The sequence below is a fragment of the Sceloporus occidentalis genome, unplaced genomic scaffold (genome assembly GCF_023333645.1).
Source record: "Sceloporus occidentalis isolate IW3139 unplaced genomic scaffold, rSceOcc1.0.p SCAF_99, whole genome shotgun sequence".
Classification (NCBI taxonomy): Eukaryota; Metazoa; Chordata; class Lepidosauria; order Squamata; family Phrynosomatidae; genus Sceloporus; species Sceloporus occidentalis.
The window spans coordinates 774,395-918,573 of record NW_028317079.1 but is presented as its reverse complement, the minus strand read 5'-3'; the positions used below and the strand labels follow the sequence as shown (position 1 = coordinate 918,573).

The 144,179-nt window shown below is 40.0% G+C and overlaps 2 protein-coding genes across 2 annotated transcripts; one reads left to right on the top strand and one right to left on the bottom strand.

Moving 5' to 3' along the window:
- Positions 1-86,233: 86,233 nt before the first annotated feature.
- On the top strand, positions 86,234-120,350 carry LOC149284095 (SWI/SNF-related matrix-associated actin-dependent regulator of chromatin subfamily A containing DEAD/H box 1-like). Its single transcript, XM_089497141.1, has 24 exons — positions 86,234-86,348; positions 87,065-87,218; positions 91,922-92,084; positions 92,661-92,727; positions 96,705-96,707; positions 96,969-97,060; positions 98,386-98,481; positions 99,775-99,859; positions 103,766-104,172; positions 110,769-110,971; positions 111,661-111,751; positions 112,212-112,311; positions 112,911-112,970; positions 113,051-113,126; positions 113,721-113,856; positions 114,664-114,801; positions 115,270-115,365; positions 115,754-115,871; positions 116,092-116,213; positions 117,164-117,352; positions 118,347-118,465; positions 118,785-118,967; positions 119,631-119,740; positions 120,289-120,350. The coding sequence occupies exons 1-24, from the start codon at positions 86,234-86,236 to the stop codon at positions 120,348-120,350; spliced, it is 2,985 nt and encodes a 994-aa protein (XP_089353267.1).
- A 2,500-nt stretch (positions 120,351-122,850) lies between these two features.
- On the bottom strand, positions 122,851-134,946 carry HPGDS (hematopoietic prostaglandin D synthase). The gene is made up of 5 exons (XM_089497165.1): positions 134,814-134,946; positions 128,717-128,809; positions 125,747-125,856; positions 124,935-125,033; positions 122,851-123,015 (listed from the first exon to the last, which is right to left on the bottom strand). Exons 1-5 carry the CDS (start codon positions 134,944-134,946, stop codon positions 122,851-122,853), a joined length of 600 nt encoding a protein of 199 aa, XP_089353291.1.
- Between the last annotated feature and the right edge of the window lie 9,233 nt (positions 134,947-144,179).

Below are 144,179 nucleotides of genomic sequence, written 5' to 3'. Positions count from 1 at the left end.
CAGGAGTCTAATCAATGAAACAAGACTGGAGGTGTGTTTTAGAGCTCCTTTGACATAACAAAACTTTTTTAGTTTGCTATTTTCAAGAAGCATCTGCTGATGTAAAAAATGCCTCACAAAAAAAGAAATCTCAGAAGACCTACAATCAGAGATCGTTAATTTGCATAAATCCTGAAAGGGTTATAAAGTAATCAAAAAAGAGTTTATGGTTAGACAAATTGTTTATAAATGGAGACAATTAAGTGCTGTAGTTACTCTTCCCTGTCAGGCTGGCTCGCCTTTACTCCTCTGTTACCATCATTACTCACCTTATTCTTATTAGCCATCCCCTTCCAGACCATTTAAGCAGCTAGGCCCATTTCCTACTGTGATGTTTCTGGCTGCAAGGGCATTCTCCTGTGTACCTGGTTATCTGTGCACCGCCTGGTTTTCTCCGCCATTCCTCCTGACTCCTGTATCTTGGCTTGTTCCTGAGATTGCTGATCTCTGTATTCCGGACCCCGGCTTGTCTGAGTACCTACCTTGGTTCCTGACCCCAGCTTGTCTTTTGATATATGCTCCTGAATCACGATTTGGCTTTGTTTGCTTGGTGACTATAATAAAGATTTTTTTTGCACTTTTCATTTTGTGTCCGTCTGGTTCCTGGTCCCTAACACTAATGGCTTGAAGCAATCATTGGAACTGGTTAACTTCTCTGTTCATGAGTCTACCGTACGCAAACATTGAACAATTATGGAGTCCATGGTAGGACACCACAGAGGCAGCCACTGCTCTCCAAAAAAAAAGTTTTGTAAAAAAGAGTACCTTGACACTCCACAACACTACCAGGAAAATGTTTTGTGAATTGATGAAACTAAGGCTGAATTGTTCGAGAAGAACATGCAACACTACGTATGGTGTAAAAAGGGCACGCATACCAACATGAAAACACCATCCCAGAGGTGAAATACAGTAGAGGGAGCATCATGATTTAAGGCTGTTTTTCTGCTTCAGTGGCTGGACATCTTGCCATCATCGAGGGGATGATGAATTGCCAAGTTTTTCAAGGTATCATAGAAAATAATGTCAGAATGGTTGTAGGCCAGATGAGGCTCCGTAGAAGTTGTATAATGCACCACAATTGTACAACGATCCTAAATATCAAAATAAATCTACTACGCCTTTTGGGGTGGCCCAGTCTGAGCTCAGACCTTAATCCATTAGAGATGCTCTGGAATGATCTTAAGAGAGCCATTTACACCAGACATCCTAGGAACATGGCTGAGCTTAAGCAGGTCTAAACTGCAGATTCAACCAGTTATTAAATCCAAAGGTTCACTTACTTTGTAGATCAGCACTATGAATGTTTAATGGGTGTGTTCAATAAAGACATGAGGTTAACATTGATTGTGTTTGTCTATACTTTGTGACATAGATGTAGATCGGATTTTAATGCAGAAAAGGCTTAATTTACTTTTTCTTGCCACTGTATATATACGTATATATATATTTATGTATTCATGCAGAGACATAAACATATTTATGACATTTGGAAAATTCAAGTTTTAACAAAAATACAAGTATCATTTGCAGATACTTTGCGTTCCTAACATTTTCATTTAATGGAAGTAGGTTTTCTTATTGGTTAAAAGTAATTAACGTGATATTATGCATTTCATCCGCACATTAAAAGGCTTAGACATTGCATAGATATAGCACCATTCCAATCTGGAAATCAACTGGCCAATTCAGCTTCAAATGCACCTGCAATAAACTTTATTGTAACTGAATTTCATACGTTTTGATGTTGTCTAATAATGATTTATTAGTCTCACCAGGTGTTTTCAAGGCTGGGAGCTACCATGGATTTGTAATCTCAACTGTTTTTTTGGACAATCATAAAGTTGGTACAGGAAATGTAATACCTCTATCTCTTACCCAAACAATTTCCTCAAACAGATTTTTCTCTACCTAAATCCAGTATCATAAAGTTCAAGAAAGGTTTAGTACATAATAAATCCTAGATTACAATAATAACCAAAAATGTTTTCTTCTTCTGTCTGATTAATTATATATCAAGCAACATTAATGTTTTAATTAAGCATAATTACACTTGCAAGTATAGTGCAATAAAGTGCTGAAAATGTAAATGCAAACTACTAAAATGGCATAAAAATTTATTTGTCAAGAAACATTACTGGAAGGATAAAAAAACCATTTAGCCAAAAGTCTATGATTCGTCTTGTTTTAGACAAAATCCATACTCAATAGGCTGATGTTTGATCTGCATTATGATTTCCATTGGCCCATCACTTGGACAGTAACTATAACAAAACTCTATCTCCACCTTTTACATAAAGATTATTTTAATGTTTGTTTACACAACTGCTAGAAATTTATGTGTGTAAGGTATGATCCTGTTTGTTTCAGATGTTGAGTATTATTGCATTAGAGTTCCAGTGCTCCTTACAGGTAAGGCTCCAATGCAGTCCGCAGATCTTCTTCCTAAAAAAAAACCCCAGAAAATATTTTTCCATTTCTGGATTTTCAAGTGGTTCATGTGGTTCAAGATTGTATTAGGAATTCTTTATTCTTCCTAAAAAACATTTCAATTTAAATTCATTACACAGGAAAGCAATCTATTGACATGTGTGTTATCTATGTCACAAGAATAAAAGGGTTTTGTGGTTCATTAAAATTGCCAGAGGACTGCATAACATACAAAGATACATTGTTATTTTACTTTGCATATCAGTATAAAAATATATACTATTATACCTTGAGGATATTCATGCCTCGACACAAAGGTGGAGTGACCAGATGGTTCCGTTAACCTGGGACAATTATGTCAAATGTGTCATGCAAGGCAGTGCTGGATTATCCATTAGACACAAGGCTATGGGTACCTGGTGCTTCAACGGATAATCTGACAGGTATAAACTATATGACCAAAAGTATATGGACACGTGACCATAAAACATATATGAGCTTGTTGAGCATCCCATTATAAAACCAAGAGCATTAATATGAAGTTGTCCTCCACATCCCTTTTGTGGCTATAATAGCCTTCACTCCTCTGAAAAGTTTTAAACAAGATTTTGGAGTGTGCCTGTGGGAATTTGCCCATTCAGCCAAAAGAGCATTTCAAAGAACAGTATTGCAAATCATCACAAAAGTGTTCAATGGGGTTCAGGTCAGGGATCTGTGCAGGCCACTCAAGTTCCTCCACACCAAACCGTGTCTTCATAGACCTTACTTTGTGCACAGTGGCACACAGGGCCGGCCCGACAATGGAGCCAAGACGGGCAGCCGCTCCAGGCGGCACTTTTGAAGGGGCGGCACTTCGCCGCCCAAAGCCCTTTTTTTTTTTTCTTTCTTTCTAAAGCGAAAGAGAGAGGACTGCTGAAAGGTAAGTACAAGGGGGGGAGGAAGGGTAGATAATATGGAGGGGGCGGCAGGGACGGAGGGAGAGGAAGGGTAAAAAAGGGGGGGGCGGCATTTTAAAATTCGCCCCAGGCGGCATTTTGCTTTGGGCCGGCCCTGGTGGCACAGTCACAGTGGGCTAGCCTTCATTACACATAGTGAAATGCTTCAACTCCCCAACCTCACATGGTTTAGTGAGTAAACACCAATTAAAGGTCATTACGAAGGTAGATAATGCTGTGTAAAATGCAAAACAAGCAAAATCTTGCAGCATCAATAAAATTCCATCATAACTAGTGGAATTCTGCTTCTAAGTCTTGTTCTATTTGTCACTAGAAAGACCCCTTTGGTGGCATTTAAAAATACCCTACTTCAGAATGAAATATTGCGGCTTGGAAGTAATATTTATAGGTCTACAAAAGAGTTGCAGAGTTCGAATTACATGCATAGCTTTATCCTTTTACTGCATGAGACTGTAAGAGAGATATAATTGTGACTAATAGAGACTAGCTAAATTTTATTGTGGGGATGAAGTTTTATTTGTGTTCACAGGATATACACCATTTGAATGATTTCACAGGCGTGTCATGTTGACCAACATTGAAATATCTATATTACCATTTATTACCGCTGGTTTGTATGGTTCATAAACTTTAACCACATGCATCTGACGTGGAATATTAACTTTACTTTTTTGCATGAACTGAACAATTTGGTGTATGAGTCACTGCCTATGTTTGCTTACCTATGATGTTTTTATACTTTATGTCTAGGCTTTGTGCTTATTGGTAGGCACCTCATGAATTGATTTGCATTTTAAATGACTTAGTACTTGGTGGCAAAAGCATTGTTGGCAATCACAGAGGTCGCAAGTTTCTTGTAGTTGGCCACCAGGTTTGCACACATCTCAGGAGGGATTTTGTCCCACTCCTCTTTGCAGATCCTTTCCAAGTCATTATGGTTTCGAGGCTGACGTTTGGCAACTCAAACCTTCAGCTGACTCCACAGATTTTCTATGGGATTAAGGTCTTGCTAGGCCACTCCAGGACCTTAATGTGCTTAATGGGCCTTCTTTGTTTCCTTGGCCATGTGTTTTGGGTCATTGGCATACCTTCTGTGAAGGTTTATAAGTGATTTGTAATATTTGCAGGATGGAGTGTATGGAGGAAATTCAATGTAACCTGATCATTGTTGATAGTTAAATATGGTCAATATAAGAATGCTGCTCTGCTGTCACTCCTGTTGTAAACCTGTGGAGAAACAAAAGTTAATAATAATAAAGTCACAAAAATAATATTGCCCTGTTTTACTTTTTAAAAAAACAATTCTTGTTTTTGTATAGCATGATGATTTCAGAAATTCACACACAGTTATGTGTATGTCATCTTAGACCAATCTACTAGACAAACACTCTGCATCCTTATCAATTATGAATTCCAATGTATCTGCTTGTGTAAAATCAACATTCATTCGAAATCACAACCAACATAGATCTATTACAATGTTAGTTGGTCAATGGGCTCCAATATTGGTACCTCTGATACAGAGTTGTGGTTTAAGCTTCTGTCCTCAATAGTTGATGTTCCTTCAGATCTGTCACAGCAACTTTCTCTGAGTGTTTCTGGTGCAATTCTAGCAACCAGCTAATTAGTTATTTTGATTAGACCAGAGGTAGGCAACCTTCGTCTCTCCAGATGTTGTGAACTACATTTCCCTTGATGCTTTGCCAGCATTTTGACTGTAAGAGCATTATGGGAGATGTAGTCTACAACATCAGGAGTGCCGAAGATTGCCTACCCCTGGATTAGACAATACCATTGGTTTCAAATTTGAACCACGTTTTATGCATAATCCTCATAATTATACTTTATACGTATTAAAAAGGTAAAGGTCCACTCGAGCCCTATTTTCATGTTAAATGCATATTGGGGTGGATTTTGCATTGCCTTTTTTACTACATGCAAATCAGCTCAGTCATTCAGCTAGAAAACGAGACCTCTGTTTCATTTTACTCCCCCTGTCCCCAGCTGCATATATTGAAAGCTTCTTGCACATACTCAGTGAAATTAATAGGACTAGCAGCACCCAATCAAATTAATGCTATCTGAACACTGATGGTTTGCTAGCATATATGTGATTCAGTAACTTCAATTGCAGTGCTACTGAGCATGTGCGAGTTTGGATAATAAATCCTGGTTTCATGAAGCCAGGGGAAGACTTAAAGGTAAATCTTATTTTCTAATAAGAAATAACAATAACATGTATTTCCAACATGCATTTACAAAAAAAACAAAAAACATTTTTTTTACTTTGGACTAGTGCTCACTTGCATATATCGGGGGAAAAATGTTGTCTATGCTTTTATTAGGACAATAAGTGGATATCATATCTATTAACAAGTGTATGGGTATGACTTAGTTTATATTACAGCCACAGACAAGGATCACAGTCTCAGAGCTTACACAAGGTAGATTATTGACCTAGACCAGGAAGAATTAACTTTACACTTAATCTCAATACTGAAGATAAAGAAATTGTTTCTTATCTGTCAGCCTTCATTATCAGTAGAGGGTTGCTAATCAAACAGTAGCACCAAATGGTCTCCAGGTGGACAGTAATAAGTGACACCCTCTAAGTAATGTCACTAGCTACTAGGGTGTACCATGAATGATCAGTGTACCACTCCAAAGGTGCCTTATAATATTTTATTAAATTACAACAGAAACCTTATGGAAACCCGATACATTAACACAATACAAGGCATTTCCTAGTATTACCTAGTTGTATTAAGTAATGCCACTGTAAACAAAACAGTGAGATATTTTTTTTAATGATTTAATGATTCTTGCTTTCCTCTTCTTTCTTTCATTCTTCTTTTGGTCAGGAGTTAGTTTATTAAAGACAGCTGTTATGTTATACTGACAACCACTACAAGTAGCTTTCTATTGACATAGTTCTGTAGTGTTGATATACAGCCACCCACCGCAACAACATAGTAAACATTGACCAATAAGTAAACAAAGGCTTCCAGAGTGGCATTGCCATTTTGTTAAGTATATATGTCACAATGCACAATGCTTATTTCCATTGTGTAGATTGTTATTGCAATATTATTATTGCCTAGGGAGCCTATTAACTGGGGACCCTGAGTCTTATTGGATAATGGAGCCGGTGGTGGTACACGGCAGTAGTAGTAGTAAGCTTTTGTTCCTGGGAGGTGGGTACTCAGCTCACTACTGCAGCTCTGCATGCGAGGAGAAGTGGATCCAGGCTCAAAGTTCCTGAGCCGTATTGCCCTACATGAAAACATTTAAGATCATGAAAAGAGACTTAGTGACTGCGCTAACAGGGTTTTGTCACGATACATATGCACATACAGAATCAGACTAATCAGAAGTGTCTATGTTTCTTCTTACCCAAAGGTGGCAACTTTAATGGGAGTTAGGGGTCTACAACTAGACTTACAAGTTGGATTCAGTGTCATTTTAAAGCAAGCTAGATTTGTTTGTCACTTTTACCACAATGAATGACAAGTAGACTATAACACAGATCTCTGCTAATTAGACATGAAACATTCAGTCATTTACTTTACTTATAAGTGGAGAGTTCATTTTAGTGTAACTTATTCAAAAGTAATTTTATTTTTTTATTTGAGAAAATATACCATTAGTCAAATTATACTTATTATTGATTTATATAACCATATATTTAAAAGTGCTATATAATCAGTAATAGGACATAACAAGCACCATCCCTTAACAATTTGGACAGGAACAAAAAGTAAGGAGGGCCCTGCTCAAAAGAGCTTACAGTATAGCAACATCACTCTTGTTGCTAAAGCAAAGGGACATAAACAGGTCTCTAGCAGTTTATGTTCAAGACAAACAAATTATTGATCCAGGTAACAAAAGACAAGTTTGTAAACTACAAGGAAAGGTGTGCAAATGAAAAAAAGGGCAAGCAAATATGCAGAACCTCACAATGAACACGTAAGCATTAGAAATAACCGAGGGTGTTGGTCAAAATAATGACAGCCATGATAAAATATTTATACACCCATTATGGTAATTGTTTATTGCTTAACTTCTGCAATGTCGGGGAAATAAAGGTAAAGTTAAAGAAATACATAGTAACATAGTAACATAGTTCATAAGGTTGAAAAAAGACCAAAGTCCATCAAGTTCAACCTATATACATATTGTGTCCCTACTGTGTTGATCCAGAGGAAGGCAAAAAAAACCTTATGAAGCAGATGCCAATTGCCCCATACCAGGGGGAAAATTCCTTCCCGACTCCAAATATGGCAATCAGAATAAATCCCTGGATCAACTCTAGGCAAAGGGTACCTAAAAGGTAGAGTTCTAGTCATTGTACTATAGCTCCCAAGATTCTCAGCCATTATTTGCATTGGCAGGTTATTTATCATCTGATCAACCCTACGTCCGGAAAGGATAACAGCTCTAGTGTCAAGGTTCTAGCTCCTGGTTCCTCTGTTCATACTCATTTTTATGACAAAAAAAAAGACAAAAAAAGTGTTTACAAATCTTAATACTTTAAAATACTTCATACGTTAAGATATCCATTATTACTAACAGGAAGGATTGGCAGTGAAAACTGGCCATGGCACGTTACGGCCAGCAGCTGATAAATCAATGCCCAGATTTGCGCAGAGTCACTAAGTCTCTTTTCATGATCTTAAGGGTTGCCATGTAGGGCAATACAGCTCAGGAACTTTGAGCCTGGCTCCACTTCTCCTTGTATGCAGAGCTTTAGTAATGAAAAATACATCTGCTGCAGTAAAAAAAGATACTAGATGGGCCAAAAGCCTACTACTACTGCTGTGTACCACCACCTTTTGCACCACCACCGGCTGCATCATCCAATAAGACAATGATCGCCAGTGATCAGGGTCCCCTAGGCACACAGTGTTATTACTAACAGAAAGGGATTGACTGTGAAAACTGGCCATGGCACTTTAAGGCCAGCGTCTGATAAATCTCAGATTATGTACAAATAAGACGTAAACGACAGAGAGTTATGCATTAAGAACAATCCTGGAGCATAATGTAAATGTTGACTAGTTGATAGGGAGATTGCATTGGTTACTATGGTAATTGCACCAGTTTCACCTGTATAAACAATCCCCACTGTTTTAGTCTTCTGGATATACTGTCGTGTATATTTTATTATACAAGTTATGTTCTTGAGGCAACATGGACCACTAAAATCCCATGTCCATGGTCAAAATGACTGTTTTTAAGTTTTTTATTTCCAGGCATCAAATTGCACCTGAGCAAACAGGCCAAGTTTCAGTTAGACGCCTACTTCCCTTTTCCTATAGCAATGTGAAGTTGTTGGTGTGGTGTTATTCTGTTTATGGCTCTTAGATACTAGTTCATGAGTGATAAGGATTTCTTTCTACAAATGTTTAACAACAGTGAAAATGGGAAGTAAATATCTTTCCTTTCACTAATTAGGCTAATAAAGTCTGTATGTCAACCATATTAAAAGCTTCAGAATTAATCGCCCTTGGCTGAATATTGTCATCAGCAACATTTAGATCAACATAATAATGCTTAGGCAGCAAAAAAAAAATTCTCAATATGGTAGATCTGGATTGTTTTTTTCTAGAGTTGAATGGGTGGTCCTGCCTATAAACAGAGAATCTCATCCATAGAAATGAAAAGGTTCTTCCGAGTGTTCCTGCAGTGACTCCTGAGGAAGCATTGATGTGCACTCACACAACATTTCCTGAAACATTGCGTAACAGTTAAATGACATTGACAGTGTGCCTCCCAGACATTGGAAGAAGGTATTTTCTTGTCAAAATTACCCTAGAGCAGAGCATGCTACTTTGTACTCATTTTTGGAAATGGAAATTTTTTTTGGCCCATCTCCACCATACAAAGTTCCATACTTGGGTGATGCGACTATGTATCTAACCTCTATCTTCCCACATTATTATTACATTTAGCCAGGGCGACTTTACCACAGGGCCATGCGGCCCAGTAACCAAGCATCGTCAAGGGGGAATACACAAATTGCCCTTTCCCCCCCGAAATGCCTAATCGGTGTGATTACAGGCATAGAATTTGGGTAAAACTAAGGCGCTTTGATGGATGTCAGCAGGAACACACATAATGTTTACACCGTACATATGAGAGTAGTGCAAAAGATACCCAAATAGGTTTACAATATAGTTTACACTTTGGCCACATATACGTGTCAAATTAATCTTCCTTTCAAAGGTATATGCCTACTACATCAACCACTTGATTATATAATTAGGGATTAACCATTCCAGAAAAAAACGGTGGCCTGTTGGTGGGATGCAAACCATCCAGCACATATAGTTTGCCTTTTTTCTTTCTGTAAAGACTCAAAACATAATTGGTCCATGTCTTAGATCCAGCCATATGCATGTTCAATTACCCTCACTGATGTAATCTCTACCACTTCTACTGGGAAGCTGTGGTGGTGTGAGTTTACCTAATGTATCGGTTTGTTTTAGTCTGTCAATTCTCGTCTTGTCATACCCCTTCAATATATGTATTGTTTTAAGCGCTGCGTAAATTGTTGGCGCTATATAAATAAAAGATAATAATAATAATAATAATAATAATAATAATGTAGACCACTGATCAAAATAATTATATTGGGTCGCACATATATACATGCTGTGTGCACCATAATGACACTATGGGGCTAGTATTTAATTACGCATACTGGTGTCATTTAATGGTCACTCTGCCTATATCATCTATATAAATGCACTGTTCCATGTTTTTTGTACCTGGACAGAGTAACATTTTAGCTAGAGAGGTTTCCTATTTTAACACATCAGTACAACTTGCTTTTTAATAGAAATGTTGCAAACAATGTTAAAAATCACAGAACTAATAAAGTGCACCGTGAGTGAGAAGGAACGCTCAGTACATCTCCAGAATCGATTCCCATAATGTAACTACACATATGAAAAAAAAAAGTATTTCGCAATAGGTCATGAAGTGACTTGCGGCTTCAAGGCTTATAACACAAAAACTGCTGTCCTATTTTATAACCCGTGTTTCAGTCAATGAATATAATGAGCACTCCAGACATATACAATGTTTGGAATACATGTGGATATATCTTTTTCTTTGCGTAGCACTGCTTAAAATATTCCTCGTGTCAAACAGCTGTTGTATTGCCCCATGTGTTAAACAAATGCACAAACCCCAATCTATATATATCCGTTGTCTTTAAGCTTTAAAGGGGCACGCAGAGCGGCATATTCTGTTTTTCAATCACAATGGCAGTCACACATGAGCTTTCTTGTCCTTAAAGTTTCCTGCAGCCCTACTTGACTGTCTCTGTCACCCTGAGCCAGATGGGAAGTAGGAGCTGGCCATAGTCTTTGTACTGGTGAAACCCCCTGAGCTTTCAGCTACAGGCTACTGGTTATTGAAGCTTCATAAAAAATTCAGGGCTGATTGAACAAGTGTGCTGAAATTAAACGTGTGTCATGTCATCCACTCTCTTTTCAACTTACTGAGAGCGTTTACAAAGAAGCTTTCCATTGTCTTCTGGCTCCCAACTATGCACATTAATGTATACGTTAGAAACATTATTCTATCATACTCTGCTATAAATTATGAATTCATTATACCGTTCTCTTTATCGTTGGAAATTAAGTATAGTTTCCATTTGAGTTTGAATTTGTGTTTGCAATGGCTTTAAACCTACAAATAATTCAGATTTTGCAGACTTGCAATAATGCACTTTAGTGGATTAAATAGGATGGGTGATTTTAAACTTCAAATTTTTGTTTATGGTTTAATAAAAAAAAAATAATTGATATAAAAATTAGAAGGGGGTGAGAGAATCTGTAAGGACATCTATGTAACCCTTTCCTGAGCAAGTATACTTTTAAAGAGTGTGTATTAGATATTTGTTTTGTCAGAATTGCTAAATGTCTTTGTAACCAAAGATAAGACAAAATCACAGCTTTTACGTCTTTCTTATACAAAGCATATATAGAATGTGGGTATTCTAGATATGATGTCATATACTCTACTGACACTCTTCAAAAGACCAGCCTTAGAGGAGAAGATGGCCCTCTGCATGGTATGTCTGGGGGGTGGGGGTCAGATGGGGCACTTCCTTGGGTCAGGTATATGATAGCAACCTGCATAAAAACCACCACTGCCTCCAAAAAAAGTATAGAAATACGTTACCAAGGGCAAAACGTAAAGACATACTTTGTTAAGGCTAGAGGAACACTGGCCAAATTTCCAGGGCACAATAACACTAGAGATGTTTCAGATAAACATATGTACCTTGTACTTTGTGTGATATATATAACTAACTGATTCCTATCTGCGGGTTTACTCATCTTAAATATTGTAAGCTAGCATGTTGCATGTGCTGGTTACCAACACGTATGCTGGAAAAATGGCTGTGGTCACTCAGTTTTGGTTGTATACCCCACAAATTCAGAGTACATGAAGAACACAGCATAACCATAATTTTTTTTGTGTAATGGCATATATGGGTGGCATTAGTTGGAAAGTGTACACTAATAAGCATAACTCTCAAGGGTCCCTGTTCAGTAAAGACAAAAACATTTGGCTCTCTCTGTACCTCTTTTTCCGCCCGAATTCCCTTTTTTTTTTAGCAACACAGAATGTTTAGTAGATGTGTCTGTATCACAGTGTCCCACAGCCCTAAAAGTCAAAATAATGTGTATAGAAACAGTAAGAAATACAGCCACCTAGCCACATCTACAAATATGTCCTTTAAAACATGTGTCCCTCTGGATATTGCTATGGATTACTTATAAAAAAAGACTATAATGTTCACAAGGTTGATGGGATGACTTGATCACATGATCATGCAATAAAACGAATATGTCATTGTTGTAGTTGGTATTGAGGTTTACTGCAAGGACACACCGCCATGTTTTAGTTTTCTTGTTCTCCTCAAGCCTATCCATTAAACCTCACTTTTGTTTTGCCTCTTTCCTCAAGCCTCATTAGCATATAAAGGATCGTATGCTCCTTAAAGTCCCTCCTCTATTCTGTCAGCCACCTTGACCTACAGGACACTTTAGGCTCAGTCTGAAATAGAAAGCTCAATAGCATTATGATAACAGAGTAGGTGAAGTTGACTCGCTCTTTTTAAGATCTGAATAACAAGTTTACAAAACTTTATGGTGATAACAAAAGGAAGAATATCATAAAGATTTCATATATTTTATATACAGAACTAAAATAAAATGAATATACATGTCGTAAAAATAAACAAAAACAAACAAAAAAATTAACATTAAAGTAACATCATGTTCAAAAAAGAAGACCAAAAACAAGAAAATAATAAGTTTATTATCTCTTTCAAGTGGGATAAGAGTGACTCATGCATTGCCAATGTTTTGCTCATACGGCCAATTCACAGAAAAGGATAAAGCCCTTTCACAAAGAGAAGTTAATTTCTGTCGGTTACAAATAATATTATTTATTCTGCTTTAATCATACCTTAAGATGTGTTTCTAAAAGGATATTGTTCCTGCCAATAGATATAAGATGCATATTTAATGAGGTCTCATTATATCCTATAAACGGAGCCAGTAATATATTACCCCTGTGGCATTTTGTCAGTAATAATCCCAGAGAGAATGGGATGAGCACACCGAGCACATGTACCATGACTTCACGACAAAAGCCAATATTCCCCCACACAACACCTGTTGTTAGAGTTGGGTTAATTACTTTTCATTGTGTTCAACTACCTTAAATATTTATAGCAGCATGAGTATATCCCAAAATCCGAACCTGACACCAGCAAGAGATCATTTCCAGTAACGGCTCCAACTAGCGATGTAAGGATAGCAGACTTTTCCCAATTCGCTCAACTCTTATTGTAGTTCCAAGGATTACACAATTCAAAAATATAACAATGTATCGCAGCTTTGGATTTTTTTTTAAAAAAAAGGTCTATATTAAAGAGTTTGCCGCTGATTGTGACATGAAACAGGATGCTTTAGATAGGTTTTTCTTGAATGGTATTCGCTGGGTATGTGCTGAATTCTTTGTTTTGTGTACTTATTGGTCATTATAATTGTAGCAGCAACCCAGGACTCTGAACGTGTATGCTTTTTATGCTTTTTAGGTTGTGCGCTCGCCTCGTTTGTTCTTATCGAACCTTAGGGTTTCACAGTCCTTCCTGCCACACAGGTGCCTCATTAACAGCGTCTGGAGAAGACTTTACATTGTTTGAGAGTCTCATTTGGGATGCTGTTCCACTAATTCAGCTACTTGGTAAGCATCATAGTCCTGAAAAATTTGACTCAACATAGTGGCGGGCTAAGCAATATATGGCCATATAGTGTGACATAATCCCCATTATTTATGCCTTAGATGTTATTTGAACGGTATTTACTTAACATGTGCTGAAATCTTGCTTTGTTAAAAGACTTCAACTACTAGAAACATAGAACCTGAAACCAGATAAGATCCAGTTGGTGTATTTAACATTTTTGTACAATTTACATTTTTGTATGTGCTTTAATACCTCATCCTTACTTGATCCCTGGCTTTGTGTTATGTTCAGGCAGTGCCATCACTTTCATGGGCAAGAGTGGAAACTGCATAGGTAAGCAACATGCTTGAGCCACATAGCATCAATGCCCCCCCCCCGCCTTCCAATTCCGGAGGAAGATGTGAAGTTAGTATGGGGCAGGGCATCCAACTCTGAGCACTCACAGCGTTCTGGGTAGCCTTATGTCTACCACATACATGCTTAAATTCCTTTACTGTACCACCCTCTTCCACTTTTCCACTTATCCACCACTTATCGGTGGAGAAATACATTACATGAAGAAATGGACAAGCAAGCTGGAGTGACTCAACATAAACCTAGGAAATTACTCTCAACATATGCAGGTCATCATGTGCTTTTGGAAGGAGGTTGTCAGGACTCCCAATTGGGGATGAGAGGTTTTGCTGTGTTGCACAACCTTAATTACATGTACAACTCTTATTACCTTCTATATAATCACTCATCAAGAACAGATATAATTTGGTTATCTGATTTAGTTCACCTGATTAAACCACGGATTAAGTCTAGAAAGACACACTTCATTTTGCATGTTAAGAATTTGAGAGTATGAGTAGAAAATTCACGGTTTTGACCAGCAGAGGGAGAATTGAGAGTTTTTATGTTTTGCTTCATGACTGTTGTAGCTTCGATCTTCCGGGCTAGGCTTAACTCCCCATTAAAAACCCCAATAATGACACCACACCATAGAATATGGATAAGAAAAGGCCACAGCCAATTTTATTTATTAGAGTCATTGTCACGCCAAAACCTGAAACAATAAACATAGGTGCGTTAACAAGGACAATGACTCAAAACACCAACATGTAAATATATACAATAAACACCCAAGCTTGCCAAGTAATCCAGGTACCATAACCAAATACCACTTAAGGAAGGGACATCCCGAGATGCCCCCACCCCGACCTGAGGTTCCCAGCACTGACAGCCAAGAACCTCCCACCAGATGTTACCAACCATTCACTTACCACCACATTAACCCCCTGGATACCTGGCAAGCTGCCACCCCACAGACTGTGACAAACGACACAAACCAACAAACAAAAGAAAAAGGGAGGGAGGGTGGGACACGCAACCAGGTAAGCTAACCACAAGAATGGTTCCTAAGCCCGGGAAAGCAGCCACTTATATAATCTTCCCCCAACTCCACCCCTGAAATTCCCGCCAAAAAGCCTACCCCTCCTCCGCACAACGGTCAGGGCCCACTATAGCCCATGCTGGCCCCCCCGTGGGCATCATTATCTGTTGACACCACATTTTATCTGATGTTTAGTTAAGCCAAACATGGATATGACTCTATATTTATTTAATTAGCCCAATAATAACAATAACATGATTATTTTGTGCTAAAAGGAATTTTGAGAGATGCAAATGTAGTTAGCAAATTATTTCAATGAAATCTTCATATTTTGTAAGGTGGTTTAATAACATACACCATGTAACCAAATTTATGTGGATATCGCTCCTAATTATTGAGTTTAGTGGTTTCAGCCACACTCATTTCTCACAGGTATATAAAATCAAGCACGTAGGCAGCCATCTCCATAGACACTGGCAGAAAAATGGGTCATACTAAAAAGCCCAGTGACAACCAGTCACCTTTGTCACAAGTCAGTGTGTTTTAAAAGATTTGCTAGATCTACCTCAGTGCATGTGCACTCAACTTCTTTGGTTGACCATGGCGAGTCATGTTCTGAGTGGAACCTGTCCTGTGAAACCGCTGTATGGTCTTGCCCACCGTGCAGCTCAGTTTCAGGGTCTTGGCAGTCTTCCTATATCCTAGGCCATCTTTATGTAGAGCAACAATTCCTTTTTTCAGATCCTCAGAGAGTTCTTTGCCATGAGGTGCCATCTTGAACTTCCAGTGACACAGTGAGTGTGAGAGCGATAACACCAAATTCTACACACCTGCTCCCCATTCACACCTGAGACCTTATATTACTAATGAGTCACATGACACCAGGGAGGGGAAATGGCTAATTGGGCCTAATTCGGACATTTCCACTTAGGGGTGTACTCACTTTTGTTACCAAGGTTTAGACATTAATGGCTGTGTGTTGGGTTATATTTGAGGGGACAGCAAATTTACACAGTTATACAGGCTATACACTCACTACTTTATATTGTAGCAGATTGTGACATATTTACATAAAATGTGAGGGGTGTTCTCACGTTTGTGAGATACTTTATAATAAAGTACACACACGCCATGTTAACAACATCTCAGGGTTCCATAATTTTAATTTTGTGACCTGCTCCATGCTGTCATCATTTGCACATACAGAGTCAGCAAGGTTTTTGAGTAATATGTCCTGATCTCTTTAACCGTTTAGAGTAGGAGTTGAGAAGGAAAACCCTACTGCCCTATTGTAGTCATGACTCCCACAGCATATCTAGACTCATTGTGAAACACAAAAAAGAAAACCGAATAGAAAATCAGCAAGCTTCTGGAAGACAATTGTAATAGGTATCGTATTAGCCTAATGCTCCTGATCTTAACCCTCAATGACACAGTTACTATGTATGGTGTTCCTGAAGATATGGGCTGAAGGGTTACAGCTTAATAATATAATAACTAACATGCCTTTTATGTATAGAGATAATCAACCAAAATCTCAGATCTCAAATCCAGCATGTTGATGTTCTGAAGACTTTTGAAAATCAATTTGTAAGGCCACAATTTCTACTCCACTTCAGAGTCTGGTCCCTAACGTAACTGGGAAGTTCGGAGCCTTCCCACGTGGCCAGGAATGCCCACTGACGTTATACCACTAATACCTTCACCTACATGTGTGGATGACTGGCTATGACGCAGTGACCTGGCTCCACCACCTCTTTTATCATATATGTAGTAGTTGGAGGAGGAGAGCTTCAAATCAGTCTGCTGGAGATGTTCCCTGGCATGGAACATTACTGTGTTTTCCTACAATCCAGGTAGAGATGCATTTGAGAGCCTCAGCATGCATAATACCATAGCATACATGAAAGTCCAAAATTGGGTGACTACATTTTGTCGTAGAAAAACATGCACACTTAAATGTATTTTACAATTTTATTGTAAGGTATGCTATATTACTACACTTGTAAAAAATTACTTATGAAAGTAAGAAATGAAGAAAATAAGAATATTAATAACGATAAAATATTTACTTTAAGCATCAGGCATGATGTGAGCGCATGAAATCTCACGGTCCTGCTATTCTCAAGAGTAAATATGAAGACCAAATACACAATCACAGGATATCCAAAAATAGGCAATTAGGATTAGTAATTGATACAAAAGTAATCCCATGCTGACAAACAGAGCATGGATCTATAGAAGGACATTATCAGATCAATGAAACATCAGATCAACTTGTCAGTTGATGTGACCACAATGCAATGTTAAATGAAGTGAAAGCCCGTTATTCTCTTTTTGGAGATGAAAAAGATCTCATCAGAAACAGTTCACATCAGCCTCACTTCTTTGATTTTATCTTTTGTATTTGTAAAAATATTATGACTGAATTTAAAGGCAATTCAGATTTGTGAAGACCAAAATCATCAGACTGGACTTATATCAGGTCATGATTTCATGTAAACTTTGCAACACTTTGCAGTATATAAAATAGGGTAGCGCAAGCTACAGGCACACAGGCATTGCAAGTAGTTACCATTGCATTTAGTAATGACAGGGGCATATATGGCATTTTTCTTAGTGGTTTTAGGAATTAATTGATTATAAATGCTCAGCATCACTTCTCCATAGACATCTATACATGCATGCAGTGAAACAGACCAATAAGTTGTCTTACCTTATTACCTAGCAACTAGACTTGGGCACCAGGGGGCTCTTCGTGTTCGTCTTCGTGCTCGTCTTCGGCAAAAAAAAACAACTTTGTATTCCGCGAATATTCGCCTGGTCCTGTCTTCTCTTCGGGTGAATATTCGCGGACATTCTTCGTGTTCGGGTTTTCTTCGTTTTCCCCGGTTAAGGGGTTAAAACGGGGTTAAAGCCGCTCTGGCGCCAGGAGTTTAAATGTCCATATGAGCAACTCTATTGGTCGTCAGCAGGGGGCTCGTCTGCCATTGGTTGATGGCAGACGAGCCCCCTGCTGGCGACCAATAGGGTCGCTCGTTCAGACTGTTAAACTCCTGGTGCCGTAATTGTCCGGCAGATCCAGCTGGTCTCCCTGTTCTATCATTTATTAACTGATAGAACAGGGAGACCAGTGGGATCTGCTGGGTAAGTTGCAGCATTGGGATTTTAAAAGTCTGTACGAGCGACTCTGTTGGCTGTAGGCGACCAATAAGCTCATTCGCACTGCCCTGTAACCCGTGACGGCGAACCTGCGGATTTCCCCTTCCGGGAACTGCCGCAATGCCGCAAAGACAAGGTAAGTTAAAAGAGGGGGGGAGAATGGTAGACGAAGACGAAGACAATCACCAAGATCTTCGTGGTGTGTGTCTTCATCTTCGCCTACGTTTTACCGCCGCCGTCTTCTCTTCTGCGTGTCTTCGGAACGAACACGAAAACGCACTCTTCGTGTTCGTTTCCATGTTCGCCCGAAGACGAATGCACAAGTCTACTAGCAACATTACCCAAGACAAAAAGAATGAGGGCGCTCAAATAGCTTGAAGAAGGCCAAAGCACATTTGGATTTTTCATCACAGGCTCTGATTATTTGTGAACGCTATCTTAAATGACTTCGGATTTCATGTTATTTTATGTAATTTCTCTTTTTATGCTATTCATTTCTAAGATGCATTGCTATGGAGACTTCACATACAAATATTATCTCTTTCCAGGACAAAAGGCCTTCCATCAAGGTCTTGACCAAGGCCACCTTTACTTACTAATTTAAAGCAGAGGAGATCAGATATCTACAGTGGTTACTGTAACCACACCACCTTGGTACATCTAACTGGAGAGGCCTATTAAAGGCACTTGAGCACTGCTAGCCAACACCCAGCTATGCCGGCATAGCAAATGCTTTCTTATTTGCTTATTATTTACCCTTTGTCTTTTATACCCTTTCCTGAACCTCAGCTGCCTAACCCAACCGTTAGACTGTCCTGACTGTGCCTCTAGTTTTGCCCAACTTTGGTACCATGTTTTTTAGATTAGTATTGCTGTGGCTCTGCACCTTTAATGGGGACTCGACTATTACCTTGCCACTAAAGGTAGTGGTCTTCTTACAACTTTCACTAAAGTTTGAGTTTTTAGTTGAGCTATAGAGGTAACTCGGTTGACATGAAATCCACAAGTCAACTAACCCAATCACCAACTTTTCCATCACATTCTGTTGAGTTGAACTTACATTCAGTAACCGTTGAGTTGACAGCTGTTTTGTTAGTTGTCTAATCTGTCAATTGCCTTGGTCATGCTAGGTAGCTTTTGTATGTGTCATAAAAGTTTGTTAGTTTAGCTGAGAGTCAAGTGTTCAGTCAAGTCTAGGTGTAGGCCAACTTTCCTTTTCCTTTAGGAGTGCAAATTTACACCTGCAAGTCAATTGCACTAATTGCTTTTGTGACTAGACCTTAGACCTCTCTATTTCCAAAATAACCTTGAAGTCCCAGGAAAATGTATTCTTTTTTTATAAGTTTAGTATCTACCACTTCTGAAGTATATGCAATGTTTGTAAATTGTAATCTAGTACTTCGTCCTAGGTATCTGACTAATGGCCACTGAAAAAAAGCTTACCTTACTGAGCATCACTCATAAGAGGAAAATGAGGAAAAAGCTATAATTTCACTTTTTGATCTTCTCCATTTTAATGGGTACAGGAAATAGTAGCATTACTGCCATTTTGTACCCTATAAAGCAACATTGACTGTCATGTGAGGTAAGACCAGTGGTAATGTTTATTAACATGCACACACATGTACATGTACTACACACAACAAAAATATTTGTGCGAGGCTATAAAAATGTAATGATTTTTAACTATTTGACTGCTTTATCTATTTCTAAGAGTAGTGCTTTAAACAACAGGGGCTAAGAAGATCAGATGGGACACAACTCTTTTGAGGGATTGCTCGTGCTGAAAGTACGTCTGTGCATCCTACTGTTAAGCATCTATGTGTACACTGATCTACTCCCAAGAGAATAGAGCTCTAAGATTACCACTGGGTGTAGATAGCAAACACAGTTCAAAAAGACAAACATATCAGTTACTTTGCAGGATAAGAACCCCCCTCCCCAATTAGAGATACATGTCTCACCCGATTCATTTCAATGCGGCTAACTATTCACATAAAAAAGGAGGTCCAACAAAAGAAAACTGTGTAGAGTCGGCTTGCAAATAAAAACGACAGCAATGGAACATCTCCAAGCCTTGCAACACAGTAGAAAGAAACAAAGTAAGATTGGAAGATAATATGCTAAGAAAATGCATGTACTGAACGTGATTGAACATCAACAATCTGAGGTGTTTATTTGTGGATGAAGAAAGATAACAGTATAGCAAGATAAAGGATCTGAATAACTTGGTGGAATGGTCATATAAACAAAAATACGTAAAAATAGTGTGATCAGAAACCATAAAAAATATGATTAATGTATGAGAATGTGATTTTAAAAAAAGCATCTGGTAGAATCAGCATTTAATTATCTTAATATTATACTTTATAATCTCCTTTGTGTGTAGCAGCAGCTTTCACTTGCTCCCTTCTGGGGAAAAGTTGGACAACTGGAATGCATCCTGATTTTACCTGGATGCCATCATCTTTGTATGGAAACACCAACTGGGGGAATTAAACACAACCTGTGGTCGCCTAGGGCAATTTATAAGATCTATAAAGACATGAACTCATGTAGGGGGTGCCATTGAAGACGTTTGGTGCCTAATGTGTTGTGTTAAGGATGCTTTATGATTTGCTATAAAGTGCCTGATCCTGAGTAAGGGACAAGTCACTCTCTGAGGCTGATCCTTAACTTGCTCAAAGACTACTCCATCTCTGTTCCCAGTTTGCAGTGGTCAGTACCTATCAAAAGTGGTCCAATAGCACTCTAGATTGTAAGCTCGTTTGAGCAGGGCCCTCCTCACCTGTTGTCTCTATTAGTCAATTTGTCTTGTTACATGCTACTTGTTCTGTCTTGTCTACCCATTGTACATCGCTACGGAACTTGATGGCGCTATATGAAACAAGAACTAAAAATAATAACCGGCGACAGGGTCCTGGGCAGCCAAGGCTTATTGATGCACATGGGGGGCAAAAGCTGGCCCGGGGTGGTGAAATCCAACGAGCTACTGTTGTTCAAATTTCTGAAAACGTTAATGCTGCTTCTGATAGAATGGTGTAGCCTCAGACCAGTCAGAGTGCCCATGCTGACCCCTGCACACTGCCATAAGCGCCTAGAATGGACACGTAAACTGGACCATGGAGCGATGGAAGAAGGTGACCTGGTCTAATGAATCACGTTTTCTTTTACATCATGTGGATGGCTGAGTGAGTGTGCGTCACTTACATGGAAAACACATAGCACCAGAATGCATCCATGGAGGCCCCACCTCGCAACTTGACTTAAAGGATCTGCTGCTAACATCTTGGTGCCAGATACCATAGCACAACTTCAGAGGTCTAGTGGAGTCCATGCCTTGACGGGACAGAGCTGTTTTGGGGGCAAAAGTTGGACCTACACACTATTAGGCAGGTGGTCATAATGTTATGATTGATCTGTGTATTTGTTCTGCCTGTAAAAGTGAAAAAAATGCATGATTAATAAAATGACTTCAGCAATGCTGTTTGAAACATTGTTTTTCAAGTGTGCACCAGATGATATTGAGACAATAAAAAAATTATATTCACAGTTTTATTTATACTGTGTCTCATCAATTAAGGTTAGATCACACACACAGTGAAAGAAAGCTTAGATAATAAATTTCTCCAGGCAAGAACTTCAGGAACAGTGATAATAAGGAGCTCAAGTCAGTTTGTGAAATCTATGCCCTAGATCTTCCCCAATCCAATGAAAGTGCTATTATTGTAAAGTGTCCAGGGGTAAAGACAGCTCAACCAAAAAGTTGTAGACCATGCACACCACAGAGTGAGGCTGCCAAGTGCTGAAGTGCATAGCTCCAATCTGCTTCTGAAACCAACATCAGCACAAACACTGTACATCGGGAAGTTCATAGAATTGCTCAGCAGCTGTACACAAGACAAATATTGTTATGTGCAATGCCAAGCATCGACTAGAGAGGTGTAAAGCACACCGCCAATAGACTCTGGAGTAGTGGAACCATGTTCTCTGGAGTGATTAATACTATTTGTATTTGTATGCATGAATCTGAGTTTGGAGAACTCTGCCTACTGAAATGCATAGTGTCTACTCTAAAATTTGATGGAGGAGAGATAATAGTCTGGGTCTTTTTTGGGGCTTTGGATATACAAAGACATTTTGGACAATACTATGCTCCCAACTTTGCAGCCGCAGTTTGGGAAAGGTCTTTTCCTGTTTCAGCATTATGTTTTTTGCCATATGCACAAACCAAGGTCCATAAAGACATGGTTTGACAAGTTTGGTGTGGTGGAACTTGAGTGGCCTGCACATAGCCCTGACCTTAACACCATTAACCATCTTTGGGATAAATTAGAATGCCAATTCTGAGCCAGGCATTTTTATAGTGCCTGACCTTACAAAGGCTGTTTTCACTGAATGGGCACAAATTCCCAAACTCTTGTGCAAAGCCTTCCCAGAAGAGTGGGGGATGTTATAGCCCCAAAGTAGTGGCCAACTCCATATTAATGCCCATGGTTTTGGAATGGGATGTCCAACAAGGTCTTATAAGTGTGATGATCAGGTCTCTACATACATTTGGTCATATAGTGTAGGTAGTGATTCCTGCCATTGTTTTGCATACATCAGTTTTTAGGTGTCCAAAGCTGAGTGGCAGCATTTAACAAGGAAGACTAATAGAAAATGTTCTCTTGAGAGCTTCACTAAAGTCCCACTCCCTATACGTGTTCTTATGTGTCCCCAGTTAAACAGGTTGTCCGGTCACCCTAGTCTAAAGTGTGTATTTAGCACTATAACATAAAATCTGTCATATTGGTTACCAGCTGCTACCTGTGTGGTATCGTTTTTTTTTCTAGCTAACTATTCTAATGCTGAGCTGGTTGATAGAGCAAAAAAGAAAACTCTCTGTAAAAAGAGAATCATGATTTCATTGCCATCAGAAAGAAATATGTAAATACTTTTTAGCATCAAAATGCCCCTGCAATAATTGTTAATGTTCAATTTACTTAATTAAATTGTATTTAGTTGTTTTATATACAGTATGTATCTAAACTGCTGTCCAGGACATACTTGAAATGTGGTAAGTACCAATGTATTCATCCTGGTAAAATACGTTCTAAATAAATGTAATATGAATAATTAAATGTTTACATTTGCTAAAGTTCTACCAAATAATTAAAACAGATATAGTCAGATACTGTGGCAGTGTAAAACTTGGCAGTGAAAAGCATTATGATGATTTGAGGAACACCCATTTTTATGCAATACTTGTCTTTTGTGGTTTTGCAGAAATAATTAGTCTCGTGTCACTGTTTCCTATCAGGTGAACTATCTAAACATACACATCATAAGAGGGCTTACCTAGTGCTATTGAGTCCTAAAGACCTGCAATGGTTGAGTGAACACATCAATCAATTTTACCACAGGCGTTTGTAAAGAGATGCCAGTCTTGTCATTGTCCAAGGACTACAAAGTAACAATGAATTATCAACAAGAAAGGGATATAGGATCTCAAAAGAATAAGCAATACTCCTTTGATTTATAGCTTTGGAAGGTGTCCTGCTACATGGCTCAAAGAATAACTGCTGAGATCTTCCACGCTACTCATGGGGTTACCCCAACAGTAGCCATTTCATTTTAAACAGGGCGTGGGCGGACAAGTTTGGTTTTCCCTTTATGGATCACTGGTCTTAAATAGTGCTTTTTTTATTGACTGCAGGATATGCCTGTAGAATGAAAGCTCATCATTTCAAGAGCCTTTAAAAATACTAAGGGGGTAAAAAAAACACTTCGGATCACTGACGCATGCAACATGCATGGCTTGTCAAGCATTTAGACCCTTATTTGTAGGGAGGGACAGGCCTGTGAATATACTATAGCAATCAAAATATAAGTAATTGTTCCAGTTACGGAACTTATTTTTGATGACAAATACAAGTTTGTTGTTAACTAGGGTGAACATGCGTCCCTTTAACCTGGATGCATCTGAAGAATGCATTGTGCAGGGCAACAAGGGAACACGGGGAAAATCTGGTCACCCAATAATTGACTTGCTATACATGGTAGAACATTCATTTTATTATCCACACTAAAGTTAGCTGCCAGGGAATGGTATGTGGCGTCTCAAAGTTGGCAGAGATAAGTGTTTTGACCATATGTTACAGGAAGGAAGTGCTGTACACCTGCATTTAAATTTACTGGCACAGAAACTCATATATTCTTTATTTATCAGAACAAGCAGTGTAAATTAAAGTTGGATTTTCTCACATTTCACATTGTTCCCGAATGCTTTTTTTCCCCCCAGAATGTTGTTATTGAGTACTTTTTTTTCAGAATATCATTCCTAAGGTTTCTCTGCTTTCATGTACCATGTTGATATAAGACATTATATATTAGTGTGTGAGACTCCTTATAAACACTGGTATAATGACAAATGGAGACACATCAGTAATTGAAGAGTTAATGACGTTATAGTTGCTTCTTCTCTTTCACAAAATATGACAGTACAGACACCATAGCAACAAGAACGATTAATATGTCACAGTCTTGTCACCACCATGATAAACCCTAATAGTTCAACAAAAGAAGTATAAAACAAAAATCTTATCTCTGACGATCCTATACTCAAAGCAATTTCTCAGAAATACGAGCAGAATCAAAGACAATAATCATTTTAAATGAAATCAAATCTGGAGGGTGGATGAGTTCAGACGTTTGAAAGATGACTGAAACACACAGAATGCCAATAATATATGACTTTCATGATAGACTTGCAAACCTAGTACAGCATATGAAGACAGATTTTATTTTTATTGGTGTTCTCAGGCTGTTGGGATTCCATCTGACTTCATGTACGTTATGAATGATCTGTCCTGAGGCCAACTTAGCAAGAAGGGCCTGGTTTTGCAGAATAAATAGTTAATATTGAGGGATGTCTTCTATCAATTTACCTATATGTTATGCCGTCATAAAAGTTACAGGTTAAAACCCTCCGTGACCAGAGGTTTTACTCCGTTTAATGGCCAGAGATTTGTTGCCATTTTTACCATATTTCTGTTCAGTCATAATCCCCCTTGTCTATGTTTAGTGTACCCACATTATTTATATGTTTTTTTTTCAGGGACTGATAGGACTAATTTTTGGTGTCATTTAGCCTGAATAATATGTCCAAAAAAAACCCTTAAATTGAAAATAAATGTTTAAAGCTGTAATTTCTTCAGCATGTTAGGCACCATAGGTAAAAAAAAACAAACCAAATAAAACAGTAAGTATAATAATATAATGCATGCATTGTATTCTTTAATTGATAAGGAAGCAAAATGCTCCCTTCCATGCTACACAATTTTTTTTCTTATTTTTTAATTTTGAGCTGGGAGTAGGAATTATTTTTTAAAAATTTTTCCATTTTTTTCCACATTTTGTATTATTATTATTATTATTATTATTGTTTTTTACTTTTTACGCTTTTTTTACTGGAGCCCTTTTTTAAGTAATTTCATTTTTTTTAGTTACTTTGATTCCCACTGCTGGCATTAGCAGGAGGGCTCATCAGAGGTCTCAGGAGGATATAGACAGACCATCTGGGAACCTTTTTACTTTTAATATTGTAAGCTCAGGGTTAATGTGAGTAGTCAGACACTAGCAGAGAGGAGCCAGCTCTACAGCAGAAACATAAATGACCTGATTAAACCAGCGGAGAGCCAGCTCCACTCTCCTAGTGTCCACCTGCATCAAGACAGGGAGAGTGAGGGGCTTTAGGCCACATACTGTACATTGATTGACTGTTCAGCCACCTTTTTCTTTTACTTCATTGTATTCCCTCTCCTTTCCCTCCATGTTACATGGGCTAGTGTGCCAAGTCATAGGCTGTGTAGTAGCTTGTACCCTGCTGGTGAGAGGACTGCAGCCCCAGACAACAAGGGAAGTACAATGGCTGATAGTTCAGCTCCAGGTCAATTTACAGGAGCTTAAGTGCTGAGTTTTCTACACCCTTGTGTTGTGTGGTAATATTATGTTTTGGCCAGGGATTAGTGTTATATTAATACGACCCATAAACTGCTTTATTTTACATTAATTACGTTTTTAAATTTTTTTATGGAAAAGTAGTTGGAACCAAGAAAGTATAAGTGCTCCATGGTCACAAGCTCCTTAATCTCACCATATATATAGGGATGTCGCAAGATAAGATTTCTATATTTAAATGGGACCCTTGAGAGTAATGGATTTTGGTTTCACAGGTCCAAGGTATATCGGAAAGGTCCTGTTAGCTTTTCAATTTGCATGTGAGCTGACTCAAATGATGTATCCAAGAAGAAGAAAGAAACAATGTCTCTTTATACAATGCAGGTCTTGCATTGTTCTACAAATAGCCTGTTGACTAATGTGAGATGGCAAAGCCATCTTCATTAGGCGGAATTTAATAGTGAATCAAAGTTTTGGTAGAGAATAGAATGATCTAAACTTTAGCCTCCCCTGGGTTCTGCTGAAAGATTAGAGGGAGAGAGAACTGTGCATGGGTACGATGAATGTACCGTATTATTTTACACTAATAGGTACTTTTGTTATAACCCCTGAGAATAGTTTAACCCTGTCTAACATTAGGAAGTGTGGCAATGAGTTGTCTTTTGTATCCCTGTTTTTGTTTTAAACTTTAGCCATGCTTTTAGCAAAAGAACATATTTTTTTTTTCAGGACCACACATTCGACAATAAACAAAGGACAGCATTGACATAAGGTTATGTCTTTTGTAAACAATATGGACGAATTCAAAAAAGCTTACAATTTAGTTAATAAACTTACAAGTTTGGAAAAATAATAGCGTTCTCCATTTTTTGTTCCACTCCTATTAAATCCTATTTGTATAGGAAATAAAGAGGATCATTTTATGGCGATGACACAAATTCATTGGATTCTCTTCTACTTCCCAACTTTATAAAAAGGTTATGTAGACTTCAACAGATACACACCAAGCAGCTAATCAGAACACATTGGTTGAAAGTATAAGTAGGATATTCCAAATGCACGTAAACTCTCAGGTATAATACCTACCTATGTATAATACACAGGTATAACTTTACACTCAATTTTGTAGGATGCTTGCCTCCTATAGCTCCCTCTGGGAAATGACGTCACGTGCCGGCACGCAGTGTCAGCGGGGGAAGATCATTGCTGAAGACCACGTCACAGGACCCGATCAGATCACGGCATTGTAGGACAGATGACAGGTACAGGACTATCACTAAAAGTAGATTGTTTTTTTTATTTAAGTACTCCAGAAAAAGGGGGTAAATTGTGCGTATTATACCGTAGATTTTATAGTGTTCCCAGCACCACGTTGTATCAAAATATATTATCTGTCAGCAACAAAATGCACCCATTGTTGTTCTTCTTGGTTAATACAAAGATATTTATTTTTGACTGGACTTCATTACGCTTGATTGCTTTTACAATAATTAATGGATGTTTTCCAACAGCAATGCAGTCTGGCTAACAAGAGCAAAAGTAAGTAAAAGTAGTATTTTGTATATGTGGAATTTGTCATGAGTATTTTTTGCATATGTTACTGTTAAATGTGACAGCATTTTAATCCTACCCTCACTATATATTTTATGCCTTTTTTGACCATTGTACATTTCTTGTTATCTCTAAATCTGCTACAATCACAATCCTATTTACCTATGCGCAGCTGTTTATGCTAGCAGCTACACTTAGTAAACGGACCAATAAACACAGCCGCACATTCACAATTTACAGAAAATAAATATTTGTATATTTACCTAAACTCATTAGACTAAGGTTCTATTAACTACACCTGTACTGGAAATATAGTAACAATAAAAATAAACATTTTTTTACAGGGTAATGCATATGATATACTACTACCTTAAGTCACCTTATTATGTATATATATATATATATATATATATACATATATACACTCACTGGCCAATTTATTAGGAACACCTTGCTACCGGGTTAGATCCCCTTTTGCCTTCAGAACTGCCTTCATTCTTCGTGCCATGCTTTCTACAAGGTGCTGGAAACATTCCTCAGAGATTTTGGTCCATATGGACATAATGGCATCACGCAGTTGCTGCAGATTTGTCGGCTGCACATCCATGATGCGAATCTCCCGTTCCACCACATCCCAATGGTGCTCTATTGGATTGAGATCTGGTGACTGTGGAGGCCATTGGAGTACAGTGAACACATTGTCATGTTCACATAGCCAGTTTGAGATGATGTGAGCTTTGTGACATGATGCATTATCCTGCTGGAAGTAGCCATCAGAAGATGGGTACACTGTGGTCATAAAGGGATGGACATGGTCAGTAAGAATACTCAGGTAGACGCGTTTAAACGATGCTCAGTTGGTACTAAGGGGCCCAAAGTGTGCCAAGAAAATGTCCCCTACACCATTACACCACTACCACCAGCCTGAACCTTTGATACAAAGCAGGATGGATCCATGCTTTCATGTTGTTTATGCCAAAGTCTGACCCTGCCATCTGAATGTCGAAGCTGGAATCGAAACTCAACAGACCAGCCAACGTCTTCCAATCTACGATTGTCCAATTTTGGTGTGCCTCAGTTTCGTGTTCTTAGCTGATAGGAGTGGCACCCGGTGTGGTCTTCTGCTGTAGCCCATCTGCTTCAAGGTTCGACGTGTTGTGTGTTCAGAGATGGTATTCTGCATACCTTGGTTGCAACGAGTGGTTATTTCAGTTACTGTTGCCTTTCTGTCATCTCGAACCAGTCTGCCCATTCTCCTCTGACCTCTGACATCAACAAGGCATTTTCATCCACAAAACTGCAACTCACTGGATATTTTCTCTTTTGTGGACCATCCTCTGTAAACCTTAGAGATGGTTGTAGATCAGCAGTTTCTGAAACACTCAGAACAGCCCGTTTGGTACCAACAACCATGCCACATTCAGAATCACTTAAGTACCCTTTCTTCCCCATTCTGATGCTCGGTTTGAACCTCAGGAAGTTGTCTTGACCACGTCTACGTGCCTAAATGCATTGAGTTGCTGCCATGTGATTGGCTGATTAGCTATTTGTGTTAACATGCAATTGAACAGGTGTACCTAATAAAGTGGCCAGTGAGTGTATATATGTTATAGCTATCTTTTAGCATCCTAACAGTAACTTAGAACTTAGAGGGACAGTATTTGCCTTGCATTGTAATACTTCAGATGTACACACCAGCACCTGCCCAGAGGGATCAAACAAAGACACCAAGGAAACAAATGTGTTAGCCGATCTCCTTAGTCTATAGAGGTCTTCCAGAAGTGCCGGTAGGCATCCGCTACTTGCTTTTTTACTTCCACCTTCTTTTCAAACAATTCAAGTTAAAAGAAAATCTATTATGGCTCGGTATATCAAAGCCTGGGTGGCTGTAACTGATTGTTACCTGCACACTTGTCCATTTATTGCTGCATGATCATGTTATGAACCTGTAATCGAATAACATATATTGTATCCTGACAGGTCATAAGATTAAAACACTGAGGGCCTACTTGTTTGTCGTTTCTACACTATATGAAAGACCACAATTTTAAGAATAACACTACAATTCCAAAACACTATCCTGTATCTGTGCAGATAGATAAAACATGTGTTGACAATGTTGGTTTATTTAAGTTATTCTGCATCGTGCAGCGAAGACACACAGTTTCATGCCTTCCAGCTTCTACAACGGGCGAATCGGGACACCCGGGAACGAAGATTGGGCGGTAGAGTGTCACTCAAACTGGCAGCACTATTGTGTATGTGCACATGCGCAGAATGCATTCTCTGCTGTCCCAGTCACAGAGGAATAAAACCAGGACCAGAGGTAGAGCTCATTGCGACATCAGGATAGAGTGGCAAAATCAGGACTATCTCTGCGCAAAGAGGGACAGTTGGGAGGCATGCAGTTTTGTGTTATGTTGTGACACATAATGTAAAACTAACACTTTATATACAGTGCCAAAAAAAATTCTGATCTGCATATTTAATATCAATAAAAAACAAGCTAGCTGGCCTGTATTGGGAGGGGCTTTGGGAGATAGAGGGTTATTCTCATAGCTGGGAACTTCTGTGCTCCGGCTTCCTGCAGCCTACCCTTGTGGGACATGGCCAGGATTGCCCACTGATGTCAGCAGGCGGTCCTGCTGACGCCAGGGGGGTGTTCCCACTGATTTCACGGTACACACCCCCATTTAGAGGGCATATGGCTGGGGAGTGGGGCCTGTCAAGAACTTGCTCCCCAGAGGATTCAGGTGTTGACCTGGAGAACCAGAGGGTCAAATCCGGAAGTCCCAGGTATAGTTATTCTGCACCAAGACAAGGCACAAAGGCATTAACCTGTCAGAGTGTTTATTTATTAATGCCAATAAAGAACTGACGGCACAAGTACCCTGTGTACAGTTAATTTATCAGGACATGGTGTCAGATGTACTTACCAAAACATCCATTTCCTGATCTGCAAAGATGTCCAAATGTAATCCCCCAGTGCTGTTTGATTCTTCAAGAGATGTAATTCATGAGAAGTCCTGTTATCACAAATGTGTCCAGCTAGTGGGTAAATCAGTAGAGTCATTTATCCACAGCCTTTATGAACTGGCAGAGTTCTGTGAATTTGTTCCCACCAAAGAGGAACAGATCAGGGACAGAACTGTTACTGGAATTACGTGAGGGACAGAGCAGGAGTAACAGGCTACAAGCCTCAAGTAGACCCAGAGGTGGTGGAGTACAACAGACCTGAAGGCTTCATGTCCTGCCAGAGACAAGATTATGCCGAACACAGAGGCCGAGCTCAAAAGAATGCAGAGACGCCAATAACCAAGGAAATCACTGAAGCAACAGACTGGTGTGCTCCCATGGGAAGATCCACATTTCTGTAAATCAGAAGAACCTGAATGAAGCGATAAAGCATGAGAGGTATTTTTTGCCAAGTCTAAAATATATAGATGCCAAGTTGGCAGGGGCAAAGTTCTTTACCACATTGAATGCTTCTAGTGGTTTCTGGCAAATACCACTACAGTGGGAAAGTCAGAAGTTAACCGTGTTCAACGCCATGGTTGGCCTGTTCTGCTTCCACAACCTTCTGTTTGGCATTTCCTCTGCTCTGGACATTTCTCAACAGGAAATGAGGGTACAGTAGTTGTAATGGACAATAACCTAGTCTATGGAGACATAGTAGAGGAATATGACTCGTTTACAGGCTGTGCTACAGAGCGTCAGAAACTCCAGATTAAATTGAGTGTCACTTTGGGAAACAATATTTTGGATTCATCATTAGTAGTGAGGAGTTCCTGTCAGACCTGTTGTCACTAAGTTGCAGGATCAGGGGAAGGCCTCAGAAAGAAGCTGTTGCCCAAATTAAGAAAATGTTGGTATCAGCTCTGGTGCTGGCATTCTACACCAAAAAAGACTGTTGATGCAGGTAGTTATGGGCCCTGTGGCTTTTGGCTCCCATACCTTGATACGCTTAAATTGAAAAGGAATGTCTAAGAGGAGTGTGGGCTTGTGAACAGTTCCAGAATTAATTACCGGGTATAAAGAGTTTCAGCTTGAAAGCAGACCACAAACCGTTTGTGCCACTAATCAATACCTATGATTAAGGTAAAGCTCAACTTCAATGTAAGTGGTTACTGAAACACCTCCTGAGATTTAATATTAGAGCAGTCTATGTGCCCAGGAAACAAGTGGTGGAACTACAGGGGACGACCGAGCCCTGGAGTTCTGCCAGTCAGGGGGGCCCAAAGCGGTGCCGAGTGGTCGTTTTCAGCAACAGCCCGGCACCCCTTGGGCCCCCCTGACTGGCTGAACTCCAGGGCCCGGTCGCAGTCGTGACCCCTGCAACCCCTGTTGTTCCCTAATGTAGTGGACTGCCCTAATATTAAATCTCAGGAGGTGTTTCAGTAACCACTGACATTGAAGTCATAGGTATTGATTAGTGGCACAAACGGTTTGTGGGGCCTGCCTCAGTGCTGCTCCGACTGCAGTTGTGGGAGTGTGAGGCATCTGTCTCATGACGTCATATGCCGGCGCACAGCAGTGAAGCCGTGCACACCGCGGCAGAGTGGCGAGACAGAGGCCTCGCGCCCCCACCACAGTACTGCACGGTAAGTGACCTACAAAGGGGGGTAGGGAGAGGGTAGATAGTGAGAAAGGAGAGAGTAGATAGTGAGAAGGGGGTAGGGAGAGGGTAGATAGTGAGAAGGGGGGTAGGGAGAGCGTAGATAGTGAGAAGGGGGTAAGGAGAGGGTATATAGTGAGAAGGGGTAGGGAGAGGGTATATAGTGAGAAGGGGGTAGGGAGAGGGTAGATAGTGAGAAAGGGGGGCTAGGGAGAGGGTAGATAGTGAGAAGGGGGTAGGGAGAGGGTAGATAGTGAGAAAGGGGGGTAGGGAGAGGGTAGATAGTGAGAAAGGAGGGGTAGGGAGAGGGTAGATAGTGAAAAAAAGGGGGGGTAGGGAGAGGGTAGATAGTGAGAAAGGAGGGGTATGGAGAGGGTACATAATGAGAAAGGGGGGGTATGGAGAGGGTAGATAGTGAGAAAGGGGGGTAGGGAGAGGGTAGATACCGAAAAAAGGGAGGGTAGGGAGAGGCTAGATCGTGAGAAAGGGGATAGGGAGAAGGTAGATAGTGAGAAGGGAGGGTAGGGAGAGGGTAGATAGTGAGAATGGGGGATAGTGAGAGGGTAGATAGTGAGAAAGGAGAGATAGGGAGAGGGTAGATAGTGAAAAAGGGGGGTAAGGAGAGGGTAGATAGTGAGAAAGGGGGGGTATGGAGAGGGTAGATAGTGAGAAAGAGAGGGTATGGAGAGGGTAGATAGTGAGAAACGGGGGGTAGGGAGAGGGTAGATAGTGAGAAAGGAGGGGTAGGGAGAGGGTAGATAGTGAAAAAAGGGGGGTAGGGAGAGGGTAGATAGTGAGAAAGGAGTGGTACGGAGAGGGTACATAATGAGAAAGGGGGGTATAGAGAGGGTAGATAGTGAGAAAGGAGGGGTATGGAGAGGGTACATAATGAGAAAGGGGGATATGGAGAGGGTAGATAGTGAGAAAGGGGGGTAGGAAGAGGGTAGATAGCGAGAAAGGTAGGGTAGGGAGAGGCTAGATAGTGAGAAAGGGGGTAGGGAGAGGGTAGATAGTGAGAAGGGAGGGTATGGAGAGGGTAGATAGTGAGAAAGGAGGGGTATGGAGAGGATACATAATGAGAAAGGGGGGATATGGAGAGGGTAGATAGTGAGAAAGGGGGGTAGGGAGAGGGTAGATAGCGAGAAAGGGAGGGTAGGGAGACGCTAGATAGTGAGAAAGGGGGTAGGGAGAGGGTAGATAGTGAGAAGGGAGGGTATGGAGAGGGTAGATAGTGAGAATGGGGGATAGGGAGAGGGTAGATAGTGAGAAATGAGAGATAGGGAGAGGGTAGATAGTGAAAAAGGGGGGTAAGGAGAGGGTAGATAGTGAGAAAGGAGGGGTATGGAGAGGGTAGATAGTGAGAAAGGGGGGGTACGGAGAGGGTACATAATGAGAAAGGGGGGTATGGAGAGGGTAGATAGTGAGAAAGGAGGGGTATGGAGAGGGTACATAATGAGAAAGGGGGGATATGGAGAGGGTAGATAGTGAGAAAGGGGGGTAGGGAGAGGGTAGATAGCGAGAAAGGGAGGGTAGGGAGACGCTAGATAGTGAGAAAGGGGGTAGGGAGAGGGTAGATAGTGAGAAGGGAGGGTATGGAGAGGGTAGATAGTGAGAATGGGGGATAGGGAGAGGGTAGATAGTGAGAAATGAGAGATAGGGAGAGGGTAGATAGTGAGAAAGGGGGGGTACGGAGAGGGTACATAATGAGAAAGGGGGGTATGGAGAGGGTAGATAGTGAGAAAGGAGGGGTATGGAGAGGGTACATAATGAGAAAGGGGGGATATGGAGAGGGTAGATAGTGAGAAAGGGGGGTAGGGAGAGGGTAGATAGCGAGAAAGGGAGGGTAGGGAGACGCTAGATAGTGAGAAAGGGGGTAGGGAGAGGGTAGATAGTGAGAAGGGAGGGTATGGAGAGGGTAGATAGTGAAAAAGGGGGGTAAGGAGAGGGTAGATAGTGAGAAAGGAGGGGTATGGAGAGGATAGATAGTGAGAAAGGGGGGGTACGGAGAGGGTACATAATGAGAAAGGGGGGTATGGAGAGGGTAGATAGTGAGAAAGGAGGGGTATGGAGAGGGTACATAATGAGAAAGGGGGGATATGGAGAGGGTAGATAGTGAGAAAGGGGGGTAGGGAGAGGGTAGATAGCGAGAAAGGGAGGGTAGGGAGAGGCTAGATAGTGAGAAAGGGGATAAGGAGAGGGTAGATAGTGAGAAAGGAGGGGTATGGAGAGGGTACATAATGACAAAGGGGGGTATGGAGAGGGTAGATAGTGAGAAAGGAGGGGTATGGAGAGGGTACATAATGAGAAAGGGGGGTAGGGAGAGGGTAGATAGCGAGAAAGGGAGGGTAGGGAGAGGCTATATAGTGAGAAAGGGGGTAGGGAGAGGGTAGATAGTGAGAAGGGAGGGTATGGAGAGGGTAGATAGTGAAAAAGGGGGGTAAGGAGAGGGTAGATAGTGAGAAAGGGGGGGTATGGAGAGGGTAGATAGTGAGAAAGAGAGGGTATGGAGAGGGTAGATAGTGAGAAAGGGGGTAGGGAGAGGTTATGTAGTGAGAAGGGGGTAGAAAGAGGGTAGATAGTGAGAAAGGGGGGTAGGGAGAGGGTAGATGGTGAGAAAGGGGGGTAGGGAGAGGGTAGATAGTGAGAAGGGGGTAGGGAGAGGGTAGATAGTGAGAAGGGGGTAGGGAGAAGGTAGATAATGAGAAGGGAGGTAGGGAGAGGGTAGATAGTGAGAAGGGGGGTAGGGAGACGGTAGATAGTGAGAGGGGGAGGGTAGATAGTGAGAAGGGGTAGGGAGAGGGTAGATAGTGAGAAGGGAGGGAGAGGGGGTAGATAGCCTGAGAAGGGGGAGAGGGGATAGATAGTGTGAGAGGGGGGTAGGGAGAGGGCAGATAGTGAGAAGGGGTAGGGAGAGGTTGGTTGGTTGGAAGGGGGTAGGGACAGGGCAGATAGTGAGAAGGGAGGGAGAGGGGCTAGATAGCCTGAGAAGGGGGTAGATGGTGTGAGGAGGGAGTAGATTGGGTTGGGGTGGGGGGCCCTTAACAGATTCTCGCATCGGGGCCCTGAGGCTTCTAGTTACGCCCCTGCAGGAAACAGTTAGTTATGGCTGACCCCATTTATACAGGGGAAACCTGGCACCTTCTGGCCCCTTGCCACCCACCACATATATACTGGCACACATATGTATACATACACAAACTTACACACTCACGATAACTCATACTTACACTAACATACACATACAACTAATCATCACACGCTTATACACTAATGCTAACACACACACCCTCACACACACACTTGTCTGGGGATAACACCAGACAACTTTTGCTGGCCTACGCTCCATCTTTGGCCTTTGTTGGCTTCTAAAGTTTTATCCAAATTATTCTTTGAGTGCTTCTTGGTTTCTGACTTAGCCTGTCTCTATGACCACAATTCTGTCTGCTTATTTGACTTAGTTCCTTACTCCGTTGCTGGCCCTCTTACGACCTAGCATTAGAGTTTTGGTTGCCGTGTCTGTTTCATTCCGCAGTTCCTGACCCGGCTTGTTGTGACCTAGACTCTGGTTATGTTAGACTGCAGTTCTGTTTTTTGGTCCACTTTATTCTGATCTGCTTGTTTCTGTGAACCAGCCCTGCCTTTGTTGGACAGTCTAAATAGTCGCCTGCTTCTGCGCTGTTGAAGTCTCCACTTCTGAGTTTCAGTTACCTACACTGAGCGTGACACCTGCCTAGGAATAAAAAGAATTTGAATAGTTGTGAACAATATGTCATGATGATTGCTGCATTCTATACATATGTTAGCTTTTTACACAATGTATACATTTATGAAATTCAAGTGTCATACCTATCAAGACAAAACTGGTTGAATGAAGGATGAAGTGCTATTCTAAATCAGCAGAATTGTTTTTGTTTATTTCCATAATTATTGTTATAAATATTATAATATTATTGTTATAAAATAAATATTCTAAATTATTTCCCCAAGTTGCATGGAGTTACTAAATGAACATTGACCTTTCACTTCATTAGTATGTAAAAGTTCCCAAGGCTAATGATGGAAAAGAGATTCCACATTCATGTACATTTTGTGGGGTATAAACATTTACAATATGTACTGGCAAGAGACCTTTATCACATGTGAAAGAAGCCTGAATATTGAATAACCAAGGGTTAAGAAGGTTTTTCTCACTGGATCTCCTTAGTAATATTTTTTAAATGTAATACATTTAGAGACTATATAATTTACAGATCCAGTAATACCCATTTATAAAGGTAGTTAGTTTAGTTTTCTAGCAGTTGCTGCCCAGGCAAAACCTCAACGTCTAGTGTACTGTGTGCTTGTTCAGTTTAACTGCAAATGGCAATGTTATCTCCCACATTGGCAACATTCTGAAATGAACCATGCCAGCACTCATCTATCACACTAGGAATAGGGCTAGGCTTGGGTAACTGCAGAGTTACCTGTTTCAAGGAAAGAGGAGACTGGGCCCTGCTAGTTTGCTTTCAAATAATGAGTTAGATGAATAAAAGTTCCTGTAACTCATAATTTTTATGGGACAACATAATATTATATCACTGCAATGTATATATCACTAAATGATTAAGATGATAGCACACCAGAGAGCCGCATGAAGACAGGGCTGCACCTAGGGGAGGGGGGAGTTAAGGAGACCTGTGCTACGGATGGAAGAAAAGTGTGTATACGTATGTGTAAGTGTAAGGTGTTAGTGTGTGTGCAAGTGTATGGTGTTAGCGTGTGTTACTCTATGATGTTAGACTATGTGTTTTTTGTGTCAGCATATGATGTTAGCATGTTAGAGGTGAGCCTAGGGTCAGTGTCACCTGGCATAGGGGAAGAGAGAGGGAGAGGATGAGAGAGCTTGTGTTTGTATTTATGGATAATGTTAAAGTGAGTGTCAGTGTATGGTGTTAGAGTGAATATGTATGTTAGCATATGGTGTTTGAGTGGGTGTTAAACTGAACCAAGCCTTAGCTGACACTGCCATACAGGTTAACTAAGGACACCAAAACTCTTTTCACTCTGGTATTCTAGTGTGCTGATCACAAGTAAGCATGGTTCTTTAGCACTGCATTTCTTATTGCAATGGACTCTTCAAGCAGCATAGGTGATTAGAGATCCATACTAGAGTACTGCATTGGGAGGCGCCAAAAAACTTGCGGGCGCGGGCGGTCTTGCTGAAGTTGCGGGCGGGAGCGGGCAGTCAGGCACTGTACCTGCGGGTCCCAGTAATCCCGCACAGTCCCGCAAGGCTGCCTTCTCGCTGCTCCCTTACAGTGTCTTCTGTCTTGCTCCGCCCAGGAACAAAACGGAGTTACGCGATGTGACGTCACTTCCAGTGACTCCGCCTTGTTCCTGGGTGGAGCAAGAGAAGAGACGCTCTGAGGGAGCAACTCGAGGGCAGCCTTGCAGGACTGCGCCGGAAATCTGCAGTTCAGATAAGCAGGTAGGCTTGATTGGCCACAAATGTGGCGGGAGCGGGCGGGAGTGGAACACCCACATTGCAGGAGCGGGTGGGATTGGGCAAAAAATCAGCGGGAGCGGGCGGGAGTGGGATTGAAAAAGCAGTGAACAGGATATTTCTTGTTTGAAATGTACACTGTAATATCAGATCTCTACAGTAATATTTTGGTCAAAGGTGATTATTCTATAACACTAAACATTCTGTTTATGTGAATATTGCATTCTCTATAATCACAGACAGGTGCTTAGTTGTACTGTTCATTCAAGCGCATGCATCTGGTAGACTTAATCTTGTAACAGATTCCAACATTCAGGATGGCTGACAGGACTTCCAGGATTGGCGTACAACTGTGCTAACATGTTGCATGCAAGCCTATATTAAGGGGAAAAAACCATGAACAGTTAATCTGATAATTGTGCAGTAAATACTAAATACACATTAAACTGACTCACCCATTGCTTTGGTGTCCTGCAGATCCTGTGACATTTGAGAGCTATACATTGCTTTTGGCATCATCTATAACATAGTTTATCACTTTTCTGTATAGGTTTTGATCTACAGATCGAAACTAAGTCTGTTTAGCTCCATGTCTGGCTGGTGACACAAATACACACATTGACAGTTGCTTCAAGCAGCCAACATTGATACAAAAAAGAGCTTGTGGTCCTTCAAATTCTTACATACCTGAAATGTTGAAAAAAAATAATAAAAGGCTGCACCTTAAGTGTGCTCTCCAGAAACACACCAAAAACAGTGAATATATAAAATGTGACCAAGATGCATATCATTTAAACAATAATGATCCTCTTCTTCAGGTTAATTTGACAGAAAAATAAAACACAAAACAACAATATAGTTGCTCTCTGTTAAAAGTATCTTTAAATAGATAGTACTATATTGTCGTGTTGCGGGTTTTTAAAGCAAGCTTCTCCTAAAGAAAAATGATTAATTTCCATGTATGTTACCAGTTGAAGAATGTACATTGAAGTACTTTAGTATGCATGGGACACTGGAGTTTCCCTTAAACTTTTGGCCCTAATGCTATTTGTTATCCCTTCTCTTGGAAAAATGGGCTTTTGTAGTCCAGTATACAATGCTTGGCCCATTACTTTGTGAAATAAGAATGGTTTGGTTTCATGTCTTCAAAATCAGAGTCACAGTTTAAAACAAATTAGATGCTTCTGATATACATATGCTGGTGATATTAAAATACATATTGAAGCAGACTGTCCCGCATTTCAGGGATACAGGGTCGCTTGTACCACAGGAGCAAATGACTTGCCCTCAGGGTCCAATACATAGTTGCATTTTCCAACGGATTGTCATTTCATGGCCTGGGAGAGCACTGTGTGCCAACAGGAAGTGATTTAACACAAGGAAGCCGCAGGCAAGACCAAGGAGACTGGATCTCACTTACTCCTGCCTCAAGTGGTTTGTTCCATGAGTATTTCCTGTCTGAGCAGATTTTTCTTCGGGTGGCATGGTGTGTGTGCCTCAAAGGCTCGAGAGAATTTCACAATTGGAGGTGGGCTTGAACATTCCTGATTTGATATTGTTTGAGATGACAATACAATACTTTATTTTATTAATTTGTAAGTAACCAAAACCTCCCTATATACAATTAATAAATTATAATTTAGCTTTTTTATTGTAGTAAGACGCCATATATGACTAGCATAATGGCTGTTTTAACAATTCTGCAGTGTTTCTGTTAAGCTGTAATTTTCTTCTCCCTTTGGGGTTTTACGAAGAGGTTATGTAAGAAACAACACCCGACATCTCTTGAGTACAGTGGCTCCCACATTCGGGAGGCAGGCATTTCAGATTTTTAGCTTGGAATTTTAACATCTGGTCACCCTGTCTCCTTGTCCTTTTTGGGGACTTTTTTGAAGCCGGACAATGCACCACCATCAAACCATATATTTTGAAAAACAAGACACCACAGGCTATTTTAAATGGTGTATTTTAACATGTTATATGCATTAATGCTATCACCAGCCTTTGTCAAACTTTGTGGTAGTAATTGTACTTCAGGTATGAATTTACAACTCCTGGTATATGTCACTGCCAATATGTGTTCCTGAGTACAGTGATACCACCCATGCATAGGTTTGGCAGGTTGTTTGGGGGCTAAAGGGCCACAGTTGGGAAATGCGCACATTTACATGTTTTCTATATATCCTCTTCCTCTAAGTGTATTTTGGACAGGACTGTATAGTGCCTATTGAGTATGTTGTCTGCCAGAATGTTATGGGCCTCTTTAATGGCCACTTGGCCATACTTTCTAATCCCCTGTATTTCACCCACTCTCCATACACATTCAACTTACCCCTGCACACATTTTTCTGCTCCCAATTTTTCCAAAATTTACTTTAACTATTACTATTAATAGTTAGACCTATTACTATTACTATTACTATTAGGCCTATCTTCCCCATTCATTGTATCTCTTAGAATATAAACATTGTAAAATGCATTTGTCCCCCTTACTTAAGATACAGCCTAAACTCAGAATCGAGACAATGGCCTGGTTCTGTTTAACTATAGGTTTACTTTAGTTGCAATATATTTTAGAAATGAGTTAGCGAATCGGTAAAGGTCCTGTAATTAATAACATATGACACAGGTTAATATTCAAGTGGGTCATTGTCAGAACACCAAATTAGAGGCCCTGGACTCAAAGTCTTTCATCGCAAGCCCCACCACCCCCTGAAAGACAGACAGAAAGACAGTAGTCTGGTTGGCCTTTGGTTATGAGTTGGCATGTTTGATAAATGTATGTATTTGACAACAAAATGGTGACAAAAAGGAAAACATTTAAATAAATAAAACTAAAATAAAATTATTTCTGTTCACATTTTAGGACAAAAGTAATGAATACAATTTCCTTCTTTTGTTTACTTGTAAACCAGAAGATAAAGATATTCTGGTGATACTATTAAGCTAAACTGACACCAACATTTTCACAACTATGCAGAATTCTATAGGGGTGAAATGGCAGTGTGTCAACTAATCAAATAATTTAAAATCATATGATTTGAAAAAGATGTTTGCATGTTTTCCTACTGTGCTTCTTCAGTTAATCCTTCATTATTATCTACGGCTGTGGCTGTTTAGCATATACAAATCTACAATATGTTTAAACACATTCCTTTATTATTTATTAACCTGAGAAATCCGAGCATTCTTACTTTATCACTCGAGAAGTAATTATAACATGAGTGTAAACAGATGAGCCCTGATTTTTTCTTTCTATTATTCTGTTCCAGTCACAATACAAAAATGTATCACTGGTCAACAGTCCTGAAAACACCATTATTACAGTGATGATCATTTTCTATTTCAATTAATCACAAAAGGGTCGTCTGTAATAATTTTCAAGATTTGATATCACTATAAGTATCAACTAGTATACCAAATGTACTATTTCTTTTCGTTAAAAAAATATTCTAAAATTGTACATTGTATGTTCACCTCTGTCATACCACTAATTCATCAGCTAAAATTTCTCTTATATTTCCAGAACAAGGTCATCATTTACGTGCAAATTTGCTGAAAAGAAGGAGTTAAAAAAGTGGATTTTGGAACAAAACTGCAAACTGCAGTTCCTCTGTACAAATTTGAGTGACACTGTGCAGTTAAAGCCAATAAACGCTGAAAAGTAAATTAAAAAAAAGGTAGAGATCATATTCTAAAAAAGAAAAAAAATAGACAATAGACCTTTAACCTGAGCACAGTCAAAGAACACTCACCTGGGAGAAGGGAACAATCCAAACCTTTTGGAATGAAAAATCTTTGCCCCGTGCAAATACCAAGAGGAACAATTAAGCAGGAAGCTGCCACCAAATTCAGGGCACTATGGGTTCCATGTCAAGAATCTTCTGTCTTGTTGACCATTTACAGTTTGAGGGAGGTTTACTAATCCTCTGGGTAACATTCTCTGACCCTGGTGGATTGGCCTTTCACACTTTATGACTCTGGGCCAGGAAGACAGGAGTGTAATAATGTACTCCAGCTAATTAAATCTGCTTTTGTAAACATTACTATGGAAACCTGACCTAGCCAGAGGCAACAAGAAGGGAAAAGGGCACATTTCAATAACAAAAAAGAAGTTTGGTTTAACATTTGCAACTTGCTTTTTTTGCTCATGTGTAAAAAAAAAACCACAAATTCAGCAGAGATTTAATAAAATGTGCTGTCTATCTTCCCAGCTGAGCAGTTTTGAAGCTAAATCCAGCACTAGAAACATAGTAACATAGTAATTTAGGTTAAAAACGACCAAAGTTTAACCCTTCTACCTTTCCTTCCTGCGTTTGATCCATAAGAAGAAACAAAAAAGACACAATGAAGCTATTTTTTGGATTTTGTATTATATATACAATATACACATTTCTAAAAAGTAGACAACCCAAGTTATGTATCATACAGCCATTTTGCCACCAATCTCCTCCAAAGTTAGTGTAGAAATAATTCCCTTTGCCTTTTTTAATGAATGTTTCTATGTTGCTTAGAATTATTTGTGCAAGTTATGAACAGTGCCTGAGAAACCCACAAAAAAACCCAGAAACCTAAAGAAATCTGAAAAATGTGAAAATTATATTAGAGGAGCACTGAGGTCTACTGCCCTCAAAAGTGGGATAACTACCACGATATCAGGACTGTCCAACAAAAAATGGGATTTACTGGGAAGTACAGTATGCATAACAGCTAACTATGTAACTTTAGGAAACAGGTTTGCATACAAAACACAGACTCTACTTCCCTGATACACTTAGCTTTCCTGAAATAACCTTTTTTAAACTAAATATCTTCAAAATGGTTAAAATAAATGAATAGTTTTAATAAAGGAATGAGAGATGCTAAAAGCTGCAAAAGTGACAGTTTTCTAAGATCTATCTTATCAGATCCTTTCAAAAACTCAATTTCCCTTCAAACTTATTGTGAACAATATTTCTTTGAATACTGTATATTATTGATGTTGAGACTTATTGAGTTATTCTATTGATTTTGTGTATCTGAAAATACTTGAATATGGACTAGCCCTATTTGATGAAATCTAGACCAGCGTGGGTGACAATTCCCCTCCTGCCTCCTGTGTAGCCCCTCCTGTCCTTTATGTACAATGGCACACAAATGAATATATTTCCAGAAATGCAAAATAACTTGCGGTAATAGTGTTAGCATGCATGTGTGTGTTAGCGTGAGTCTGTATGTATAATTGTGTGTTTTAATTTTTAAGTGTTTGTTAGCATGAGTGTGTGTGTGTTTTGCATGGGTGTCTAATGGTGTGTGTCTGTGTTAGTGTGGTTGGTATGTGTAAGTGTGTGTTTGTATTAGTAAGAGTGTGAATGTATATATATATATGTGTTAGCAAGATGATATATGTGTACCTGTGTGCTAGTGTAAAAGAAAGTGTGTAACTGTGTGTTTGCTAGGGAGTATGTTGCTTATGTTACTGGAGGTGGGGGTTCAGGTGTCTGGGGGCCTCTTGGCTTTCCTGCACCCATGGTAAAGGTATATGAAGGGGAGGGTGCACTAGATGTAAGAAAAAACCTGTTTAAATCAATAAGAAAAGATAAAACCAGCAACATTTGCAGTAACATAAATGATTTGTAAGAAAATGTTAAATTTAACTGTGGATTCTCAGTAAGGAAATACCCATGTTTATAATAATAATTGCAATATAATTGATTAAAATCAATGGATAGATATTGACTCAATGAATATATCAATGTATAATTTTATGTACAGCAGTTTAGCTTTCTCTGAATGTAATTTTATTTTAAAAAATCAGGACATTGATAACTCCGCATATAATTATTATTATTATTATTATCTTTTATTTATATAGCGCCAACAGTTTACGCAGCGCTTAATACAATACATAAATTCAAGGGATATGACAAGACAAGAATTGACAGACTAAGACAAACCGATACATTTGGTGGAGAATCTATACATTTAGGTGACAGGATACCTTTAAAAAGTTTCTATAATTTCAACTGCCAAATCCATGAATGTATATTATTCAGGGCATCAACTCAAGCAGTTTGCACCCTGCTCTAAGGAATAGGTTTCCATACAATACAATACGATACTAAACCTACTTTACAGAGAACTCACAAGAATATAAAAGAGTAAAAATGAAAATTCTCACTGTTTTCTACAGCAAAACTAGAGCGTTATAAAGAACCCTTTCAGCAATATTAAGTTTGGAGAAGAAAAATCACATCACAAAAGATTTACTTTCATACTGCAAACTCAATAGAGGGCAATAACAGTCTATTACAAGCAGAACAGTACAACGTCAAAGGAATATTTAAAAGAACAAGACAGAACCTTTAAATCAACTAAACACAGTTATTTCTTCCCCAAGGAACAGGGCCATGGAGAATATGAAGCTGTGTTTACAAGGCATGTGACTAATTTACTTTGTATTATTATTTCAGAGATTGTGAAAATAAAATTTGTCATCCATAAACTTAGATCAATAAAAGGCAATAAATTATAAAAAAAAAAATGTAAAGAAAAAATACACCCTTTAAAAGATCTCATAGAAGAGTGACTATGAAAATATATTTCATTGCTGAGAGGTATCTTTATAATGTTTTATAAACTCAAGCATTTTTATCATCGTACAATGCAATATTTTTACAAAACAAATAGATTTGTAAAGCAATATAGGAAGAGCAGTATGTAATAGCATACAGCAATCAATAGTTCCATGTATAAACTTTAAAATAATGTAGCTGTTTAACATAACAAGTACAAAGTAATGATGGTTATCTGTGCACTCTAAGGAAAGTGTAGCGTTTGCATGGCACCCAGTAACTGAGGGGCCCAACACGGTCATGTAATGTGTGTTATGTGACCATGCGGTAGGAGATGGCAGAGAGTACAAGTTGCATTGAAGACAGATCTCCATGAGGTGAAGGGCAGGAAGAGGGAAGGACAGTAGTGTGAGCTGCATGGATGATGGGAGTAGTGTGTGTTTGTGTGGGTATATGTATTGTGTTGCAGTCAGTGTGTGTGTACTTATAGTTCTCTCCTATCCTATAGTGACAAGAGCACATGTAGAGGGCTGCCTGGCAGTATGTGGGATGTATATCCAGGTCAGGATAAAATTGTCTGATATCCCTACTATACTGGGAGCTTTTATGTGCAACTATGTGTGCTGAACTCTTAGAGACCTTGTGAAAGGCGCTGCGAGAAACTCCATGTCTGGCTTTCTCCTAGTGGTTTTGTGGAGGCAACTAGAATGAGAGAAGTGGGACAGCTCCATCTCTTTTGGTTCTACTTGGACATCGGCAGATGTGTGAGGAAGTACCAACTGAAGGGAGTTAAACAGGAGCTGTCTACTCCCTGTGTAATCTACAAGCTTATCAGAGCCAAGGACATTGGAGAAAATTTCAGGGCTCCCTACTGCCACATCCAAGACTGTAAAAAACTAATGTGGCATCAATCAGGCTGACCAATGGGCATATGGACATTGCATGGATGGCCATTCAGGGAGACATTCCCTTACGTCACCAGACTTTTTTGCCATTTTTAGCATATCTTTGTTCAACTATGATTCCCCTTTTCCATGTTTAGTGTACTCACAGAAATTATATATTCTTTTTTCAAGGGCAGATAGGACTTTCCCTTAAAACAAATGTTTTGTAGATTCCTAGATTTTTCCTGAGTTTAGAAATACCCAATGTTTTCATGTTTTTTTTTGGTGGGGGGGTAAAGGTTATAGGGCAATAAGTACGTAGTAGTAAGTAGTTTATTGGGGTGAATTGCCCCCTTATTTTTGTACTTTCGGCGCAAGAAATGGCCTCATTGTGACATCACTGGAGTCTTTATAAATTTTATATTTTATGACATTTTTATTTATTCTTTAACTATTTTTACATTTTGTATATATTTTTTAAATATTTTTATATTTTTTTACATTTCATATTTTACAAGGCTCCATTGCCCTACATTGCTGTTCACAGTACCAGGGACCCCAAAGGTCTCAGGAGGGCCTGGAGAGGCCCTCTTGGAGCCCTCTTACTGTCATTAGTTCCAGCCAGCACCTTGTCTATTTTTTTGGTGTTTCTGAATGCCTCGATATCAAAGCATTTCAGCAACACTGGCTGAGCGAAGGAAGCAATAGTCGATAGCTTTCTAAGCTTTTTACAGCTGCAGGGCATTGCCATATTTAAAAGGCATATGCCTTTATATATGGCCCTGCAATTATTTTGGTGTTGTTGAATGCCTCAATATCGATATGGAGGCATTGCAGCAACACCAGCTGAGCAAAGAAAATTTTCACTTTCTAAACTCCTTTATTCACATGACATTCCATGAAGCATGTCAGTTGTCGTTCAGGAATGCTTTGTACTGATAATGCTTTTGCTTCTACCCTGCTTCACATTATATCTTGTATTTTATTTGATGTTGTTGTTATGATATAGAAATAAATAAATAAATAAATTCAATCCAAAAATTAGTGTGAGCTGTTTACCAGGTTTAGGGAAATTCAGAGCATTTTAATTAACCAAGCATGGTTAGGTTTAACACAGTTATTTCTTTTTGTTTCATACATAAACATTATGGACTACAGCAGAAAATGTTCATGCTTTTTTTTGTACTGCTATTTTTGGCAATAGGGAAGATCTCAAAATACTATAGTACGCTCGGCACTGTAATCCGATACTTGGGACAAATACAATCACAAAATTGTTGTTCGAGGAAGAGAGTAAACCAGGAATTAATTTACATCCACATTGCAAGTGAACTTGATTCTCCTTAATGGAATTAACCTGTAGATGGTTGTTAACTAAACTTCCTTTAAATCAAAGACAGTGTAGTACAGGTCATGAGATTGGGTTAACTGCAAAAAGCCTTTTTCTCGGTCCCTAGGTGATACCTGAAACAAGGAAGCACTCACTTTGCAGGCTTAAGTACAGAAGATACACTGAATGTCACACAGTAGTTCCATTGCATTTGACCCATCAGCCAAACTGAGAAGTAAAAAAAGTCAGTCTCTACTGCAAAGCAAGTGAATTACTTAAATGTCAGAGAGGCATTGTTAGACATCCATCTTTATGCATAAGAACTATCATGTGTGTCGCCAAGAAAAGAAAGCTGAATTAAAAGACGGTATCCTGTTTTTCCATTAACAGGCAAGTCTAAAAAGACCAGGAAGCAATCAAGATTGAGTTATTTTTTGGAAGGAATTACCTGTTCCCAAGTCTCAACTAAATTATAAAGATAAATTATAATTCAAAAACTAGATGCCCAGATGCACTACTGCTTTACAAAAGTGCTTTGGTACCGACAAATAAAACCTTTATTTAACAAACTTAGTAATAGAAACATAGACAGCCATATCTCAGCTAGCCTTTGCCACTTTGTTTTATGTAAATAAAACATTTTGGTTTGTTATATTTTTGCTTTACCACTGATCTAAGATAAAAAAAAACAAAAAAAAACAACTTTAAGGTTCTTACAATACCCATCATCAAATACATGCTTGTTATTGGTGTTATGTGGCAACATCTATGAATTTCAATATTGTTGCCAGAATATTGTGTTCCAAAGACATCACTATCATCCCAAGCCCCGCTGTCCTGGGCATCTTCCCCTCTCCTCCACCCTTTATTATGCCTCTAACAATATGAGCAAAACCCAGAAAGTCACTTTCCTGTGGTATTGAAAACTACGTTGATTGCTATACTTTCCCTTTACTCACTCAAGTCGATACCACCTAGTCTCTCTAGGGGGTTGTAAAATAATAAATATCTATTACACATTTAAAATGGGCCCCAATATTCACTAGAGTGACCAGAGTTACCCTCTATCTGGGTGGGAAAAATTACATAAACTCCTGAGTTAACTTCTGATGGTCATATCCATTCTTGGTCATTTCTGGGAACTATCCAAGTTTCACCAAGAGTTTCTGGTTGAAATGCTGTTTCCCCTGGCCCCCGTGCGTCACTTGACTCTTTCTCAGGGGCTTTTTCTCTTTAAGCCTTTCCCACTCACTCCTTCCATATAATTCCATTTTATCTGGGGCTAGCCCCAACCCTCCCCATGTCCAGTGCATGGCTAACCCAGGCCATGTGCACAGCTAGCCCTGCCCAGGGGAGGGCTGGCACCTTCTGGTCCAGGAGGTCAAGTAAAGCCAAGTGGCCCATTGCCCCCCCAAGTAACTAACATACACATTGGCACACACCATAACACACACTCAAATTAACATATACACTCACATTAACACTCCCTCTCACACTTACACATTTATGCTAACACACACTTGCACATACACATTCATTTTTACACATACACTCTTATTCTAAAATACATGGTCACTCCTTAGTTAGTGCGTAAGCCTATTGAAGGCGAGTATATCGGCCAAATACATCTCTTCCATGGCATTTAGCTGGGGTGTATGGAAAGTAGCAATTGCAAAAATGTTCACTTTAATTTCCCAAATAATTATCTAATCTACCCAATGCCAATTGGCGTAATTAAAAAAACATACCTATTTCTACTGCCCTCAGGTAGACATCTTAGGAACAGAGATGGATCTGATAATGAGCTACCTTATAGGCCCCTAAAAGCTACCACAGAAATGAACAACATCCATTAGACTTTCTGTGATGCATATGATGGGAAAAATATACCAGCCTAAGATCCACTTAATTGTCTTGCTTTGACAGCAGCATCTATTGTTTAGGGAAAGCTGCTGGCTAGTGCGACTCTCAGGTACAGCATGTAGACAGTAGGGGCTTTGTGATAGGCTATCACTGACCTGCAGCGTAGGAATACAAAGTACATCCCAGCGGTATGACAAGAAGGAACATTTCCACAAAAGAGGATTGGCCTGTTTCAGGCTCCCATTTCAAGTTTAACATTTGCTTTCTTGCACAAAGATTAACTTTGGGTGTTGATAGCCAAATTATATTTAGTCTGGCTTCTGTGCCCATGCCACAACTAAGATATCTGTAACCTGCTTATTAGTCCTCTCTCGGGGATGGGGGTGGGGATACAAAGATGTGTGTTACATATATATATATATATGAATATAATGTGCACATCACAAAGTATGTGTTTTAAGTGAGAGATATTAAAATGATATAACATAACAAAACATATACTGTAAATACTTAGCTACTTATTCACACAATTAATCCCCCACCACTTAGTTTCATTTGTTTGTACATATTGCAGACAACACAATCATAATGAATATATATGTCATTCAAGATGACTACTTTTTTATTGATCCTTTGCCTGTGTTGCTCACAATGTACTCAAGATTGACTACAGAACTTTTTCATTTGTAACACAATACAGATACAAACTGTGGAAAATAATAATAATTAGCACCAAAAACTTGTTGCACACTTTCACAGTTTCGCTTTTATTCTCTAATAGGTGTTCCCATTTATCATTATGGACAGTAAGCAGTTGCTAACAGCTTCTTGAAGATGTGCTATTATAATGGCTTGAAATGTTCCCTGCAAGTTTTTTGAGCTGTACTCTTTCAGGAAGAAGCAGGAAAATTGAAAATATTAGCTCTCGGACTCCAGTGTGCTTTCAAATACACAATTTAGCACATCTGGGTTGATGTACAAGTTAGAAGCTCTGGCAGGGAATGGTCACTACCCTACCCCAACATCAGGTTGGTGAACAGACAAAGGCAGGTACTCAGAGAGGACATAGTAAGAAGGCCATAGGCAGTTATCAGTGAGAAAGCAAGGATAACAGAATCCTATCAGATTGCACAGATAGGAGAGTGTACAGACACAGATGTGGTGGAGATGCAGACTTATGAATTGTTGTCAATGGAAACATTAATCAAACAGGGGCAGAAGCTTAAACAGAACCAGGAAATGGGACAGGAGTTGGAGTGTGAGCAGAAGTAGAACAGAATCACTAGGCGCTTTCTGCAGAAACTAACATAAACTGAGCACCCAGAATACTGGGTGGCAGAGAATGTTGAAGACGCATGCTGCTGGGCTGCCGACGGGGGATCGTTCTGGTAAGTAACTGTGAAGAACCTATGTCTGATCTTCACTGTTATTATTATTATTATATTTATTTGTACCGTTTGAATGTGGCTGCAGCTCCAGCCTTCAAAGAGACGATCCTATAATCTGGCTGGGGCTCTTAATCAGCCAACACAGCCCTGTCTGCCCAGACGGCACCCGCACTACAGGGGGGATAACACAGGTGGGGGAACCCATTGTATCCCTTAATCCCCTCACCTGATACATCCCCTGTATACCGATGGGATTTGTGAGGGGATGTGGCTGATGGGATTTGTGAGGGGATGTGGCTGATAGGATTGGGGGTTGGGTTCGGTGCACAGTGAATGTAGATTGTATATAAGTTCTGTGTGTTTGTAATAAAGAGAGTTCTGTTTTTAACCTCAAAGCATGAAGTCCTGTCTCATGATTGAGGGAAGTGCTGGTCTGTGACTGCTTTCTTCGGACAGCCACAGCGTGTCCGCTTACTGGGAGAGGGAAGGAGCTGACGGGCGGATGTGTCCAGTCTGGGGCACAGGATGATCCGTCACATTGGTGGCAGCGGTGGGATCTACTCCTTCCAGACCAGAGCGGACCAAAGCAACTAGCCGCAGAACAAAGTTATACCCTGGCGAGGAAGAGCCAAACGGATCCACAGATGGAGTGGATTGAACAGTCACCGGGATGCGGGGTGACTTGGAGGGGAGTCGAGACCCTCGAATTGGAGACTCCAGTATGGGAGTTTGAGAGACGGACCCGAGCCCGGCTCGTGGGATGGAGAGCGGCCCTAGAAAAGTGGAGCGCCCACCAAGGTACACATCTGCCCACCCTAGAACAACGAATCAGGGACCAGGTGAATGGGAGGCTCTACTTGTTCGGGGGACCTGCGTCTCCAGGTGAGGTTGCAGAGCTAGAGAAGCTGGTCCGACAGGAGATTGGGCTCGAAGAGGAGTACCGAGCCATATACTGGGAAGCCCGAGGCCCACAGTGAAAATACAGAAAGCCCCATTCTCCGGAAGGGATGGATGTTGGCGGGCCTGGCCTGTTGTGGGAGGCATTCGAGGAAAGGGATGTCTTTGGCAATGGCAACATGGACCGATGGTGGGACATTAGTGACAAGCGCCGGAGAGCCCTGCCGCCCACTGCAACAAGTGAACTCAGCCAAGACCTTGAGAGACTAGTAGACAGAGAATGGTGCCTTGAGGCAGAATACTTGGCGCTGTTCGAGGGGTGCTACGCCCTGCAGTGTGAGCCGACAGATGTCACAGAGCGAGCTCCGGAGGCCGCTCACTGTAATTGGCAAGCCTCCGGACTTGAAGGTTCAGCCACTCTGCCCCTGGTATTGCAGCCAGAGCCCAAAGAGGTGAAAGTGGGCAATCACTTTTGGGAGGAAGTCTTCCGGGCGATTATGGACCGCATGCAGTCGCCGGAATTTGAGGCAGCAGTCTATGGGTTTCCACTAGAGGCGGCAGAAGCGCCAACAACAGGGCAGAGGGACGCTGTTCTCTGCCCAGCACCATGCGCCCCTCCTGCTCCGGCTGAAGCGCCGGCAGCGGGGCAGAGTGCCACTGGCCTCTGCCCCCCCCCACAGTGAAAGGTCCCTGCCTGCTAGCAGGGACCCACCAGAGCAGTGCGACGCGATCCTCTGCCCAGCACCGCAAAATGCCAGACCGGCAGAAGAGCCGGCCACGGGGCAGAGTGCTGCTGGCCTCTGCTCATCCCCCAGCACAGTGTACCCGCCGGCTAACGAGGACCAACCAGAAGTGCTGGCACCCGGAGAGAGAGTCGCTGACCTCTGTCCTGCACCAGCAATCCTCGCTCTGGCTGAAACGCCAGCAACAGGGCAGAGTGCTGCTGGCCTCTGCCCGCCCCACAGCGAAGGGTCCCAACCTGCTAGCATGGAACCACCAGCGGAAGAGCTGGCCACAAGGCAGAGTGACGCTGTTCTCTGCCCAGCACCGTTCCCTGCACCAGCAGAAGCACTGGCAACCGGGCAGAGCGTCACTGACCTCTGTCCTGCGCCAGCAATCCTCGCTCTGGCTGAAACGCCGGCAACAGGGCAGAGTGCTGCTGGCCTCTGCCCGCCCCACAGCGAAGGGTCCCCACCTGCTAGCAGGGAACCACCAGCGGAAGCGCTGGCTACAAGGCAGAGTGACGCTGTTCTCTGCCCAGCACCGTTCCCTGCACCAGCAGAAGCACTGGCAACCGGGCAGAGAGTCGCTGACCTCTGCCCTGCACTGCTTACACCCCCATTATCTGGCGCTCCCCAGCATGAGCATCCGGGAGGGGGCGCAGGCGGCGACCCTCCCCAGCGGCTGTCACCAATTATGGGAGGAAGGGAAACCGGCACTCCTCCCCAGCGGCATGGTCCAGTGGGCAAAACGAGCCCCAGCTCGGAGAGCCAGGTAGGGGTAAGTGAAACTGCTGCTGCTTTGGAGTGGGCTCTTGTTGTTTGGGTGGGGGAATGTGGAGCTGACTCGGGACAAGCCCGTAGTCAGGGTAACCATGGGAGGGTTCCATCAGGTTGGGAGGGAGCCGAGTCTGGGCTGAGTGCCCAGAGGGGAAAGGAAGCCCTGGAGAAAGGTCTCCCATGCCTGCAGAGGAGACTAAAGAGGGCTGCCCACTGGAGAGGCTTCTGGGATGGCCTCTTACCCTTTGACTACGGGCCAGGCCTAGGAGCCCGGGTGACTGACATGGGGCTGCCAGGGTGCCCCAGAAGCCGCACGCCCGCTCTCCCTACCCCGCAGGACTAGAGACAGTAGAGGCCCGGTCATCCCCAAGCCGATCCGTTAGGGATCTGGCTGTGTCTGCCGGACGTTTGCACAAGAGGGGAGTAATGTGAAGAACCTATGTCTGATCTTCACTGTTATTATTATTATTATATTTATTTGTACCGTTTGAATGTGGCTGCAGCTCCAGCCTTCAAAGAGACGATCCTATAATCTGGCTGGGGCTCTTAATCAGCCAACACAGCCCTGTCTGCCCAGACGGCACCCGCACTACAGGGGGGATAACACAGGTGGGGGAACCCATTGTATCCCTTAATCCCCTCACCTGATACATCCCCTGTATACCGATGGGATTTGTGAGGGGATGTGGCTGATGGGATTTGTGAGGGGATGTGGCTGATAGGATTGGGGGTTGGGTTCGGTGCACAGTGAATGTAGATTGTATATAAGTTCTGTGTGTTTGTAATAAAGAGAGTTCTGTTTTTAACCTCAAAGCATGAAGTCCTGTCTCATGATTGAGGGAAGTGCTGGTCTGTGACTGCTTTCTTCGGACAGCCACAGCGTGTCCGCTTACTGGGAGAGGGAAGGAGCTGACGGGCGGATGTGTCCAGTCTGGGGCACAGGATGATCCGTCACAGTAACCACCATGGTATATGCATTATGGAATGCATTATTTGAGGCCCAGCCAATTCTCATGTGTTTGTCACACAGGCATTATTTGAGTGTGCCACACAAGTTTCTCGTGTCTGGCACAGCTTCTCAATGCATGTGAAGTTGCCCCTGCCTAGCTGGGAAAACATAAAACTAATATATATATATACATATACACTGTTTATAGTAAAATACTGTAGAACATATTGTTCTAATTATGATATATATCTTCAGAAAGGGAGCCCATAGTTGTTGGCAGTCATGGGATATGTTGGTTAACATTCCATGCTCAAACACTACACAGAGCTGATTAGGGTCTATTCACTAAAAGGAGAGTTACTAGGAGAGTTTTCAGGTAAGTTTCAACTCCTTGACTTCTCTATATATAATGAAAGCTCAACCCGAGTGAGCTTCTGCTGCAATGAAAATGACCTCGCTTCTTCAAACTATACTGACACATTGAATTTTGCATTATACAGGGTCAGTTCAGTACTTCTTGCTGGGGAATATTTCCAGGGATAGCCCTTCATAGTGAATACTAAAGTGAGAGAGTAGAAACCACAACTCTCCTGAAAACTCTCCTTCCCACTCTTACTAGTGATTCTATTAATACAAAAATATGATGGACACATCCATAAAAACTTTCTTATGAATAATAAAAGAAATACACAACTCCTTTTTACTTCTTTTAAAATACGTTGCAATTGTCTCTATTCTGTGCTTTGTGAGAAGGATATAAAGTGAAATATTTAAAGCAAGCCTGAACAAATATCAGTAGAGTATTAGAACCACCAGACACTATGAAATGCATGTCTGTACAGTGTTCAAGGTCAGGCCAAAGACAGGCCCTGAATTGAAATGTGGTTCTAGGGAGACTGGTCTAAGTATGGTAATCCCAGCCAAATGCTAATACACTCCAGGGGGATTCAAAGTTCAAGATTGCATTTCAGGTCATGCAGATAAAAATCAGACTTAAGTTGGCTGAGGTTCTTTTCAATGACCTCTTTTATAATCACAATTAGACACAAGAGATATGAATAGGCTTGACATGAACACACAGAGGAAATGTCTTGGTGGTACACGCTGTCGTAAGTCACTAGTTCACAGTACTTTTGTATGTTATTGAATAAATCAAAGTGTTAGAAATGCCTGAAACACTAGCCGTTGCATTTGTATGTCTGAGCTTTGTCCAGTCTACTTAATCTGAACATGACTGCTATAGTTTGTCTTACAATGGATCATTCAACATTACTGTGGCATGTCCAGGCAACAATGGTGCACTACCTTGGCGTATGTTTTGTGTTTTAGTTTGCACCTAGACAACACCAAGAAAAAACAGTACTGGATAGCTCAGGTTCAGCTCCGGAGAGACAAAGAGAGACATTAGATGTCTACAATACCATTTAATTACACTATGTAGACGCCATATTTAAATCAGGTATTGTGGTAATAGTAGCACTACAGCACTTGCAGAGCTACCTGTTGTCTACCGAGTTTAGACAATTATTGTGAAATTGGAAGAGAACAGGCTTAATGTGTCTCCAAAAGCCACAATTTGCTTGGATAACAACTTTTGTTTAAGTTGTACCACATCATAATGGTGCTGTTCCACTCACACTGCTTACTAACACTCATTATTATTGACATATTGGAGAGAGTTCAGAGGAGAGCTACTACAATGCTACTACAGAGGAGAAATGTTACAAGAGGCCATAGTCTAAAACTGGAGCGTCATAGGTTTAGATGTAATGCAAGAAAGTTTCATTTTACTGAGAGCATGGTAGATAAATGGACAGCCTCCTAGCAGTAGTGGTAAATCATAATAAAGTGAGGGAATTTAAACATGGATAGGATACACATAATGCTATTCTGAATCTAAGACCAAGGACCAATGAAAGTCTCAGTCGGACTAGATGGGCTAAATGGTTCCTCTCTGCTGTCAAATACTGCTCCCCAGGTTGATCATTATTTTTCAAACAAAGCTGGCCCAAGGCCCGAATCTGGCTGATCTGCTTATGGAGTGGGGTTATATAATGCAACATTAGGTGACCAAGCGGTTGTAGAACAGCAGTGTGAGCTGCTCCTATTAAAGACTCCGACTTGGTACAGGGTGAGTGTGTGTGTGCATTCGTGTGGGTGTCTGTTAGAATAAGTGTGTGTTTGTGTATATGCATGTGGGTTACTGTTTGTGTGTTAGTTACAGTGGGGGCAGGGGACAGGTCAACCACTTGGCTTTACATGCCAGAAGGTACAAGCCTTCCCTAGCAGCATTCTTGATTTTCTTAAAAAATATGGTCAGCTGACAATTTAAGGGAGGGAGAGATGACCATAATATAGAATGAATTTATAGTAGTAGTAGATAAAACGACTACCAACTTCTTACTAATTAATGAATTGATTTTATGTAACTACTGCATAATTCTGGTTAAAACAGGCCCTATAACTTGAAAGGTACAACAACAACAAAAATGATTATCTGTTCATTGTGAATTAATGTCCTTTTTCCCTCCTTTTCTTCCAGGCATTGCACAGTGCTCTAACATACCACATGCGGGGAAGGTTCATGTCAGACAGAATCCTGTGTCATTTTGTTCATTCATTTTATGCTTTGCTTAGAGAGCTGTCACCACCCCCTGGGAAGACTTGTTCAGTGCAGACAACTCTCGTACCAGCCCTGGCAGCAGGGTGGAGACAGAGTAAGAATACGGTGAAAATTTAGTGTTTTGTTCCTCCTCAGACTTCACATGATGTGAATGGATAGCTTTAGGGCAGGTAGCTCAACAGACCTAGTGCACTAAACGGCCAGGAAATAAAAGCTATGGGATGCTAAACCGGGGCTACATTTTTATGATTCACCCACAATGAGGTCCATATAGGTACCTTGAAATTCTTAATGTGAAATGTTAATTAATTAACATAATTAATTATGATATTTATACTTACAGAACTAGATATAGTAGCTATATAAGGTATACACATCTGTGATGCTACAAGAATTGAGTCTGCCACCGAGGGGACTAAATGCACCTCTGCTGTGGAGGTCTGTATTGAGCCTTGTTGGGAATGAAAGAGAGAAGATGGTTACGAAAGGGGTTAAAGCAAGCAGAATATTCACTTTGACGATATTTATGGTGATCAGTCTTTATTTCCACGCAGAACCATGTGTAACATAGTCTTTACGTCTTTGCAGGGAGATGTATGGTTTTAGTCTTTCCATAGGGCAGCATTTAGTACTATTCTTTCTATCTGAGCAAAGCAATGTATAGTGTGATCAGGCTTCATGTATGCAGAGGGTGTTGTACAGTGTGATCAATATTTACATCAATGCTGAGCACTATAGTTTGGTTGGTTTTCACACACACTCAGTAGTATATAGTGGCAAGATAAAGTAAGTGAACCCATTGGAATTACCAGAATTTATGTATAAATTTGTCCTAAAATATATGATATGATCTTAATCTAAGTCACAATAATGAACAAATACAATCTGTTTTAGCTAATAACACACACATTATTGTATTGTTCTTGTCCATATTAAAAACATTATTGAAACATTCACAGTGTAGGTTGGAAAAAGTATGCCTCACACAAAAATAAATCTCAGAAGACCCACAATAAAGAATTGTTGGTTTGCATAAAGCTGGAAAGGGTTACAAAGTTATCTCAAAGAGTTTACGTACTGGTCAGTCCACAGTAAGACACATTTTTATAAATGCAGACATGTTTGTACTGTGGCTACTCTCCCTAGAAGTTGGTGCCCAGCCAACATAATGCTCGAAGAGGGAAAAAAGAATCTTAGAGTAACAGCTAAAGGCTTGAAGGAATCATTGGAACTGGTTAACATCTCCATTCATGAGTCTACCATATGCAAAACATTAAACAGGCATGGAGTCCAAGGCAGGACACCACAGAGAAAGCTGCTGCTCTTCAATTTAACATTGCTGTTTGCATTAAGTTTGCCAAAGAGCACTTTGACACTCCACAACCTTACTGGAAAAATGTTTTGTGGACTGGTGAAGCTAAGGTTCAATCATTCAGGAAGAACACACAGCACTAAATATGGCATAAAAGGTCACCATATACCCACTTAAAAACATTATGACCAGGGTGGGATGATTTAGGGCTGCATTGCTGCTTCATGGCCTGGACAGCTTGCCATCATTGGGGGACAATGTATTTCCAATTCTATCACGGTATCATACCAAATAATGTCAGAGTGGCTGTCCGCCAGCTGAAGCTCAGTAGAAGTTGTATAATGCAGCATGACAATTACCCTAAACATCAAGGTAAATGTATCACAGAATGGTTTCAAAAAAAGAAAATCTATAAAAGAAAACCGATATTACAGTAGGTACTGTAAAATAGCACTCTCTATCAGCTGCAGTCAAATGGTGAGGTCATCATTATTGCGTACCTTTTATAAGTTACTATAGCAGTATAGATCCTGCCTATGGCCACAGAAAGATTGAACAGTTTATGAATGGTTTGTGCACTGTCCAAATTACCACTGAGGAGGTGGATAAAGTGTTGCAGTCTCTAATTAATGTAAGCATTAATGAGTGGATTCAGATGAACAATCCCAGCACTTACCTATCGTATCTACCTTCAAAGACTATTTTTGTATACATTTTTTCAACTTGCCTGCCTTGCCTTGGAAAAATGGGAAAACACAACAGTCAGTGGCCATCAAATTTTTCATTGCAACATGAAAGCGTGAACTTCCAGTCTAGTTTATACTTCTAATCCCAATTAAAGCACGATTGTGGAAAATTATTTTTGAAAAATATAATTTCTGCACCTATGATATTATTTATATAGTTTGTGTAATGTAACTGAAATGTTCCTAAATTAGGAGTTCAACAAGAAATGTGGTCTTTTTTGAGTATAAAGACTCTTTTCTAATCTTACAACCACTGGAAACCAAATAATATGAAGAGCTCATTCAATGTGAGAAATAATGGAGAATCTTGTCAAGGTTTCCCCTTCATATTGCAAAATGAAGCCAGTGGGGTTTATCCACTAAAGCAAAATTTTGCAGGAGAATTACAAAGTAAAAGATTCATCATATTTGTTATGCATTACAAAAGGTCAACACTCATAATCCCCTCCTGCCACAAGGCTTTATCTGGCTCTGAATAAAGCATTGTTAATGTGGGATGGTAGCATGAAAGCCAACTCACATATAATACCTTATAATTTATTATATTGGGCTAGCTCAATCTTTCCTGCATGGCGGCTAGGGTTGTTGCCTCATAAAGTTGGTGAGTTGGAACTACAACCTCTTCTGCAAACTCCCACTATCGCATAAATACCCAAGGGATGCTCATATGAAATGACTGAATGCAGCTTTTAGTTCTATTTACTGTAACATGATTTTTGTATCAAATCACTAATGCCTGTATAAAAAGACATTGAAGAACAAATAAAAAGCTGGACAGATCACTGTAAATTTTAAAAGTTTTGACATAAAAAGCATCTTTCTCAAGGGAGGTGTCCTAACTAAGCTATTTCATAGCTGTTTATTAAATTGAAATATTACATGTCTCCAGAAATCCTACTACATATTAAAACTGTATACTGTATATGTAACATTAGCTTTCTGTCTATATATATATATATATATATATATATATACTGTGTGTAAGTATATAAATGAATATATATATATATTGTATATATATATATATATATATATATATATATATATATATATAGTAGATTGTAAACTTTAAAACCTAATACACAGGTTGAAACAATTATGGACTTTCACTGTACAAGTAGGATCACAAAAAGCACGCAAGGAGCATGCTATAAGTTAATAAAAATTCAATAAGCCTGCACATTGAGGCAATTTTACCCAACCAATGAGATGAAATAATATGGTTTAATCTGCTAGGAAAAAAGATGTCAAATGCAGTTTACATTTATTTGGCAGTAATTGTGTTTGCCTGTGTGCGACGGTGATTTTTTTCACCAACAGACACAACAAATAATAGCTGCTATTGCAGACGTGGAGAAATGAGTAGCTTTTATTGAGACCATTGTGGAATAATCAATGTAAGAGACCGCACATACAACCGTAATATAATAAATTAGTAGGATTAATGGAATTGTAAACTACAGTAACTTGTGTTGGTAGACTGCCTGGTTTATGGGGCCCGATCATACAGCTTATCAGAGGCTCCATGGGATTTCCCACAATATATTAACTGTGGCGTAACAATAAAGCACACACAGTAAGAGGCATGTCTCTTTTGACACACATTCTCTTCCCACAGTTATTTTACCAGGGAAACAACTCTACTGCGGTTTCATTAAACTGCTCTGCGATGAATTAACTTGGGGCTTTGGCCCCTAACAGAGTGGAGCTTGACAGTACCACAGGGGCCTGCTCCTCACTGACACACATCGCGTCTTAAAGAACTTTGTAAAAAATAGGTACGGCTTTAGAAGAGACTATTGGTCCCTCCAACAGTCCATCCAATATCCTAATCGGAACTAACCGTGGTAATTGTTTGAAAAAGAAATGTTGACTAAGGTTGAATCTCTCAAAAGGAGCAAAAAAAGCCAATCATATAGTTACCTCCGATCACCTTCCTGGCTTACGGATCATCCTGTTATGATTAGTTATATCACTGCATTTTCAGAAATATATATTTACAGTATATACATAGCAATGGGCACATCCCATGAGACTTGTGCAGCCATAACGCCGGCATCTGCAGTTCAAGGAAAGCTGACAACATGTTATGCCTACTGTAGTTAACACATCCACTGAAATTTGAATGTACACATATAATAGGCATAATATTATATGAAAAGAAAGACATTGCAAAATAGGGTCTTTTACAACAGGCTGGTAATAGGTATGTGACATCGGTTCACAACGGAAATCAATTGACCTTTATATGTTTATAAAACATACAGACGTGTCCATTAAAATATTGTAAAGGGAGTTCAACAAAGCAATATTTCCCCAGAGTAAGAGATGGGTAATAACATAATAGCACCACAATGCAATTGTGTGTCTTAAATTATTTATAGTTTTTTTTTTACATTATTCCATTGTTGATTTATGAAAAAGTTTAAAAAAAAATAGCAACGGCAGATTTAATAGTGTTGACGGTATCAGTGGATAGATATGAATTAATAAAAAAATAGGGGACTGGGGCCCACTAGATGAACAAAAACATATATATATTTATATATAAGTTTATAATTATGATCGAAGAAGAGGCATTAATGACCAAATTCAATTGTCAAGGATACATTTTTTTTTTTGAGATGCCAGACATAGTGTCTTAGTGAATAGTGAGCAGTGTCGCCATACCAGCACTGAACATCTCCTCAGGTGTCATGTTAAGCATATGACCCTGCCCTTTAAACAATTGCTCTTTGCAATGCAAATGATCATTCATCATTGTCTAACATAGACAAGACGCAGGTGGCGATGAATTGTGTACTACAGTTTGTCATAATGAACGGTGTAATTACTAAAATTCCTCGAGCTCATCCCTGCTCCCAAGGAGACCGTTTTTTTGTTAATCGGTGATTCCACTGAGAGTGGGCAGGTGACAAGATTTTAAGTAATGGAGGCAATAGCAATGTGGGGTGTTCAGTATTACTATTATTACTATCATAGCAGTGTTTGATTTTCTGTGGGTAAGATAATATAAAACAAAGGGTTACATTTTCTTAACTAAAAATCCAGAAATTATTGTTCACTTTTTATATATTTATTTTAAATGGAATCATTTTTACTGCTCAAAAGATGGGCACCTGTGCTCCTAATTGAATGTAGGACAGGCTGCTAATTAAATTGATTCAGATGCCTTTCTAGCATTACGGCACAGCACCATCACCTCACTTTGTATCTATTGGGAGGTAAGACTGAAGAATGGTGCCTTTTTCAGAACTTCAGAACCACTGACCTGACTGCGAAAGTCACCAGACTGGTAACTAGGGGTGGGTGGTGCTGGGGAGAGAACTGAAAAACCAACAACCTTTCCCATCTATACTTAAAATAAGGAGATATCAAGCTAACAGATAGGGTGCCAGGGGGTCTTATCATCCCACTCTTGTATCTTGGGCTGTACCCAGTGAACAGTAGATTGTAAAAATGAGACCTGCTATAGGATTGAGAACATGTAAAAACATAGGAATCAATCCATAGGATGGTTACATGGGATGGCTAAATAAACATCTTAATATACAGTGCCCTCTGCTTATATTGACATGGATAGCAAACATTTGCAAACACGACACTGGCTTATCCCAAAATATGTTAACTATATGTGTGGCACAATTATTGGCACCCTTTTAGCCAATATTTTGTGCTACCTCCCTTTGCCAAGATAACAGCTCTGAGTCTTCTCCTAAAATGCCTGATGAGGGGGGAATACATGGCAAGGGATGTAAGACCGTTCCTGCATACAGAATCTCTCCAGATCCTTCAAATTTCCAGGTCGATGCTGGTGGACTCTCCTCTTCAGATCGCCCACATGTTTTCTATTCGGTTCAAGTTAGGCGACTGGGATGGCCATGGTAGGACATTGTTTTTGTGGTCAGTATGCCATTTTTGTGTTGATGTTGATGCATGTTTTGGATCATTCTCCTGCTTGAAGACCCAACCACAGCCCATTTTAAGGTTTGTGATAGAAGCAGTCAAGTTTTCATTTGATATCTGTTGATATTTGAGTCCATAATGCCATTTATCCTAATAAAATGTCCATGACGTTTGGCAGGAAAACAGCCCTAAACATTAACCACCATATATAACCATAGGCATTAGGTACTTTACCATTTGACTGTGTGCGCCAAACCCACCTCTGGTGTTTATTGCCAGAAAGCTCAATTTTGGTTTTTATCTGACCATAGAACCCCATCCCAATTGAAGTTCCAGTAGTGTTTGGCAAACTAAAGATGGTTGAGTTTGTTTTGGGATGAGAGTAAAGGCTCTTTTCTTGAAACCCTTCCAAAAAAACTTGTAGTGATGTAGTTGGCCTCAGATTGTAGTTTTGGAGAATTTCTGACTCCAAGACGCAACTAACTTCTGCAATTCTCCAGCTGTGATCCTTGAAGATTTTTTGACCACTTGAACCATCCTCTCAACAGTGCGTTGAGACACATGTCCTCTTCCAAGTTGATTCATAACATTTCCAGTTGACTAGAGCGTATTACATATTGCAAAAAAAGGGCATTTTTGCTTTTGCTATTTTCTTATAGGCAATTCCCATTAAGCAGAACAATCTTTTGTCGCACATCGCATCTATATTCTTTGGTTGTACCCATTGTGATGAATGGCTAAGGGAATTTGGTTTATGTGTTGCCTAATATTTATACCACTGTGAACCAGGAAGTTGAACAATCTCCTGTTCCTAGTCACCCAGATGTGCTAAAAAAATTTAAAATATCAATGGGAATAGGGGTGCCAATAATTGTGCCATACATATATTTACCATTTTTTTAGAAAAAACTGTGTTGTGTTTCCAATTGTTTGATATCCATGAGAGCGGAGTATTGTTGTGTATATTTTGAAGAAAAGATCAAAAGGTTAAACAATAAAGAAAATTTTCACAGCATTCTTTGCTCATATTTACCAAGGGTGCCGATATTAATGGAGGCCACTGTACATGAATATGTGGAAAAAAGCAATATAGAAGTAAATAAATTTTTCCATGCATACATACAGACTCATTTTTTAAATTCACAGGAAACCAAACCAGAACATTTTTGCAGGTAGTATTCCTTTCCTTACCATGGCTTTTTAGTGCCATATGTAATGTTTACTTTTTTTTGCCATTTTTACCATATGTGAGTTTAATAAAGATTCCCTGTTCCCATGCATGATGTACCCACAAAAAATATACATCCTTTTTTTTCAGAAAAAAAAATCTTTCTTTTTAAACCATAGAAACATGCAAAAATAATAATTGTGAGTGCTATGTATGTGAAAAACTTATACTAAAAAATATTTTTGCAATTTTACTTAGAATTACTTCTACAAAGTAGGTGCCACTGATGAACAATGACCCAATTTATGTTTGGCAACATCCCTCTGATTACAGACATACCTCACATACATATATATTTTTTTTAATTCTAGAGGGCCACATGCATCCTTGTATCCTTGTATATTGTATCCTATAGGGTAGTATTTCTAATACTTCTGGCTTAAGAGATTTGGGGGTAGTAAATGGCGGTGGGGTTATAGGTTTTACATGTAGTGCTAGGGCAATTAGATATCAAGGCTTTTTATATTTATTTATTATATTAATGTTGATATATTGTCATCAGTACAATATGGATAGAGATTGCTTTAGGGATATCTCATACATCATACAGTATGTATGTCACAATAACATCTCTGAGCGCAGTTCATTGTTTATTCAATTTTGTATTTTTATTTATATTTGGTTAAAAATATTTTTTTTCTGTTACTTTTTCCCTTTGTGAGAAGAAGAAGAAACATTGTTTCTCACTCACTTTCCTCTGATCTCCCCTGTACAGATCACACTGTGATGCATGCGATCAGCCAGCAGGGTCTAGACAGAACCTGCTGAGTCTCTCTTGTCCTCCAGTGACCTTCCGGTGGGTGTCAGTAGTGACGCCTACCGGAAGGGAATGCCTGATCTCGTGACTGGGCATTCCTTATATAACAATGTACCAGGGCTCGCAATGCTGGTTTCTGCTGACAGGGGGGGGGGGTCCAGGCAATCACTAACAACCTGATTTCTCATGCAGAGGCAGGGAGATGTCCCTGCTGCAAAAAAAATGCAGGACGTACATGTATGTCCTAAAGGTAATCTTGACACACCTTTTAGGGACGTACCTCTTTGTTCATAGGGTAATGAAGGTGGTTATGACACACTTCCAACCATTCTGGTTTAGAATGGTTTTATGGTTTGAGTAAATGATAACTGGACTCCTGGCAGATGCTGACACTACATCTGGAGCCTGTTAAAAGGCCATACCCACCATCGGGCATAAAAACCTTATTGTGAGTAGGGGTTTGACTGATATAACTTCCTTCCACAACTTAAGGACACAAGGGAAGGCAAATTTAGTCCAATTAGAAATTTTAAATAAACGGTTGGAAGGCAAGTATAAACTGCTATGTTTAGCTGCAATTTGCTCTGCCCAACATTAAACTTACCATGAGCATCATGTTACTTGTGCTTTGATAACACAAATGAGTGTTACGTTATGATGATTCATCTGATGGACTATGGTTCATGAAGCAAATGTGCTAGTGGCACGTAAATTCAACCAAGTGCTACAATGGAGGAGCGATCAGACAGGTACTGGGAACTTTTTGATGTCCAATGAGAAACACAGCATTGTTCTATGCCTTAAATTTGGAACAAATAAAAACTAATTTGAAGCTACCCTCAAAAACATTCAACCATTGGCTACTACGTTAATATATGTTTATTTTTTATAGCTATGAATGGTCATCCAAAAAAATATTTAAGCGTGTCATATGTACGTGAAGTTTCATTCCCACATTTTCCCATAGATGCTCTCCGTCTGTTCAGTCATATTGATGAGAATTCTCAGAGATGACCAGTTTTTGCACAATAACACTGCTGATTTGTTATTTTCTTTCTTCTATTCCTATGATCGTAATAAATGAAATGGGGCAAAATAGAGTGCTAATCTTAACCTCAGTTATTACTTGCACTATTTCACAAGGTAGAGCTTTGCATTATAGGCTCAAAGAGCTAAAACATGGTTATGCTGAGCAAAAGTCTAAGGTACAGTGTCTGTTGTGTAGATTCACTATAATTAGTCAAAATGATGCATTGTTGTCTGTTTACATAGCCCAGGGACTGTGATTATCATGAGATAAATTGTCTCCCTGTTGTTAAGATTGTCAGTGGGGTTCCCAAGAAGTGGGACAAGAGCCAATGCTTTCAAGCTCAGGTACAGAGAAAGGCTTTGACCCTAAATAACTGTCTAAATCCGCTAGTTAAACACAAATTAATGCAGTTACAGACATTTATAATAGTTGGCACCTGGGGTGATAGATAAATGATGGTGGGATTCTCCAGTAGCATTAAAAGAAACAATATGATAAGGCAAACAAGATGCCATGGTAAAGACAAAGTTTGACTGCTATGTTGAGTAGTTATCTATAAGTGAAACAAGAATTTAAGCGCTTAAATTTGTTCCACATTATGAATAGAAGAATATTTAACAAAATATGAATACAACCATTTCAGAAGTTGAACAGGAGATTTTCTTCTGGGCCACAAAAAGAACATTACGGCACATTCCATATAGGGGATCTATAGCTGAGTAGTAATATTTAATTGTTTGTACTTCACTGATCCTACACAGCAACTCTGAATGGACTCACAACACTACAGGGGATGGGATTGTTGAAAACCTATTGCCTGGAGGCACAGGAGATGAATATTCCTACCCACAGAGTATCTTGCATGCTTGGAAAAAGTGCTATGCTCTTAAAACAGCATGAATCCGTAAACTTTCTGCTTGAATTGTCAAAACTTTTTTTTTGTTGTTTTGTTTTTTCTTTCACTCAAAAATCAACTGTATATAACAAAGAAAGTGTTATAATTATATACGTTGTTGTGAATACTTTAAATATCATATGTAATATGTGTAATATTTATTTTCTTGTGTCACTCTTATGTAATGTATGAATACGTTGATTATATATAAAGCACAAAAAGAAAAAAGAACAGAATGTGCAATATGACAGTGCTATAATCTGTTATTTTGTAGAAAAGATGTCTTCCACCATAAAGTCAATTTACAAAAAAGGTTTAATCTAAAAAAATATGCTCTCAATTCCCCTAAATTCATACATGTCCGTCCATGTTAAAAGGCCATCACTGTTTATTCAAGCTCCTCCTCTTTAGTGGAAAAAGAAAATATGTGAGTGGACTATGGCCAACCAAATGTTAAAAGTTGAAAATACAGTACCGTGCAAAAGGTTTTTTTGGAATGGACATGCAAAGTGAATGAACAAAATAAAAATCTAAATCAAATCAATATTTGGTGTGACCACCTTTTACTTAATAACATCATTTTTTCATGCACACTCCTTGTTCTTTTTTTACACTGAAAATAATTCTTAATGAGTTTGGCTGTATGGCTCTATAGCTGTATGTTGCAGAATGAAATTGGGGCCACTCAGATGCCTCCCTGATGGTATTGCATTATGGATAAGTATCTGCCTGTACTTCCCAGCATTGAGGAGACCATTAATTCTGACAAGCCTGCAAACGCTCATTCTTACCACTTTCTAGCCCTTCTGCAAACAAACTTCTGCTATAGCCAAATATTTAACATTTTGTCACAACAGTTAAGAGCAACTGCTGCCATTTTTTCTGCTGAGCCTTTTTGAGCTGCTTGGCCTTGTTTCCACGTCAGGCTTTTTGGCCGCTAGTCTTGCATGAAGACCACTTCTGACCAGACTTCTCCAGACAGTAGAAAGGCGGTACCAGGGTGCCACTGCCAATGCTGATGATAGGAACTGACTTCACCTAGACTTAAACCTTGATTTCCAGGTTGTTGATTCTCATCCTCACCACTTCACCAGCCTGTTTTCCATAGCATAGCCTCAGTTCTGGTAACTATTTTACATGCACCAACCCCACAATATTTTGTATACTGCAAGCTACTTGGGTTTTGTGTATAATCTACACGTATGTGTATATTAAACTTGGGCACCAGGGGGCTCTTCGTGTTCGTCTTCGTGCTCGTCTTCGGGGGCAAAAAAATCTTCGTATTCCGCGAATATTCGCCTGTTCCTGTCTTCTCTTCGGGCGAATATTCATGGACATTCTTCGTGTTCGTTTTTTCTTCGTTTTTTCCGGTTAAGGGGTTAATACGGGGTTAACGCGTACCGCAGCAGCTCTGGCGTCAGGAGTTTAAATGTCCGTATCAAATGGTTGATGGCAGACGAGACCCCTGCTGGCGACCAATAGGGTCGCTCGTACAGACTGTTAAACTCCTGGTGCCGTAACTTGTCCAGCAGATGCCATTGGTCTCCCTGTTCTATCAGTTAAATGTCCGTACGAACGACCAATAAAGTCGCTTGTACGGACATTTAACTGATAGAACAGGGAGACCAGTGGGATCTGCAGGGTAAGTTGCAGCATTGGGCTTTTAAAAGTCTGTACGAGCGACTCTGTTGGTCGCTCGTACAGACTTTTAGGCTTCTGGTGCACTTGTTGCACCTTAAGGGGTTAAGGGGCCGTGCGAGTGAGCCTATTGGTCGCTTGCACGGCCCTTTAACCTACGGATTTCTGCTCCCGTTATCTAACGCAGCATCGAAGGGGTTAACGGGAGCGGAAATCCATAGGTTCGCTGTCAGGGGTTACAAAAGCCGTGCGAGTGAGCCTATTGGTCACCTGCAGGGTCTTCCAATTGGTTGATGCCAGAGGAGGTCCCTGTAGGCGACCAATAGGCTCATTCGCACTAACCTGTAACCCGTGACGGCGAACCTGCGGATTTCCACTTCCGTGAACTGCCGCGATGCCAAGGTAAGTTAGAAGGGAGAGACTGGTAGACGAAGACGATCACGAAGATCTTCGTGGTGTGTGTCTTCGTCTTCGCCTACATTTTACCGCCTCTGTCTTCTCTTCGGCGTGTCTTCGGAACGAACACGAAAACGCACTCTTCGTGTTCGTTTTCATGTTCGCCCGAAGACGAATGCACAAGTCTAGTGTATATCACATATATTAGTTAAACATATAAAATATAAAATGTTTCAGTTAGACAGAAAACTATTATTTAAAATAAGTTTAAACTAATAAATGCTGTGATGTTAACACACGGTATGGACAGTTTTATGTTCTGTTGATTAATGTCACTTTTTTCAGGTGACAGCTTTACTTTTAAGAGCATTTAATTGTAGCCATTCCCATATATCAACCTGACAGATGAGGTGTGAATTGGATATTGGAAGTGACATCATGTAGACAAATAGATGCAGGACTAGAACACCTACCCTCCAAGCATTTAAACTGAAGACAGTCAGGACTCTAAATACAGTGCCCTCCACTAATATTGGAACCCTTGCTAAATATGAGCATAAAAGGCTGTGAAAATTGTCTTTATTTTTGATCTTTTCTTCAAAAAAATACACAAAATACTCTGCTCTCATATACAAAAAACAATTGCAAACACAACACAGGTTAATTATATGTGTGACACAATTATTGCCACCACTATGAATTCATACGAGCAAAATAAAGTTGCAGTATATTCCTACTGAAATTTAAAATTTTCTAGTAGACATCAGTCACTAGGAACAGGAAATTGTTCAACCATGACTTCTCGTTTTCACAGGGGTATAAGTCTAAGGTAAGAGATATCCCTTAGTCAATTATGAAAATGGGTAAGACAAAGGAATATAGCTGTGCGGAAAAAAGATTGTTGAGCTTCACAAAATGGGAAGTGACTATAAGAAAATAGCAAAAGCATTGAAAATGTCCATTTCCACAATCAGGGCAATAATTCAATTGGAAATGTTATGAATCAAACTGGAAGAGGACCTGTGGCTATACTGTTTCAAAATACTGTAAAGAGGATAGTTTGAGTGATCAAAAAATCTCCAAGGACCACAGTTGGAGAACTGCAGAAGATAGTTGTGTCTTGTGGTCAGGAAGTCTCCAAAACTACAATCCGACATTGCCTACATCCTCAAAAGTCGCTTGGAACAGTTTCGAGAAAAAAGCTTCTTTTCTCGTCCAAAAAACAAAAATGTCTTCAGTTTGCCATATACTACAAGACCCAAAATAGAGCTTTTAGGCAATAAACACCATAGGTGGGTTTGACGCACACAGAGCGGTAGCCATATGGAAAAGTACCTCATGCTCATGGTTAAATATAGTGATGGCTCTTTTCGGGCTATTTTTCTGCCATTTGACCTGGACATTTTGTTAGGATATATGGCATCAGGGAGGGTATCAAAACTGGTTAACTGATCATAAAATCAAGGTACTACCATGGCCATCCAAGTCCTCTGACTTGAACCCCATAGAAAACCTGTGGGGCAAACTGAACAGGATAGTCCGCCACTGTTGACCACAGAATTTGAAGGATCTGGAGAGATACTGTATGGAGAAATGGTCTCAGATCCTTTGCCATGTATTCTTCAATCTCATCAGGCATTATAGGAGGGGGTTCAGAGCTATTCTCTTGGCAAAAGTATTGACTAAAAGGGTGCCAATAATTGTGCCACATACTGTATTTCACAATTTATTTTTTGGCGAAACCTGTGTTGTGTTTGCAATTGTTGGGTATCCATGAGAGCAGAGTATATTTTTTAAGAAATTATCAAAAGGTTAAACAATAAAGGCAATTTTTCACAGCCCCCTTATTTATATTTACTGAGGGTGTCAATATTAGTACAGGGCACTGTATCTCATTATGAAAGATAAACCTAAAGGGACATTCTAGTTGCAAACTGATGCAAAGAAATGTCAAAGTGAAAAGACACCCCCTTATCTGGTTTCACCCACGATTCCTTCCTGAAAGTCAGGTTTTTCAGTATTTATGAATAGAGCCCACACCAAGCTGAAATATGGTAGATCAAAGATTTCTCAGTGTGACAGCGTTATTATTCAATTGACTTCTGCAGCCTACAAAATGGGCAATGCTGACCTATTTCAAATGTCATACTATCAATGGTAGGTGGTGGGATGTATCATATCTCTTTCTGTAATGTCAGGAGAATTAAAAAAACATAATAGCATATCACCTTTACTATAGACCGCAAAAAACAACAAAAAGTAATAATGACCATGCCGCAAGTTTAAGGTGTTAAGACTACTGGTCCCACTGAAACAAACAATCATGATATAGTGACCAGTGATCGGATCTGAGCCTGTCATCAAAAAAACAAATACTTAAAATTGTCATCTTCTATCTCAAAGTAAATAATTCTATTCTTTGAAGAAATGCATCTAACAAATGAAAACAGAAAACGAACTCAAAAACAGAAGGGAAAAATAGCAAAAGCCCAAACCCTGATGCGCATTTTGATTAAATCGATCCGCTTTGTCAGGGAAGAAGTAAGAACCAGCATTGTAGAGTCCCAAAAATTGGCTTGATCAGGGTTGTGATTGGTCAATGGATGAGGAAACTCTTTTTCAGCGCAGGGGGAGCAGGAATGTGGGCGGGATTAGAGTTTCCTCATACAGTGTGCAGGCGCCACAGCAGTAAGCTGAGGGCCTGCGCTAGGCGGCCGTCGGGCCGCATAGATGCCTGCACGGTCCCCAGAGAAATCAGCAAGAGAGGTAAGAGGGTGCGGGAGAGTGAACAGGTGAGTGAGTGAATGAATGTTAGTGGGTCATTGAATGAATGAAGTTCAGTGTAAGTTAGTGCTTAGGGGCAGAAATGGCACAGGCAGGCTGATTAGGGGGCAGAGGTGACACAGGCAGGCTGATTGGGGTGGCTGAGGTGGCACAGGCAGTCTGATTAGGGGGGCAGAAGTGGCACAGGCAGGCTGATTAGGGGGGCAGAAGTGGCACAGGCAGGCTGATTTGGGGGGCAGAGGCGGCACATGCAGGCTGTTTCAGGGGCAAAGGAGGCACAGGCAGGCTGTTTCAGGGGCAAAGGAGGCACAGGCAGGCTGTTTCAGGGGCAGAGTTGTCACAGGCAGGCTGTTTCAGGGGCAAAGGAGGCACAGGCAGGCTGTTTCAGGGGCAAATGAGGCACAGGCAGGTTCCTTAGGTGCAAAGGTGGCACAGGCAGGCTGTTTTGGGGCAGAAGCCTACCATGTCAATGTCTGGCTTAGTGTATAATAATACGGGTTATGCTTCACTACCATCAATGTCTGGGTAAGTTTATAGTAGTGGGAATTAAGCTGTACCATATCTGTTCAGAAAATTTTATTTATTTAAACTTATTTAATTTATTTATGAGTTGATAATTTATTTTTCCAGATTTCTATTTTTTTTCAGTTGACATACAGGTAAAAATATGTGAAATAAATGTATTTTTTTGTGTGCGTTGGGGGGTGGCGCCACATACAGGATGCTCCCCTGGTGCCAAATACTTTAGGTATGCCCCTGATTCCCAAACCATAGTACTACAAAAATCTAAATCCCCAAGGTCTTTGTATTAATATATTATATGGAAACTGCCCTTTAGCTCACAATATATACAAAACAACTATATTGTGATAAAAAAACAGGTATAATTAAAACACTAATTTAATCCTACAGGATCAAGGGTCTTGAGGGTATAGAACCAGTATAATTGACATTGCAAAAGTTTACTTGCCAGTTCCTACCTCTAGGGCTACCAGTTATTGTTTCCACAAGAGTAAATGTTAAAACAGAGGCATTATTTTCAGGAAAATCCCTCACACACGCCAAGGAATATTCAGTTAAATTCCTTATAGTTTCTATGTGTTCCCAAAGGTGTCTCCTCAGCAGTTTTATTGTTTTGACAACATATTGCTTATAGCATGTTCATGTAACAAGATACACAACTCTAGAGATCTGAACGTAATATTGGCCAGTGTTTCTCTAAAATCACTTTCACATAATGCAATGTTACTAAAACTCCCAATGCATCTAATTAAGTTGATCTGGTTCCTTACGAGGTTCATCATGTAAAAGATTTTCTCTTTATGGTGTTAATGCTGGGCAAGTAAGTCATGGAGGAGCATAGATGCAGGGGATACCAACACTGCGTGATCAATAGCCCAAAAGGCTCAGACAGAACCAAACAGTTAGAAATGGATTCACTTTAACAGGACTGTGACTAGGCCAGACGGATAGCACATTCTGGAAAGCCCTTGGACAGGGCGCTATGGCTGGATAGCCCTTGGAAAGGGTGCTGAGGACGGATAGCCCAGGGACAGGGCGCTGGACTTAACAGTAACAGGTCAGGGGTCAATGACAAAGCCACAACAGAAGGCTGCAACTCATACAATGAGAAAATTAATGAGGAAGGCAGCACATACTTAAAGAATAGGCTTGCATAACTTGGGGAATAGTATGTCCCCACAGCAGTTCCTTTCAGTTGTAATAATGTCCTTCAAACAGAAAAAAATGAGATAGGGATGAAGTGGATAATTTTGATTATAAACCAAAGGGTCTAGAGTGAACACCCCGTTCATGTAAAGTGGAAAAATGTGCCAAGTGCCCTGACTAACCAAAGCGGGAACACTATGATGACCATCTCGCTTCATGATGCAATACCGATCTTAAGGCCAGAGGACCAAGCTTTCCATCTCTCTCACAGGTACTCATTTGATCTTAGCCAAAAGTCAAAGAAGCGATGGGGGAACAATATGTCATTTACACATGAACTCAAATGTCCCAGAGGGTTAAATTGAACATTGGGAAGGCAATATACCATAGCAACTGTAGGTGCACGTGGTGGGTGAAATTTAAACTCTATTTGTAAGATAACATTTTTTTCTCATGCCTCAAACGAGAGATCATGTAATCAAATATCTATTCATTGTATTAGATGGAAGTCTGACATAACCAACTTCTGTCTGTAAAATAGATTTGAATGTACCGTAAAATCTTGTGTGTATTATGCACCTGTGTATAATATGCAACCTACAAAAAAAATGAAGTACCTATGTATAATACACACCCACCAGATAAGATCACTGGCTGATGATCGGTAAGACTGATCAATGATCGGTCCCTTAAATAGTCATTAATCTTTGAGCTAATAACAATTTATTAGATTAAAAGCTATGGTTAAAAATAATATTGTAAAATAAAAAATCAGATCACTTCTAAGTGACACGTTTAGGCCACTATTTCTTTAAATTATTTTTGTTAACTCAATCAGTGCTGGTACTCCATAGAAGCACAGCACTGATTGCGATTTGTTCCTCACATGCCAATGGGGACTGAAGACAAAAGCGATCATGCAGCATAAACAAATTTGTACTGAAAAATACCATTTCTATCAAATGCTCATGTGATTTTTGCCAGGAGTTTTACTTCTGTTTTTTAAATTATTCAAAATGAGTAAATATCAGAAACTGTATTTCTCATTTTATCTGCAGCTATTTCACTCTTTAGTGAACATATTTTATTGATAAGAGATAAACCAAGTCAACTAAATCTGAAAATGCCAAACCCAATAAAATAGGACTGACAATAAAATAGTTGTTTGGTATACTAAATAGTTTCAAAATAACAGCATTCTGTACGCCCTCCTGCATTATAAATAATGTGACTCTCTACAATGCAAAGCCCTAACTCACAGTGGGGTGAGTCCAGGGCCGGCCCAAGGCAAAATGCCGCCTGGGGCGAATTTTAAAATGCCCCCCCCTTATCTACCCTTCCTCTCCCTCCGTCCCTGCCGCCCCCCCCCTTATCTACCCTTCCACTCCCTCCGTCCCTGCCGCCCCCCCCATCATCTACCCTTCCTCTCCCTCCGTCCCCCTTGTACTTACCTTTCAGCAGTCCTGCGGCGAGTCTCCCTGTTCGGTCTCGGTGCCGGCTTGTAATGCTGAGCGCCAGAAAACTTCCGGCACTCAGCATTACAAGCCGGCACCGAGACCGAACAGGGAGACTCGCCGCAGAGGAGAGAGAGAGGGGCGCCGAGCGGGTACTGACAGCTTGGTAAGCGAAAACCACTCGGCGCCCCTTTCTCTCTTTCGCTTTTAAAAAAAAAGGGCTTGGGGCGGCAAAGTGCCGCCCCTTCAAAAGTGCCGCCTGGAGCGGTTGCCACACTTGGCTCCATTGTCGGGCCGGCCCTGGGTGAGTCAATTACACACATATATATATATATATATATATATATATATATATATAATGGTAAAGTGTGATAGGAAATAATGCCAATAGTTGACCATTAATGACTGAAAACCAAATGGACTTAAATTGCATGTAATAAAATGTCATTGATTAAACAAAGTATTTTGTTTAAACTACATGTACACTGTAGTAGTAGTAGCTGTGGTAGCTAGGGTTCTCATCACATTAATTCAATGCTTTTCATTAGCAGCAGGATACATCATATAGATGCCATTTGCATATCATATCATGCATTAAGCTCTCACATAATAGCACGCCTCACAATAGCCGGTGACTTCAAATAGCAGTCATCTGTATTGAAAATGAAACAGTGCACCTCAACTGACTTGCGTGCGTCTTGGAAGGTCTTCAACTTTCCAAGTTCAACAGTTCAAGACATCATGGAAGACAAGCATGGAGAAAGAAAACTCTAGTGCCAATTAAAAAGCAATAACTTGCCACAGAAAATGTATTTTAACAAAGTTACCTAATTTTATGTTTCCTTATAGACTAATATCTAGATCTAAACAAATCCATTGAATGTGAGAAAATGATTACATTAATTATAGCATCTACCGTATTTGCTCGATTATAAGACGACCCTGATTATAAGACGACCCCCCAAAATCTGAATATTAACTTAGGAAAAAAGAAAAAGCCTGAATATAAGACGACCCTAAAGGAAAAAAGTTTTACCAGTAAATGTTAATTCATGTAAACTATTTTTTTTAATAAAAGCTATGATTGAGAAAAATATTTTTTTTGTTTTTATTTCTTGTATTTTCCAGCCTGTCCCCCAGTTACGCACATCTGCCCCCAGGCTTGCCACACCAATATGGCACTGTGGCCCATGATATGCCTTTTAACCCTCTATATGCCACTGTGCCCCATGGTATGCCTTTTGACCCCCTATATGCCACTCTGCCTCCAGAAATGCCTTATACCCCTATATCCCATTCTGGCATTTAGGGGGTTAAAATGCATATTATGGGGCAGAGTGGCATATAGGGAGGTATAAGGCATTTCAGGAGGCAGAGTGCTCTATTAAATGCCCCCTTAACGCCACTCCAGAAATGCCCTATGCCCCCATTTAACTAACACACACACACACTCTCTCCCCCCCCCTCCCCTCCCCTCCCCTCTCCTCTCTCCTCTCTCCCCTCTCTCCCCTCTCAGCCCTCTCTTACCGGTGCTTCCAGCCGGGGCAGCGGGTTGACGTCGCCTTCTGCTGCAGCCGGAAGGAGGTGGAGTTGGCAGCGGGGGTTTGTATGCATCCGTCGCGTATACTTTCCCCGGCTGTCAGAGATCAGAGATCTCTGACAGTCGGGGAAGGTCTACGCGACGGACGCAGACAACCCCCGCTGCTAGCCACACCTCCTTCCGGCTGCAGCGGACGTTGTCTACGCGGATCGCGTAGACGTCAACCCGCTGCCCCGGCAATACAGCAGGAAGCACCGGTAAGTGTGTATGATGGGGGGGGGGTGAGACAGGAGGATCCAGGTCCCCTGCAGCGGTGCGGGGGATCTGGATCTTAGTCTCCTAATCAGACTGATTAGAAGACGACCCCGATTAGAAGACGAGGGGTATTTTTCAGAGCATTTGCTCTGAAAAAAACCTCGTCTTATAATCGAGCAAATACGGTATTATTTGCTCATAATGCATCAGAATTGCTATGCTATGCACCATTGGGCAAAGAGGGGTACAGCAACACATATATTTTGTATTTTCTTAAAAAAAACCCTGAAACTTTGATAATGACCGTTAATTTAATGTAATAAACATTAATAGGCGTTATGAATGCTGTTATACTGTCTGTTACAGATTAACATGTGAGTATATGGTGAAAAAAGTGCGGCTAAACATCTTTTAAAAATGAGGCCATAATGTAAATCCCAAGAACTTGTAGGTATAAAGACTGCTGGCGCCCCCTATGTTCTAAAGACACATTTTGTATAGTTATCGACGAAACAATCAAGTGTGCAGGAACCCAGAAACTAACTAAGGTGGATGCATATTCACTATGACTTAGATCAAGGTTCCATCAGGCAGCTAAATATCACTGTCCCACATACGTGATGATTTGGATATAAGTAGCTGTATCTTGGAACATAACACTGAACGTGTGCCCTTTTTTGTATTCTTATGTTATAGAGGTAGTAGAAGTATTATTAAACACTCATCTACAGACACCAGACAAGCCAGAAGGCTTGTTTTTCCCTCAGAAAGAGGGAAAAACAAGCCTTCTGGCTTGTCTGGTGTCTGTAGATGAGTGTTTAATAATACTTCTACTACCCCTTAAATTTAAGTGGAAGGGTTTCCATCACCTTTTACCCACCATAACTTATGTAATGGTATGTTATAGAGCAAATAAACAAAATCCACATGTATGTTCCACTATATAGCCATATGCAAGCGATATGTATTTGCATGCAGCAAGGGAAATTGTTAGTAGCATACAAAGTAGAGGACTGCACTGGGAGGCGGGTCCTGCGGGTCCCGCGGGACCCGCCAAAAAACTTGCGGGCGTGGGCGGTCTTGCTGGGGCTGCGGGCGGGAGCGGGCGGTCAGGCACTGTACCTGCGGGTCCCGGTAATCCTGCGCAGTCCCGCGCGGCTGCCTTCTTGCTGCTCCCTTACAGTGTCTCCTAGCTTGCTCCGCCCAGGAACAAAACCGAGTCACGTGATGTGAAGTCACTTCCTGTGACTCCGCCTTGTTCCTGGGCGGAGCAAGAGAAGAGACGCCGTGAGGGAACAACTCGAGGGCAGCCGCGCGGGACTGCGCGGGAAATCAGGTAAGGAGGCGGGCATGATTGGCCACAAATGTGGCGGGAGCGGGCGGGATTGGCCACAAATGTGGCGGGAGCGGGCGGGAGCGGCACACCCACATTGCGGGAGCGGGCGGGAGCGGGATTAAAAACCGCGGGAGCGGGCGGGAGCGGGATTAAAAAAGTAGTCCCGCGCAGGGCTCTAATACAAAGACAACTCTCCAATTGTTACAATTGCGATAAAGTGGCTTATAATACAAAACTGCATTATGTTTGGTAACTTATACAAAAAAGCCATTTTGATGACTCAACACATATACTTCTTCCACTGAAAAATGCTTTCACATTTACTGTTTAAGGAAAGAGAAGTATAAAAAAAAGATAAACTAAAAGAAGATGCTTGATGGAAGCTAGTAACGTATTCTGGCCTAGGCCTAGAGCGGCAGGTTCAGAGGGACTACAGTTCTCCTGTTGCCAAACCAGGGGACTGATCGCCCTCTTGTGTCCCTTAGTATCCTGCTGCTCAGTGGGCCGGTTACAAGATCTTTGATCTCTTGAACTGACCCATTTACACTCAGCACTGCCTCCATAGTCAGCATTTATGGCATGGAGTGCAGGGATATGATGTCATACCCAGGCACTCCGTGTCTTAAAGGCAGGCACTCAGTATCTTAAAAGGCACGGCTCACCTTTTATGAGGGGGCAGCTGGGGTGCGCTCCCTTAGGTCCCTTGGTCAGGGCTAGGGCAGCACTGTAGGTAAATGCATCGCTGATGGAAGCAATGACACAGTAAAACAGAGAGGAAGACATAGATAATACCGACACAGAAAGAAAAATGGGGCAAACAGGTAACCGCCAGTAATGAGTAATACAAAAGGCATGCAGAGACATCTCAAAGCTCCACTAAAGTACTTTACAGCTAAGCACTAGGGTTCTTCAACATATGATTTCAAGTGCTGTTTTTAGATAATCATTTTAAAGCATTTAATAAAAGTGGCGGTAATATGTACAATCACTTGTGCATGTTAGAGATTGTTAAAATAAGCATTTCAGTAGGTATATTTCTTAGACTTTAAGACTGATTTAAAACTTGTACATACTTTATTCCGCTAACAATCGGTTCTTTTTTGTTTATACTGACTTGCTTTTTGGTGTAGATGGGGACCTTATTAAGGACTTCAAATGCCTTCGCAACGGAAGCCTGGCATCTAGTGGACATTTTGATCACGTTCTCTGAGTTTTCCTAAGCTAGATCATACAATATATTATTGTAGTTATGTCAGTTAAAGCAAATTTGAATGATGCTTTGTTATAGCAAAACAGATTTTTAATGTACTACCAATTTAATTTTTATTTTTTTTCACCATAGTTGGTATAGTAGGTGTCCTGTCCCAATGCTCCATGTATGACTTTCACTTTTCATGTGAATTGTACTAACATTATGGGCAGATAAATAAAGCTATTAACTTGTACCTTGTTTATTACAAAATTGTAAAAAAAAAAATATTGGTTGTTAACTGTTAATTAACAACACATAAAAAAATTAAAACATAATAATAAAAAATAAAGATTTAACAACCATTCTTCTCTCTGTGGTAGGACTCACATGGAAATGTATCAAGTCTGCTCAAGGCTGTTGTAAACACCAAATAAATGAGCATCACAAAATAAAGAAAACTGCAGAGAATGTGGTAGATAAGTGGAACAGCCTCCCAGCAGAAGCGGTAGAGGCCAATACAGTGGGGGAATTTAAACATTCATGGGATTGGCATAAATCTATTCTGAATCAAAAGAGCAAGGGCTGATTAAGTCAATAATCAAGTTCTCCAAAGTTAACGCCGCACCCCATTTGCTAAATACATGACAAACTTCCAGTGATGGGGTGAGTGTTATCGGTACGATTGCCAGATGGGTTACAGGGTTAGTTGGGATGTGTGCCAATGCAAAATAGTGTACGGTATATAATAAAGAATGCATTATGGAGCAGTAGAGATTTTTAGTCCAGTGTTGCTGATGCCCTGCCTAGGGTTCCAAGCTGGGAAAGGAACTCTCCCAGATCTGATTCTTTCCTATGTTAGCAAGGGATGGCATACTGTTGGACTATAGTGTTACTGTTCTCTGATGTGACATATTGCTGTGATCAGTTATGTCATCAATTATGTGATGCAAATGCCCTTTCTCCATAAGAGAGAGAATTATCCTAGATTTCACAATTTTTGCCATTGAATGTATCTTCATTTCCTCTACACACCATTGGAGGTTTTCCCATATAAGACAGGCTTACTGAAATTACGACTTCTTTTACTTGCTGTTAAAGGCATCTACATGAGAATTGGTGCTTTGGTATTAAATAAAGAAAATACGTTATTGGATTAATCAGTTAATCCTTCTTAAGGTTCAAAATACAAATATTCGATGTGCATGTCTGTTTGCCACTACATTACTTTTAAAAAAGGAAAATTAATCTCTGCTCCCCACTGATTCAACAGTCTAAATCCATAGCCACCATGTTTCATAAATTGGTCAGGGCAGAAGTTGGGAATACCAACTCTGCAATGAATTTGCTACAGATGAATAAAGTAAGTTGGACTGAACTTATTTATTATTTAGTGAGACGTCTCTACAGAATGTGAGCAGAAAATGATGAGAAATATTAGAAGCAAAATATCTTGAGCAAAATTCATTTGATGCAGCCTAGCATACGAAGGTTTTTTTACTAATAAATTAGTAAATACACATCCTGCATACTAATGTTATAAAAGATATAACCTGCATGCAGTGGCGACTCTAGAAACAATATATAGGGGGGGTACACAAGATACCACAGTCAAACTGGGGGGGCATTAATAATTTCCACCATTAAATCATACCACTGAAAAAACACACACACACACATATATATATATATATATATATATATATATTGCCAAAAGTAATGTGCTATGGAATGATACTTTTGTTATTGGACAATACAATACTTGATCATTCAACATGGGAAGCCTGAAACCACAATTTAGTACGACTAATCCTTGAAATCCTTTAAACACAATACCTTAACTTTTCCACTAAATGATTTCAGGGCCTAATATTAGTCCCTGCTGCCGATATATATATATAAATATATATATATATAAATATTAGACCCTGCTGCCGATAGCAGGTATAGATCAACACATTAACACACAAACCCAGCTTTGCATGTATAGATCAATTGAAATTCACTTGTGATCTCAGCACTGAAGGTATATATCAAATAAACAGAATCAGACATACAAATCCTGTATTTGCAGGTATACAATAATAATATATGAAATGTAGCATTGCAGGTATAGATCAAATCAATACATGGAAACAGCATTGCAGGTATTAATCAATTGAACAAGACATACAAACCCTGTATTTGCAGGTATACATAAATAATGTATGGAAACGTAGCATAGCAGATATGGATCTACAGAAGAACACACAAACCAAGCTTTGCAGGTACAGATCAATTGGAATTCACATAAAAACACGGCATTAAAGGTATATTTAAAACCCTCTAAATTACAGGGATAGATCACAGGTTGCACACCCCAACCACGCTGCCCACATAGAACCTGGCCAGCACCCAGATAACACACATAAGATTTGCCATCTTTGTCCCATATACACCCTGCCTGTGCCATCCTGTTCCCCAAGGCTCAAACATCCTGCTAGTGCCATCTTTGCCCTTCCACAATTATACATCTATGATACACACAATCACATTAACTCATGCTCTCCCTCATTCAGACAAATCATCCACATATTAACTCATGCTCTCCCTCATTCAGACAATTCATCCACATATTAACTCATGCTCTCCCTTATTCAGACAATTCATCCACATATTAACTCATGCTCTCCCTTATTCAGACAATTCATCCATTTTAAGAAACGACACCCCTTGGAGCTTCAAATGAGGGGCTACTAACCATAACGACATGTTTATTTGTGTCTTGCGTACGCCAGGTTTGTACTAGAAACACATGCAGGCCCTCATTTGATGCGCCAAGGGATGTCGTTTTTGCAAATGTGTACTTTTTGTGCCATAATTTAACTTCGTACGTGAGCAGTAATGCCACGTCAAGGCTTCAACCCTAATTACTGATCATTCACACGCCTTTCATATCTCCATTCACTCACAGAAGCACACGCCATTCTTTCCATACATTTACTCACAGTAGCACACACCATTCTTTCCCCTTACAATCCCAAAGAAATGATGGTAAAGGGAGAAGAAAAAATCACTTTTACAGCAAAAATAAGTTTTGCAGTAAAAATGCAAGGCGCTCCAGGGATGAGATGGTTACTCACGTCCCGCACAGGCTAAATGGCTGATTTTAATAATATTTGCAGTTCATCAGGATTTCAAAAATTGCCTCCCTCTACCGTTGGCTAAATTTAACCCCATGATCAAAGGGATCATAGGATTAAAAATTAGTATCGGCCATTTTTAAAAAGGGAATGTGACTTTTTATAGCTATATGATCGCTGTGGTAACATTGGCTACCACAGTGATCATTTAGCTAGAATACTTAAAAAAAAAAAAAGTTTAAGTTAAACTACTTTATGTTTAAATAATTTAATTTGGGGGTCTCTAGACAATTTTGATCTTTTTTTATCTGCCTTTAGAGACCCCCAAATCATTTTTTTTACATTTTTATTGTTTTAACTTAATATTTTTTATTCTTTTTTTACAATCTGGAAAGGTGATGCGATTACCTTTATAATGGTATATGTTGGGGGTATGTAGCTGCTTAGATGCCTGAGATACAGGCATCTAAGCAGCATGCCCCCATACCTCTTTAACTGACAATTGTCAGTTGTTAATAAAGTTGCGCGGTGACGTCATCGCGTCATTGAGCGAGACGTCACTGGGCAGATCGGGTGGCCCCGGTGATGCCCTTCAGTGTGAGGGGCAGATTGCCGGGGTAGGTGGTGATGGAGGTCCACAGACCTCCATCAAGGTAAGATAGTGCTAGTGACGGCATGGTGCCGTCGTTAGCACCTGATTGGCACCATGCCGTCGTTAGCAGTCAAGGACTGTCCACAAAATACAAATTCGGCGGGGGGGGCAACGGGGGGCAAGGAATAACCTAGGGGGGGCGATTGCCCCCCCTGTAGTGACGCCACTGCCTGCATGCTTCTTATACCTTATCTACTTAATAGTCCATCACAAAGGCTATAGTGACTCACTAATGGCGACAACCTGATATATTAATAGTCCTTATGAAAACCATGCTAGGACATCATATTCTTGATTACGTCACCAACATTTAAGCAGAAACCTTAACTGTGAAATTTCAGTGCTTAGAGAATCAGTTGAACTAGGTGCATGTACAATAAAAATCAATAGAATAATTTAAAGTCACAAACAGTAACAAACTGGTACAAAAGAAGGAGAGGGCCCTGCTCCTGCGAGCCTACAATCTAGTCGGTGGTTGAGGGGGAAGGAGTAGGAAAGGACTGCCTGGATGTGGATCAGTTGGCGAGTTTGGATGAGCTGAGTAGGTTGTTGAGAGCGTTATGAGGACAGGTTGGATTTTCAGAGAGCTTTTGAAATTTGCATAGGAGGGAGAAAATCTGACAGAACAGGGAAGGGAATTCCAGAGAAGGGGTATAGCACGGGTGAAATCCTGGAGGCGGGAGTGGGAAGAGGTTAAGATGGAAGAAGATAGAGGAAGGTCATGAGAGAAACAAAGAGGGTGGTTAAGGGTGTTTTTTGATAAGAGGGTAGAGATATAGAGGGGTGCAGAGTTGTTAAGGGCTCTGTAGGTCAGGGTCATAAGTTTGAATTTGATTCTGGAGGGTATAGGGAACGAGTGGAGCGATTGGCACAGTATAGCTGTTTCTTGTGTGAGGGTGTATTTAGGAGATGTTTTTCAGGTGAAGGTGGCAAGATTTGGTAAGGGACTGGATGTGAAGGATGAAGGAGAGAGCAGAGTCAAGTCTGACACCAAGGCAGCGAACTTGGGCTGTCAGTTGGATAGTGGAGTTGTCAACAGTGATAGAGATGTCAGGAATTGTGGATTGAGGGAAAACCACAAGCTCTGTCTCTGAGATGTTAAGCTTCAGGTAATGCAATGCCATCCATGATGCAATTCCAGAAAGACAGTCGGTGAGGCAAGTTAGAAGAGATGGTGAAAGGATGAGAGAGGAGATCATCTGCATATAGATGGTATTGGAAGCCAAGGGAAGATATGAGTTGTCCAAGTAAAGAGGTATAGATGCAGAAGAGTAGAGGACCAAGACTAATCCCTAAGGAACACCATCTCAAAGTGTTAGGGGGGAGAAGTTCCAGTGAAGGAGGCAATAAAGGTTCAGTCAGAGAGGTAGGATTTGAGCCAGGAATGAGCTGTGTCAACGATGCTATGAGCATGAATAAAAATGCCCACAGCAAAATACGCCAAATCTATTTACACGCATTGACACCCTTTAGTGTTGTACAGGTATTTTACTATATTAACATTATGGTTTATATTAACAGTATAAACAAAATTATCGCCTTCATGGGGACCAATTGCAGGGAGATAAAGCACGAACCAACTGACACACGTTGTTGCTAAGGGAGACGGCAAGGGAATGAGCAGCAGGAGAAAAGGCAGCAGTTCGAAACTGAAGAGATCTAATGCCTACAGTTTCGCCAGTAATGCACTCATATCTCAATAATGGAAACCGTTTGGGAAAAAACTGGATAATCTAAGCACCAAGGGCTCTTAATTTACTGTCGTGTTTAAAGAATTGTTTAATGTTTAGGGTTCTAAAGAAATCTGCCAAACAAATTAGTCCCTTCTTAGCTTTGTCTCCGTCATAAGAACCATTTTATCGAAGCCTTTATTATACGATTCTACTAGCCATGGTCTCTGGGCAAATGGCTTCTGTATTCTATAAGCTTTAATCGAACAGGGAAAATAGGGACCTTTAAGTCCTCATTAAAAGACGCCGCCAGTGGGCGGAGTTTGCGTTTAGCCGAGACGCAGTGACTGTTCCCCCTCCCAATTCCCGGCTTTAGTGTTGTCGTCATCATCCCGCGCGTTGAAGCCACCCGAGAGCCCGCGGGAAGCAGCGTTGGTGGTGAGATGTGAGTACAGTGTGAGGCGATATTTACACCCACACAGTATAGAGTGCGCCCCCCGGGGCAAGGAGAGCTCGGAATTTTACTGTAGTTATAACCCCCAGGGTGTGACAGGCGGATAGAGGATGTGTGACGTGAAACCGGCGAATGAGTGCCTTTGTGTGTGATGTAGGCACCGCTTCTCCCCATATAACACTATACTATGTGCTTTCACTAGAAATATACGATATACTTATTACGTGAAACGTCATTTCGGGTTAGCCACGGTGGTTTGTAGTCCCTTGTGTCAAATAATCCAATCATATGAAATAGGGAATATGAGTGTATCAGTACCTATATACAATAACCAATCTGTATTAGTGTAAAGGGGAAGAAATCCAAGCATTGTATATTTTTTCTTGTTGACTGCGTCAGGGTTACACTGACTGCACCACATTTAAAGGTGGGATTTCCTTCCCAGATATCCATGTTTTATCGGATTGTCTCCAAATATTTTTGGAAATGTCCCTTTTTTTTTTACATTTTTTTTTTTTGGTCTGACCTTTTTACACAAAGCCTCTGTTAAAGATGTAGTAATGGTAAATATAGTAAGGGAAGTCATATATATATATATATATATATATATATATATAACACATGTGCTCACATTCCTACAATTATCTAAAATTAGAGCTTCAAAGGCATAGTGTTAATGTAAGGGAGTTTTACATTACTGAGAGGGTGGTAGATAAGTGGTAGGGGCTAAAACAGTGAGATATAAAGCTATCCTCAGGTTTGATTCTTTACCTGAGTAAAAATGGACTAGATGGGCCACATATTTCCTATCTGCATTTGAATTCTCAGACGAGATAATCATCCAAATCAAGGAAACTAAGCGTTAAGATGAATGCTCCTAGGGTATGTGTATTTGGATTATAAATGCATAATGCTTAAGTCTGTAAGTGTTATTACATAGGCTTATATGAACCATATAATGTCGAATTTAGAAAGGGTGACGGGTTGCCTTTAACCCCTTTGTAACCAATGATCTACTAGGAACGTTATAAAACGCTGTCCCTACAGGGCCGGTGATGTACCTGCTATGTCATGGGTCAAAAACGGCCCCAGGTTATCATGATTGTGGAGTCACCGGTGTAGCTGCTACAGCCAAACACACGCGTTTATACAGTAATATGACAGACAATGCTATGCTTCTCTCCTCAGTGTGAACTGGAGAACACTAAGAAAAAGCGATTCCCATTTTTTTATATGTAATTTTTTATATATATTCGGTGGTTAGTGTGATGAGGAATAAGATAGGGGTTAAATATATATATTTATGAAAACCTAAAAAAAATTTGAAAACTTAAAATAAATAATAATTTTTAAAAAAAGTATGGGTGGGTTTTACATCAGGGCATGGATATATTAGATTTTCTTTGTTTTATGGTAGCTTAAAAAAAAATAATAAAAAAAAAAAAAGCCCTACCTGTCCCGAAAAAAGTAAATCATTTGTGTGATTACACTATATGAGACTGAGGGAAATAACAGCTGAGAAAGACATAGATGGGAAAAACATGGTGCTCTGGTCCTAAAGGGGTTAAAGTCGTAAATTCGGTATATGTTTACAGCGCCCTACTTGCTTCAGGTATTTTTTTTTCTTATCCTTCTACTTAAAACTAGATAATTTGAGGCTTTTAATTTGTATTTTCTGATGCTGGGGTTAACTTCCTTGTGGTGCTGTAAATGGTAGTTCTGATACATTTATCGCATGAATAGATGATTCATGTCCAGATATGTGTAAGCAGTGACCACTTGAAAACCAATTAACTGATCCTATTGATTGGACTATTCCATAGGTTGGTAAGACCCATTTTATACTTTACCACTTATTTATTATACATAAACTCTTGTTGTGTTTTTAAATGTGATGCTATTGTGTAAAGCTGGATAAAGATGGGTTTGATCTCATCGGACGTAGGTAAAAACACTTGCTTTCAGTATAGCTTGATCGTACAGTTGCTTGTAGCAGTCAATCAGTGGCAAGAAAATGCTTCAATCTTTAAATCAACTTTCCATGCATTTGCAAGGAGGGGGGGTCTGAAGTTCTGAACAGACCTCAGCCCACAGCATTCTCCGAACCAATGCTGGAGCGGACAAGGGGTAAGTGTGTCCCATACACGCAGATGTGTTCCCCCCAAACATGTCTCTGGTACAGGGAAACAGTTGGGGGGTCCAAAGCCGTCATATGCATTTAAAGATAATGACTGAAGTGTCCCTTTAACTATGCGTTCAATGTAGTGTTGTCATGTTGGTGTTTTTGTATCATCCTAATGGTTCCCCCCCCCCCCCCATTTCAACCAGTTTGCAAAACGTCCCCTGATTTGTATGCACTATTGAAGCACATACAACACAAGTGAAGAGGAATGAGTATGTTTAACCTAGAGCGCTTTCGGTTTAACAAAAAAGGAGGTCCTGCCACCAATGAAAAAGAACCAAGTCGACCAACTACCCCAGTTTCCGAACAAGATTACAAAGCTGGTAAGCAGTTGTTGCTGGATGTGTTTTACGTTGCCTTTCTGCCAAGCAAAAAAAAGTAATGCACAAAGTAGAAATGCATAGAAATATTTTTGGACAGACTGCTATTCACTCCCTTCAGCCTTTTTTTGCATTCTATAAACCTCAGACCTGACCGTATAGTAGTGTCCCTGTAATTTATTAGTATTAGCGAGTATGTATGATTAAGGGAATTAATGAGTATCTGTGAATAATTAATATCTGTAAATGAGGGAATGTTTGTTTGTGAATGAATGTGTGTGTGATAGCATAGATGTGTAAGTGGGAGGGGTAGCACGGCATAGGGAGGCTGTGATCACACTCCTATGGTGCCCAGGTTCCAGCATGTACTGGCTGCCTGGGCATGATAGGAGTGTGATTGCTGTTAACAATTTATATATGAGAGTTTTTTGGTGTTTTTTTTATTTTATTACTTTTAATAACAGTGTGCTTAACACACCAAAATTGCACAGAAAAATTAAATAACTATATATATATATATATATATTGGTGTGTTACCCACTTTTTTATTAAAGGTGTGTTTTTGTTTTAAAGGTGCTGGTCGTTTTCAGTTTTGGCCAAGTGAATGCTGAATTTTCGGTTTCTTTCCAGAATGTTAATTTCGGTGCATCCCTAGCATTTACAGATTTATTTTACTACCACTTGAATGTAATTCTTGATTATTATTATTTTTTCTGCAGAAACTAGCATCCCAGAGACCCCTGAAGCTAAGAGACAGAGTATGTCCTTCATTAAGAAATCTAAAGGTGTTAATTTTCTGGAGTCAGATTCAGAGATTGAAGAAAACACACAGGGCTCTAGCTCCACCCAAAGAGGCTCCCACACAACACGAGAGTATGTAATCAGTCTATGTAGAACTTTCTTTATTATTTTACTTGTGTCGGAAAGCGCTAGAAATGTTTGCTTGTTAGAGATCCTTTCCCAATTACTCAGCTGAACCGATCACTTTTGAAACTGAATGCAGCGTTAGAAACGGAGCCTAGTAATGATGAATGCTCAAACCCTTCCCAGTAGTCGATTAATATGCAATCATGCTTTTTTTCTTAATTTCTGTTTGAACTCTTATTTGTGGTGTGATGAAAAATAAGGCAATGATTGAAACTGGAAAAAATAAATAAGACAAGTGAGGTGGCTGTTTTTAAAGACCACCCAGCCATTCTTGAGGCCCTATAATAAAAGTTTTACCGTAAGTGCGTGTTGTCTGTATCAAAACAAACTTTCAATTTGTACGTGCAAATGTACAGACATTCAATTTATTTCCTAAATGTCAATACATCCATATAACCTAAAATCTGGGAATAATACTCACCTGTGTATAATACACGGGTATAACGTTCTATCATATTTACTAGGAAAAAAAATGAAGTACTTGTGTGTAATATGAACCGATGGTCCAAGAGGTCAGTTGGCCCGCTCCCTTGTGGTCTTCTCACACTTCCTACCCCGCTGCTGGGACTGAGGGAACGCCTGTCGAGAGGGCTTTACCGGCAGCCGTGCTTTATCTACTTGGGTATAATGCGCACACCTTTTTCAGGACTTGAAAAAGTCTTGAAACAAGTCGTAGGTTTATGCGTGTTACGCCTGAGACTTTAGCCACACTGATGACTTTTAGTCAGGCTGGTGTTCCAATGCTTTTATGAAAGGGGCTCATTTCAAAACTTTTTTTTTTTTTTTTGAAATCTACGCTGTCTGGTCTGTTTTTAGACGGGAAAGACTAACCCTGCAATCGAGGACCACAGTTGTGTTGGAGTTATAAACCTTCATTTAATTGCTTGCATGCTGTAAAAAATATCACAACCTTTAAAATAAAACTCAACTATTATGAATTTGCCTGAGTCATGTCCTGTGTGTGATTTATCTAGTGAGTGAATACAAACTATGAAATGTCTGAGTAATGGCTTTGAAGTCAAGGTGGCTTTCTTTGGCTCATCCATGTACCACCCATGATCTCGCTGGTAGATTCTGTCACTAGACAGCTGTTACCACAGGCAGCTGTAAGATGGCTTTAAAAGACCAAAAGTAGTTCCTCCTGCTGGGCAGTGTCTCGTGACATTTCTGTTTGCTCCCCCTAACGGAGGGGAACTCAACCAAATCCGTAGGGCAGTTAATGCATTTATTTAATTTGCACTGTGACCGTAAACTGTGCCGTGTGTGTTCCCTCCACTACAGGAGGTATTGATCTGATTTAATTTTTTAGACCCTTTCCCATGTAGCATGTTCTTAAATTAGATCTGTTCTATAAAAGACTAAATTTATTGGCCCATGAAATGTTTGCACACACAAATATAACCAAGCATATTAATAATTGCTTAGAACTGCTATTCTTTATTCTGCTCTGTCATAATTTATAGCCTTCTAGTACCCTTTGTTTTAATTCTGAAATGGACTCTTGGGTTCTAAAAAAATATAGATATCATTTGTAAAAATGATATATTTATCAGTATAACCTCTAACACTACGGAAAATACCTTACATCAGCAAACTAGTTCAGATCGCAAAGTAGCAACACCAGACACAAGCTTGTGTAATTAAAGGTTATTTATTACGTTACAAGATATCAAATCCATGGTTCTCTTAGCAAGTTAGCTTCTAATTAATAACGGTGCAATAGATCTTTTTTTATACACCTTAGATAGCGGTGTAAACCTGAGTGGACAGTAGTCTGAGGAAAAGCATGCGCCAGTACTATGCAAGGACTATGTCCGTTTACACTATGGACACATAAGAACACCATAGAGAAAGCACTGCTGCACGAGCACTAAAGAGCTATAGAATAACATCTCCCATCCCACCTAACACCTATAGATGAGACTGTTCATGGCCTGTGTGTATGTGTGGTGGTTATGATGTAATTATGTAGAATTATGTAGCCACCTCTTTTTGAATGAGACACGCTATTCCATTCCAACAGCCTCCATCTGTGGTGGTTTTGTTATAGTTTAATTTAATAGTCAGCACCAACGGTAATTATGATGGATTGGGTGGCAATTCAAGCCTTAAAGGCATTTACTCTTGGCAGCTTGGGCTCATGTTTAGAACTTTGTAATTAAATTAGTTCATGCAAGGGACACTGGGGTTATGTATAAAATGGAATTTTGGCTTGAAGTGTGGCTGTTGGGGTAGCAAAACAACGTGAATGGTCCTGGTGACTTCTCTGCATTCCCCAGTTTGCTCTAGAACTATTTATTCCCAAATCGGTGATTGTGGAGCAATCGGCAGGGGCATTTACATTGCTTACTGTTGGCCTACTCCATATGATTCCTTTAATCCAATTGTTGTAACATTTAGGTTATGCATGCGTTTATCGAACGTTTGTCTACCTAAGATCTCTGAATCAATGAAGATTGTGGTGTCTTTCAGTCATTGGTGAAGTAAAATGTAGAGTCATAAATATTTAAATGGGATCTGCCACAAGTTTTCATTTATTAAAGCTCACAATCGCCTCCTGTTTTCCGTTGAAGAGCTGTGTCTGACAGACGTACCGTTTTACTCCTGCAGCTCTCTGAAGTTCTTTTTCTTCTGCACTACTTGGTCTTCTTTCTGGAGGCTGTTGATGGCCCTACAGAGGAACTTCCTATACACGGCATTCGCTGACCGCTTAGTACCCCACATAGAACTATGAGCCTCGCTGCCATCACTAGGGCCACTAACGGTCTCTCACGGGAAGACAGTCGAGTAGTGGTAGGATCACATAAGTGCAACTTTGGAAGGATACCGCAATGAAATGGTCTAAGAACCAAAGTCCAGAATGGACTAGAATATGTTTCTATAAGAGCTTTTATATGTAGCTGGCCCAGAATGACTGGAGTTACCACATATCTAGTTGTTCCCCCGGGGTCCTCTGCATTTCTGTAGTTTAAGGGATGCTATCAGTCTGCTCATCTTACCTCAGTACATGCATTAAAGAGGAAAACTCCCCATTTACCGGATAAAATCACTAGCTTCACCTGAAAAGGTCAATTAGATTAACCCGGCTCCGAAAACCAAATTCTATCTGGTGTCTTGACTCCCAGAGGAATGTTTTATGTGCAGGTGGTTTGTTGCATGTAGCTTGAGCTGCGTTAAAGCCGTTTTGCTGTAAAAAGGGAGCTCGCAGCTGCTTTTGAGTTCTTGGGCATAACACCACGTTGACCAGATGTATAAAAGTGTGAAGCTTGTCTAGACACAGTGTGATTGTGCAAATTGTCATGGTATTAAAATGGGTGATTAAAAGCTCTCTGACTCGAGAGTAGTTTACAAAGAGTAAAGAATAAATATAATAAGAGAGATCATGGAAATGATACGCCAGGTTGCCGGTGACTAATTATGTAAAGTTGATTTGCTCTGTACATGCCTGTTGTTGAAAGAATTAAGAGCTTGTTGTCTTCAAATCCATGTTTATTTAGTAAAGTACCATTTAATGGTTATCCTTTAACTTGGCCATTGTTTGGCAATCCCTATAAAAAATGGTATTCTCTGTGTGGATTAGTTAATATAAAAGTTTTTTACTGGGGGGGGGGGGTGGCGGCGGAAAACCTCTTGTTAGACGCCAGTCTAGCTCCGATCCGGACAAGTCTTGCTTCAGTTGACTTTCTGCGTAGTAATGGGGCTTTCTTGGAAATGCGTGCCACTATTTATCTCAGATCTTCATAGGAACACTATTTGCCTTTAACTCACTAGTTGGTCATTAAAAATAATAAAAATAGATTCAGGGGTAGCCAACAGGTGGCTCTCCAATCTGTTGCTTAAGGCTGATGATTGGACGAGATCCTGTTATGTTAAGTTAGTGCTGGTTACCTCTGGTATATATTGTTGCTTCAAAAGGGGATCTGTTTAAGTGGTGGACGTTATTACGAGGCACCATTCTATTCTGTAGTGCTGTTCACACTGGGTCATGCTTAGCAATCAATGTTAGCGGCACACAGAAGTAGAAGTCCTTACAGCCCCGTGTCTGGACAGTAGTAGAGCTCATCTGATGGTTTGGTGGCTACACACTAATTGGTACCATTACAGATTGTATTGTCAGGTTGGATAAGCTAATGTTTTTCATATTCAAATTTAGGATTGCTACGCTGGTCAATTTAATACATTAAATTGGTCAGCAACTTGGGACCGAAATAACGGAGCAGCTTACAATAGGGCCATTAAATACAGTCTAAGTTCTCTGCTGGATTTCCGAAACAGTGCCTTGCAGTAGAAGCTGTAATATCTGGTAATGTGTACAGGTTCCTTTTGAGCAAGTGATGTACCATGTGCATTAATGCTAGAAAATTTATCTATGTTTAAGCCAGGTTTAGGGTTTTTTTTTATCTTGCCCTGGTCAAAATATTGATTACCTGCTTTTTTTGCTGGTCCAGTCGAGAGTTTTTCCTGAGTACCACTCCAAGCCTGCAAATTACAATAACATGACCTCTACATATGTCTAGAAATATTCTAGACAAATATTCAATATACAAATGGTGCAAATGTATGATTTCCTTGATAAGTCTGACATTTTTTCATTCCTGTGGCGGTTTTGGGGAGGTCCTGAAACATAATGCGGTTTTCTTCTCTTGTAGGAATGGTTTATCCGATTGTGTGACTGATTCTGAAGAGGAAGAGCCCAACGTGAAGAGCTCTGCTGCTAACAAACCTTCGGAGATAAAAGACAGAACCAAAGATGACAATCTCCAAAAATTAAAGGAGATATTCCCACAAAGAACAGATGACGAACTTTTACAAGTAATTTACTCTCCTAGTAAAAAATATGTAATATAAATATCGTCATCTTTTCAAAAATACATTTGAGAGAGAGCTATAATTTGATGAAAGGTAACGCTTTCAACAGCTTTGCAAGTAGAAATGAATTTGCCTGTTTGCTAGGTACGCTGCAGACACCTCTGAATCTTTGTGGTATGGCTATTGTGGTACAGCCTTCCAGTGAAATGTTGATGAAGCATCATTCTGATCGGTATTTGGGTGCTAGAATGAACAAGATCTGTATACACTGTGGGTATGGTAGTGGTACAATAGGGAATTTGAGTGGGAAATTTAAATATGGGATGGCCTTCAACCTACTGCAATGCAAAGTTGGTAACCAACATTTTTATTTTCATACACATCCCGCTACTTGTCCGTATTACACTGACAGCTCATAAGGTAATTTCAGTATCTATATGACTTTTTGAAGCATCAAGGAGAAAAATATATCCAGTCTCACTGTTAGGGGTCAGTGTTTGAGTCATTTGTAAATCATTGGCATTTCTGTTCTTCAAGAGCCTGTAGATAGCGCTTCTGAAAAATGTTTCTTTCTTTCAGCTTATTGAATCAACAAGCACCCTAGACGGAGCTGTTGCTGCTGGTGTGGTACTATTTGACGATAAAGGTCGGTAGTACTTTATAATCTTTTTATGCTCCAAATCATTGTCATTGTTCTTTAAAATTACATCAAGAAAAAATGTCCAGTTCTCACATGCCTTCATTTATGCAACTTGTGTTTATTTAGTATATCTATATGTGCATGTCAATAAATCATTTGTAAAGTATTTTCCTTACAAAAACCAAGCCCTGCAGCACTGAAAATAGTAAATAGGATGAGGGAATTCAATCATACACAGCAGATGCATAATGCTGTCTTAAACCTAATGGGCCTATGGCTAGTATAAGCACAAAACCATGAGTCTGAAAGATCACAATAAATAACGCTTTGCTTCACATAAACCCTCGCACGGGTATCCTTGCTGTTTTTAATCAATGTGAGCTTGTGAATAGGTTTAGGGTTCCTAGCGGAGATCCGTAAAACAAAATGACAAGCCTAACTCGTTTCACCCCAAACACCACGTGATCATAGACTTTATTATTATCTTTATAAAGCGCCAACAATTTACGCAGCACTTAATACAATACATATAATGATTAAGTGTTATTTAATGCATAAGGTTTGTTTCCTTTCCCTTTATCTCCTCCCCAGCTTTTTCGATATGGCTTTTTTGTAAGAATAAAGATTGCGTCTACTACAACCATCAGTATTGTGGTTCTTTGTTAATGGATCTCCCCTGGAATCCTATAACCTATTCCCAAGCTTACTGTGACTACTAGTAGTTTTACAATAGCAAGTCTAAAAATGGCCAGGCTAGATTACATGACATTATATTTATTTATAAAGCGCCGGCAGATTCCGCAGCGCTAGATGGGCTTATCAGTTTTTTCTTCCCTCAGTCTGCTCCTGCGAGTTTAAGAATTTTGGGATAAGCATTATTTTCCAAAAGAAGAAATTTAAATATCACATCAGTCAGTACGTGAGGTTTCGGATTAGGTAAAAATATGGTGAGACACAAACTGCTCTCACTTTCTTTCTATTGGTTTTTTTCACATGAAATTCATACTTTATACAAATCTGTAATGGGAGCCCGCGATTGCTCGATAGAGAGAAAGCAGCTTTAATCTGACTCCGTGACATCTCTGCGTTGCAGATGTGCGATTCTCCCAATATTATTTCTGTGTGTGTGTCGATTTTCAGTTAGATCTGAATTGTTCAGTATAAGTATATCTGTGTTCAAACCCCAGATATGAATTCCCTCGTGAAAATTTTTTTTTTCTAGTTTACCCGTTTTGAGAAGTGTTTCGAGGTGCGCTTCCTGCCAACGAACGAGTCTCCGCACACAGACCCATGGGCACCTCTGCCATTCAACCTGACAGCTGTTGCCCAAACTTTCAAAGTCTTAGACAGGAGGAGGCATGTTTCGATTTAATAGCAAGAAATCTAACTTCAGGCACTTTTTTCTTTTCTTCCTGAACCGTTTAGATAGCACACGTCTCGGACAACACCTTCTTTGATTTCATGTGCTAATATGGTGTCACAAATATTGGATATAAAATTCTGTATTATCCTATGTAATGTGTTGCTCCAGGACACACACATGGTTAGCACGTCAACTCCAGATGGTTTGTTGTGCTGATGGTTTGTTTTTTTTTGGAAAACGTAAATATTTTTTTTTCCAGTACAAACTAGTCTACGGTTAACCTGATCATTATTCTAAAATGAATGCCAAACTATTTTGTTCTGCTCTTTAGACGGATCTCTTGCCTCAGGTCTGTCCTGAAGTTGGGAGCATGATCAAAGCGATGAAGGAATTTTCCCCTCTAATCAAAATATACTGTTCGGCATTTTTGACTATTGATTGAGACCATCATTATCTTGTCATGTACGAAAGCCCTTATTAGACAAACGCTGCTCTGACAAGTGTCTCGCGTTTATGAAATTATATAGTGTGGGGTTGTGTGTGTATATATTTATATATGGAGACGTCTAAATACATTTATCTTTGTTACATAACATAACTAGTATTATTTATATAGTGCATTTCTCTGGCAGTGGAATAATCTATATTATTGCCCAATCAGTGGTGCTATGAAGGGCTATGACCCTGGGGTTTTAAACAGGCTTTCAGTCAGGGTATTTACCAACTGAGCTATCTCACCAGCTATGTGTTTGTATGTGCGTACATACCGAATGTAATTACAGTGAATGCAGTCGCTTTTATAACAAATTTGCCTTAAAACTGTCTTTGCGGATTATAATAACCTTTGCATAGCGATGCTTCCACGTTAGTTTCTCCCATTGGGAAGGGCTGCAAGTCACAGGCTCTGCTCCGTTTTCCTACACTAGCATGAAGGCATGTGTGAAAAGACCCCAGAACGCCTGCCTGCGCACGGTGTATGTGCATCTACCTGCTTTAATAGACTGGGCTCGCTTACTGAACACGTGCCAAGTCCCTCGCCTGAAAAAAGGACACTTTGTTTTAGTCTGCACCTTATTTGTATACAACAGGGAGCAGTTATTTTAACACATGGTTCCTGGATTTGCATTATTTCTCCCCATTAAGTTGTTTTTGAGTTCCAGAGGGGACAATAATTGGTTACACAAATTTCGGCGACGGCATCCAATGCATTATTGAGGTAAAATAAACCCTAAACATCTCCGAGATTGTCACAAAGATTGAAGCACAAAACCGTGCAAGCTATGGATACATTACAAATGCTTCTGATCTGACCCATTGTCTATGGCACTGTCAACACTCCCAAACACTATGGCAACAGGTTCAGAGATATGCCAATAGCAACCTTCACGTAAACATAGGGCTTTTACCTAGCTACGCCATACTCGGCATCACACGCTCACATCCCAGAAACACCAAGCTACAAAAAAACCTAGCAGCAGTCACCCTAAAAACTATACTCCACCACTGGATAGAAACCACACCACCACCTCTTCCACTTTTCCATTCCAAATTATCCCACCTCTTCCACATGTAGTGGTTAACAGCACAACTCACAAAAGAAACTGCCACCGCATCTTTCTTCCATACCTGGCTTTCATACATTAACTCACTCCCCATCCAAACACGCACGCAAGTTAAACACATATTCCAACACACAACCTGGTACATGACGGAATTACTCAGGCAAGACCCGATCCCACTGACCTAACAAACATCCGATTCTCCACCTCCTACTCTCATCTGACAATCAACACCTAAAACATTCAGACTCCGACAGCCTCTGACCTGACAAGTAGACTTCGGTGCACCAACCATTAGAAATTTTCTTAGGGCGGACATTGTACAGGTAGTGACAACCAGGTAGACCAAAGGGTTCTTTGTTTATTATTTGTTCACATGTTTACGTTTACTTTGGCTGTCCTCTTGGTTTGTTGGGTTGCCAGATATGACGGCACATTTTCTGTAAACTGCATTATATTTTCGAATAAAAAAACCAAACAAAAAAACATTACAAATACTTTACGTTGTGCATACGATTGGTCCTCTTTCATCTGCTGGGACGTTCCAACCAGGTTATAAGTCATTTAGCTAGGTGTAAAAACTTTTTTTAAATTCTACAATTTACAACCTTCAACATAATATTCTGATGCAGTCAGGCTTCCAAAATTCCAGTTAATATGCATATTAACCCCTTAATGTCCATTGACAGGTCAGGCAGGTTGCACAAAAACGGTCACGTGACGACCAATGACTTGCCTGGCACGTCATTTCATTAAACAAGCTTAGAAAGTGATCTATGATCACTTTCTTTGCTTAAGCGGTGTTGCTGTAATGCTTCGATGTCGAGGCATTCAGCAACGCCCAGATCGGCATCAGGGGCCATGTAAAATATCTTACATTTGTCGTTTTTAGCGTCCTGCATTGATGAGTAAAGATTCAGGTACAGAAATCCAAAATATGGAAATACCCCAGCAATAAAACCAAGAAGCAGAAAATACCCAAGTATTGTAGCTCAAATGAGACACCCTACCCTTTTAACCCTGCTGGTCTTCAAGCTTTGTTTTCTACCATTTAAAACAAGGGTGTCCAACCTGCGGCCCTCCAGCTGCTGCAGGACTACATCTCCCATACTCCTCTGCCAGCCACTTAGCTGTAAGAGCATTATGGGTTATGTAGTCCTGCAGCAGCTGGAGGGCCGCAGGTTGGGCACCCCTGATTTAAAAGGTTTGTTCTCCAAGAAAGTAGCATAAGGGCGTTCAGACAAATGCATCCTTTACAATTACTTTTTTTTTTTTTATTATCGCTTGAGCTCTTTAAACAGTTGCTTTCTCTGTTTTCTGTTAAGCTTCTCGCAAGAGGAAATTGGACGAAACCCCAGGCAGCAGTTCCCATGAGAGGCAGAATGGTCATGCTGCAAAGAAAACCAAGTCTGTTTCAGTAAGTAAACAATGCTTTGATACTGAATGTGAAAATATCACTCCCGCTTTAGTCCGGGGTACTGTGCAGCGTTGCCTGCGTTTGCTGGGCGATGTATATTGAGAAGCATACAATGGTGGGCTCTGCGTTTGTGGGTGTCAGATGAGAGCACAAGTGGAGACCGTTTAGGGTGCATTTCAAAAAGATTCTTGGAGACTTTTAAGGTATTTCTTACATACGCATGCATGCATACATACATACATACATACATACATACATACATACATGAGCATTTTAAGTCTTTCAGTATATTGAAAAGGCTCCGAAATGCTGTTAGCAATGCTATCTAGATAAAGTCTACAGTGATCATAATGTGTTCTACTGTAAAGAACAGGGCTCAGAATTGGCATGACACGCTAGCTTGAATTCCACCTTAAAGGAGCAAGGATTGGGCTACTGGTCGGGTTGACATGACTGTTTTTTTAGTGCATAGACATTATGTAGTGATCATGTCACTGATTTAACCACTAGACTATTATGTACTAAGAATCATATGCCAGGGGACCTATAGAAGGATCATAAGAAGGTCTGGGGTCAGAATTAAGTTTAACAGCACAAGCCCCAAACTTCCATTTGGACAAGAGTTTCAGTGCAGGCTGATCACGGCTACTGTGTAATGTAAAGTTCAATGAGCGAGACGTCTTCAGCCTCCTATCTCGTTGTTGCTGAACATCAGTCAAGGCTTTTCAGCGGTGGCACCTAACTTGTGGATGAAATCCTAAGTAGACTCGCAAGTTTTATGTTTTTTCCTAAACGGAGGACTATGTATATGAAAATAGTATCAAAGGTGTGGATACACAACACGAAAAGGTGAATTGTGAATGAAGAGACCTATTGTAAAAAATGGCAACAAAACCGTTGGTCGCCAAGGTGGGAATACTCCTGGTTTTAAGGGTTTACGCATGTGTTGTGTCCTTGGCCCTTTTAACGTACATTTTTGTTTGTTGTAAAGCTGTTAAGGTAACTTTCAGTCTACCATCAAACTGAATAAGTGAGTATCCCACAAAGTCCAATGCGTATCTGATGTCTTCATAAACGCAGATTATTTATGGTTGGAAATATTGTTTGCTGCACTTGAAAGATGTTTGTCTGTTCCAAAACACAGCACTAGCTCGAACGCATTACATATCGACTACCCTCTGAATCTGCCTCTATAAGAATCTTAAAAGCTATATCACCTCAGAACCTTACTTGCCTTTGTCATTTGTCTTTGCTTTATGTAATAATTTTTTTTTTTCTTTTAATAGCTAGAAGGTGATGTTTATTCATCATGTCAGTTGTCAAAGTCGGATAATGATAGCTCATTATCTGAAGATGATTGGGAAAAGCAGGAAGCCCGTGTGAGAAGGCTACAGAAACACTTTCCAGATTTGGATAAAGAGGTAAAATACAAAAGTGTCACCAAAGATTGTAGAATAATTTGGCACACCCTTGCTCTAAACGGGCAGTAATTTGTCTCCATGCCCAGAGCCAGGGCCTTCATTTGCCGTTGGAGTCTATTAGGCGGTGGGGCAGGACGTGCCAGCAGCTCTGTCTCAAAAGACACAGCTGTCCATAGTGTAAATGGCCTGGCTCCAGAGATAGGGCCGTCTGCTCCTGATTTTTCACCAGAGGAACTGCCACCCTTTAACCTACACAAAAAGAGTGACCGTACTAAGGAAAGTACTCAGAGGTCGGGCAGACTGGATGGGCCAAATGGTTCTTCTCTGCCGTCACTTTCTATGTTTCACTCGTAACTTGTGGACACACCAAGTCTAGAAATTCTGGACATCGATTTTGAACAAAGTTGAGACTGACAAAATCATGGAGCATAGGCAGCCAACGTCTGAAATGGATGTTAAGGGGATTATTCACTAAACCAGGAATTTGTAGGAAAAGGGGGGGGCTCCCTGTCTTAAATGCACAATATTGGCAACTAGTCCTCATGAGTATCTACTTTATGCAGGGTCAATTCTGAAAGCGAGAGAGAACACGGTGAAAAGGCATTCAAGAAATCTCGCCAATTGAACTATGCATTATGCAGGGTGAATGACAGGGCCCGCTCTTCCTAATGCATAATGACATTGGTGATCATGTCATGGATAGTAAATCACTTTAAGACGCGGAAAATGCGGCACAGCAGGGAATAGTCCATATTCTAATTTGTTCATACATTCCAAAGATATATATATATATATATATATATATATATAGTGGAAATCCTATGGCATTTGAAAGCGTCTGGTTTGGGTATTGTTAGGGATTCGGTTAAGAGCATCAAATCGTGCTGTATGCTGTGCATCACCTGGATGCTAGATTTCACTTCCTGCGGCTTTAAGTACAATGTTCCAATAGCTGCCTGCCGGAACATATGAATAGAAGCTTCATATGAATAGAATTGAAATCCGTTTAGGAACCTCTTATTAGAAGATAAGCTCATGTATGCAAACTGTTGCCGGTAAAAGACTTGTTTACAAACTCTTGTCAAACTTCATGAAACATCTGTTGGTGGAAAGGCAAAGTGTTTATATAGGGTGATCGTTCCTGTCTACAGGGGCGTCCACGCCTAAGCATTAAGCGCGTTTCATTGTTTTATATTAGTCACAAAAATCCCGCTGTATCACTTCACCCCCGTAACAAATTGAATCAAAGCCGTATGAAAGTGAACCATTTTTGAAATCCGTTTTGTTTAATAGGAGCTTAGAGAAGTACTTCAAGAGCATGACTGGTCTTTTCATGAAGCACTCGAGGCATTAAAACTGTTTGCGGAAGACGAACAAGGTAATGCCAAAAATATTTTAACTGCTGCTTTCTCACACGAAAAAGATGGTGAAAAACTGAATTACAGGGTGTTTTTATTTTATGATGTTCCTCCCTTTGTCATTTGGTATGGAAAGGAAACAAACAGGCTAGATTTAAGTTAGCAGCAACCGGACCTGGGCCTACTTCGGCAGCCAGATGATGTACCCATGCCCTTCTTATGATACAGGAACCTGCAGCAAAAACCAAGTGTATAACCATTAGAATCACTGTGATACGTGTGACAACTGTTCATTCAGCTATTTAGTGTTTGCAAGGGCATGTAGCGCACACAGGAGCCAGAGTGTGGTATCTGCCGCTCTCTATAAAAGGAGACAATTCCCTTTTCTGCCAGGGATCTTTCTTTCCCAAAGCGTGACCAGTGTTTCTACAGAAGCGTTAAAATCTAAAGCCTGTAATTGCAATGGGATTAGAATCATGCCTTTTTACACACCTGGTCTGTTATTTTATAAAGGTTTTACTTTGGTTATTCTATAGATCGACTGCATTATGCTACATAGGTTTGCATTAGTAATCTGATGTAAGCCGTGTAAGGTACCTGATTATGTGTATTCACTGAAATGTTGGTTTAATATACAAAGAATAATGCCATTTTTAGACAGTGAGAAGCCGACCAAGGAATCTGTACGCACCCAGAAGATCCATAGTGCAACTCCTATGGCATTTATAAATGTCTATCTTGCGTATAAACCATAGGGATTCAGTCACCCTATATGGCCATATATTGCTTAGTCATGAGGTCTAAGGAACCCAAACTGACATGGCGCTGTGGCTTACCATGGCGCTGGATCGGTGGTGCTGCGACTCTTGGAAACCCGTGTGACGCTCCCATCCCACCACACAGGGCAGATGCTAACCCACATATCTGGTAACATGCACACACATTTAGAAATCCATTACCTATCATACATATCGCTACAGATTTTGTGGCTCTTCCAAAATGAGCAATTTTACACATTTACACAAACCCATTGAAAACAATGCATTTTGAGCCCGTACATGTACGGGCTTTGTAGGGGTTAACCTACACATCCCCAATGCTTATACCCAAGATAGGTGTTCTAAATTGCACTTAAGGGTTTGTAGTATGGGTTACTGGATGTGTGTGTGGATTCTTTTATTTTTTTGTCTATAGATGTTGGTCTAGAATGATTCAAACTACCTACTGTTATATTATAAGCACAAGTGGGAGGTGAAGCCATTACATTTTGGATGTCGGAGGAGCCAAAGTTACTTCATTTTCTCTCCATTCTGGTGATAATGAGATATGGTGTTTTCTCTGGCTGCTGGGATGCATCTCCACTGTGCTTCTCAGCCAAATGCAACCAGATGGGGAAAGCTGATTTTGTCCCCAAGGGTTTTTTAATGGCAATTTTTTTTCTCAGTTCAGTCTGTAGTATTCTGGTACTTTAAATATCTTAAGGAATACAAAATAGTGAAATGTGGGCCTACATTAACCAATGGTGTGCCATGTTGACAGTCTTTGCGGTACTAGATGCTACCAGGATTCTAAAAAGAGTGTATCCCTTGGTACGTCCTGCCCTTCTTGCAGCGGCAAGGACACATCCCGGCCGCTGCACGGGAGATCAGGCTGTCATTTGACAGCCTGGACTCCCCCCTGACAGCAGAAGCCAGCATCGCCACCTTTTTGCTGTCCCATCTCATGTAACAGCTTCCGGCACGAACGTCGCAAAGCTGTTACACTTTTAAATGATGATCGCGCGATCGGGCATTCCCTTCCGTGTTGCGTCACTGCTGATGTCACCCGGAAGGTCATTGCGGGACAGGATACCCCCTGCAGGGATATACGGTTGCTCCGATGGGGCATAGACTCTGTGATCAGTGCAGGGGGGATCGCAGGGAGGAGAGTGAGAAACCATGTTTCTCACCCTCCTCCCATGCTGAAAAACGGAGAAAAAAAAGTTAGTGATTTTAAAAAGAAAAATAAAATCACTAAAATACAATAATTAAAAATATTTTTTTTATATAAAAGAGATAATAATAATAACCTTACATCCCATTACCTTAACACATCTACCCAGTATAACCCTCCTGCCCCCGTTCACAACCCCCAAACCCGTTAAGCCATAAGCATAAAAATTCTACAAATAATGTACACCTTATAGTATGTTCCCTATAAGTGCTGGGAAAGTCTGGAAAATCTATATAAATTAGGTATTTCTGAAATCAGGACACCTGAATTGATAAACTTGGAGGGGATTTTCCATCACTACTAATTTTGTGAGGATTCAGAGGGAAAATTTATAAAAAAAAATTAGGTGTTTTTTTTTTTCTAATTTACCCTAGTTTTTACTACATTTCTCATTCAAAATTTTCAGCTAATCATCTAACTATGGTATGAAAAAGCGCTCTCTCCTTGAAAAAACAATATATAGTTTACATGGGTACACTATTCACAGGAAAGGAGAATAATCGCAGAAACCGACATAGCGCAAAAATGGCAAAATTGCTCCGGGACTTGAGGTACCAAAAACCCCTGGGACTGAAGGGGTTAAAGGGATGCTCCAGCCATCATTTTCACTTCAATGCATAGTATAGCTGGTTCTAGTTACTGTAACGAACAGCAAAAAAGTAATGCTGATTTTTTATTTTTTTTTTTTTTTTTAATACACGTTGCCACTTATAAAACCTGCCTAACCCATCGCACATACATTGTATAAACTGCTCTAGGGATCTTAACCATCACTCAAACACTTGGCTGTTATTACAGAGGAACAGTAGCTGATAACCGCATATTATTTCATCTTTAACAAAATCGTGTCCACCTTTAAAAGTGCATATAAACGAGGGAGGGGGAGACGCGCAACTTGGGGTCCTGCACGTACGACAAGTGACTGGCAAACGGCTACGCCGGAACCAGCTGTCTGATTCTGGCTGCTTTTGTTGAATGGCACAAGGCAAGTAACAATCTGTATAGCATCTGCACACTGAACAGGAGTTCCAAGGCACGTTTGTTACATAAGTAACACGTAATGTATGTTTATTTGATGCTTGCTGTGTCTATACATCTAATTGCACGCCGCATACAATTACTAATGTGGCTACATTTCTATCCTGCTCTCGAGGAAATTTATACTTCTGAGACGTGTGATTAAAAAAAACTCTTGGTAATGCGTTAAAATGTGATCTTGAAAACATGCTTTGATATGCTATCATAACTTAATGCAGCCTTAAAAAAATTATCAAGGGGTTAACACCTGTGGACACCTTTGGGAGAGCATTTGGCCATCGCAGTACATGTATCTGGCTAAAGTGCTACAACTATATGTTTAACCCTATTGCTGCGGGGAACACGTGCATTAAATGCAGAACGGTACCTCCCAGCCCCTTCCAGCAGCTGGATGGTTAATCCAATATGAGAAAGGAGATATATGTATATTATATGTTCCCCCCCCCCCCTTTAATTCGCAACATCCCAGCTTCTACCTGTAAAGGCGTCTGAGACCAGTAGGTTTCAGGCAGCTCCTGCGTACGAGGGGCTAAGAGTTGGAAACCTTGTGTAGTCCCGCCCAAGCAAAAGAGAGGGAATTCCATATTACCAGGCCAGTGTATGTTTTTGGGACAATAGCATGTGATACACCATGTGGGAATTATTCCATGACTTGTGACGATTTAAAGGAAAAAACATTTTTCTTCTCAATCTAATTGTATGCAAATGATGAGCGGCACATTGTGCTGTCGGAATGACACCGGTGTGTTGTTAGATTATGTGTTTGTACACATTTTAATGCAAAATTTATTTTTGTTAAATTTCCATTTTTCTTGTGCTAAAAAGCCTCCATAATTAACATATTAAAGAGAAAATATAACTTTTATTACATCTATGTATTTATATTACGTGCACAGATGACTTGCAAAAAGCTCCCAAAAATGAGGTCTCAAATGGAAAAGGACCCTCCAGAGGTGACCCAAAACCCAATAAAAGCAGCACCAAAGAGAAGCCCAAGCAGAAATCTAACAAAGCGCAGAACGGCATAAAGGAAAATGCAAAGGGCAAAAAGAGCCTCCTCGGCGTTAAAAGGGACGCCAGGGACCCGGATAGCGCGGAGTCTGCTTCGGAGGCAGGCAGCTGTCTGGATGAAGACTACAGCAGTGGTGGTGAGGAGGATATCATGGAGGAAGCGTATAAAGCTAAAATAGTTAGCTTCCTGCAGGATGCCTCCCTGGATGAACTGTCTCTGATACCTCAGTGCTCTCTCAAAAAAGCTCAGAGGATCACTGAGCTCCGGCCCTTCAATTCCTGGGATTCTCTGGTAAGTTTACAGCATCTCACTACCTTTTTTCTTAATGTTCCTTTTATGCTTATAGGCAAGAGGTGTCTACAATCTCCAAGAGGCATAGATGGGTGGCCTTATCCAGAGAAGGCTAACACCACATGCATTTTAAACCAATAGCGTTTGGAATAGTGTCATATGACCTAATTTTGAATAAATTAAGGGGTGATTTTCCTGAAAAACCCCAGCTGATTGGCTGGCAATACTGTCACTCATTCAGCAACGTAGGAACTTGGTTCATTTCTCTGCTGAAGCAGACATTTGAGCTTTCATTGGGGAAGGAGAAGTTTGCCAGTCTACTCTGTGCTGTTTTAGCAGAAAAACCTCATACAAAGGGGCAAGAATGTGGCAGGATTTTTACAGCTACGTCTTCAAGAAACAACTGCAAGGGCAGCTCCATGGCTCAGAATGCCAGCAGAATTTTTTTATCTTTAAACAGCATTTTCCCCCCCATTTTTTTTTTCCTTTTTTTTCTTTTTTTTTTTCTTTCTTTTCTCTCCCTGACACCTCTGCTCTGCAATTGAATTGCTCACATTTTTCTTCTGGCTAAACAATGCTGCCATATTATGAGAGGTTTCTGAGTGCCGTTTACTTAACAGAAGGGGAACACAAAAGTTTGTTTTTAAGTCCCCTTGAAAAGATCTTCTATCACGCACTTTGGTAAGTACTTTTAAACTTTGCCACTCGCTTCTCTACATTGGTCAACGTCAAATATGTCAAATTTTATGTTTAATATTTTGTGCTTTTTTTAAAAAAAAAAAAATTTTGCCTTTCATTTTCATAGTAACTTGCTATAGATATGTGATTTCCCCCATGTTTTTATTTTTGCCTGATTTACTTAATAAAAAACCTTCACTCTCTCAGGCCTTAAGGATTCTAATCAGTATACAATAGTGCGTATCGTGAATGAATTTCACGCTATTTCCTCCATTTGTATGCTGAGAAAAAATTATTGTACTAAAAGCATGTGTGTTATCTGGCATGGGTAAAGTGGGCATCTCTGCTAGGTATTATGGGAAAAAAAATTACATGTGATTCCATCATATACATGTAAAAATGCTGTGCAATTTTTTTTATTTTTTTTTTTTAAATTGGGTGGGGGGGAGAAAAGAGGAGTTGCAATTAGCAGACGCAGCAGAGCCGTTTCGGGAGCCGTTCCTTTCTCTGGCAATCGTTTTGCCTGAAGCCGTGGGCTGCTCTGAAGACATCTGTCTGATAGGCGGCTCGCTGAGAAACTTGTTGGGCTTTGCCCCGGCTAATTCTTTCTTTCAAATATTTGCTAAAGGGCTGCCTCTCCCACAAATGTCTATAGCTTTTTTTTTTTTTTTTTCTCTTCTGGCAGAGAAATGATATTTTGTATATGAGTTGTAAATGCTGTATTGACCTGTACTGAAAACATTTTACCTTTTCATTTTGTGAAGCGTGTCTGTCAGCACCCACGCCCCATACGTTCCTTTGGTCGTTGTAACTACATGCCCGAAGCCCTGTAACTAATACACGGCAAATAATTACACCTTTAGCAGATGTCATACAGCCAAGTTGAGTTTATTTAAATGTGTATAATATATATATAATTATATTTTTATATATATATATCTATATGTTGTACTATTTTTGAAACGATAAGGGGTAAAGTCTTTAAGAAGGTTGTTCAAGGATCGCTCTGGTAACAGCTGCCATGCTTCATATTGCTCCATTTTTACTGCTTCATACACACAAAGCTGTCAGATGCATTGGATTTTAGGTTTATGTATGCTGCCGTAACATTACGCAGAGATGCTCGTGCAGTGCAGTGGCCCCAAACGGTTATCGCCAGCCTTATATCCTGCTTCTTCATTGTAGGTATGAGGGCAGCTTAATGTATATGAATTGTAAGCACGTTTAACAACGCTGAAAAGTAGTTTTCACTCTCCTAGAATTCTTGATCCTAAAGTGGGAACTTATAAGCCAACATCAAAATACTTTTTCAAAGGCATTAGCTGTGATCATCGATCGTACGAAAAAAATGAATACTAGAGAACGTAGATATTCTTCAAATATATTAAAGGACAACGGCATCAACGCAATCTTGAGACGCGATGCATTTATTTATAGTGCCCTAGAACCAGGATGAACTATGAAGTGCACACTCGACGCATGATGCGCCTCAGTGCTTAATCATCTTAAGCGAGTCGAGCGCGTACCTCCCGCGATGGCTTGTTCAATAAATGGATCCCTTGCAGAGATTGCTGTTGTCCTCGTCCATGTGGATTGGAGTCTCCTCTACCGTGTGCACCACTCCGCTGCATGTAGGCAATAGACATTAACCTCTATTTTGCGCGACTGGTCCTCCGTTTCGCTTCGGTCTACTTAAAATTTAGTAAGCCTTCCTCATGAATCTAGACTTAATAGATTTCATTTCTTTTTGTGCCGGTGGCGGGGTGCAGAGTTCTAATTCAGGTGTGTCTCCCGATATGTAGCGTAAAGACGGTTAATCACATAGTCCATAAAACCTAAGATTTAATCGGTTCCTAGTGCTGGTCTAGAGTCAGTATAGCTATACGCCTATCCATTGCATGTTTTACATTCCCTCGCTACATTAGCAGTTACCACTTCTGCTTGGAGGCTGCTCCACTTATCAACTACCCTACAGTAAGCTTCCTTATTTCTGCTTAACGTTCATCTTCGCAAAGCTGGCTGTATTAATCCTGTATCAATCCATTGTAAAACTAAAGTGTTTTTTTTTTTTATCGTGAACAATAACACACCTAAACAGTGATCACTAACAGGCGTAAGTGTTTTTGTGAGACCTGTTCTCGTTAATGAGGTAAGAGAACCGTAGACGGATGCTTTTCGTTTGGTTTCCATCTTTGATGGCAGGCCGGTATTCATACAGATGTCAGCTGTATACCAGCACTCGCATTTGTTACTAATTATTTATTCCACGTTATGATAAGATACTTTTTTGTGTGTTTTTGAGATGAAAGTGTTGCGTGCGGCACAGAACAGGTATCGTACCGTACACGTTGGTATTGTCATAGTGCTTGCTTATACCTGTCAAGACATTCCTGAATGCAACCCTGACACATTCACAATAAGCACAGAATGTTCCCAAGTTGGCAGAATCTGATAAATTATTCATTTGATTTATTTCGGAAGCATTTGAAGTTAAAATGAAACAATTAAATGACATCTGTGTGTAATGAAAGCGCATTTGCAAGTTGAGACTTTACACATTCTCAAGTGAAAGCAATTTCAAACATTTCCTTGGTTACCTGAAAGCAGGGGTTAATCTTGGGCATCTTAACATGTCATGCCCATAAGGTAAAATGTCCCAGAAATGGAGAGCTCTCATTAGCTTGACTGCTGTAGATGTGAGGAGATGAGCCTTTAACCCTATGTTTTCCCTAAACCAGGAATATACACACACGCACACACACATACAGTCGTACCGTTTCCGGGGGACAAATACTTTTTAAATGTGGTTTACAAGCACGGAAGGTGATGTGTTGATGAATTATACATCGACTAGACTGTATAGCACTTTACACGTGCAAGTTAGCGATGTGCAAAATGTATCGGTCTTCACACAGCATGCGGTATAATCACTAGGTTTGTGCATTCGAATTTGTAAGAATTGCAAATATACCGAATTTTGGTAAATTTGGCTGTTCGTACAAAGCCCGAAAACGAGGCCAGACCCCCACGAATCAGACAAAACAAAGCAAGAAGCTCAGAATTTTTGCCTGAAATTCATGGGTCCACACTCGCTCACGCTCAAGTTCTTCTTCGCTCTCCCTCACACTCTGCTTCCCTGCCTTTTCTGACAACTACTTCTGCACCTTCTCCCTTCACTTCTCCCTTTTTATCTTCAATTCTTTAATCTGGTATCTTCTTTCTTCGCCCACATTTCCGTGGACATAACCCAGTAAATTCCGCCAAAGTGGTGGCACTGAAGTGACGTCCTCCCCGATCCTCCAATCGAGGAAGAGGATGTCGCCAAAAGTGCCAACTGAGGGCAGTATGACAAGCTTGTAGTGACGTCCTTTCCTGATCCTTTAATCGAGGAGAGGACGTCACTTCATGTACCATTATTTTGCCTTCAGGTAGATGGAGGACAATATAACGGCGTTCATCTTCGCGATCCTCAAGTCTGAGGAGAGGACATCACCGCAGCCCCCCAGCGGAAATTGCTGGGTTATGTCCGCGGAGATGCTAAGAAAGATACCAGGTTAAGGATTGAAGAAAGAAGATGCGGAAGTAATTGGCAGGGAAACGTTTTAGAGAGCATGAAGGTGTGAGAGAGTGACTGGGCACCGGACAACGAATTTAGTTCCCAAATTGAAAATGTCCCTGAATATTCGGCCGAACCGAATGGGCGTGAAATGAAATGGGCCAAAAACAAACCAAAACATTTGTCCTAAAAGGTATGAGCCGGTCCTGCGTGATGCAGAGTCATTGTGGAGAGATTTCTTGAAAGTCTGTTGAAGATGAAATATTGTTTGCTTAACTAGTCTTTGTATTCGATGCGGGCTGTAACCTTCCTCCAGAACTGGTTATTGCGTGGCGTTATTCTGTTTCCAGGGCTGCTTCTTGGTGATGTGGCTATTGACCTCGTGTTAGTAAGATATTTGACAATGTGCATACTTTGCCTAGTATGTATATTGGGGCTTTTCTAGCATCCCATCCCTTTACCATGTAAATGTAAAATGTGCGAGTCCTGAGTTCAGACACATGAGGTGGAATAGCCATACCCTCTGTAAGAAGCAAACGTAGCTGTTTACAGGGGCTCGATTTACTCTCCTTTACCATGAGTCTTAAATTCAAGTGAAAAGAACTCTGCGACTCCCTTTAAACAAATGCTGTGAGTAGGGACCTAAACTAGATCCTCCTCACCAACTTCATATGAAACCGCGCATGCAAGAAATGCTTGCCCTGCTATACATCTTATTTGATGTCTGAGATGCGTGGTTACAGCAGCACAGGATCACTTTTGGAAAAGTCCAGTGGCAGTTACAAAATATCTGACTTATTTTTTAAGTTAATTTAAAGCTTTCATGATACTTGAAGGTTCTTCCATAGGGTTTCATCAGAAGCATACGATTTCTTCCCTAAATATAGATTTATAGATAGTTTACCCAAAAAGTTACTAATTTTCGGTATGAAAGACTAATGTATAGCTCTTTGTTCTCCCTAGACTTTGAGGTGTTTTGGTTTTTCTTTTCTCCATTGATCACCAAGACAGGAATCTATTGGGTGGACACTTAGTTGGCTTTACTTTAATCTTGTGTGGGAAAAAAAATAACCCGTTCAAAATGTTTTGTGGTCGTGTATGGCTTCTACTCAAAAAAAGAAAACATAAAATTTGAGCATTAAATAGCGCTTGGAGCTAAGAACATAAAGCCATATTATCCCCCACCTGTTAGATGCCCAGCAAAGCTCTTAAGTATACTGTCAATCTGTTTTGGTTACCCTGAGTGACAATACGTGCACATATTCACCACTGTTGCACAGCTAATCCTACTAAACCCTTATCTTTGAGTCATTTGTAGGAAGACCTGCATGTTTTTGTGACGCTTATCCTGAGCTTTATACTGCTGCCCAGAAACATGTTTAACCCTAAACAAATGTACAAGGTTGGTTTATGGTGGTTTGCGATAAGCCATTGTATATATTATTTTACTAAGTTTTATTTCAAAAGGACTAGTTTGCAGGCCTCTAGTGACCATACTTTATGGTTCTTCATCATGCAGACTGAAGTAGAAGTTCAAAGGCTGTAGTCTACTAATAATAATGTAACAGCTCCCCCTACTGTGACGTTTGTAGATTGGTAAAAGTAACTAGTGTAAGTCCTGTGAGGTAAAAAAACAACAACTTTTATTTGCTCCAATAAACTTCCCTTATCTGGAGTCTGCTGTTGTCCTCAGTTATGATATCTTAGATACACAGCGACCGCGCTGAACTCATTCTTTACGGCAGGGGTTGACAAATTTTGTCTGGAACTAGGAGCCCTCTCAAAAATTTAGTAGCCAACTTTTCTTCTTCCCCAATCATGTTTTATTTTCATATATTACCCTCTGGTCTGCAGTTATTTTTTTTAGCAATTTGTTTGGGCAATACAACCTAAAACGCCTCTCTTCGGTGTTCCACCACTTTGTACGGTAACTCAAGCTTGTATGTTTAACCATTATTATTACACACGCTAACATCTTATCCTCACGAACACCTTACTGTAACACATACACACATGCCAACACCATACACTAATACACACACTATGTGCTGACACACACACACTCGTGCTACTGCCATACTGTAACATACACAACACCATACACGCTAATGCTACACTCTTATGCACATGCACACACTATCCAACATACACACTGGATAAAGCTATACATGTAGAAAATCAGACATTAACACTATGCACACATACACACTGAATCTGAACCCTGACCAGCTTTTACCCCCTTGTTCCGCAGAACCCTGGGCGCCAAGAAGTGGTTTCTAGTCGCCTTTCCCTTTTAGCAAAACACTTTATAGTCTTAATACACCTGATGTTCTAAACTAAACATTCCTGATTTCTATTACAGTTGAAAAAAATGAGCAAGGCAAATGGGCTCTCAGAGGACTTAGTGTGGGACTGTAGAATACTGATAAAAGAGAGGGAAGTGGTTTTGAAGCTTATGATCAAGTGTGAAGAGATTGCGAAGAGGCTGACGAAGGAGGTGACTAAGATCACAGAGGACGGGGAAACTGCTTGGAACGTCGATACTCCTTCGATTCTGGCCAAGAGGTAGAAATACATGCCATATATTGTATTAATAGGCGTACTGTTCCTATAATTTTCTTTATAAAATAAATAAATAAAAAGTAAAGTTTCATAATTAAAGTACAAATCCCTTACCAATAGAAAATGGTGGTAGTGAGACTTTTGCAATTAAACCTAAAACATAACACACGGATACATTGGAGTAAGGGGTTTCCTTTTAAAAACTATACGGTGCGCAAACTAAAATGGAAACAGTTCTTTTTGTACTGCAAATTTCTTAGAGATATGAGGAATATACTGTCAGGGAATTTATAATGTGATCTTTTGCATTATGAATGCTTATTAAAAATATAAAATATGCAAAAAAAAAAGTTCTGAAATGTACGTCTTAGTATTTATTTCTTTGTTTTAGAATTTGCACATAAATGTTAAATGGCTGCCGTTAGAATACGCCCTATGTTTGCGTCACTGAACCGTGAAAAAGGTCTCTGCCCGTTTTAAGTTAACGAGGCGATATGCTTGAGCTCACGGTTTAGTGAATAAAACCTGGGGAAGGCTAAAATGAACTTAATTTAAAACCATTTGCGCACATTAGCAATTAAACATGCGTATGAATGAAGCGTGTTTGAGTACATGAATGTGCTGCTGTGCGTATGTTGGTGTGCATTGTAGCTACATTTACTTATAGCTGCTGTTTCTTTTTAATATTTCAGCCTGGTGCTAAAGCCTTACCAGAAGATCGGTCTGAACTGGTTAGCGTTGCTCCACAAGCATAATGTCAATGGCATTTTAGCCGATGAAATGGTGAGTACGTTTTGGTCCATCCTAGTCTTTTGCCTGGTCTACAAAATAGCTTGACCATTTATGTTCCAGACTTATGTTGTAATGATTAAACTGTTCTAATGAAATGGAAGCATGGGGGTTACCTCAGGAGTGGGTTTTATATCTGTACAAACACATTGTCTACTTGTCTACTACGTTTGGATTGTATTATCCTTACCAAACAGTCAATCTTCTCCCACATTAATCGCTTAAATGCTCTTACACGCAGCTTGTCTGTTTTTTTTTAAAATGCGAATGAATGCAAAAGGCAATTAAAAGTTAAAACAGAAGCGTGGAAATTGATGGCAGAAGCTAAGAGCCACTATATAAAGAGGTCCCATTTTCCCCTTGAGGTTGTAACAAATATTCACCAGCTACCATGTGTCTGAATGTAAACGTAGATACGTTTCTTGTAACTTTCTATTTTGTTTCCAATACACAGGGTTTGGGGAAAACTGTTCAAGCCATAGCATTTCTTGCACATTTAAATATGATTGGTGATACAGGTCCGCATCTTGTGGTTGTTCCCGCTTCAACTTTAGGTATGTGGGGAATTGGTTGTCCTCAAGGCCTTATTTCATAAATGTCCGGTAAGACTTAGTCCTCTGACTCTGAGACCAGGAAGCGTGTAGGGCTTTATATACAAAGATTCTCACTTGGCTCGCAGGCACTATTTGTCTGTATATAGCCCAGCATACATTGCTTATGGTCTGCCTTTAATAATTTTGCACAGCTTGGGGTATCTAAAACCCAAGGACGTTTCCACCTGTTTAGTACAATGTTTAGGTAGTTTTGGTGGCTCGTTAATCGTGGCAGGGCTAGCCCTTTTGTAGCTCTCTAGCTGGGGCAGCAGAACAAATACCAAGACATTCAGCCAAGATCATAAAGTATAGGGTGTAAGAGACTAGATGGCCACGGTGGGATCTTTCACTGTATCATATGGCGATCTATTTGCTTACCCAGTGCCCAGGGACTGGGATCTAGCATATGCTTTTGCAGGAGAGGGCGCCATCTGCCTGCTCATACAATGATTCCTTCCTGAAATAGCCACCACAAAGTATTTTTATAATATTTGGCTGCTGCATTTAATATTTATTTTTCTGCCTTAAAGCTTTTGTTATGTCTACCCTGCTTTTTCTAGATAACTGGGTGCGCGAGTTCAACCAGTGGTGTCCTGATATGAATATATTACTCTACTATGGTAAGCGGGAGAGAAGTCTCTAATGTATCCGTCACAACCATCGTGTGGCGCGCTCACTGTGACTCTTATTTTACTTACAGGTTCTCAGGAAGAAAGAAAACATTTACGCTATGATATTCTTAATAAGGCCGTAGAATTCAATGTGATTGTTACTACGTAAGTGTTTTGATTGGGATATTCACCAATGTATTGATTCTGTGTTTCTGCAGATATATAGATATGTGTAATGAGTGCGCGCTGCCGCTCCGTAAATGTACCATTGGTTTGCGTATCTTCTCTTTGTTTCTTTTGGCATGGCCTGTATTGAAAATGACAAGCGATGCCATATTTTGTGTTGCCGTTTTCAAATCCAACTCACGCCTTGGCTGTGTAGAGTTTGTATGTGTTTCTGTTTGAGCATGGCGCTGCGTTTTATGGTATATGCTGTGCTTGTGTGCAGTGCCAAACTAGACAATAACATACCCAACTTAGAATGTACCAGATATGCTGGTGATTCTACGATTTGAATCTGGCAGCCGGTGGAAAACCTGAACATTAACAAAAGGATATATGATATATATTTAAATATATTATATTTATATATTTAAATATATATTTATATATTCATATTTGTTCCTTACTTTAAGTAATTTCCTCTATAAATGCGCCATGCTGTGGTTAATGCCCTATTGACAGGTTCAGCTTGGACTTTCTATACCGGCCCACACTACAAACACACTTGACGTTAAAGATTTTTGTCTCCATTGCCAGATACAACTGTGCCATTAGCAATGCTGAAGATCGCAGCTTGTTTCGACGCATGAAGCTGAACTTTGCCGTGTTCGATGAAGGACACATGCTAAAGAACATGAGTGCCATTCGCTATCAGCACCTTATGACGTTAAATGTGAGTCTTTCTCCCGTTGTGATTTATTCGTACCGACGAGGGCTTTGTGTCCATTGAAATTTCATGATTAAACATGTACAGCTAAATTCTTTAGGACGGCAAATCTGAACTTGAGCGCGTATTGCGTGTTCAGAAATGCAGTGCATTATTTGACTTGGACAAGCAGCAGTTTGAGTCGACAGATCTGAATTTTATTCTGTAATACATCAATGTCACAACACAGCTTTTACGGTTTTTCTACAGGTACCTGCAAATACTGCTGTACATCTGTCTGTTTGCAGTGCCATTAATAATACGCTTTAAATGTGCCTGGCATTAATCACAAGTTAGAAATTACCAGAGATGCACACAAGTTCATGATGTTAACTTATACCTTTACTGGAATGTCACGTGTGTGTGTATGTATGTATGTGTGTATATATAGTGTGTGTGTGTGTATATATATGTGTATATATATATATATATATATATATATAATCACTGCTTATGATATTCTGTTAATACTAAATAGAATTTGGTGGCAGGCTGAATAGTTCTTATCTATCTAGACGGCCTATTTTTCCTGATGCAGAAAATTGGATAGCTTAATGCCAATCATAAATTCCCTCACTCTATCAGTCTGTACCACATCTGCCAGGAGACTTTTCCATTTATCAGCCACTGTCTCAGTGAAGTAAAAACTTCCCTACATTACATCTAACTGGCTGTGTCCCTCTTGAATTAATTTTTTTTAAGCAAACCCATCGCTCTGCCTTCTTTTTCAGACACTTGGTTCACTTTAGATGATGACTTTTCTTCCCTTCACAGGCCAAGAATCGTTTACTGCTCACTGGCACCCCATTGCAGAATAACCTCTTGGAGCTGATGTCTCTCCTGAATTTTGTCATGCCCAACATGTTCAGTAGTAGCACCAGTGAAATCAAGAGAATGTTCTCATCCAAGGCGGTAATTTAAAAAAAAAAAAAAAAGACTGACATTGTATTCTGCCATGTAATATTAATAATCCAGAGCAAATATTGCTGTAAATGTCTATTCCCGTTCCCAATGAACATACTGAAGGGCGGTCATTTAATATCTATAGACTTCTTTTTATCACTACTCTTGTTAAGAAGGCACGTATACGTGCACACAACACATCCGTCCATGCAACCGGAAGTTCTTCCACATTTTGTGAACATAGCAAGGAAAAAATTGTGAAAAGGATGCTGTGTGGAGAAGTAGGATTGATAATGGTGAACTTTACAAGACAGAACTTGCAAAAAAAAAAGTGTAAATGCTGGTAGTTTATGTAAAAAGAAAATTGTAGTTTGCACCACACGCCAGTAGGTGGCGGCATTTTGTTTTGGAATGGCCCGAGTACTGCATTCATGCTTTCACATGATCACGTGTTAAACTCTTACTTATTTTTCATAGAAATCTACAGACGAGCAGAGCACATTTGAAAAGGAGAGAATAGCTCATGCCAAACTGATTATGAAGCCATTTATACTCCGTAGAGTAAAAAGCGAGGTAATGAATGAATTTGTGTAGTTATTTTGCGCAACCTTCGTTTTCGTTGCTCTCTAAAATTGCAATAGTCCTTATTTTATGTGGCACCATTACCAAAAAAAAAAAAAAGCTGTTATTAATGACAGCTTTTCTATTAACTTCAAAATAATCCAAAAAGTGTTTGTCTCTGATTAAGCGAATGCCTCACAGTAGGAGCCTCGTATAGTCTGTACCCTGCGGTGCCTGTGTATCTGCCCAGGTATTTCCGTAACCCACATACAGTACCTGTTTATGGCAGATCATTCGGATTTCTTTGCACGCAGACATGCGAGTGTGTATAAACAATAAGTGGTCAGTGTATTCTTTAAATTAACAGCCGTTGTTTTTTTTTCTGGTCATTTTTTAACAGGTCCTTAAGCAGCTGCCGCCCAAGCAAGACCACATAAAATCCTGCCCAATGTCCAAGAAACAGCAGCAACTGTATAATGAGCTGCTGAATAAACTGAAGAGGTCAATAGAAGGAACGGGTAAGATCCCAGAAATGGGTTGAATTTAATGGCAGCTGGCTATTTTCATGTTTATCACGGGAGGTCTCTCTTGTCTGAGCTGTTAAGTTAACAGTACTCATTTTTCTTTTGTTTATTGAATCTGCTTACATTTTGCAGAATAAGCAGATCTGAAATTGATTGGCAAGTCGCACACAAATTTTGAATCTTCTGACGATGTAAAAGATTTTCTTTATTTCAGAGAAGAAATCTGAATTATGCAACGTAATGATGCACTTAAGAAAAATGGCCAACCACCCATTACTACACCGGCAGTATTACACAGCGGAGAAACTGAGGGCCATGTCCAAGCTTATGCTTAAGGTAAATACATGCCGTTACAATCAACTTGTTATGTCTGCCAAAAAAGAACATTTATTTAATGTGGCTTAAAATATGTTGAACATTTAGTTGCCTAAACCTATTCTTCTATTCTCAGAGCTGCCCACCCCTGAATCATCGTAGTCCTGGCTTTTAGCTTTAACATTTAATAAACTTATAGCAAGCCGTAAAGTTTCTGCCTTAGTAGAAAATGGCTTAATGTCAGAAATTCTTGTACTCTGTCTGCCTGCCAGCCAAACAAACGAAAGAGATATTTGCAATTGGAGTACTTGTTTTATCGAGCGCTAGACCTTTGATCTTCATTTCCTACACATTAACATGTTGGCCCTTTCCACACTCTCATTAAACCATAAAACCAAAAGTGCAGTTGAGGGCAGAACTTTAGCACAATGTCAAGGGCATCACTTATTTGGCGTTAAGCATTCAGGGTTTCACAGGGACACGGCCCCAGGAAACATTTTATCAGGTTAGCCCTGGGGGAGTTGCTGTAGTTCTGGAAGTGCTGCTCGTGAATAGTACTGAAGGACACGTAACAAACTGTGTGTTGCACGTTACTTTTATCAGGTTTAAATACTATGGTAAATGTTTATTGGCAGACCCCTTCAAATCAAGCAGGCAAAGATTTGTGTGCTTCACTTTATGTAAATATTTTTTATCATCACATGATTATTCAAATGTATGCCGTATTGAGAAATAGCTTTCCTTAAGGTCTTTCGGGATGTTGACTTTCATAAACTTGGGTATATCCGTTTTCCACCCCTGGCTATAAAATGGCACGCCTGATCATGTTGTGAAATACATTAATAAAAAAACAACTTTTGATGATCTCATTGGATGGTCTTTGATGTAGAATTGTCTTCTATAAGCCTTTGAATTAAACGATAGAAGAACGTCGGCCTCTTTTAAGCACGTTGTCTTCTCCCTCTGTTTAGGAGCCCACGCACCGCGATGCCAACCCTGAGCTCATCTTCGAAGACATGGAAGTTATGACAGATTTTGAGCTTCACAGACTTTGTGGGGAGTTTACGAGCCTCACGGATTTTCGACTTGAAAAGGAATTGCTCTTAGATTCTGGAAAATTTGATGCGTTAGGTCGTCTTTTGTCTGAGAAGAAGAAAAAGGTGTGTGAACAGTGTAATGTTCAGCGACTCCGCATGAAAAGGATGTCAGGCTGTTGATCTGTTTTAGTGTTAAGGAAAAAGTTCATTCTGTTATGACATTGTACAGCTATTTAACTCATATCTATTTCCAATTTCCTCTAATTATGTAAACAGTAGCACCATTTGGATTGCATTTACTGGGTTTTGGGCCATATACAATACAAATAAAACCTGTTTTGATAACTTTTTATGGGTTCTGTATAGAAGGTAAATACGTATTCGGCCCATTTAGTTTGCCCATTTATCCTCATGTAAAGACCTTAATCAGTCTAATTTTCTTGCTGTAGTAACCTCTACCACTTATGTTGGGAGGCTACCACACTCACTAAGATAGAACTTCCTTTCTAAAATGGCCACGGTGAGATGAATTTCTTAAGATCATGGCGATAGAACTATGCATTATACAAAGCCACCCAAGTTCTTGCAGGGGAAGCTTACTAGGGTTGGCCCTTTACAGTGTATAGTGATATGTCATCATAAACCTCTTGGTTTCATGTTATGAGCTCTTGTTCTTGTGCAAGATGCTTGTCTTATCCACTGCCTGGATCAAGTATTGCTCTGCATCTAGCAAGAGCTAAGTGATAAAAAATAATGTGATCCTTTGAGAACAGGGTTTCCTAAAATATGGTCGCCACTTTCTTCTGTGGCTTTAACTACTACCACCCTACAGATTGTATATCCTGGAAAGTTCAACTGAAATAAGACATGTTTGCACCACCTAAAAATATACAGTTATTTTGGGGAAGGAAATCATAGTGTGCAGGGAATATCAATGCTTTCTTACTGCTGGGCAGAACAGTGCCTCTAGGTTCCACCAACAATAATCTATAATGGTCGAGTACAACTCAATCATTTGGCTTTTACTAACCATTTCATACTAGGATTGTTTATAATTGAAATCAAATCCTTTGGTGCTGTAACATGTTTCATTGTTTCTTCTCAATTTGTATCGCAGGGTGACCGAGTTGTACTGTTCAGCCAGTTCACCATGATGTTGGACATTTTAGAAGTATTCCTGAAGCATCACCAGCATAGATATGTCAGACTCGATGGCAAAACACAAATATCTGAAAGGTTGGTACCTAATGAATCTCAAAACGCTACTCTACAGATATGCTAACCAGCATTTTCCCTGGACTTCTCAAATTCTTCAGTTTAGACCTGTTCTTATTCCCAATATATTTCCCAAACACTTATTTGGACTAGACGTTTGTTCTTTCTAGCATTTGCTGTCTTAACCCATTAATGACAAAGCCCGTACATGTACGGGCTCAAAATGCATTGTTTTCAATGGGTTTAGGGACCGCCCGTTGTCCTTAAGGGGTTAATTAAAGTATTTGCATCAATCAAATATTACCACCTTGACAGTGACAGTCATCTTCTCTTTCTACAGGATAAATCTTATAGATGAATATAATACAGATATGGATATATTTGTATTTCTCCTCTCAACTAAAGCTGGTGGCCTCGGAATCAACCTCACGTCTGCAAATGTTGTCATCCTTCACGACATAGACTGCAACCCATACAATGACAAGCAGGCGGAAGACCGATGCCACAGGGTTGGCCAGACCAAGTAAGGACTTTTGCTACACCCATTTATATACCAAATGGAAGCTTTGTCCAGGGAACAAGATAAACACTGATCTCTGGTTTACATTATTACAGAATTCTGATGTTTGCAACATTTCTGCGTAGTTACACTCAAATTTAAGAATATTGCCAAAACACACTCATGAAAGCTTCAGCAAACTCTCTAGCATCACCCACAGCAGTAGAGTTTAGGTGAATCTGTAACTTTCTGTAGCATTACCAGGCATTAGGAAAGCTTAAATAATAAGCTACTTGTAAATCGATGAAACAGTCTTTAAAGTGTTGTTTGGGACAGCTTCAAAGTGGCATTTCTGGGATTAGTGAGAAACTTTGCTTCATTGGCCCCCAGCTCTTTGCAAACAGATTAACATCTCATTGAGATTCTCTACTTTTTTCCCTTATTTTTTCTTCTGACTGCTTCGTTGTATACGCATTAAATGCTGGGGTACCCTCTTGCTATTGTGAAGATTTGTCCACAATATGTCAGGATTATGATAAAAACTATGCTTTGGTAGGGGACTTAAATATATATTTTGGGCCCTATGATAGCAAGTATTAGAGACTTTGCTTATTCAACCTGACCCAACACAGGTGCAACATTTGCTGGCTTTTTCATTTAATATTTATTTTGCTTTGTTTTTAATAGGGAGGTAACTGTTATAAGGTTAATAGGCAAAGGAACAATTGAAGAGTCTATGCTGAAGATCAGCCAGCAAAAATTAAGACTAGAGCAAGATATGACGACTGCAGATACAGGTATGTCTGCATGCCCTTTGGAATGCTGTCTAAAGGGTCTCAAGGTATATCTGTTTTGCTGTATGCAACGCCATTGGAAGAGATGCATGTTTGTGTTCAAGAATTACATGCAATCTCGGGAAGAAATCATTAAACCTAGTGGTTATTCAGAACTCGATTGTCTTCGTCACTGTGTAGCATTACGTGCTAAATTTATCAAGTGCTCTCATGTAATAATCAGGATGATTGCTCTATACATCGTGGTTCAGTGCTTGAGACCTCGCCTCTACAGCCACACAGAATTTTCCAAGGTGCCTCGGAACTCTCTGCCTTATTTGCAGATGACTGTCTTTCTGGTGTATTATGGATAGGAATGTGATGGATTTCTTTATTTCTTGTTTTACTTTTTAAAACATAAATTTTTGCTTTTAAAGATAAGTGTACTTTTTAGAATTTATATTTACTGAAACATATTCTTATCTTGCAAATGTGTGAGTATGTACATATATATGGGTTTAAAAAGATTTGTATTGTAATGGTAGTCTGTTTTAATTTTTTTTCCATTCTAGGTGATGAAGGAACCATTCCACTTGATATGGCAACGTTACTAAAAGCATCATTGGGTCTTTAACAAAGAAGAACGCTTTGCTACGAGTTGCTACTTGCTGAAACGAAACCAATTTTATACTGACTCTGAAATTGTGAAAGATTTGTACATTGGTTTTTCCTCCATTATAAAGTTTTACTTTCTACTATGAATTTCTGACCATTAGTAACCTACGATCGCCTAATGGTGCAAAATATCCAACTGAACAGCTTGTGGCAGCTGAAAAACCAATTTCTCATATAGGTTCTTAAGAACTTTTGGGACTTGTTTACCACCCGTTGACTAGTGCTTTAGTATTTTTGTACTGTAATATTTTCTACCTCTAATTCTATCTGCTGTATTGTGCGTGTGTATATATTTACATGTGCCTTTTTTATGTTACTTTTATGTCAAGTTGTTCATATGTTGTATGTTTCTAAAAAGCACTCCTACCTTGACTCGGTCAAAGGGCACAATTTACAGCACCCAGTTTATTATTTAACATGCAAGTTTCATGCTTTATTTTTTTTTTTTGGGAAACAAAATAAAATATTACTTAAATGATTTTAGATTAAGGTTTACTTTATTAAATCTAAAAACCGGGGATGGATGCTACACAATGTAGCCTGTCTGGTCCTTGCATGTCAGGCAATAGTTACATGTGTTTATTGACCACAAAGGTAGACGTGTTTAAGTAGACTAGGCTCAAAAAAAAATTTTGATAAACTTTGTAGGCAGATGAAGGTTCTTGCAGTCTGCATCCAAAAGATGTCCTAATACAATGCCTACTCAAAAACTTTTAACATATATATATATATATATATATATATATATATATATATATATATAAATTTGCATAGTGCAGCCACTGAGAAACTGCTGCACAACACCGTCCGTGCTCCTCCGAGTTTTATTGTTCCCATTTGATGGGGCAGACTTGAGCCTTGTATGTGGCTTTCACCCCCAATTCAAACCCCTTGTGTTAGGCAATATTTCCTATAAATATTTGAACACATCTACTCTTCCCAATGTTAAGACATTACACCTGTGCTTGTGTCTATGCCAATAGAAGAATTATCGCCATCAGGTACTGCACCCATGTATTGTCTGCCATACATTTATATTACCGTATATTCCGGCGTATAAAAGTCGGGGGTCGTCTTATACGCCGGGTATACTTACTTACCGAGCCGGACTGAAGAATCAAGAATCTCTAGGGGAGGGGCGAGCGGAGAAGCCGCCTCCCCTGGGCCGGTCTTCAGGGCCACGCCGAGGTAGGTGCAAGATCGTGATCTCCCCAACTAGCCCTGATCAGTGGGCGCCCGATGAGCAGGGCTGGTTGGGGAGATCACGACTAGCCCAACAGGGAGCTCGAGGTCTGGCAGGGTTAGGATACAGATGCCCCGCAGCGGTGCAGGGGACCGTATCCTACTCTCTGATACGCTCAGACAGCCTCCCCTGCCGGCACTTTCCACGGGGGGAGGTTGTCTAAGCGCATCGCACAGACGTTCCGGAAGTTGTATACCATTCTGCACCGGTAAGGAGGATTGTTAAAGCTTACCGCGCAGACGTTCACCGACGAGCGTAGACAACCTCCGCTGCCGGCACGTCTGCACGATGTGCTTTAACAATCTCCCTTGCCGGGAATTTCCCTTGGGGAGTCCCGGCAAGGGAGATTGTTAAAGCACATCGTGCAGACGTGCCGGCAGCGGAGGTTGTCTACGCTCGCCGGTGAACGTCAGCGCGGTAAGCTTTAACAATCCTACTTACCGGTGCAGAACGGTATACAACTTCCGGTGCCGGAAGTTGTATACAGTTCTGCGTAGAATAGATGTCCCCTGCTGGCCCTGCAAGACACCCGGGAGTCTGCACTGGTAAGTCTAGGGGAGGGGGGCACATCTTGGGGGGGACACAGAGTGGCAGCATATCTCGGGGGGGGGGGGGCAGAGCGGCAGCATATCTCGGGGGGGGGGGACGCAGAGTGGCAGGATATCTCAGGGGGGCACACACAGAGTGGCAGTGTGTGTAAAGGCAAGGGTGTGTGGTGAGGGCAGTGTATAAATGTGTATGTATGTACAGGCGTATGTTAAGGGCAGTGTATGTGCATATGTGTGTTTGTAAGCTGGTGTGTACGTATGTTAGGGAGAGCTGACCCACCCAATCCAAGCAGGCTTTGTATACAACAACCAGCCAATCCCCGGTAAGGTACATCGCTTGCCGTGATTGGCTGGTTGTTGTATACTGGGTAGAGGGGTAGTCTTATACGGCGACTATAGCCCAAACTCTATATTTTAACTGCAAAAGTTGGGGGTCGTCTTATACCCCCAGTCGTCTTATATGGCGGAAAATACGGTACCTCTATCAAATCTATGTTCCTAGATAAGTGCAGTTGTGTTCGTTCCTTGAGATTATGCATCTTATTTTAAAACCTAAAAAACTAAGTGTGGGGAAAAAAGTCAGCATTGTGTTCTTATTGCAAATGGATTTTATTTAAGCTGCAATGTGATTACAATGTTTTTCATAGTGGGTAAAAAGTTATTTTCGCTTAGAGTTTAGTCTTGGGGCGCCTTTTGATCCACGCTGCAATTGCTGGAATGGCTCTAACTCTTTTCTTCAGAGCTTGTAGTTTGTGGTAATCCTTTGCAAAATCAGCGTGAAAACCTTCTAAATCTTCACTGAAAGTATCCCAATAAAAGTCAACAAGGCTTACCTAGAGAGAGAAAACAAATTCCAAATGTTCACATGATCTGAAATAGTTTAGAGAAGGTTATCATAACCTGTTATCATAAATCTGTGATACATACAATAATGAGGTTAAAAGTGACACATGGTTTCCCACAGATACAGTGTCTGTGGGATTAAATGGTGTTTTTTTAATGACTGGATTTTAATATAGTATAGCTTAATGACATTTACCCCTCACAACCTACACATCACCCATGGTACGTGAACATTATTGGACAGCAGAATGTGTCACATTGTATTCAGTACAAATGTATACTACACTCCTACAACGGTGTCCTCTTCCTTGTCAAACTGTACTCCACTTTCATATCCTCCTTTTTAGACCAATGATGCATGGTTTTTCTCCCTTCTCTGTCTTTCCAGACCACAATTCTTTTAATTTCCAGGATGTTGCCAGCCACCAACGAAGAGATCAAATTCTAATCAGATTCATTCACATGTATTCACCCTATCTCGTTTGCATTTAAGTTCCTAGAGTGAATTGCGTAAAAACTATTAAATTCATCTCTTTTCATTCCCTCCCTACAGTCTAGTTTCAAACACCTTCAAGCTACCAAAACCGCTTTAACAATAGTACCGTATTGGCTCGAATATAGGCCGCACTTTTTCCCCCCACTTTAAGTCTTTAAAGTGGGGTGTGGCCTATATTCGGGGTCTAGCAGTCCCGGGCGCTGGGCAGGCACCGAGGTTAGGATACAGATCCCCCGTAGCGGTGCAGGGGACCTGCATCCTACTCCCCGATACGCTCAGACAGCCTCCCCTGCCAGCACTTCCCACGGGGGGGGGGGGGGCGGCACGGGAGGTTGTCTAAGCGCATCGTGCGGACCGTCTGCACGATGCGTTTTACCTCTGCCCCCCCCCCCCCCCGACTTACCGGAGCAGACTCCCGGGTGTCTTGCGGGGCCGGCGGGGGACATCTATGCAATACGCGTATACAACCAGAAGTTGTATACGCGTATTGCGTAGATGTCCCCCGCCGGCCCCGCAAGACACCCGGGAGTCTGCTCCGGTAAGTCGGGGGGGGGGGGGAGGACAGTGGCAGCATATTCCGGGGGGGGGGAGGAGGACAGTGGCAGCATATTCCGGGGGGGGGGGGGGAGGACAGTGGCAGCATATTCCGGGGGGGGAGGAGGACAGTGGTAGCATATCTTGGGGGGGGGAGGACAGTGGTAGCATATCTTGGGGGGGGGGGGAGGACAGTGGCAGCATATCTCGGGGGGGGGGGAGACAGAGTGGCAGCATTCTTTTTCTTTAAAAAAGCACCAAGCTTTTAGGGGGCGGCCTATATCCGAGCCAATACGGTATCCAATGTCTTGCTCTTTGCCAAAGCAAAAGGTTCCTTCTCTCTCCTGATACTCCTGGATCTCTGCCCCTTTCGATACTATCGATCACTGCCTTCTTGACTCATTTTCTTCCATACTGAATCTGCTCATATCTGTTTAACGTCCTTCTCTGGTAAGACATCTTCACCTCTTCTATTTTGTTTGCGTCCCCCAAGGATCAGTTCTTGGCCCTCTGCTTTTCTCTCTACTCATAAAGAGACAGGCAAGTTGGCTAAAACACAAAACTACAAATAAAAGACCCAAAACAAATAGGAAAGCAGAAACAAGTCATGTTAGATACATGTTCTTTTAGCTGTATTCGAGTTTGGATCGAGTTTTAAAATTGCTAATGGTCCTTTTTATTTTACCAACGTTAAGCAAAAGGTTTCGATGAGCCTCTGCATCAGCTTTACTTTAACAGTTTCTTCTCTGTTAGCCGCTGCAATATCACAACAGTATTGCACCCGTTACCTATAAGTGGTTTCAAACATCCTATAGAATACACAATATTTGTTTAAAAACAAGTAAAATGTACAATAAAAAATATACACTGTTTACTTACAGAGTCGCCAACAAACCATTGCTTATCTCCCAAACTCTTTTCCAACTCAGCCAGCAGAGGTGGGGCAGCTGTTTTTAGATATTCGTCTTGTTTCTTTTTCTAAATGACATGGGATAAAATGTCACTGAATACACGTACTGTCTACCGAAACAAACACAATAAGCCATCTTGATGTTTATCCATAGCAAGAACAAAATCACACAAGCGTGGGCACCAAAATACAGCACAAACCTAGTACATAATACCATCCATCAATATAGGTATAAACACACACCTCAGCAAGGAAGGTAACTAGAAATCCCAGGGCCCCGCACCTTCACCAAGCATCATGTCCCAAAGTGCCACCTTTGACCCCAAGCAGTTTATTAGTGCCATCCTAACCTCCAACAGCCTGCCTGTGCTGTCTTTGCCCCAGCTTGTCTGTGCCATCATTGCCTCCAACATACACTCTTGCGCACATGCTCACATATACTTAGATATGCATCCCTGCATACATACAAACATACCTGCTGCCCTCCTGCACCCCCTGGCATGACCAAGAGTTCCAGCTAATTGCCTTTGGCTTTTAGTTTGGAAAGGTCTAGCGTTACAGATTTAGCCAAGGAATACAGCATTAAAATCAAGCATGCTTTTCAAGTATTATTATTCAGGGCAGCAAAAGGGGCAGCTGCCCTGGGCCCAGTTATTCCTGGGGGGCCCCACAGCAACCACGTGGAAGTGTGATCAATTGCAATTATCTTTTAAGTGTGGTTTCTTTCCCAAGTAGGCTTTGTACTCTACAGGCCAGATTTTGAAACACATCACCATCTTACCGAGTCTGCATCAACTTCGTATGACCAGGGATAAGCTGTTATGAAGTCATCAATTGAATCTAATAAGGCATCGATGCGGGCATCATCCAAATCTGTCTTTCCTGATAATCCTATTGAAGAAGTAAAAAAGCTCATGAATTGTAATTTTGTATTATCACATTTCCCACAGTGTCTACTTTAAGAGGAATAGTCTCCAAGACCAATTGTATTCTGTTTTTATTGCCTTTGTTCAGTTGCCTGGGATAGGTCACGAGGCCCTAGCAATGGTCTACTCCTTAAATATGCCCTGACATTATTCTAAAACAAGCTGACCTTTTGGAATGTTATAAAGTCTTGCCAAATAAATATATATATATATATATAAAGGAGACATGTATTCATGTATTCTACATAAACATAGTTGTATAGAAACATGGGGTGGGCTTGCACCAGTACAGGGTAGTCCCCATTCATCTTTGTCTCTGTTCTAATCTAATGAGAAAGCAGCTAAAGGATTCCTAAACATTTTGTAAAGGAGTCGTCATGGAAAGTTTTGTCGGATGGTAGCCTGCGATTAATAGTACGGTGCTGTGAAAAAGTATTTCCCCCTTTTTGATTTCTTCTCTTTTTGCATATTTGTCACACTCAAAAGATTTCTCATTTTCAGTTTGTTGGCATAACAGAGTCAGTAGGTTGGAGCACATATCTTAATGAAAGAGAGTATTTCCAATCGCAGTCATGGTGTGTTAGTGCCCACGTTGTGTGGTTGTGTAGTCCATTTGTATTTGGTTGATCGAGAGTTTTGCAGAAATTTCCACAGGGAACGTCTCTATTTTGAGTAGTAAGTTCAAAGTAACTCCCCATGTGAAATGAATACCATTACATAAAGGAGATGGAAAACCCTCCCACTAAAATTTAGGGGTATGTAGAAGCATTATTAAACACTCATCTACAGACACCAGACAAGCCAGAAGGCTTGTTGTTCCCTCAGAAATCTCATGGTGCTGCCACAACCACAATGGACATAGGACTCGTCAGCATGAGGTTGTGATACTGGCTTAATACTTGAGGCTTGGGGTAACCAAGAAATACCATTACATAAGTTATGGTAGGCAAAGGTGATGGAAAACCCTTCCACAAAAATGTAGGGGTATGTAGAAGCATTATTAACCCCTTAAGGACCGGGCTGATATTTTCTTTTTGTATCCTGTGGGACCGAGGCTGTTTTAACAATTTTGTGGTGCTTGTGTTCAGCTGTAATTTTCTCCTGTGTACCCACACACGTTATATATTGTTTTTTTCAGGACAAGATGGGCTTTCTTCAGATACCATTATTTCAATCATATCATCTTATTTACTATAAAAAAAAAGGAAGTAAAACAACTAGCTAAATAGATTCTACTATTTGTCCTGAGTTTAGAAATACCCAATGTTTTTTTGCTGTTTTTTGTAAGTTATAGGGCAATAAGTACAAGTAGCGTTTTATAATTTCCAAACCTTTTTTTTCCCCAAATCTGGTCATTCTGCCTCCATCTCCTCTTTGGAACATCTTTGAAGCCTGTTAACTTAATTTAAGTAATTGAGTAACCAATGTAAGGATTGCATGTGGTAAACTTATTATTGTTGTTAGCATAAAGGGGTAGCGGTTGCCACAATTTCAGTTCCTCTGTTACTTCTTTGAGTATTTTAGAAACATTCAAAGCATTTAATAGGTGGGGATTTTCAGAGAAGGGGTCTAGGGTCAGATTAAACAGAAGTGATAACAGAGGGCATCCATGGTGGATTTGTACAAATTGAAAAAATCCGTAAATTTGCAAGTTGTATGAATTTCAATGCAGTAATCCACAAATAAGCAAAAATAGAAGAAATCGGGAAGGGGACTAATACTTTTTTCACAGCGCTGTTACCAGGATTGACAACGCCAATAACATAACATGGATCTTAAACTCATGTTTCAATGCCCAGTGAGGTTAACAGCAGCTAAGCTGTCTATGCGGATCTAGTACGCTGAACAGCAGAGGCTAGTCTTGAATAGGAATTTCACTGTACAGAAGAAGGAAGAAGGTTGAAGCTCATCGCTAGTCCCGTTGAGTCACATAGAATCCTGCGGAATAAATTCAGACATCTCTGGAGTTTTAGCTATAAAAGTGACTGTTAAAAAAATCACAACTGAATGTATAAACAGAAGTCCTCCCAGTCTCATATAGCATAAAATCTATATCTATCAATCACAAACCTATATTTAAAGCTCCGTTTATTATTCATGGTCATTGTCTTGATATGCAATCTGTCTAAATGATGAATCATTATTGTTACTTGCTACAAAAGCTCCCTCTTTCTCCCTGATATATGTATCACTGTAAGGAAATTATTAATTTCTCTCCAGTCTGCCTGTAATGCATATGTTAAGGGTTCTAAGTGGACTAGTGGTAGCCTAGATCACACCTGAAAGCGATGTTAATTATGGAAAGGATGGAAATAAAATGCTTATTATATACATATACACAGCGGCAAGAAAAAGTAAGTGAACCCTTTGGAATTATCAGCATTTATGTATACATTTGGATTAATTAAATTAAGGTTGAATTGTGTGGGAAGAACAGACTGCACTACTTATGCCATGGAGAAGTATGGTGGACAGAGCTTCATGATTAAGTGATGCTCTTCTGCCTCATGGGAAGGGCAGCTGACCATCGTTGAGGGGACAATTAATTCTCAATTTTATCAAGATATTTTAAAGCATAATGTCAGTGTGGTTGTCCGCAAGCTGAAGCTCAGTAGGACCTTAAGAGGGTAGTTCCTAGGAATATGGTTGAGCTTGAGCAGTTCTTGTTTGTGTTTTATTAGCTTCAGCACATTGCATTTGTCTATACTTGCCTTAGATGTAGATCAGATCACATTTCATGAACAATTAATACAGAAAACCAGGTAATTCCAAAGGGTTAATTTCCTTTTTCCTGCCCCCCCCTGTATACACTAAAAGGCGCTTACCTGCTTTTCTTGCCAGATATCGTCCTATAGCAAGACTCTGGTGAAGAATGACCCCATCAACTTCTAAAACTGGAAGCTTCCCGTATGGAATAGCTACAGGAGGAAATATATATTGTTGGAGACATTTATTTCAGTATTTATTTCTCAAAGCCTTTTTGCTATAAATGCGGCACCATATGAAGCAACGGCTAAGTGCTACGCATTTAAGTGCATTAATGAGATTGTATGGCAGAAATCCTGACTTCATCTTTGGTTCAAAGTTTATTAGCTTCAATAAAGACAGAAAGACCATGGATTGGTTGTTGAGCCGTTGTTAGGAAGATTATTTACATTTTAAATTTTTTGACTAGTTATAGCCTTTGGTACATCGCTGGCCCTTTGCTTAAGTGAACAAAGGTCAGGATGAAACGAGAGACCACAAATTTGATAAGATGTTATCACAAAACATTTGTTTTGTTATTCAGCTGCTAACAATTATTACTTAATGCATATTTGTGTTCTGCAATTAGCCTGGTTGGAAATAAATACTGATGTTTTAAGTACTATATTTTAAAGCAAGCTCACGTGAAAAGAAATAAAATGGGTCATGACCTTCTCTCCACCACCCTCTTCCATTCAAATCCAACAATGTTTACTGGTAGGAAACATGATCTAGGGTATATCATTATTTCAAGCTTTAGCAATTATTGTTCTGAAGGAATAATTATGTTCCAGAGTTCCCCTTGCAGTTTTGGCATGCTTGACCCGTGTTTTCTCCTGTATACATTCTGCAGTACCTCCTCTGTGGTTGCTATCACTCAAGGTATATATAGTTTGTTAAAATGTTTATGTATAGAGAAACAAATTGACTCTAAGGGAGAATTGTTCATTGCGTTGGTTTTTTTATTTAGTATGTATTGAAAAGTCTATTAATTAAAGTAGATCTTCATTATCAGCACTTCTCTCACAATGGTTTTAGACAGAAACGGCAAAGTTCTAGGTTGCTGGAAGCTAGATCGCAAACTGTTTAGGAGCAATATGGGCATAAAGAAGGAATCAGTCTAGCACTAGCTCAACCTGCTACCCCCCCCCCCCCAATTTTATTTTTGTCTTTTTGGTGAAATTCCCCAGTATGCGAGCTATTTAGCTGTGATTTACAAAACATATTTTCTGCCTCTATTTTGCTCACCTAATAGCAGATCATTGTTTTAGAAACCAATGTTTTATAGGGGGGCACACACAGCCGTAATGCTCTACTTATACATTAAGCAAACAAAATAGACATGTCAGTGTGGGGATGTTTTAAATACTTAAAATATACCTGATCCACTTTAGGGATTTTTGGCAGAGACAAAAAAAAACCAGCAGCAAAACAAGACCAAGAAAACACAAAATCTCTAAGTAGACCCTGTGCTATTCTCAAAGCTATGTACATACGTGGGAATTGACCAGATGAGGCCATGGAGTGTTCCCCTTTTAGGGGAGGGACAGGGCTAGTCAGCTTTGTGGACGGCTAGCCCTGTGTGGGTCAAATCTGGTGTGTTATCAGGTACGGTTATGTATAAGGTTATGTATACGGCTTGTGAGAACATGTATACTTCTCCCAACATTTCAGGTGTCCAATTTGGTACACCTCTGTTGGGGTTTGTGGCAAGAAATAGGAAAGGGTGTGAGCGACTATGGAGGTTGGCATGATCATCTACCCACATTACCCAAAGAGCCAGTGGAGGTCTATGTTGTAGTAGCACAGACTGTAACGGACTTAACTGTCATTTATGTTATAATTTGTTGTATGCATGTTCTGTTTTTGTAAGTTTAAATGTGGATAGGGTTTACACTGTCCATGTTGCAGGGGGGAAGGTGTTTGGGGTAGGACTGTTACTCAGAAGGAAATGGTCTTGGAATATGCTGAGTAATACTGGTCACAACAGTAATGAACAAGAGAGACAGCACATTAACAAGAGTTATCAGAGTCCATCCTCATATAGAAGGTTGATTAGTTTGTTTAGCAAACCCCCTGAAAGGGCATAAGCTCTTAAGGTGAATTTTTGGAGTTAAAAACGGAAAGTGTACAATAAAGCTTCTTAAAAATCATCAGTAAAGTTTTGGCCATCATTAAGACGGGGTCTGCTACATCATAGGCATGATCATCTATCCACATTACCCAAAGAGCCAACGAAGGTCTATGTTGTAGTAGCACAGACCTCCATTGACTTTTCAACTCCATGGGCCAGTCAGAAGATCTGTCCAACCAGCCCATGATTTTCATTGCCCACAAAACCAGGACAGCAGGGCAGCTATCTTCGGCCTGAAAAACACAGACTGTTGGGAGGTATGAACAAAGGAGTTCATGCATCATTTGGTAGGGACTTAAAAATGACAAATGCAATTGAATATTTTCTCCTTTAACTGCACTCTATGTTTCGATTTGACATGTTGGTATACGATTATTCTACTTGATGTACTTGCTTACGGTAATTAATGGGCCTTTAACCAGGAAGAAATTGTGTTACTCAAGCTAGTAATCATAGGTTAGTGGCGAGTTCTGCACAAATATAACATGATCCTTTTGAATAGCTAAGCTTTAGCTCGTAAGTCTAAGCCACCAGGTGTACCAGTTGAATAGGCCTCACACTCCACTGACCCAAAGATGTATCCTACTCTCCACATATTTTAGAGTTTGATCTGGAAACTTTGCTTCTCGGAATTAGGTATTTTTCATGTAAAGGTCTGCTTTAACTATTTTAAAGACGAAGAGGGAGAGACCTCTTAAACCTTTTCTCTAGTAAATGGGCACTAATAGTGACGTACCGTCAAGCTATGATTGAGAAAAATATTTTGGTTTTATTTCCTTCTATTTTCCAACCTGCCCCCCAGTTATGCACATCTGCCCCAGAAATGCCTTATACCCCTATATGCCACTCTGGCATTTAGAGGGTTAAAAGGCATATTATGGGGAAGAGTGGCATATAGGGAGGTTTAAGGCATTCAGGAGGCAGAGTGGCATATAGAGGGTTAAAAAGGCATTTCTGGAGGTAGAGTGGCATTAATGGGGTTAAAAGGCATTTCACAGAGCACTCTGCCTCCAGAAATGCCTTATGCCCCCCATTTAACACTCCCCCGCCCCACCCCAACTTACCGGTGCTTCTGACTTCCCTGTCATGTAGCGGGGGCAGCGTGTAGATCCCACGCACTTCCACTGCAGCCGGCAGGAGGCGTGGCTAGCAGCGGGGGTTGTCTGCGTCCATCGCACAGATCTTCCCCGACTGACGCAGACAACCCCCGCTGCTAGCCACACCTCCTTCCTGCTACAGCAGAAGTTGTCTACGCGAATCGCGTAACAGATTCTCGCACCCGGGCCCTGAGGCGTCTAGTTACGCCCCTGAAAGTAATAATTCATCAATGTTCATGCAAAGCCCCAGCCCACCTAGAAATGAGTTACCAAGGGACCTGGTATCTAAATCTGACCATGAAAACGAAGCAATAGACCCTGAATCTGCATTAAATGGTTTTAACCTTGTAGCTCTAACAGTAAAGAAAGTTTATCAGTAACTATGATTCAAAAGCAAAGAAGTATTTTCATAATTTGTTGTTTTGAAAGCATTTTTTTCTGCATTAAACTGATGTCCATTAGTTGGAATTTCTAGCAGTCCATTTCTACACATCTTCAAAAAGCATAACACCTTCCTTTCCCAGAAGAAACACACTTGGTTAGTATGTCTGAAATACATTGTAACCTTGAAAGGGTATGTTTTTTCAAATGTTACAAAGCAGCTTTTTATTTTTTATTTTTTATTTTTTTTATTCTCTAAGTAACCGTCAAGGCGCAAAATGAAGAGAAACAAACGGGGTCAATATAGATTTTTGGCTGCTTGGTGCCTTTTTCATTGTACAGACTATGCATGCATTAGCATACCAATTTTAGGTTTAAATGGTAGGTTAAAATTCTTACTAATAAAATTTGTATTAGGAATGTTTTAACAATATACAACATTAACCCCTTAATGACAAAGCTCGTACATGTACGGCCTCAAAATGCATTGTTTTCAATGGGTTTAGGGACCGCCCATTGTCCTTAAGGGGTTATATTAAGTTGAAGACGCTAGGTCACACATACGCATACTGGCAATAGCAGCACTCACTGTTTCTGTTCTAGTCAGGGTTACCTGTAAAAGTGCTGTTCCATGCAGACAAAAAGTTAAATTCCGCTCCCCATTAAGCAAAAAAACCCCCCCCCCCAAAAAACCTAAGCAACATATAATCTTCTGCTATGATGTCATATCCCAGGAGTCTTCAACAGAAAAGGGTGCTTATGTAATATGTTAGACGTTGCCTCTCAGTTAGGCTGGTGCAGTATGATATCCTAATTCTACAGTACATACATTCTACAATACATAAGTATTTGCCGCCTACCCCATTTCTTCTATTTTGGCTTACTTTTAAGCGTTTCAGATCATCCAACTAATATTTATAGAAGATAATGTGACTAAACACCAAATGCAGCTTTTAAATGATCACTTAATTTATTTGAAAGTAAACAGTACATCAAAACCTATATCACTCATGTGAAAAGTAATTGTCCCTCCACTAAACCTAATAACTGGTTGCGCCACCTTAAGCAGCAACAAATACTTTAGCGATAACTATTTACATCGCAGTGGAGGCATTTTCGCCCACTCTTCTTGGCAGAATTGTTTTAATTCTGACCTTTTTATGGCTCCAGAAGTTTCAATTCCTGTTCCTCTTAATCAATTCAAGCTAGAAGTACTATTCTATGCAAGTATATTGTATTTTTATTTTATATTCTACTCTTTAAAACCTGAAAAGTTTTTTTTCCCCCCAGTGTGTCACTTCCTTTAAAACAAATGAAAGCTTTACAACGCTGCTGAAGTGCTTTAAAATAAATCACCAATACATTGAACTGTCTTTACTAAGAATTTGCTGATGTATGTCCAAATACTGATACTTTTGTGTTCCTTGATATTTTTCGAAAGGCTTTCCTGATTTCTCTGGCAAATTGTAATAAAATGTTTAGTATGTATCCAGTTGCAACACTAAAAAGGCTACACTAGGACCCAAGATATAGCTTGGCATTCAGAACATTTGTATCTATGTTCTACATTTCTATCTGTATGTGCACACTCACCAAAATGAAATAAAAATAGCCCCATTTCCATAATTTTGTCTAAACTAACACAATGTCGACGAATGTTACATATCACTTGAAACACGACTCTCTGAATCTACTGCAGATGATCTTGTCTCATCTCTAATACACCTGATTGATAATTAATATGGTGATTTTTAAATATGGTCTGATCACCATAGCAACTTTTCAAGTGCTTACTTTTTATAAATAATATATGCATCCTCACATGCTGGAGCAAAATGGAACAAAAATGTCACTTTTCAGAAGCACTGCCAAGCATGGTAGACTAAACCGTTCTTCCTTGTTTTATCCTTAGGAGAAGATCTCCATCCAAACCTTATTTTTGAATGTTATTGTGACAGGGCCAGGCTAGCTGGCTCATGTGTCATATGAAGTTTAGCCGGGTCACGGAGCACTTTTGTGTCCGGTTCTGTATACTGTGACCCGGTAATATATTATATTGTGTTTATTGTGTAACCGGCCCAGAGACTGATGTGGATTCAGCCCCAGCCTTCAAAGAGACGATCCTATAATCTGGCTGGGGCTCTTAATCAGCCAACACAGCCCTGTCTGCCCAGACGGCACCCGCACTACAGGGGGGATAACACAGGTGGGGGAACCCATTGTATCCCTTAATCCCCTCACCTGATACATCCCCTGTATACTGATGGGATTTGTGATGGGATGTGGCTGATGGGATTGGGGGTTGAGTTCGGTACACATTGCATTGAGATTGTTTATAAGTTCTGTGTGTTTGTAATAAAGAGAGATCTTCTTGGTTTGCTACGAATGGTGGTCTGGATGATCCGTAGATAGCTGAGTGCTATCCGTATGAGGGACTGACTGGTGATTCCTCAGCCCTCAAACAGGGGTACCCAGCCTTGGGTACGGTGACCCTGTAACAGTTATCTAAATATTGTCTTATTGAAACGCAACATCTTGTGGCAGCACTATAGTCTCAATACTTACAAGGTTTGATGGCAGGCCAATTTTCAGGTTCAATCCTGATGTCCTCGTACTCCACATTCATATAGGCAAAGATGTAGCGGATAGGTTCTCCTCTTCCTCTCATGTTAAAGTATGTAAGCTTATAGTTAGGCATGGTCAGTTTCTAGAAAGGAATAAAAGGCAACATACATGTGCATAAGCTTCAAAACCCTTTTAACAGTACAGAAGAACAACAAGTTTCCTGCATCTGATGACTGCTTTAGGTTAATGACACATAACCATACTATAAAAAGGAATTTAAATATTGGAAATAAAGTGGTTAACTACACCTTTTTTTGTTTTGTCCTAGCAGTAGACTGTAAATTTTAGTAGGAAGAAGTAATGACAATGTTATACCTTTACTCGCCGAGCAGAATAAGAATAAGGATTATGAAGATAATACTTCTACTTCTAATTCTACTAATCCAATAAAGGTATCACCCCGATTTACTTCCTGTATTTTCATAGATAACATGGTACCACTCTCCACTTTCTAGAGAGCAGCAACTTGATAGGGCATTTTAGTGGCATAAGTGGTGAAATATTTCATGTATATTACTAAAAATATTCATTCAGGGCACTAATCGTTTAGCTAGCCCCTTTAAAATCTGTCAAACAGGCAACCACTGGTGAGATGCGGAGACAGCCATAATCATACTTGGGAACACTTTCTAATCAACACAGTTTAGGCCCCTATTCATTTCAAAGCAACACACTAGAAACTCAAGCAACTGTCTGACAGTTACAGGGGATAACAGTGGATTTTCTCCCTAAAAACTAAAAGTGAGATACACTAATACCTCAAGATGATAAGTTTTAGTTGTGACCTATTCTTTGGTCAGCTCAACTCCCCTTGAATTATTGTGTAATTGGAGTGTCATGTATAATTAACATCACTACATGTTTAAAGATATACACCAAAAACACACATACAGGGATGAATCCCATTGAACGTTTTTTGAAATTGCCTTGTATTTTTTTTAGCTGGCTGTGGCTTTGCACTTTTCGTTTCCAGCTGTGCCCCATTGAGAAAGTTCTCAAGAAAGCAAAATGACTCCTCTGTATGCTGCTTTTTTACTTGAGTCCTCTTAACAAAACTACTTCAGCAATACACCTGCTGTTTTAAACATTGATTTTGAAGTGTGCGCCTTTCACAGTTTATCACTGTAAGGTTGGTTAGATAATGCAAAATCTGTGACAATGTAGGATGCTACAAATCATCCTATTTTCTCCAGAAAGGAACTTCAGGAATATTAGGCACATCCATGTAGAAAGTTAAAAAAAACAGATGATAGATACTCCATTTCACACAGTTTAACTAAGTTGTATTCAAACTTTTATCTCTCTGTCCAAGGACGGACTGACACCATCCAGGGCCCCAGGCGACAAAACGTCATGACCCCTCCATAGCCATGCCCCATGACGAACAAAACTTTTCCTCATAATAATATAACTTTTAAACAGTGTAAAAAATATGTTGTTTTCACACATCACACAAATGTTCTTTATTAAATATATATTAAATAATATGGGCAGCAATTCAAACAAAAACAATATGGCACACGTAATCTTAAATACATAAATCCAGGAACACAATCTGAATAAAGTAAATATATTTACCGTCACTGTAAAGAAGAACATAAAGTAGGAAGTACAAAGGGTCTCCTCAAATACAAATTCACTGACTATTATAAACTTGAATGCTTATCCTAAAACTTGCAGGAGATTGACCTGGTTAAAGTTTTGGCCTACAAGAACAACCTACTTGCAGGTGCATTGAAGTTTCAGCACCGGAGACTCTGTGAAGCCGTTTAACCCCTTAATGACAAAGCCCGTACATGTACGGGCTCAAAATGCATTGTTTTCAATGGGTTTAGGGACCGCCCATTGTCCTTAAGGGGTTAATCAGCCATAGCAGGCCCATTTAACAAAAGTGGGTGCGTGGTAATTGTGTATAGACAGCTCCCGGCCCAGGCGGAACAGCATTTAAAGGAAAACAAATCAGCTCTCCACAGGGGCCTACCTAGAGTATTTGGCACCCAGGGAGATCCTCTATTTGGTTCCCCTCCACACATAATTTAAAGTTAAGAACATATAAGATTGCTTCCTATAAACAACAAAACCCGACAAAAAAAGTGCTATTCTACAAAGGTAAATGGATTCCCATCCTCTCTGAAACAGATCAAGCTGAGTAGTCATTAACCATAATTGCGTTCATTATAAGTCTATCCAGATGATGTTCCAGAGAACAGATGGCTGAAGAAAGCACTAAAGTTTGCTTCTAAAAATAGAAAGGATTGTAATAAATACCGAAATAACACTACAGGCTGTGCTAGATATGTGATAAATTAAAATAAATCTAATGAAACAAACTGCAAAAAATGTAGTAGTCTCTTGAAATTTCACAAATCTGTTTTTTAGGTTTAAAAAAAATCAAAGATTCTACATATCTCAACACTTGTAGGTAAATGACTTGTATGCAGATTATTAACCCGGTTAATTTGGACTTTGTCACAGCCAGCTGCGGGAGAATGTGTTGTGTGATCCTTGCCCAGACAACGTGACCTGAAACCTAAAACATGAATCTTTCATTTCAAATGTTGAAGATAAGGTAAATTATTAATAATAATAATGAGTTGAGTTAGATAAGGTAACTTATTAATAACTGGAATTTTGGACCTAATTCATGATGCAACCTATTCTACTATTAGTGAAAGTTTACTGTAGTGATGATTTCTTGCTTTTCTGGCTTACTGGTGATTTTTATTACCAGTATATATGTTTCACACAAGATTTGAACCAACTCAAAATGTTTCTTCATGTAATCAGAGAGAACCAAGCACTATTTTCTTTGAATGTGAGCAGGTAGATGAGGCAAATTCACAGTAGCAAACTTGCACCAATTCAATAAAATGTCCAATTCACATACATTTTTAACTACAGTTTTCCATTACCCCCTTCTGAGACGTAACAATCAAGTTGCTTGGAGGTCCATTACCCTTGGGTTTTTGACAGGTTATTTTATGGGTTGAAGGGGAACAATAGACTTACTTGACCCCCACCCCAATGACCAAAGAGTGGCTTAAAAATGCAGGGTGGGCTTGTATTTAACTCTTGGAGGAAATTGAGCCCACCAATGTTCCCCTCTGCATAACACCATATATTCCTCAGCTCCAATGGGTTGTCTAGATATCGTACATAATCTTGGGAAAAAATACAAAACCTTCAGCTTAATGCATATATTTTGCAGGTTTGGGTTTGAGTTCTGCTAATGTGTTTGTCTTTATTACAAAGATGCAGCACGGCAGTATACAACAGTTGAACTGTAAAAAACGAAAATTATGTACAAAAAACCCCATCATCTTATGATTTCATGTCATTTCCAAAAAATTAAGCTCCTCTTGTACTATTATTATTATTTGTTTGACACAACGAGACACATCTATAGAGTAGGTATCAAGGACCTCCCTTGTAGATAAAAGGAAAAGGGGCAAGTGAAACAAGCTTCTGGTTACAACTGCAAAGACATTTATTTTAAGTAAAGAGACAATTTAGAAAGAACACTTGAAAATGTTGAAGGAGTGAGATGGAGTTTATGTGAAAGTGAAGTCAGAAGTCTTTGGAGCGTCCAGAAGATTATATTATGTCCATGATAAAGTAAGATGCCATTGGGGATATTAAAGAAGATGAGACTGTACCAGCATTTTGCAGTAGAAATAGAAGAAAATGAATAATGAAGAAATTGGCAAAAGCATATTCTGGTGAAGTAGTTGTTGGTTAATTATGTCATTGTCATGGAAGCCTCACAGTCATTAACGAAAGCAGAATATTAAGCTATATGATTAGTGAATGAATGAAAGAATTAAACGTAAGGGGTCAACGTATGTTTATTTACTGTAAATACACATATGCCAACATCTTCCTTTTGGGTTTTACTATGAATATGAATACACTCATGTAGTAATTCAATGCATTTGGCTGGCAAGTGTTTGGTTTTCATTTATTATGTGTAAGAATAAATCTATAACCAAGTAATCGAAAACCCAAAGTATTAAATCCTGTGATTTCTAGGACGTATATATACATATGAACATACGAAAGAAAATATCATATTTTACAATGAGTGCAAGATTACAATACAACTTAAAAGCATATGCTACTTTTTACAACTGTTAAGCTGTAGTCTTATTAATTACTTTCTAAATTATCTGAATGTTTAAAAACTGCTGATTTTACTAAAAAGCAGGAAATCCCAGTTGCTGTATTTTAAGTAAAGGGTCACTTATTTTTTGACAACAAATTAGAATGCATTTAAACAATATACAAAGGAAATTGTGACCAGAGAAAATGAAAATCTTCTACACTTTTAATGAGTTAACAAGAAAGAGAGATAAATATTAGTTATTTCCATAAACTCTTCATAAACCGGTTGCCGACCCTGCCTTTATCCCAGATCGGCCCTGCCTAACCTTGATTTCCCCCCACCTGTTTAATTTAGTACTAGTGGGTTTTTAGGTAACTTAATTAAATTACATTTTTAAAGCAAGCAGATCAGTACAAACTGCTGGAACATGAGTATTTTATTCTAGAAATGTTTGCATTTCTTCCAAAGGGTTGGCTCTGGGTAAAGCGTGTACCTCAATAAACAATAATCAGAAGTTAACATGTTTTGTTACTCTTTTTTGACAATTTTTCCCTCTCCACTTTTAATTTTTAGTAAGGAAAAAACATTGATAGCTCATAAAACTGTTTTCTTTCTGTAATACTCACTGGCAGGTAAAAAGAATGGGTTCTCAAAGCTGAAAAATAACGTCCAAACTTTATAAAGCCCTTTTCAGGTACACAGCTTGAAGTATAGAATAAATTCAACTGGTTGCTATGTTGACCGACCCATATTTAGCAATTTACGCCAGAACCGCTCTTTGTAATTCTGATGATTCTTGATTTCCTCTTTTTGAAACAATGATTGCATTCAGTTTTGACTCAATAGAGGAAGCATGAGGGTTTTTTTTCTCTCCTTTTTTTACATATGAAAATCAATTTAACAGTTTGAGTGATGTGGCACACACAGCAGGATACCATAACTAGGACGAGACATGCAATTATCTAGCACTGGGGGGGGGCACTTCTCATTTGACAAATGGTATTGGTATCCACCTGTTTAACCATGAATGTATTATCATTGTTTGGTTTATAGTAATTCTCAAATGACTTCTATTATGTGGTTACATCAATGCTTCATTAGCACTACCGCAACAATAATGTCTCACTACTGTACCAGGAGCTTAGCAGAGCATATATATGTGTACAGTGTGTGTACTGTGATTATGGTTGAATGCCCAATTAATCATGTTATATTATCTATGTAGTTTCTTCACCAGGGCTGGACTGGCCATCTGGCACACCAGGGAAATGCTGGTGGGCGCTGGCCCAAAGCGTTCCATTCTCACCAACTAGATTTGCCCAGCCATACACAATGTGAGCATAAAGACGTAATGTGCGGCCTCTGATCTCATCTAGCCATCTGCTGCACTAATTTTGGTGGCAATTGGCCTGAAAGTGCAAGAGCCACCTTGTCATCCCAAGTCTATGCTAGACTAATATCTTTTTGGGAAAACTTATCTAGGACACATTAAGTGCATTATATAGGAATTCATGTAAATCCATTGATGTTGATCTTTAAATGTTTTTTTATTATATGATTGGGTGATATAAACAAAAAATATGCTAATAATTCAAGCAAAGGGTTATTAACCGACAGATGGCAGTCATTTTAGATCATGTTCGTCTATAAAATCCCTCCATCCCAAAAATTGTTATAGCTTTTAATCTGTGCCTTTAGAGATATTATGTAAAGGGATTGTTTGACTGGGTTCCATGTACTGTAAAGGCAGACTGGGTGCTTCCATACGGTCTTCAGCACAATTCAGTAGAACCACATTTTAAAAGTATGGTAGCTAAAGAGATTTTATAGACCAAAAAGTAATTAGGACTCACCTGCTCCTCTCATGTTTTAGAAACATAGAACTTTATGGCAGATACGAACCATTCAGCCCATCTAGTCTACCCAGGGCCAGACAGGTAATGACAAGGCAGTATTGGCACTTTATGCTCATATAGCATGTGTCTGGGCATATCCAGCTGCTGCCCATACACTACAGCACCCGATCTGCCGCTGGAGAGAAACAGGGCTGCCTTCAGGCAAGGGCAAGTGGGGCTCCCTCCTTGGATCCTGTACTTCAAAGTGGTCACAAGGCCACTTGCTTACAATTCTCCCTCACACTGGCAGTTTTCCCAAGTCAGAGTGAAAAAAAAAACTGTTATGATGTCATATTTCAGTGTTTCACTTTCCTCCAATTAGCAGATACCACAAGTTTGAGGGAGAGTAGCAGTCCATGCCAAACCCTTGTGAGCTTCCTTTCCAGAAAGGGTTAAGCTGGCCATGCATAATGCATACATAAAATAGAGATAGTTAATAAAATCAGTCTATTCATTATGTAGGACCAGTTCTTGTTCTGGAGATATCGAACCGTAATGTGAGAGAATTGAGAAGTTTTGCTCTGCTGCAACATAACTTTAATATTTATGTATGCTGACTGTAAATTCCCTCGTCTGCTATTCTAAGGATTTGGTCTAGGTTACAAAGGTCACAACAACATGATTAAACATGGATGATTATCAGGTCTGGGAGCCCATGAGCATGAAATATGCAGTGGGTTACTAGGTACCCAGTCAAATAAACATTAAAACTTAGGCTTTTAAATAAATATTTATTATTCACTAATGGAAGCCAACAGGGAAATATGTATGTAGCTTTCAAGTACTATAAAGGGAACGGAAATACAAAATATCATTTCAACTGCCTGAATAAATAACAATACACCATGAAATTATAAAATCATGTGGTACTTATTTAGCACACAATTTGTTTTCATCCTAAAAAATGTAATTCATTAAAAATTACCGAGAATGACATTCACTACTCATATTCGTGATGAAGTCAGTAGACTAACGATTTGGACAAATGTTTAATGTAATTTTTGGTCCATTCTTTTTCGGACACCAAATTTCCTGCACTTTCAGTTTGGAAAAATTCTGAGGGTTTTTTTTCCATCTCCATCCTACATTTTTGCAGAAGTGCTCCAAAAAGCCAGAATAATGTAGCCAAATTGGCATAGAAAGCGAGGTGTAGAATTGTATCTCTTACTCCACTGTCTGCTTTTCTGTCTGTTGTGTGCCTCTCTGTACCTACCTACCAGTCATGATGCATCAATGGGTACAGACAGAGCCCCTGGTATCCCCTGCAACTGGGCTCCTACGCGACCCGCTGGCCTGGGGCCTGACATCCGGGAGGCCTGGTTACCGAAGCTGACACCAGGAAGAAAAGTGGACAAAAAAAGAAGGCAAAAAAACCAAAACAGGCAGGTGAAGAAGCAGAGCTGCGGAAAAGGAGACAGGGACCCTGAAGTGAACAGCGGAGAAGGTAGGGAGACATTAAGAGCCCATAAGAGTGTGTGAGAGCAACAAAATGCAAACACAAATTTGGAGCTCTCTGCCACTTTTTGTTGGAGTTCCTTTGGAGTTTCTTGTTTTCTGAGATTTATACAACTTAATGAATCCATATGCACAAGTCGAGAAGTCAGGACTGCGGCACACTACTCATGGTCATGTGTCTGCACCACTAATTGGCTTAAAGTACCCAATCAGCGGCCTTTGCAGTCGAAGGGAGCACTTTCTGCCCACGCAGGGAGGTCTTCTTAGACCCTCTTAAACACTAGATGGTACTGGAGCTGACTGGCAGAGACTATTCCACGGGGTAGCAGGCAGCAGGATATTTGCTTGGTCAAATACGTCCTGCAAGCTAAGTAGGTGGGCTTGGAAAGTGGCAAATGCATATTTCTGATTCCGCAGAATTGTGGTTTTTACTTTTCTACATTCATCACAAATCATAAATGGCCAAAGGCAAGTTTCTCCTGCAAGGAGGATTGCACTGGTGCTGCATAGTTTAAAAGGTGACATTTAAAAAGTCTTACTGATTTAACTATGTAATCCTTAAGAAAAAAAAAGTACTGCACAACTACTAATTGCAATTGGTGATATGAGGACCCACTTAGTGCATGGGGTCACTCTTCTGCATCAAGTGTATTTGTGAGTTACTATTTCAGGATCCCCAGACACAACCCTACAGCCACAGGAGCAGAGATAAGTGTGTCCGTGTATATACTTATGTTCGGATGTCATTGTATGAATGCAGGTGGTTGTGCCTATTAAACATATCTGTGTCCTTGAGCATCAGAATGGCAGCACAAGGAAAGAAGCCGGTATTTCTCCTTTCTCTGACCACGTTATATGCAAAGATTTATTTGTATGCTGTCTTATGTAACAAGCATTTAGTTACGCGAGGACATCTAGTTACCTGTAATAACTTTTACACAGCTTTGCAGGAAGAAAAAAAACCCTGTTTTGCATGATTGTTCCCTGGCTTTGTCTGCGGTCCCTATTAGATATCATTCATGTGAATGCAACTAAAATAGAGCTTTAGAAAGGAAATGTAGTAATCCCACTAATGCACTGGTATTAATACGGTGTATATATATATATATATATATAAATATATATAAATATATATATATATATATATATATATATATATATATATATAATAACTACCACTTTGCAGGACCTTTTTTCCTATGAAAAGGCAGGGAAAAACACACATTTCACCTACCAGTTCCTCAACACACACATACACACACGTTAACCCTGGGTGCGGTTCCTGAACACTGCCTGATCTGATGTGTTTCCTGCTGGCAAATGTAGTTTTCTAAATGAAACCTTAAAATACCTTTCCTCAATAACAACTTTTGAGTATAAATGCTCATCTTTGATCGAATTTGGGTATTACAAATGAGTGAGAAGTGAAGTTATTGGCTGTTGAGAACGCGGGAGAAACTTTTGCTGTGGAGACATGAAATAGTCTGAAGGTTGTTAAACAAGTTTCTTTCAGTTAACCCATTCATAGTTATGAATAAGAAGTCTGGATCATTAAAATAAACAATTCATAATTACTAATATCACTAAATAACATTACAGCAAAAAATAGATTTTTGTGACTACAGCTTAACACCATATTTTTAGAGGTTACTCAAAGGATTCTTATTTTCCAGAAAATGTAATTGTTAAAGGCAGTTTCTTCTCTACTATCAACTAAGAAAATAAACATTTACAGATTTGTAACATCTCATGTAGAAAAATCTTAAATACATTCAACTTTCTACATCACTAGGAAACATTGTTTTCTCCCAGGAATGAAAGTTACAGGCGTATTTACCTCTGCAATCCGGTGCT

Excerpts from the sequence above, each read along its gene's own strand:
- HPGDS (XM_089497165.1), bottom strand. The coding sequence starts at position 134,946 with ATGCCTAACTATAAGCTTACATACTTTAACATGAGAGGAAGAGGAGAA. Across the intron at positions 125,857-128,716 it reads ATATCTGGCAAGAAAAGCAG|GATTATCAGGAAAGACAGAT; the intron begins GTAAGCGCCTTT and ends CTTCTTCAATAG. Across the intron at positions 123,016-124,934 it reads AATGGTTTGTTGGCGACTCT|GTAAGCCTTGTTGACTTTTA; the intron begins GTAAGTAAACAG and ends TTCTCTCTCTAG.
- LOC149284095 (XM_089497141.1), top strand. The coding sequence starts at position 86,234 with ATGAGTATGTTTAACCTAGAGCGCTTTCGGTTTAACAAAAAAGGAGGT. Across the intron at positions 87,219-91,921 it reads GGCTCCCACACAACACGAGA|GAATGGTTTATCCGATTGTG; the intron begins GTATGTAATCAG and ends CTTCTCTTGTAG. Across the intron at positions 112,312-112,910 it reads TGTTCCCGCTTCAACTTTAG|ATAACTGGGTGCGCGAGTTC; the intron begins GTATGTGGGGAA and ends TGCTTTTTCTAG.